Genomic DNA, 144,179 nt, shown 5'->3' with positions numbered 1-144,179 from the left:
TGTTCTATACATCAGTGTCTCTTTTGCTGTCTCGTATACAGGGTTATTGTTACCATCTTTCTAAATTCCATATATATGGATGTGAGGGCGATCCTGTTGCAACATCTGTCACCCCATTGATCACCAGGGTTGATTCGGCTGATCTGGCTGGCTAGGCGGGTGTCCCCTTCCTCCCTTACCTCCATGTGCGTCCCTCCCAAAGCTGCGCACTAGGTCGAAGAGGACGACCATCCCCGATAGAGGAAGACCGGTCTTCTGTCAAGGGTATACGAGTAGCTGCGCTCCCCTGCTAGAACCTCCAAACAAGTTCTCAAGGTCACAGCGTGATCTTTCAGGATTTAAAATAGCTCAACTGAAATTCCATCACCTCCACTAGTTTTGTTCATAGTGATGCTTCCTAAGGCCCATTTTACTTCACATTCCAGGATGTCTGGCTCTAGGTGAATGATCACACCATCATGATTATTTTGATCGTGAAGATCTTTTTTTGTACAATTCTTCAGTGTATTCTTGCCACCACTTCTTAATATCTTCTGCTTCTGTTGGGTCGCTACCATTTCTGTCCTTTATCAAGCCCATCTTTGCATGAAACGTTCCCTTGGTATCTCTAATTTTCTTGAGGAGATCTCCAGTCTTTCCCATTCTGTTGTTTTCCTCTATTTCTTTGCATTGATCCCTGAGGAAGGCTTTCTTACCTCTCCTTGCTATTCTTTGAAACTCTGCATTCAAATGGGTGTATCTTTCCTTTTCTCCTTTGCTTTTCACTTCTCTTCTTTTCACAGCTATTTGTAAGGCCTCCTCAGACAGCCAGTTTGCTTTTTTGCATTTCTTTTTCTTGAGGATGGTCTTGACAATTGTCTATAACAGTTTTATTTATAATGTCCCAAATTTGGAAATAACCTTCAAAAGAAAGATGAAGAAACATACTCTGGTACACATATATTGTTTTTGTTGTTTAGTTGCTAAGTTGTGTCCAACTCTTTTGCAACCCCATGGACTGTAGCCCACTGGATTCCTCTGTCCATGGGATTTCCCATAAAAGAATACTGGAGTGGATGGCTGTTTTCTTCTCTAGGAGATTTTCTTGACCCAGGGATGTAACCTGCATCTCCTGCACTGGCAGGCAGATTCTTTACAGTGGAACCACCAGGGAATCCCTGGTACACATATATAATAGAATATATTCACCTACAAAAAGAAATGAGACATCAAGCCCTGAGATCACTTGGAGAAAACCTAAGTATATGAAGCCTAATGAAAAAGGCTACATGTTGCTTGATTCTAATGATAAGACATTTTTAGGAAAAGAAAAACTGTGGAGACAGTAAAAAGATCACTGGTTGCCAGAGGTTCAAGGGGTGAGAGGGAAGGAGGAATAGGTGGAGCACGGGGTAATGTTACGACAGTGATAAATACATGACATTGTGTACTTGTCAAAACACATAGAACAGTATGACACAAACAGGCAACCCTAAGGTGAATTATAAACTCTAGTTAGTAATATATGAGCATTAGTTCATCAGATTAGCAAATGAAGTACACTAAAGGAAGATGTTAGTAATAGGAGAAACTATTTGTGAGTGAGCAATAGAAATTCTATTTACTTTCTCCTCAAATTTTTGGTAAATCAAAGTGTTCTAAAAATCAAGTATACTAATTTTAATATAGTCTAATTCAATTAAAACCAACTTAATCACGATAGCATTAAAGTGTGCCTATACATTCCTGTTCCCTCTTCCATATTTACTATTATTACATGTGAATGAAATTACATCTTCATAAATTATAAGGCCACCTACATGGATTTGTAATTATTTCTTTATTTGCAGTTATTTTTAAAAAGATCTGCAAAAAGGAAAAAATGCATTACCAAAAAATGTAATGTTTATACTGTATTTTTATATTTATCTATGTTATCAGTGTTCTTTTTCATGTGCCTTCAGATTATTGGTGGTAGCTTAGTACCAGGCTAGTTACTAGCTGGTAACTTGAATGCATTTCAGTCTGAAAAGTGAATTCACTTCAGTCTGAAGGAGTTATTGTGTCCATGGTTCAAGAAACCCTTCTAGCAATATAATGAAATCAGCTCCAGGTGTCTCTGCCACAAATTCCACAAGAGTTCTTCCATGTCAATAAACTCTTCCCTGTCCTGCCATATATTCCACCTTCTCAGGTACAGGTTCTTCAAGGTGCTTATTCACTTCTCAGGATTTATAGCCCCTTTAGCCAGATATTTCAGCTCTTTGGGTACATGTGCCATTTCCCCATAGGTAATAACTGTACTTCCTTGCTTAGATTATGCTGTAATATAAAGCTGATTACCATACATCTAGCTGTAGTAATGAGGGAAGGTACAGGCAGACCGTGAGGACAACCATTATCTTCTCAGGAAGCAGTATGAGTTGAGGTATTCAAAATATCTTCATGTGTGGAAAGCCCTCTCTGCTCTTGGAAGGAAAATAATATGCTTCTATTGATCTAGAAAATTTAGAGAGATTTCGCACACTCAGTATTGGTAGGCTTATTTACCCAGAAGTCAAGCCTCATCTCAGATTTCCCTATTTCCCCATCAAGGTCCTGACTTTGACATAGGAATATCATAGGGTGAACATGAATCTGTCTCCTCTGCTGTTCAGTCATATTCAAAACCAGATTCTGGGCTTGATTTTCAACATGCCCCTCCCTATGGCTGTGAGGTTAGGATCTCTAAAACTACTTTTCAATTCATTTGCTTTTCATTGTTGTTATTCAGTTGTCAAGGCATGGCTGACTCTTTGCGACTCCATGAACCACAGCGCTCCAGGCTTCTCTGTCCATCATTATCGCCCATGGTTTGCTCAAACTCATGTCTGTTGAGACAGTGAAGCATTCCAACCATCTTATCCTATGTCATCCCCTTTCTTTTTTGCCTTCAATCTTTACCAGTATCAGGTTCTTTCCCAGTGAGCTGGCTCTTTGCATCAGGTTCCCAAAGTATTGGAGCTTCAGCATCAGTCATTTCATTAAATATTCAGAAATGATTTCCTTTAGGATTGGCTGGTTTTATCTCCTTGCAGTCCACGGGACTCTTGAGTCTTCTCTGGCACCACAGTTTGAAAGTGCCAATTTTCCAAAGCTCAGTTTTCTTTATGGTCTAACTCCCACCTCCATATATAACTACTGGAAGAACCATAGCTGTGACTACCCCGGTCTTTGTTGGCAAAGTGATGTCTCTGCTTTTTAATACACTGTCTAGGCTTGTCATTGCTATTCTTACAAGGAGCAAGAGTCTTTTAATTCCGTGGCTGCAATCACCATCTGCACTGATTTTGGAACCCAAAAAAGTGATATCTGACACTGTTTCCATGTTTTCCCCATCTATTTGCCATGAAGTGATGGGACCAGATGCCATGATCTTAGTTTTTTGAATGTTGAGCTTTAAGCCAGCTTTTTCATGCTCGTCTTTCACTTTCATCAAGAGGATCTTCAGTTCCTCTTCACTTTCTGCCTTAAGGGTGGTGTCATCTGAGGTTATTGATATTTCTCCCGGCAATTTTGATTCCAGCTTGTGCTTCATCCAGCCTGGCATTTCGCATGATGTACTCTGCATAAGCAGGGTGACAATATACAGCCTTGATGTACCCGTTTCCATTTTTTGTACCAGTCCATTGTTCCATGTCTGGCTCTAACTGTTGCTTCTTGTTTCTCAGGAGGCAGGTAAGATAACCTGTTACTCCCATCTCTTTGAGATGCTTTTCATAATCATGGATTAAAGCAACAGTTTATAGCCTTCTTGTTTTTCCAAAACCTCCAGTATCATTAAAAGGAGTCAAGTCACTTCTGGTACTCACTGTGAAAGTTTTAGCCTCCTAGAAACTTGGGCATGAAGTAATATTTAAATCTAATGCTTTACCGGGAGTACCCTGGTGGCTCAGTAAAGAACTTGCCTGCCAATGCAGGAGATGCCAGTTCCATCCTTGGATCAGAAAGAACCCCTGGAGAAGAAAATGGCAACCCACTCCAGTATTCTTGCCTGGGAAATCCCATGGACAGGAGGAGCCTGGTTGGCTATAGTCCATGGGGTCATAAAAGAGTCGGACATGACTTAGTGTGTAAATAACAATGCTATACTGGGGCGTGCCACACCCAAGGCAGTGAAACTGATGGGAAAGGTCTAGAAGCAGAGCAAGAAAGGAAAAAAAAAAAAGATGCAGGCACTACTTCGCAAGACATAAAACGGTATTCCAGCCTTGCAGGAAATCTTGGACAGGCAGTACACAAACCACATATCAGAACAAATCACAAAAAGGATAAATAAAAATATGTCTTCCGTACCTCCCCTGTTTCTTGTTCTCCACTGATTAACATTTGTTTTCTGGAATTTTTAAAACTTCTTGAGGTTTTATGAACTACCCCTTTTAGAAAAACTGTCAATTATCATATTTAGCTTTAAATTCTCTACCAGTAATATTCATCCTAAGTCCCATCTGGGCTTGTTCAATGAAAGGAGTGCAAATTGCCTCTTTTGAAAAATAAGTTATCTTTTATTTAAAAAAATGTAACTTATTTTAGTTCTGAAAAACATTTTCACATACCAATTGACACCTCTAAATTTATAGTTGTAAATTTCAACTGAGCTGCGTTTATACCATAATATACTTTAATATATTAGATTTTATGTCTTATACTATACAGTTTAATGTATACTACAGATATATTTATATATATGAAAATATATATTAATCAAAGGTAAAAATATCATACTATATACATTTAGTTATTCATAAAATAAAATTTTGAAATTTACTCATATTTTCAAGAACCTGCAAGACACATTATTATTTTACCTGATTTTAAAAATAACGCTTTTATCTTTTTGAAAAAATAATAGCAAATCATTTTTAGTATGGATGGTTGAACTTCATCATGTGTTTTCTACATAGATAGAGATTATGGATTTAGTTTGCTGACATTTTGTTTAGAAGTTTTCTGATTTAATGACTTTACTGAATATGCTTAAGTAAAAGGAATTTTTAAGATTAAAAACACAAATAAAAGTATCTTTATTGTTTTGTGCTATCCTTTTCAGGTTCTGATACCAAGATTTTTCAATGTCATGAAAGGAGTTGAGTAATTCCTTTTTTATATATAGATAGAGAATAGTTTGGTAAGATTGGAAACAAAACTTCTATACATAATTAGTAAAATGCAAAGACAAATTATCTGGCAACTATAGAATTAAATTTTTCTTTTACCTGAATGAAAATTTCTATCTGTAAGATGTAGTTATTATCAGCAAAGAATAAAGCTGTGCAGTTTTGATTAGAGAAACTGAAATATTATGAATTTAGTTTGACTTAAATATTGTGCTGAAGTGCAATGCCCATAAGATAAACACAATTTATGATTTTTCAACTTTAGGTATATTTTGTTGGTGGGTATTTTCTACTGACAGTTCTTTCTCTGCCCAATTAAAACATTTTAATAGTATAGTTTTAGAAATGGAGAGGGAGCTACCCATGTGAACAAAGATAATACCTACCATAATCTATTGAACATTTTAGTAGGAAATATCAGCATGACTATTTTTAACTCATTCATTAAAGTGTATGTTTTTTGATAATTGTTTCAATCAGCAGTGAATTTCATGTCGTTTTCTATGTTATAAAGTTTTCATCAGTCTTGTGAATTGTAGTATGTGAATTATCAGCATACTATGGTATACAATTTTTGTGTTTTCTAAACTCTGTTTATAATATTGTATGATTAATGTGGTAAAACTTCCACTTTTTATTTCTTTATTAGTAAAGTGTAAATCCATATTCTGATCCAGGGAATAATATTTTCATGTAAAAGTTGTATATCTACTCTAAAAACTCTAAAATTGGAGAAAACTTAAAAACTTCATGTGACACTAAATGACTCAGAGCTGTTTGGCAGATGATGTAAATGGGTGAGAAAATGCAAAACAAATTAACCTGTAGAACAAACTGACCTATAAATTGTTCTTCTGCAAGTTAACAGTACATCAGCTTTAAGGGTGTTTTCTATAATGACTTGTATTTGAAACAAGACTGGTTCCTCAGTCACTTGAACCTTCCAGTCAAGTCTCATACATTTTGATGAGCAATAAAGAGAATGACTGCACAAAGGATTCCCACAGTCACTGCTGCAAGAAATTGAACCAAGTGGACCAGTTACCATAGCTGCCTCACTAGGATTTTTTTTTTTTCTTTTTAAACTTTACATAATTGTATTAGTTTTGCCAAATATCACTAGGATTTTAAAAGAAGCTAATGCTGGTCCCTAGTCATCACTCCCTTGTGGTGGGAATGGAATATGAGATTCACATGGCCTTTATATGGGCCAAAAGCCTCCTGGACATATAGAGTACAGGAGATGAGAAGGGCTGAAGAGAACAAGGGTTGGAGGACAGAAGTATGTGAGTACATGCTCCCCCTTTCAATGGGATTAGGATGGGATACCATTTGAGCCATTCAGAGTTGCCACAAGGTCCCCTTTACCTCACTTGGTACTTCAGGACCTGGAACATTCTACCCACAGGCAGTGCATATGTATTTAGTTTCTTCGTGTACTGGATGCCAGCCAAGGCATAATTAGCTGATCAAATTTGGCATTTGTTGATTCTGTGAAGATAGCTTGAAGTTGTCTGAGTTTTGCAACTTTAGAGCTCTCTTGGCACATGCAGATTGCATCTCTTTAGCTTCCACTGTTTTTTACTGTTCAGTTGCTAAGTTGTGTTTGACGCTTTGCCACCCCATGTACTGCAGCACACCTGGTTTCCCTGTCCTTCACTGTTTCCCAGAGTTTGCTCATACTCATGTCCATACTGTGTTGATGATGCCGTCCAGCCATTTTATTCTATGTCATCACCTTCTCCTCTTACCCTCAATCTTTCCCTGCATCAGGATCTTTTCCAGTGAGTCAGCTCTTTGCTCAAGTTACAAAAGTGTTGGAGCTTCAGCATCAGTCTTTTCAATGAATATTCAGAGTTGATTTCCTTTAGGATGCCTGGTTTGACGTCCTTGCCGGCGGAGGGACTCTCAAGAGTCTTATCCAATGTAACAAATCAAAAGCATCAATTTTCCACTGCCCAACCTTCTTTATTTCCAACTCTCACATCTGTACATGACCACTGGAACAGCCATAGCTTTGACTATAGGTAACTTTGTTGGCAACGTGATGTCTCTGTTTTTTAATATGTTGTCTAGGTTTGTCATAGCTTTTCTTTCCAAGGAGAAAGCATCTTTTAATTTAGAGGTCATGGTCACTTGAAAATGTTTATTTCAATATAGGACGTTCCTTAAAAGTTCAAAGATTTCATCTGCAGGTGGCCAATCTTCCAATATTCAGAGAATATCACAGATTAAAAGTATAACCTTGCTTTTAAGGATCTGTTTGAAAACAATTTGGTTAGAAACAGGACCTTCTTTTCAGTGATTATGTTCTGAATATTGTTTATTGATTTACAGTAGCTGCTAATATTTAGAAACTTTTGCTGCTTATACTCAGGCCATTTAAATTGTGACCCTTTTAAAACAGTTAATTCAAAAGCAATATCACAATAAGTTTTATGCAAATTCAGCTGTATCTACTATTTACCAGGACTGTGAACGTGGATAATTATTCACCTTTCTGTGTCTCATTTACTTCTGTAAGATGGAAATAAGAATACCTTAAGTGTGATTGTGAGAATTTTAGGATATAATGTCACATAGAAAGTGGTAGATAAATTATTATTTTCATTTTCTGTATGTACATATAGAAATAGAATCTTCTGGTGGTCAATATAAGCACTTTTTAGAAAATGTGGAAGGATATATAAGTATTATGGGATGTATCTCAATTCAAACTTATCTCAAAATCCGACCCTAGCTATAGGTTATCATTGCTTCCAGAGTTTCATAATTAAGTATGACCACATGGTGCCATTATTTGGCAAACAATCAGATAATTCATGCAATTCCTCATATATATCTATGCATTATTTTGGTAGGAAGAACATGATCTATCAGTTCTTGAAATGAAGATCTACTGATGAAAGAGAAGTTTGGTAATTCACATTCATTTTGAAATAACATACTATGAATAAAGACATTCACACAAAACATAATTCATGCTTATGATACATCTTCTATGATTGTAATTTAATTTTTCTCTTTTTTCTTTATCATTTCCCAAAATCTCTTCTTTCACTGAAGTTGAGTCTGTTTATAAGTAACATATTTGCAGTATATCCCTCATAGAAAAGACTTCATTGGGATATTGTAATATAACATTTTCAAGTAAATTATTAAAAATTTAATGCATGTATCATCGTCTTTTTGATCTTAGTTTACCAGATTATAGGTACAAAGCAGCAATTTCCTGCTATTTAGAGTCAGGGTATAGAACTTGATATCCCCACTACCTCAGTTAATTCACTCCTCCTTTATCCATTCTCTGATCGTGTATTTAGATATGTTGGTGTGATAATTTTAATTCCTCATTTCAACTGGATCTGGATGTCTTTTCTGTTACCCTTTTTCATTCTGTTTTACTTATTTAAGTTTTATTCCAGGCTCAATAATAGGAAATTTATCAATAGAATTTATCTCATCAAAAGGTCTCAGAGAAAAATCAAATGATCAGCTGGATACATATGCAAAAGACATTTTATAAAATTAAAATTCATTCTTGATCCAAAACCTTAGCTCAGCATAGGACATGCATTCTTAACTTGGTCATACATACTTAACTTGAGTATATACTGGAAAGTAGCAGCTAGTATTACAATGAAGTGCAATTTGTTATGTATTCCCCTTTACCAGAGTAGGAAATTAAGTCCTCGAACACCATTATTAAAACAGTGGTCAGGATTGCTCTATCCAGTGTGAGAAAACATGAACTGAGAGAAAAAAAAAATTGTCATTATTTGCTTATAGAATAACTGGCTAGCAGAATCAACAATTTTGCAGAAATCAGATTTTTTTCATATAATATATTTAACTGTTGTTTTGATGTACATGTAAAGGGACCTCATAGACCCCTGAAAAAAGGAAAATGATAGAAGTGATGGGCATTGCATTAGAATTAGTACCCTAGTGTACATGCATGACATTTTAGTTCCTGCAAAGTTTAGGTTGCCCCCCCCCCCCACCCAAAACTTACCCATGTTTAAGCATGGAAGAGAATTTAGGTGCAAATTATTTTGACTCTTTAATATTACTAGCAACAAACTTTTTATCCTTAATTGATTCTCATGACTTATCAATATGATCATTAATATAAATAATGTTTTCTTCCTATTTATAATCTTTTCCCAAGTAATTTTATGTAGTTTACAAATAGTAGTTTTTAATATTGCTTTGATATAGTTTGTTTATTGTTTTTACAAATTAAGACTGTAAGGGAATTCAATCATTATTACCTAATCCACTGTATCATCCTTATAAATGTTCAATAGTTTTCCCAACATCATAAGAAAATCTCTAACTGCCCCACAAGATCCTCAGCCATACTAACTTCTCTAGCCTTAACTTCATAAGAGTCCTGGTGGCTTTCTGTATTTCTCTTCTTTCCATGTTTCCTCCCACTCCAAGGTATCTGCAAGTATGTCTTCTATGCCTGGAACTCTCCATACCCTCCCCAGTTTAACTCTTAACTTTCTTTCAGAACTTGGCCAGTTTTTTATTATTATATCTCATTTCCTTCCAAGTTCAAATTACTTAAAATAGGCTCTCATTTCAAAGCACAATATTCCTAAATCACCTCCTCCATGATTATCATAGTTGCAATTTTATATTATTTGATTACTATTTATATCTACTGTGTACTATAAGCTTATTTTTTTAAAGATATGTGAATACATGTATGAACCTAGTTTACATGTCTCATAGATCACTACTGGTAAGAACATACAGTGTCTCTTTTACCAATAAATTAGTAAAACCATTCCCATTTTATTGTAGGTCTTGGGTACATCACAAGTGAACTGAACTTTTTCATATTTGCACCCAGTTCTAAAATTCTTTACTAGTACATGAGCATCCATAAGTGTTAACCTATTTTTTTAAATGTGCTAAAACTTAACTATAGATTCATTTGGAAGTTATTTGGACTATTTGGACAATAAGCTTGACTGACCTGATTTAAATGGTAAAGATTTTCATGTCAGCATATGAATGTCTGATATCTCTCATGAGCTTTGGAATTTTATTCCCCAAGGATTACTAAACACCATTATTAATATCACATAGATACTTTATAATTTCCAAAGCCGGTATTGTATGTCTTTTATTCCTCTAATTATTGCTCTTCTTCATTTCCCTTCTTTACATCCTCACTGTGACTGTTGCATAGCTGCCCTTTTCCATTTTACCTGACCTATTCTAAAAACCTTGCAACAGATGATTTCTGAGCTTTTTACCTCCCTGCCACATGAATACTGAAAGTTATAACATGCTCCCATCAGTAAAGTGGGTTGTTAAAGCAGTATTTATAATAAAATATGTCTCACTGGGATAGAAAAGGAACACACTAAACACCCACACATACAGCTTTGGAAAAGTCTCACTTGGATATTCATAAATATATCATAAAGAAATATCTACCATTATATGTAGGGAGGGGCTTCCCCAGTGGCTCAGAAGTAAACAATCTGCATGCAGTGCAGGAGACAAAGGTTCAATCCCTGGGTCAAAAAGATTCCCTGGAGAAGATAATGGCAACCCACACTGATATTTGCCTGGGAAATCCCATGGACAGAGGACCCTGGCAGGCTATAGTCCATGGGGTTGCAAAAGCATTGGATGTGACTTAGTGACCAAACAACAACGATGTGTAGGGAACAAAGAACTGAACATGCGATGACTTAAACAGGTGTTTGCATTTTGTTTTTAACATAAGAATCTTGGAAGAGAGCTTCTATAAGCTACTCAAGAACCTCAGCTCTCAGCAATTTTCTTGGATATTATGGACACACAGTTATTAGGCCATTTCAGGGATCACCTCCTTATTCAAGACAGAAAGAATTGGTTAAAGGAAACACGGACAGAATGTCCATTTAATGATGAAAGCCCTCCTAGAAGTCTTGCACAGACTAATGTTTACATATTACTGGCCTAGACTGTCACATGTCTAGCACTCACTGCTAGAAAAGCAGGTTCAGTGGGTATTATTTTTATTATCCACTATGGTGGATTTAGGAAAAAAGAAAGTAATTAGAAATAAGAACTGAACCGGCTAATTTCTGATATCTGTCATGTCACTCTAGCGAAATGTGTCTGATGGATGTTGATGACTGCTGAATGATGGTCCTCATTCCACTCCTGTTACTCACCAGTTCATTTTCCTCACTGCCACCATGGTGTCCTTTCTTTACAATAATGTAATCATGCACAAACTTACCTAAAATCTTTAGTGGAGCCTTATTTTCAACACAGCAGCAATTTAGAGCACCATGGTTTTAATGGTACACTGACAGGATGATGTGTTAGGTTCACATGTATAGTATGAAAATTTTAGTGAATAGTGTACTTCAGTAAATCAACTTGTGGAGAATAAAAATTGTGACAGTTCTACATTTTGACTTGCTTATTTTTGGACATGATTTCTTATGTTACATAGTAAAGGATCCACATAGATGGAGTACAAGGAATTACACTAACCTTGGTTCTGCCCATGGCACTGAGTCTTGTACATAAATATCATCTGTCATAGGTGCCATGCAGAAACATGTGTTGAAAAGTGCTAACTTGCAAGAAAACGTTCAAAAGCGTTCATGTGAACCAAAATATTCTTTGTGGTCTGAGATTTACCGATCTTTTCAATAACCCTGCTCCTGCAGTCCCCAGGCTCTTTACTCTCCCAGTGCCCTTTGGTCTCTGTGGCCTTGTTTTCTGTTTCAATACATTTTTTTTTTCCTCTGTGTCATGGTATTTCCATAACCTTGTCTAGTCATTTTTAAGAATGACTCTGAGTCATTCTTAACCGTCATTCTTAAAAATGACTCTGAGTCATTCTTAAAAACTCAAGTTAAATGTAATTTCTTTCATAAGCTCTTGACCTCTCAAGTCATAGGTAAATTCTTTTCCTGTCTCTCCCAGGATACCTTATTCATACCGCTGTAAAAGGTTTCAATTAAATTATGTTATGCTTCCCCTCTTTTGACTGTGAAATCTAATGAAAGTTACAAACTATGTTCTATGAATCCATATATTTTAACCACTAACATTTTCTGGCACATAACAGGTACTTAATCATTTATTCATCCAGTAAACATTGATTAAATCAAAATAGGAAATCTGTTATTTTGAAAAACCATTTTATTGTGATACTAAGAAGGAATTAACCATTTAGAATTTCAAAGTTAAATTTTAGTTGTGGCCAAAATTTAGAACAGTCAATAAATGGCTTGATTTCAGAGAGCAACGCTAACAGTATATAGGTCCCATGTTGCTTCTCTATTCAAGATACTATAAAAATAACTTCCACTGAGTCATTTGTTGACTTAAGTATTTATAATATTGCCACTTGGAAGCTATATAATATCTGAGCTATTAACAGAAAAAAATCTTGGCTGTGATTTTGTTACAAATGAACTACTAGTAAAAGTTGCGATAATTAAAGCCATCAACTTTCTTGATTATACTTTTAAGGTTAGAAAATGATTGAGGTTATCTTTTTTCCCTCATTTATTCACTGTCACTTGGGTGATACTCAACAATTGAGTCAAGATCTATTTATTTAATCATTTAGATGCGCTAGATTTCTGCTACTCAATTTGTGGTCGTTGAACAGCAGATCACCATGTATTTGCTTGGAGCTTGTGAGAAACTGAGACCTTACCCTAGACCTACCTAGTCAGAATATGCACTATGACGAGAGCTCAGAGTTCTTTCAGCTGTAGAATGAAATGAGCATCATTGATAACACTGTATTGTATAACTGAAATTTGTTGAGAGTAGAACTTACACGTTTTCACCAAACCGAACAAACAGAAGGATAAATATGTAAGGTGATGCTTCTGTATTCAAAATGGATAATCAATAAGGAAATTTTGTATAGCACTTGGAACTCTACTCAATGCTATGTGCCAGCCTGGATGGGAGGGGGGTTAGGGGGAGAATGGACTCAGCCACATTTGTATACGCATGGTGGAGTCCTGTTGCTGTTCACCTGAAGCTACCACAACATTGTTAATCGGCTATATGCCAACACAAAATAAAAAGTTTAAAGTGTGAAAAAAATAAATACATAAAACGATGTAAGGTGATGGATATGTTAATTAACTAGATGGAGTTTTATATATATATATATATATAAAATCATCACAATGTATACTCTAAATATCTTACACATTTTATTTGTCAATTATACCTATTAAGGGCTTCCCTGTGGCTCAGACAATAAAGCATCTGCCTGCAATGCGGGAGCCCTGGGTTCGATCCCTAGGTTGGGAAGATCCCCTGGAGAAGGAAATGGCAACCCACTCCAGTACTCTTGCATGGAGAATTCCATGGACTGAGGAGCCTGGTGGGCTACAGTCCATGGAATCGCAAAGAGTCAGACACGACTGAGCGACTTCACTTTCACTTTCACACCTATTAAAGCTGAAAAAAAAGAGCCCAGTAAATTTTTATGCACATTGAAGCTTAAGAAATGCTGCTTTATTTCACATGCTGAGATGGAAAAGAAGAAACAACAAAAAGTAATCTGTATCTAACCTTTGTGAAGGGTTACAGCCTGGTTAAGGTAATAGAAATCAATACATTAATAAACACATATGTAACTATAAATTGTGATTAGGGAAACAACAAAGTAAAATAAAAGTAACAGGAAAGATGATGCAGAGTGGATAGTCTAGACTGTTGCTTTAAAAATAAACCTGAGACCATACCAGAGGAAGAAGCAGAAGCCAGGAATGGGGCTTGAGCATTCCAGGCAAAAGGACTACACATAACTATCTTAAGACCAGAAGTTGCACTTTGAACTAAAAAATGGCCAGTTTGTCTGGAGCTTGAGTGACAAGGGGTGTGGTTCAGTTTAGTCGCTCAGTCGTGTCTGACTCTTTGCAACCCCATGGACTGCAGCACGCCAGGCCTCCCTGTCCATCACCAACTCCCGGAGTTTACCCAAACTCATGTCCATTGAGTCGATGATGGCATCCAACCATTTCATCCTCTGTCATCCTCTTCTCCCACCTTCAGTCTTTGCCAGCATCAGGTTCTTTTCCAATGAGTCTGTTTTATGCATCAGGTGGCCAAAGTATTGGAGCTTCAGCTTTGGCATCAGTCCTTCCAATGAACACTCAGGACTGATTTCCCTAGGATGGACTGGTTTCATTTCTTTGCAGTCCAAGGGAGTCTCAAGAGTTTTCGCCAACACCGCAGTTCAAAAGCATCAATTTTTTGGCACTCAGCTTTCTTTATAGTCCAACTCTCACATCCATACATGACTACTACTACATAGCTTTGACTAGATGGACTTTTGTCGGCAAAGTACCATCTCTGCTTTTTAATATGCTGTCTAAGTTGGTCATAGTTTTCTTCCAAGGAGCAAGTGTCTTTTAATTTCATGGCTGCAATCGCCATCTGCAGTGATTTTGGAGCCCCCCAAAATAAAGTCTGTCACTGCTTCCATTGTTTCCCCATCTATTTGCCATGAAGTGATGGAACTGGATGCCATGATCTTAGTTTTCTGAATGTTGAGTTTTAAGCCAACTTTTTCACTCTCTTCTTTCACTTTCATCAAGAGGCTCTTTAGTTCTTCTTTGCTTTCTGCCATGAGAGTGGTGTCATCTGAATATCTGAAGTTATTGATATTTCTCCCAGCAATCTTAATTCTAGCTTGTGCTTCATCTAGGCTGGCATTTCACATGATGTACTCTGCATATACGTTAAATAAGCGGGGTGACAGTATACAGTCTTGACATACTCCTTTCTCAATTTGGAACCAGTCTGTTGTTATATGTCCAGTTCTAACTGTTGCTTCTTGACCTGCATACAGATTTCTCAGGAGGCAGGTCAGGTGGTCTGATATTCCCATCTCTTTAAGAATTTCCACAGTTTGGTGTGATCTATACAGTCAAAGTCTCAGGGCATAGTCAATAAAGCATAAGTAGATATTTTTCTGGAATTCTCTTGCTTTTCCTATGATCCAGTGGATGTTGGCAATTTGATCTCTGGTTCCTCTGCCTTTTCTAAATCCAGCTTGAATAATTACAGAAATTCGCTATTACTAAACTTTCAAAGTAAGCAGTTACTTAAGTGCCTTCAAGAGTTAGCAGAAAGCCCGGGAAATCCTGGAGATTTATCCTACCTCGTTTTCCTCCTGACTTCAGCCTTCACTGTGAGAGGGTTATGAAGTGAGTGTATGTAAAGCACATTTTGCAATGAGATCCTCTCCCTTTAAATGGCATCCAGTGTTCCTCAGTGTGTCTGGAAGGCATAGAGAGATGTTCTTTTTTCTCTGTTTATAATTGTGCTACAAAACACATATAATGCAAACTACTCTCAGTTCATTTGTAAATGTACAATACAGAATTGTTAACTATAAGCACAATTTTTTAGAGTAGATCTCAAATTTTTTCATGTTGTGTAACTGAAACTTTATATCCATTTGACAATTCCCACCTCCCCTCCTCCCACCAGCCAAGCAACCCCCATTCTTTTTTCAGCTTTGAGGAGTTTGACTATTTCAGATACCTAATTATAAGCAGAATCATGGAATATTTGTCCGTTTGTCAGTGACTTATTTCATTGAGCATAATGCCCTCAAGGTTCATCCATGTTGCAGCATATTATAGCATTTATTTTTGTATATGGCTTAATAATACTCCACTGTATGTATAACCACGTTTCTGTAATCCATTCACCAATTAGTTGACATTTAGATTATGTCCACTTAATTTAGCTTCTGTGAATAATACTTCAATGAACATGGGAGTGCGAATATTTCTTGGAGATCCTTATGTTAATTATTTTAGACTAATGTTCAGAAGAAGGATTATTGAATCATATGGTAATTCTATTTTATTTTTTTTTAAAACCTCGTTTCTGTTTTCCATAGCAGTGACACCATTTTACATAACGACCAATGGTGCACAATGGATTCCAATTTTCCACATCCAATTTAACACTTGTTTTCTGTTTTCTTAAAAATATATACTAGTTATTCTAACAAGTGTGAGATAATATCTCATTGTGGTTTTGATTTGCACTTCTGTGACAATTAGTGATGCAAAGCATATTTTTTATACACCTGTGTGCCACTCGCTTGTTTTCTTTGAAGAATTGTGTGTTCAAGTCATTTGAATATTTTTAAAATCAGGGTGTCTTTTGCTAGTGAGTTGTATTGTTTTCTTATAGTTTTTGAATAATAATCTCTTATCAGATAATGGCTCCATGGCATGCCTTTCACTCGGATTATTTATTTTTCTCTGCAGAAGATTTTGTTTCTTTTTATTCAGGTGTGTGTGTGTGTGTGTGTGTGTATACACATTTTATACATAGTACTGTATATATGTTCATACCAAACTCTTAATTTATCTCTCTACTCTCACTCCCATATTCCCCTTTAGTAACCATAAGTTTATTTTCTATGTCTCTGAGTCTATTGCTGTTTTGTAAATAAGTTAATTGGTATCATTTTTTAGATTCCGTAGATAAGTGATACCATATCATGTTTGTCTTTCTTTGTCTGAGTTCACTAAATATGATAATGTCTAGATCTGTTCATGTTGCAGCAAATGGCCTTATTTCATTGCTTTTTATGGCTAATATTCCATTATATACATGCATCACAGCTTCCTTACCCATTCGTATTTGATGGACATTTAGGTTGCCTCCGTGTCTTGGCTATTGTAGAGTGCTACAGTGAACATCAGGGTGCATGTATGTTTTAGAACTATGGCTTCTCTGGTTATATACCCAGGAGTGGGGTTGCACGATCATATAGTAGGTCTATTTTCAGCTTTTTACAGAACCTCCATATTGTTCTCCACTGTGGCGGTAACAGTTTATATTCCCACAACAGTGTAGAGGGGCTCCTTTTTCCCTACAGTCTTTCCAGCATTTTCAGTTTCGATGACGGCCATTCTGCTTGGTGTGAGGTGATACCTCATTTTAGTTTTGATTTGTGTTTCTCTAACTATTAGCATTGTCAAGCATATTTTTCACGTGCCTTTTGGCCATCTGTATGTCTTCTTTGGAGAAATGTCTATTTAGATCTTCCGCCCATTTTGGTGGTTGTTGTTTTTTGACATTAAGCTGTGTGAACTATCCATATATTTTGGACACAGAAATTTTTAAGTTTGTAAATTAATTACTACTAGAAATTTTTCCTTTCTAAACTGGTGTTTGTTGTCATATCCAAGAAATCATTGCTCAAAAGAATGTCATTATCATTGTTCTCGCCTATGTTTTATTCTAAGAGTTTTACAATTTTGAGTTTTACATTTAAGTATTTCATCTATTTTGAGTTTATTTTTGTGTGTGATTATGGTACAATTTCATTCTTTCACATGTAGATATCTAGTTTTCTCATCAGCACTTGTTGAAGAGACTCTCCTTTCTCCAGTGTTTATTCATGGCACACTTGTCAGAGATCAACCTTCTGCATATGTATGGATTTATTTCTGGGCTCTCTGTTGTGTTCTGTTGGTGTATATCTTTATCTAGTACCATAATTCTTTGATTGGTATAGCTTCATCATATGCTTTTAAATTAAGTGAAAACCTCCAGCTTTGTTGTTCTTTTTCAAGATTATTTTGGCCTTTCTGGGTCCTTTCAGTTTCATATGGATTTAGGATTTTTTTTCCATTTCTCTAAAATGACAAGGAAATTTGGAGAGGGACTGCATTGAATTTGTGTATTATTCTGGTTAGTACAGACATTTTTTTTCTTTTTTTTAAATTTAATTTTATTTTTTAACTTTACAATATTGTATTGGTTTTGCCATATATCAACATGAATCCACCACGGGCATATACATGTTCCCCATCCTGAACCCTCCTCCCTCCCTGTACCATCCCTCTGGGTCATCTCAGTGCACCAGCCCCTGACCCAGCAATCCCACTGCTGGGCATACACACTGAGGAAACCAGAATTGAAAGAGACACGTGTACCCCAATGTTCATCGCAGCACTGTTTATAATAGCCAGGACATGGAAGCAACCTAGATGCCCATCAGCAGATGAATGGATAAGAAAGCTGTGGTACATATACACAATGGAGTATTACTCAGCCATTAAAAAGAATACATTTGAATCAGTTCTAATGAGGTGGATGAAACTGGAGCCTATTATACAGAGTGAAGTAAGCCAGAAAGAAAAACACCAATACAGTATACTAACACATATATATGGAATTTAGTACAGACATTTTAACATTAACTCTAATACTCGAAAAACACAGGATGTCTTCCTTTATTCAGCTCTTCTTTAACTTCTTCCAGCAATGCTATGTAATGTTAAGCATACAAGGTTTATACCTTCTTGGCTGAATTTATTCCTAAGTATTGTATTTCATACCATGCTATTATAAATGAAATTATTCTCTTAATTTCCTTTTTGGATAGTTAATTGCTAATGTATAGAAACAAAATTGATTTTTGCATTTTGATTTTATATCCTGAACTGTCAATGAATTTTTTGTTGTTGTTGCTGTTAATTCTAATAGGCTTTTTTTTTGGTAGAATCTTTAGGTCTCCTCTATAAAAATATCTTGTCATAGATTTCTAATGTCGAACATTAGAAATAAGTTTAATTTTTTATTTCTGATTTGGATAACTTTTCTTTTTACTGCCCAACTGCTCTGTCTAGGACTTCTATTACTATATTCAATATAATTTGCAAGAGTGGTCATCCATGCCTTATTTCTTTTCTTTTTTAATTGGAGTATGATGACTTTATAATGCTGTGTTAGTTTCTGCTGTACAGTGAAGTAAATCAACTATATATATTAGGTTAATACACATATCCGTCTTTGTTAAACATCCCTCCCCATCCCACTCATCTAGGTCATCATAGAGCACCAAGATGAGAGCCCTGTCTTGTTTCTGATCTTAGAGGGAAAGCTTTCAGTTTTTCACCATTGATTATATTAGCAGTGTGCTACTCATATATGGCCTTAATTATGTTGACGTACTTCCTTTTTATTCCTACTGTTGAGATATTTTATCATGATAGGTTTTTTATTTTTGTTTCAACTTTTTCATATATTGAGATGATTATTTATTCTTTATTCTGTTAATTTATTGTATCATGTAGACTGATTTGCATGTATTAAACCATTCTAGTATCACAGGGATAAATTCAACTTGATCATGTTGTGTGATCTTTTAATTTGCTGTTTAATTTGGTTTGCTGATATTTTGTGGAGGATGTCTACATCTATGTTCATCTGAGATATTCGTCTATAACCTTTTTTTTTTTTCTTGTAGTGTCTTTTAATGGCTATGGTGTCAGACTAATGCTGACTGCACAAATATGTTTGGATTTGTTCCTTCCTCTATACATTTTGGGAAGACTTTGAATAGAATATGCATTTATTATTCTTTAAATGTTTGGTAGAATTCATCAGGGAAGGCAGCCTCTGGATTTTGTTTTCCGGAAGGTTGTTACTTATTCAGTTTCCTTACTCTTTATTAATCTGCTCACATTTTCTATTTTTTTATGATTACATATGTATAGATTTTATGGTTCTTGAAATTTATCCATTTTTTTTCTAGGTTAACTAATTTCCTGGCATGTAATTTTTATAGTAATCTCTTATCCTTTTTATTTCTGTGGCATCACAGTTGCAATGCCTTATTCTTCATTTCTGATGTTAGATTTAATTTAGTTGAGTCTTCTTTCTTTTTTTCCCCCTTAGTCTAGTTAAAGGTTTGTTAATTTTTTTGATCTTAAAAAACAACCTCAGCTTTATTGCTATTTTTCTTGATTTTCTGTTTTGTCTACTTCTGCTCCAATCTTTATTATTTCCTTTCTTCTGCTAACTTTGATCTTGGCTTGTTCTTTTTCTGGTTCATTGTGTAGAATTAAGTTGTTTATTTAATTTTTTTCTTTTTAATGTAGATATTTTGCAATGAAATTTCCCCTTAGTATTGCTTTGCTATATCACAAATATTTTGATATGTTTTCATTTTTGTCTCTGCTGCTAAGTCACGTCAGTCGTGTCCAACTCTGTGTGACCCCATAGACGGCAGCCCACCAGGCTCCCGGGTCCCTGGGATTCTCCAGGCAAGAACACTGGGGTGGGTTGCCATCGCCTTCTCCAATGCATGAAAGTGAAAAATGAAAATGAAGTTGCTCAGTCGTGTCTGACTCTTAGCGACCCCATGGACTGCAGCCTACCAGGCTCCTCCATCCATGGGATTTTCCAGGCAAGAGTACTGGAGTGGGGTGTCATTGCCCTCTCCATTTTTGTCTCTAGATATTTTTAATATTCTTTTTGATTTATTCTCTGACTTACTGGTTGTTCAAGTGTGTGTTGTCTAATTTCCACATTTTCATAAAATTTTCATTTTTCTTTCTCTTGATTACCGGTTTCATTCCTTTGTAACTGAAAAACATATTTGGTATAATTTCAGTCTTAAATATATTAATATTTGTTTTGTAATTTAACATGATCTATTCTGGTCTATTCCATATGTACCTGAGAAGATGATGTATTCTATTTATGTTGTATACAACACTCTGTGTATATTTGTAGGTATAGATGCTTGATAGTCGGAGAAGGAAATGGCACCCCACTCCAGTACTTTTGCCTGGAAAATTCCATGGATGGAGGAGCCTGGTAGGCTGCAGTCCATGGGGTCGAGAAGAGTCGGACACGACTGAGCGACTTCGCTTTCACTTTTCACTTTCATGCATTGGAGAAGGAAATGGCAACCCACTCCAGTGTTCTTGCCTGGAGAATCCCAGGGACGGGGGAGCCTGGTGGCTGCCATCTATGGGGTCACACAGAGTCTGACATGACTGAAGTGACTTAGCATAGCATAACATGCTTGATAGTGTTTGAAGTTTATTTTCTTATTGGTCTTCTGTATGGATGTTCTATTCATTATTGAAAGTGGAGTATTGCAATTTCTACAATTATTGTGTTAATGTTTATTTCTTCCTGCAGTTCATCAATGTTGCTTTATATATTTAGATGCTCTGATCAGTGGAGAAGGAAATGGCAACCCACTCCAGTATTCTTGCCTAGAGAATCCCATGGACAGAGAAGCCTGGTGGGCTGCTGTCCATAGGGTTGCACAGAGTCGGACACAACTGAAGCAACTTAGCATGCGTGCGTGCTCTGATCAGTGCATTTACATTTATAATCATTATATTGTTCTGATAAATTGCTCTTTTTATCATTATATGATGCTTTTGTCTCATGTGACAGTTTTTGATTTAAAGTCTGTTTTGACTGATATTTACATTTAAATTAATTATTGATAGGGAAGGACTCACTCGTGTCCGACTCTTTGCGACCCTGTGGACGGGAGCCTTACAAGCTCCTCCATCCATAGGATTTTCCAGGCAAGAGTACTGGAGTGGGGTGCCATCTCTTTCTCCAGTTGACTGATGTATATATGGCTACCCGGTACTATTCTGTTTCCCACTTACATGACATATCTCTTTCCATCTGTTTCAATTTCAGCATTACATAGGTCCTTAAATCTAAAGACAGTCTCTTGTAGAGAACACATCGTTGGATCATTTTTTTTTAAATTCATGTAGCTTTGTTGTATGTTTTTAATATGGAGATTAATCTATTTACATTTAAATTAATTTTTGATAGGGAAGGACTCACTATTGCCATTCTGTTCACTGATTTGTGTTTATTTTGTAGCTCTTCTGTTCTTTTTTGCTTTTGCCACCTTTGTTTCTTTTATTTTTATTTTATTTTATTTATTTTATCTTATTTTATTTTTAAACTTTACATAATTGTATTAGTTTTGCCAAATATCAAAATGAATCCATCACAGGTATACATGTGCTATTTTACATTTTTTTTTTTTTGTAGTGACAGGTGTTAGTTCCTTTCTCATTTTATATTTTCTTTATGGTTATCACAGGGTTTACATAAAACATCTTTTGGTATAATAATCTAGTTTAAGGTGATAAAAATTTAAATATCTACATCAACTCTATACTTTTACTCCCCACTTCTGAACCCACAAACACATTATATTTTTAATGGTATCGATTGCATTTTTTGTAATAGTAACACATTTATGTTTATAGGTATAGTTATGTTTGCATTTGTCTTTTAACTTCTATAACATAGAAAGTGGAGAAGGCAATGGCACCCCACTCCAGTACTTTTGCCTGGAAAATCCCATGGATGGAGGAACCTGGTGGGCTTAAGTCCATGTGGTTGCAAAGAGTCAGACACGACTGAACGACTTCACTTTCACTTTTCACTTTCATGCATTGGAGAAGGCAATGGCAACCCACTCCAGTGTTCTTGCCTGGAGAATCCCAGGGACGGTGGAGCCTGGTGGGCTGCCGTCTCTGGTATTGCACAGAGTTGGACACGACTGAAGTGACTCAGCAGCAGCAGCAGCAGCAACATAGAAAGATAATTACACATCATTATTATAGAAGTACAGTGTTCTGTGCCTGTCTATAAATTTATATTTAGCAGTGGACTTTATGTTTTCATTTGCTTCTGTGTGCTGCTCTTTAGTGTTACTTATTTCAATTTGAAGAGCTCTACTTTACAATTCATGTGAGAGAAGTCAACTGGTATGAACTCCCTCAGCTTTTTGTTCACCTGCAAAAGTCTTTGTTTCTTTATTTTTGAAGTTTTACTAGATATAATATTCTTGGTTGGCAGTATTTTTCAGCACTTAGAATATATCATCTCATTCCTTTCTGCTGAGAAAGTCAGTTATAATCTTAAGGGGCTTCCCTTTTATTTGTTGTTTCTTTTCTCTTGTGAAAATTCTTCTTTTTTATATATTTTTTTGTTATTTTGATAATTTGATTGTAATATGTCTTGGTGCAGACTTCACTGGTTTCTCTTACTTGGTTATATAGGGCTTCTTGAATCTGAATGCCCATTTTCTTCTCCAATTTTGGAAAGTTTTCAGCCATTTAAAAAAATAAACTTTCTGTCCTTTTCTCTCTCTCTCCTTTTGTTTTAGGACTATAAAGTGGGTAGTGACATTCTTAATGGTGTCCCATAAATCCTTAGGTTTTCTTTTTTTGTTGTTTTTCCTCTTCAAAATTTCAAATGAATATTATAAAAGTCTATTGATTCTTTATTTTGCTTGATCACGTCTGCTGTTAAACCTCTCAAGTGAATTTTTCAATTCAGAAACTGTATTTTTCAGCTTCAAAGTTTCTTGGTCCTTTTTCTTTTTAACATATTCTATCTATTGAAATTCTAGCTTTGCTCTTGTATCATTTTCCTGAACTCATTTCTTTGAACCTTTTTTTAAGAGTTATTTTTTAAAAAATAAGTAATTCACAAACGTCCTTTAGGGTCAAATTCCATATTTATTTTAATGGACCTTATTTCCCTATTTCTTCATGTTCTTTGTAACTTCTTATTATGATACCCTCATTTGTGAAAGAAATAAAATCTCTTCCTATTTATTGACTAATTTCAAATAGAGAAAGACCTGAACCAATCATCCCATCTAAAAATTTGGGGTATTTTTCAAAACTGTTATATGATGTTCTTTTTCTTGACTTGTGTATATAGATTTCTAATTAAAGAGATTTTCCAGTTTTTTTTATTTTGTTTTGTTTTGTTTTTGTCCATTGAAGACCTCATAATCTCTTCTTTTGCTGTCTGCCAGCATATTGGGGATCATCTAAAGAATCATGTTGCCAGCTATTTTCTCAGCAGTCTCTAGGTATCTGTCTGTGTGCTCATTTGCTCAGTCGTGTCTGACTCTTTGCAACCCCATGGACTGTAGCCCACCAGGTTCCTCTGTCGATGGAATTCTCCAGGCAAGAATACTGGAGTGGTAGCCATTCTCTTCTCCAGGGTATCTTCCTGACCCAGGGATTGAACCTAGGTCATTTGTGTCTCCTGTATTGGCAGGTGGATTCTTTACCACTAATGCCACCTGGGAAGCCCCCTCTAGGTATCTAGGTTATGGCAAGTCACAGCCATGCTCAGAGACAGGTTAGACAAAAATAGACCCTCAGAGAGAATCACTGAAGCCCCAGAATGTTGAACATGTGCCCCCTTTTTTTCTGTTTCCCCACTGAGGGAGAATTATCAAGCTATACTAGCCTTTCTTTGCTATTCTTTAGGTCTTCTGGTACTACAGAAAGATGCTGAACTTAGCTTTGTCCTCAGTGATCCCCAGCCATCAAGAATATGCTGGGTACTGTCAGTGCTTCAAGACAAACTAATCCCTTAATCAGTAACTCAAAACACAGAAACACAAGACATGTTACATTCTTCTTGTCACCATCTTGAAGGTAAGGCCAGTGAGCTATAAAGTCTTTATGTGTAGCATCATGAGTCCTCTGGAACAACAGAATGCCACCAATCTCCTTTTATTCTCAGGGTCTCAGGCATCAAGATTATGCTGGGTCCCTTCAGTGTTCTCAGATAGGACAGAAACTGGACTCATAAGTAGCCTCCACCCCTGAAAATTGTATGGATTAGTCCCCTGTTTCTTTCCCCAGGGAGAAGCCAGGAACTGGGAGATTCTTCCTGTTAATGCGTTCTGTGCTGAGAGGAGGAATTTTGGTGAAAAGATTAAATATTTTCCAATTGGCTTCAAGGAAGCTTATTTCACACTCACTCAGGATGCAGCAATCTCTTAACTAGTTTCTAGATGAATCACTCAAATAATTGTTCCAGTATTGTTATTAAATCAGTGTTTCCATAGGAGGAAGGAAAGTCTGAGGCTCCCTACTGTGTAATCTTGTTGCCATAACCCTGGAATGGAGAGTTTGCACTAACAATCTAAAATATCTATATTCTCATTTTGCATTATATTTATATCTAATCATCCCATCACTTTCCCCTCATTTCCAAAAAAGAAGAGATGACTTTAAAAATGCAAACATCACCATAATGTAAGTTAATATTGCTGCAAGTTTAAAAACACATTATGTCAACTACACACAAATTCATTTTCAAGGTAACAAAAACAGCACTTCAGAAAATGTTCAGATATTTTTGATAGTTACACTGAAAAAGGCCCCACAGAACCGTAACTTGTATGATGAAGTGAACCATGTCAAAAATATTTCTAGACTAAATATAATTTGGAATTTCATAGGGCATTTCTTTAAACATTTACCTATAGAGAGCAGAATCATAGCTTCCAAATATAATCTTAGACTATATTCTTCCAACTGTTTATACTTTGCTCTTATTTCCAAAAGAATTTAAAAAGAATAATTGTGTATTTTTAAGCTGGCATATAAAAATGTTCATGATAATTTTAAATAGTTTAAATTTTACATTTTAAAAGGATGTAATTTCCAGAAGCTTCAAATATTGACGTTAAAAAAGTGGCTACATCCTTTCTTTATTTTATTTTTTTTTACATCCTTTCTTTAAATACATCCTTTAGAATATAACTATTCTAGCAATTTGATATTTTCATCATCTACTTAAAAATATGAAGATAAACTTTATTAACAGTTGGAAATATTATAACATTTCTCATTCTCCTAAAATTGTATTTTCACTCACTTTTCTCTAAAAATTTTACTCTAAAATATATGCATACTTTATTTTCAAAAGCTTTATTATCACTAAACATGCTTCTCTAAAAAAGCATAAGAATTCATATTAATCTTTTAAAATTTCTTTCCTTCTTAGGCTGTAAAGGTTAATTTTCTTTGTTATTAATTTCTTTAAAGGGTTATTTTATCATTTATTTCATAGATTATTCCATGTTTATTTCATACTTGAATAAGTATGATTCACTAAGAATTTTATTCTTAAATGTAAGCATGCAGAAAATTTATTTAGATAATAAGTACATTTTATTAGCAGTAAGATTTTTATAACACTGTGACTGAATTTTTAAAATTCCTACAAAATTATGTATCAACATTCCCATTGGGATTATTTACCAAAAATTAATTAAGATTATCTACAAGTGAAGAACTCTACTAGTTTTTTCTTCTCATGTTGTTATTAAATAATCAGAAACCAATAGGGCACAAAAAGATGTAATACTCAATTATTAAAATAATTTAGTTTTACTGCCTAACTCTTTCCCTTCCGAAGGTGCCCCATGGGATTTTTCTATCATGAGCACTTCTTCACGGTAAAATTAGCATGAGGCCTAGGATTCTCCTCTTTGTGAACAGTTCCAAATACCACTAAAAAAGAAGAATGGGAAAGGAGAACCTGATGGACTGGCAAGTCCCAAATCAGGATACATGTCTACATGGAAAAATCAGTCTAACTGCACATGGAAATGAGCCAAGAGAAAACTAATGTGCGGTTTCTAAAATATCCCCAGAAACTGTCCCATTTCATGAACAGATGGGAGTATTTAATGCAGAACTTTTCTATGTTGCTTTTATCATGGACATTCAATAATATGGGGACTTTACCTAGGTCATTGAAAAATAATTTCTACAAAGTACATATGACATTCAATATGTAATTTGTCTTCATTCAAACATGTAATTTGTCATGGAATTCTGCCAAAAAAAATGACTACAAAGTGTTTGCTAAGTACTGAATTTGTTCAGTTTTTAACAGCCTTTTAAACTTTATGCCAGAGGACTTCTAACAGAAATGTTGACTTAAATTTCAGGATAATTTACCTTGAATTATTCTTTCTGGTAGAACTCAGAGAACAGACCCATTTAACTTTTAAGTTATCTGTATTTTTGACAATGAAACCATAGTCACATATAGGAAATCAAATGTCTTTCTTCTCTATAGAAACAGAGGCTTATATATATGGAATTTAGAAAGATGGTAACAATAACCCTGTGAAGGAGACAGCAAAAGAGACACTGACATATAGAACAGTCTTATGGACTCTGTGGGAGAGGGAGAGGGTGGGAAGATTTGGGAGAATGGCATTGAAACATGTAAAATATCATGTAAGAAACGAGTTGCCAGTCCAGGTTCGATGCACGATACTGGATGCTTGGAGCTAGTGCACTGGGACGACCCAGAGGGATGGTATGAGGAGGGAGGAGGGTTCAGGATGGGGAACACATGTATACCTGTGGCGGATTCATTTTGATATTTGGCAAAACTAATACAATTATGTAAAGTTTAAAAATAAAATAAAATTAGAAAAAAAAAAAAGAAACAGAGGCTTGAATCTAGTTCCTGTGAAATATATATATAGTTATTTATTTATTTATTGCATATAAATTAGTTATGTGTTTACCAGTGGGATTTCCCTAGTGGCTCAAATGGTGAAGAATCTGCCTGAAATGCAGGAGACCCAGGTTCTATCCCTGAGTTAAGAAGATCCCTTGTATAAGGGAATGGCTACCCACTCCAGTATTCTTCCCTGGAAACTTCCATGGACAGAAGAGCCTGGCAGGCTATAGTCCATGGGGTCTCAAGAGACTGAGTGACTAACATCTGCACTTATCAATAAGCATATATCAAATATCAACTATATTATAGAGACATGATTCTTGGCATGGGGATTGAGTGGTGAATACACTGAAGTCACTGTCTAAAGTGACTTACACTTTAGTGGAGGAGACAGACAACAGAAAACCAAAGATGAACAATGTAATGGTATATAAGGACAAGAGAAAAAAGAACAAATAAGGGGATAGAAAAGTGAATGAAGAGGATCTACTTTATGTGGGGTAGTCAGGGATGGCCTCTCTTTGGAGGTGACGTTTTGGGCGATACTGCTGAAGTTGAGAACCCACGTGCTACTTTCAGCTTTGAATTCCATATGTTGTGCTGTGCTTAGTCGCTCAGTCATGTCCAACTCTTTGCAACTCCATGGACTGCAGCCCGTCAGTCTCCTCTGTCCATGGGGATTCTCCAGGCAAAAGTGGGTTTCCATGACCTCCTCTATGGGATCTTCCCAACCCAGGGATCAAACTCGGGTCTCCTGCACTGTAGGCAAATTCTTTACCATTGGAACCATCAGGGAGGCCCACTAGTCCTACCTATAAATATCTGCACATTGAGAAATGCTGCCTTAGTCTAATCATTCATCCCAATGAAATGCTATACCCCTGAGAAGGCACAATGCAATTATTTAAAATTTATCTGAATAAATTGCCATCATCTTGCAAACTTATATGAGAGATCACATTTGGATGTCCTTAATTGAAGTTCTGGCTGTTCTCTAACTCATTTATGACTTCATTTCACTAATTGCTAAAGTATTATGGGGGATGGGACAAGGGGATTAATTCACCTTCATGCCAGTGTATTTCATTACTTATGTAAACAACAAAGCATCTCACATAAATGATGTTTTTGGCTACTTTAATTTTCAAGTTATAAAGTAACAGCTTTACTTAATGAATGACCTGCCTCAGTGCATAAGATATGAAGTCATTAAAATAGGTTTTAAAAAGGAATATGGAGGACACAAATCTAATGTAATTGATTTGTCTAGAGAACTTTCCCACTAACCCTTCCTCTCGAGGTGGTATTAAGGTGAAGGTCCTGCATGAACATCAATAACCAGGGGCCGATACTGACCTCATAAAGGTTAATCCATCACAGAATCCTGTCCATGAAGTCAAAAGACAAGAAAACATCAATAGAAGCTTCAAAACAGTTTATTTTGTCTCTAATATATTTCACTGCAAGTTGATAGAGGGTGCAGTAGGGGCCAATAGTGAAATAGTCATGTATGCAATTAATCCTCTCCTCACAGAGAATCGTGACTTTACAAGCACAGATTTGCTATTGATCAAAAAGGAAGGGGGCAGACATTAGAAAGCAAGCCTTTTATATGCCAGTAACTTTATAAATTAATTGTTCTTTTTATTAAAAAATAAATGTGCTGGCAACTTAAAATTCCCTTTCCTTCCCTCTGCCTATTATACTCTGAAAACATAGCTTCACCTTATACCTCACAGTGTGTTTGCATTTTCCTGAGTCACTAAGTCACTTTTCACTCAGTGAATATATTTTATTGAGGTTTTACCCATCTCCAGTTGCTGCTGTAGGCGGTGAGGATACACTACTGGACAAAAGACTGAGTCTCTGACTTTAAGGTGGCATTAAACATAGGGAGGTCAATACTCTAAATACTAATATAATTGAGAGTGGCAATTAGGGTAGGGAATAGACTGGGTATTCAAGAAAGTCCTCTTGGGGGAGAACCTGAAGTAAGACCAGGGGCTAGTGTAAATGAGGGGAAGAGCTTTTTGAACAATGGAAAGGTAAAGGTTATCAGATGGGAAAGAATATGTGTGTTAATAAGTCTATGTGAATAGAGGATGTGGAATGAAAAGTTGAGAAAGATAGAAGCAGATTGAGACTGTATCATGCAGTCTTGCAGCCCATAGTAAGGAGTTTATTGTGGTGGAAAGTGGATAGCTTTGATTGGCTTTAAAATTTGCATCATATGTTCTGATTTATGATTTAGAGAATCACTAGAGATAGTTGCTATAATGGGCTTTTGTAAATTAAATATGCATTAGAAGGAAGTCAGAAAGAAAGCTCCTGAAATAGTCCAGGAGAGACAGAATAGATTGGACTAGGATTACTTTTGAGATGGCAAGAATTGATGGGACTCAGGATGAACACTACTGGTAGAGTAGACAATACTTACTGTTCTATAAAATATCAGATATGAAGAAACTAAAGAAATGAATGAGAAGACAACCATATATATATATTTGTTTTTCCTTGAGCAATTAACTGGATGTAGAGTTGCAACTAACTGGTTGATTAGTGGTGCCATTTCTAGGATGCAAAAGTTTGGACACTGGAGATAAGATGGAATAAACTGTCCTGTTTCAGCTCTATTAAGTTATGAGTGTTTGTAAGATGATCTAAGACAAGATCGGAAGTGGTGAAAATGGAGAAAGAATGTTACTCTCTGCCATTAGCATCACATGGATGGTGGGAAAACACCAAGTCTTCTGATGGCAGCTGTGTTTGCCCTCTTCTGTTTTTGTCTATCTGAAAGCCTCTTTGCACTGAGTCCTGTGATGAAATGCCTTAGGATATCTGATTTTGGTATTTTTGAGGACTCTTACCTCAATTTTTTAATACAGAAGTAGCAACGATACTTTTGTTTTTATTGACGTATACTGAAGCATATATGATGTGCAATAAGTTTCAGGTGTAGAAGGAAGGAAATGGCAATCCACTTCAGTATTCTTGCCTGGAAAATTCCATGAATGGAAGAGCCTGGCAGGCTACAGTCCTTGGGGTCGCCAAGAGTCAGACACGACTAAGCGACTTCACCTTCATTTTTCAAGTTTCATGTGTACACATGGTGATTTTCATAGATTATACTATATTTAAATTTGTTAAAAACAATGCCCATTTTTTTCTCTATGTACAATATATTCTTGTTTACTTTATATGTAGGAGGTTGTATTTCTTTAAAAAAAAAAAAAACTTTATTTTGTATTGGGGTATAACATTAATAATGTTGCGATAGTTTCAGGCGAACAGAGAAGGGGCTTAGATATACTTACACATCTATCCAGACTCCCCTTCCATCTAGACTGCAGCATAACTTTGATCAGAGTTTAAGTGCTATACAGTAGGTCCTCACTGGTTATCCATTTAAAATATAGCAGTGTATACATGTCCATCCCAAACTCCCTAACTATCCCTCTTCCCATCCTCCCTACCCCATAATTGTAAGTTCATTTTCTAAGTCTGTGAGTCTCTTTTTGTCTCATAAGTAAGTTCATTTGTATCATTTCTTTTTAGATTTCACATATAAGGGATGCCATACAATATTTCTCTGTCTCTGACAATTCAGTCCTTATTACAATCTCTAGGTACATCCATATTGCTGCAAATGGCATTATTTCATTCTTTTTAAGGTCTGGGTAATGTTCCATTGTGTACATATACCACATAGTCTTTATCAATTCGTCTGTTGATAAACACTTAGGTTGCTTCCATATATTGACTATTACCGAAAACGCTGATATAAACATTGGGGTGCACATATCTTTTCAAATTAGTATTTTCATTTTCTCTGAATATATGCCCAGGAGTTGAATTGCTGGATCATATGGTAATTCTATTTTTAGATTTTTGAGAAAGCTCTAAACTGTTTTCCATAGTGGCTGTACCACTTTGTACAGTGTACAATGTACTACAGATCCTTTTTTTAAAACATTTTATCCATTTGTTATTTGTGGACTCTTTGATGATAGCCATTTTGACAGGTGTCAGGTGATATCTCATTGTGTTTTTCACTTTAGTTTCTCTGATGATTAGTGATGTTAAGCATCTCTTCATGTGCCTGTTGACCATCTGTATATCTTCTTTGGAAAAATACCTTTTCAAGTCTTCCACTCATTTTTTAGTTGGGCTGTTTTCTTTTCAACAATGAGCTGTCTGAGCTGTTTATACATATTTTGGATAACAACTCCTTACTGATCATATCCTTTGCAAATATTTTCTCCCATTCAGTAGGCAGTCTTTGTTTTGTTGATGGTTTCCTTTCCTGTGCAAAGCTTTTAAGTTTAATCAGCTCTAATTTATTTATTTTTGTTTTTGTTTCTTTTGCCTTAGGAGATTGATCCTCCAAAAAATACCGCTATGATTTATGTCAAAGTGTGTTCTGCTTATGTTCCTAGGAGCTTTCTGGTTCTAGGTAATACATTTAGGTCTTTGATCCATTTTGAATTTTTGTATATGGTGTGAGACAGTATTAAAAGGTTATTCCTTTCCATGCAGCTGTCCAGTTTTCCCAGCATTACTTATTGAAGGGACTGCCCTTTCTCCATTGCATATTCTTGCTTCTTTGGTTGTAGATTAATTGACCATAAGTGTATACATTGATTTCTGAGTTCTCTATTTTGTCCCATTGATCCATATTTCAGTCCTTGTGCTAGTACCCTGCTGCTTCAATGACAGTAGCTTACTTGTGTAGACTGAAATTGAGGAAGTAATACTTCCAGCTTTGTTCTTTTTTTTTTTTCCTTCAATACAGTAAGTGCCCTACGTATGAATGAGTTCCATTCTGAAAGCGTGTTTGTAAGTCCAATATGTTCATAAGTCCAGCAAAGTTAGCCTAGGTACCCAACTAACATAATTGGCTATATAGTAATAAACTGTAATAGGTTTATATTAGAGTTCTTTCACACAAACCATGCATAAACAAACATGAAAAATAGAGAAAACATTTTTGGTATTAAAGTACAGTACTTTGACAAGTATAATAGTACAGTACAAAAGCTGGCATTCACAGACTGGCATCAAGCGAGCAAGCAAGAAGAGTTACTGACTGGAGGAGGGTGAGGGCATGGGAGATAGTACAGCTGAAAGATCACCAGCAATAGGAGACAAAGAGCAAGCTGCAGTTTGATTCATGCCTGATGTTAACAGAATGCATGCTCACATCTTTGAAAGTGCACAACTTGAAAATTAGTATTAGCAGGACACTTACTGTATTGCTTTGGCAATTCATCATCTTTTGTGGTTCCACACAAATTTTAGGATTTTTTTTTCTGTGAAAATACTGATATGGATTGCATTAAATTCATAGATCGCTTCATGTAGTATGGACATTTTAACACTTTTAATTCTTCCAATTCATGAGCATGTTCTATATTTCCATTTCTTTCAATCATCTTCAGTTTCCTTCATCAGTGTTTTAGAGTTTTCAGAGGAAAAGTACTGTATCTCTTTGGTTAAACTTGTTTTTCATTCACTAAATCATTCTTGACTCTGCAACCCCATGGACTGTGGCATGCCAGTCTTCCCTGCCCGTCACTATTTCACGGAGTTTGCTCAAACTCATGTTGACTGAGTCAGTGGATGATATCCAACCATCTCATCCTCTATCGCCTCCTTCTCCTCCTGCCCTCAATCTTTCCCAGCATCAGAGTCATTTCCAATGAGTCAGCTCTTTACATCAAGTGGCCAGTGTATCGGAGCTTCTGCTTCAGTCCTTCCAAAGAATATTCAAGGTTGATTTCCTATAGGATTGATTGACTTGACTTCCATGTAGTCCAAGGGATTCTCATGAGTCTTGTCCAGTATCACAATTCAAAAGCATCAATTCTTCAGTGCAGAGCCTTCTTTATGGTTCAGCTCTCACATTTGTACATGACTACTGGAAAAAACAAACACAGCTTTGACTATACAGACCTTTTTCAGCAAAGTGATGTCTCTTCTTTTTAATATACTGTCTAGGTTCATCATAGCCTTTCTTCCAAGGAGCAAGCATCTTTTAAATTCATGGCTGCAGTCACCATCCACAGTGATTTGGGAGCCCAAAGAAGTAAAATCTATCATAGTCTCCACTTTTCTCCCCTTCTGTTTACCACGAAGTGATGGGACAAGATGTCATGATCTTTGTTTGTTGAATGCTGCATTTTAAACCAGCTTTTCAGTCTCCTCTTTCACCCTTATCAAGAGGCTCTTTAGCTCCTCTTCAACTTTCTGCCATTAGTTTATACTTTCATGAATTTTTGTCAATTTTTAATTAATCATTTTAAATAGTAAGAAAAGCAACTAAATGAATAAAATTTATAAAAACTACTTCTAAACATTTTAAAATTTGGCTTGGAGCTTGGAGGAGACATGAAGCAGTCATTTATTGCATTTTAAGATAACTATTCCAGTTAATTTAAGGTAACCATTCTAGTTATTTCCAAAATAATGAATAAAAGAACAAATTTTATACAAATATGCCTCTAGGCTACCTAGCTTGTGAATAATGTATTAGAATATAGGATTTCAAATAAGGAGTTTTGAGGTAGGCTGCTTTCTTATGCATTACCAAGAGGTGTGTGTGTATGCCCAGTCACATCTGACTGTTTGTGGCCCCATGGACTATAGTCCACCAGGCCCCTCTGTCCCTGAGATTTTATAGGCAAGAACACTGGAGTGGGTTGCCATCTTCCTGACCCAGGGATAGAACCCCTGTCTCCTGAGTCCCTGCACTGCCAGGTGGGTTTTTACCTCTGGGCCACCCGCGAAGCCTGCCTAAATGTACTTTTAGAGGGCCTGTTGACTGGGCTGTGGGTTTTTGGTTGTCTGTTGTCATTAGCTTTGATACATGCTTTAGCAAAATGGTTTACAGTCTGCCTCCAGAGAAAGTAAAAGTAAATATGTTACTGAGCACATTTCTGGTGCCATTGTTAAGGTTTTTATTAAGACCTTATGGCTGCAGTTCTACAGAGGAGTTCTCTATAGACTGTCTTCAACATCTTTCAAGAAAACCTAATACTATTCATGAAAGATAATATAGTTTTTATCTACTTTTTTGAGTGTGAATGAAATATTATTTGGAAATGGTTAAAATCAATATTTATTCCAATGAAATGCTAAAATATCTAATTTACCTCAATTTTCCACAAAAGCATAGGATGGGAGTTCAAAATATCTGGGCTGATACTGCATTAGTGGCACTATGTTAGCAAGTCTAGTGGCATGAAACAGTTAAACATTGGCAACTATTGACATATGACGAATTTTGAAGTAGCCATTACCCCTCATTTTTCAAGTGTCATAAAACCTTTTAATTGCACAAAACTCCATCAAGTTTACCATCACTGGTGTAGCTCAAGGCAAACATCCTAGTTTGTCTTAAATCTGGGTTATTCACCCCAATTTTTAAAAAGGACAACCATTGTTACAGTGTTTCCTGAAATTAGAGATCATGTACAGTATTCAAAAAATGACTATAAATTTTGGTATTGCTTTACTCTAATGGCACATGAATTAAAACTGCATTATAATGAAATTGCTACTGAACATTCCCATTAATATCAAATGAATTCATTATGACCAGCACAGTTACAATGAATACTAAATGAATTAATAATAATGAACCATTTAAAGTGTTGCCTAATTGTTTTATTTCATTTTTATGTATATTTTGGTCCTATTTTAACTGTTGGGTTAATAGAGAATGACATTAAATAATTCATTTTCTTGCCTAATATTGGATAATGTGTTCACACAGTTTTCTGATGATTTCTGTATTTAACCCGCTTTATTTCACCTCAGCCTTCGCACCTATTATCTCATTTGATACCACTAAAGAAACTGGCTACAGTCCATGGGGTTGCAACGAGTTGGACATGACTTAGTGACTGAACAACAAGAAAAAGAAAGCATAAAGATAAAAAGTCATTTTTATGATATCCCTTGGTGAGCCTACAGGTGCCTGAAAATGTGGTCTGTTAAGTGGTCTGTTTAGATGCTGAACAAACAAATCACCACCAGCAAAAGCTTTCAATCATTTTTGGTTTGTTAGTTTTTCTTCTCTGCCTATAGGCAGAGACCATCATGCAAGGATAATTTAGTGTGAGGAAATAATTATATAAAAGTTCTATAGCTTAAGAAAACACAAGCTACTTAATTATTATTTATTATCAAATGTTTTAAACCTTGATTAATCATTTGTTTTTGAGACATCTTTAAAAATTATTTCTTTTTAATTGGAAGATAACTGCTCCACAGCATTGTGTCGGTTCCTGTCATACATCAACATGAATCAGGCATAGGTACGTGAATGTCTCCCACTTCCCACCCCATCTCACCCCTCCAGATTATCACAGAACATCAGTTTTGAGCTCCCTGCATCATACAGCAAATCTCCACTTGCCATCCACCTCCACGCAAGGCAAGGCACATGCTTCAGTGGTCCCCTCTCAATTCCTCCCAGCCCACCCCACGTCCATAAGTCCACACTCCAGATCTCTGCAGACAGGCTCATCTGTGCCATCTTTCCACATTCCATGTATATGTGTTAACATACAGTATTTGACTTTCTCTTTCTGACTGACTTCACTCTGTATGATGGTTCTAGGCTCATCCACCTCGTTGGAACTGACTCAAATGTGTTCCTTTTTATGGCTAATATTCCATTGTGTGTATATACACAACTTCTTTATCCATCCATCTGTTGATGGACATCTAGGTTGCTTCCATGTCCTAGCTACTGTAGTGCTGCAATGAACGTTGGGGTACACATGCCTTTTTCAGTTATGGTTTCCTCAGGGTATATGCCCAGTAGTGGGATTGTTGGGCCATACGGTAGTTTTATTCCTAGTTTTTTAAGGATGCTCCATACTGTTCTCCATTGTGGCTGTGTCAATTTGCATTCCCACCAACAGTGCAAGAGTGTTCCCTTTTCTCTATACCCTCTCCCGCATTTATTGTTTGTAGAATTTGTGTGTGTGTGTGATGATGGCCATTCTGACTGGTGTGAGATGATACCTCATTGTAGTTTTGATTTGCATTTCTCTAATAATTGTGATGCTGAGAATCTTTTAATCATTTGCTTTTGAATTACTTAGAAGCCTGTTAAATTCACTATCAGCTGCCTTGTCACTGAGTAGCACTGTGTTGGCACAGACAACCTAGTTTCCATGACTTTGTGGGTTATGAGCTCTTGGCTTATGTTTGTCAAGAATCCAGTCTTCCTCAAGTCAAAATTAGAATTTTAACTGTTCGTCACAGAAACGCCTTTCATATTGACAACTTCCTCAGAAAGAACGATGGCCATAGGTGTAATGTCTTCTGAAATGTTATGAACAGTCTTCACATGATGACATTTTAAGTAAGTAAATATTATCAACTGGAAAATTCACTTAAGCGTCTAGATTTCTGACTTCTTTGATAAGTAGGACACTCTATTTACATGTCCTTTATAATGCTATATGTTAATAATTGAATGGAATGGACTAGAAGCTACACTCTGAACATATTTATGGCACCTACATGGCCTTCATATATACATTTAGGTTATAATCTCAAAGGATATATTCTTTCCCCACATCTCTCCTATCATCCCCTCCACAGTGCTTGAGGTTTCCTTGGTAAAGAACATGTATATAGATAATTTCCAGTATGGAACAGGAAAGTAAAGAGTGTCTTTACTTAAGAACAGGACAGTAAAGAGTGTCTCATAAGCAAAGTGCTTCTAGTCATGCAGATTCATGTTATGGATATCACTGCATTTTAACAAAATACTGAATCAACAGAAACCAAGCAGGTGATTTTAGATAGAGATTTTAGGAGACAACCCTCATCTAATGGCTGGAAAGGGACAATCTGAGGCCTGGATCCTGAGAACGATATATGAAAGCAGCAGACATTACTTTGGGGTGCTAGACTAAGATGAAGGATGTTTGGCAGAGAGTAAAATGGTACCAATTTAGAGAATATTTTTAAGAAATCAAATGTGTTCACTGAGCCTGTGATTCACTTACATTCAACATCATTTGTCACAGCAGTCCTTTGATGTTTTCTTATCAGTCTCTTAAAACTGTTTCCTTAAAGAGAAAGCAATCCCTTTGGAATACTTTTTTGTACAAAAATTGTAATTTCATTCTGACTTTCAGAAATAATGGATTTCAAAGGTTCTTAAAACTGAAAGTGCATACCTACTCTACATCAATTAAATATTACTTGCTGTTATTGCATTTTTGTAAGTGATATAGTTAGTAAATTATTAGGAGGAAAGCCTCAATTTTATGATGTGTAATAATTTACCAAAAGCTGTTTCTTTGATGCTTGCTGTTATTTAGAATTTTAGTGTAAGTTTTTCTGAGGCATGACTAAATGATCCTTTCATTCTATAAAATTAAAGGATGTTGAGTGGGACAAGGGGGACTTTCTTGGTCTTCCCTGATGGCTCAGCGGTAAAGAATTTGCCTACAATGCAGGAGACACGGGAGACATGGGTTTGATCCCTGGGTTGGGAAGATCCCTTGGAGGAGGGCATGGCAACACCCACTCGTATTCTTGCTTGGAGAATCTCATGGACAGTAGAGCCTGGTGGGCTGTGGTCCATGGGGTCACAAAGAGTTGGACACGACCGATGTGATTAAGCACACACACACGAGCACAAGTCTCAATTTTACTGATGCGTAATAATTTAGTAAAAGCTTGTAAAGTTTTAAAGTTTACTGTTTGCTTGATGCTTACAGTTATTGGGAATTTTAGTGTAAGTTTTTCCAGGACATGACTAAATGACCCTTTCATTCTATACAGTAAAAGGATGTTGAGTAGAGAAAGGGGGCATTTCTTATACTTATCTGAGAAGCATGGAGGATGAGAATTTGGCTTCTATAATTGGGTATCAGTAATGCTTATAATAATATTATTCTGTGGACTTTATGCCTTATAAGACTTTATGGAAAGGTTATCTAATCAAATTGCCTAGTACAGTTGTCATTTTTATATTTGCTTTGGTGAAGGTCTACCTAAAAGAGGCAAAAATCATCCTAGGCTAGGACCGTCCCTGACCTCTTTCACTTAATTATCCAGAGAATTTCAGACTGCCTATATTCTTTTCATGACGTGCTTTCTCTTTTGGGTGACTAAATCTTTCTTTCTTTCTTTTGTAATAGACTTTCCCAACCCGCTTCTTTTACTTAAATTGAGGAAGAGCTCTTTGAAAAACCTTTCATCAAAGGGATGGCTGCCCAATCCCTGAGTATTCTCAGAACTTTTCATCATGGAGGTTTTGAGAGTGTTTGATGCCATCTGTGCCTCGATTTTCCTTTCTTCTGATTTTTCTTCTCTCTTTTTTTTTTCTGAGCTGAGGTGCCAGCCGAGCCAGCCTGTGCCTCTGTTTTCTGCCAAAAGGAAAAAAAAGAGAGAGAGAGAAATACCATGAACACTAAAATAAGAATATTTTTTTCAGTGTTTCTGGTATAAGCACTGTACATTTCCACTGAGTTTTCTATAAGAATCTGTTTTTATCATCCTTAACAATAGAAAAACCACAAGAAAACTTGTGGTCTATTAGCAGAAAACAGAGGCCCTGGCAAGCTATGGAGCAGCTCAATCCTACAGTTGGGAGGCTGGGCAGGAACCCAAGTTTGTCCACGCCTAAGAACAACACTGTCTGCTAAAATTACAGTTTTCCCTTTTCACAAACCTCAAAGTTGTGAAACTTTACTAACTTTAAGAAAAGAACAGTTGGCCATACAAAAGATACACTTCCAAATCCATCGAACAACTTACTTATACTTGCAAATGAACCACTTGGAGTGAGTCTTAAAATGTATTTGTTCCAATTATTCTGCTAAGGTAGCAAGCAGAAAGTAATCATTTTCTATGTATACTGTGAAGAAGAGACTCCAAATGTTGGTTCCAAAGAAAGCATTTGACCAATAGTTGGTAAGTGGGAGTGTAAGAAGGAGTGCTGTGGAAATGATAGCCACATTTGCAAAAACCAAGTGTGTTTTTGCAGTCTCTTTATGCTGAGGATGATATAATAAAATCAAATTAGAAAAGAGTCTTTTTTGAAAACTCAGATACTCCCTGCTTCCAGTTTTTATTGAGACAAGTATTAGTAACTAAACATGGTCATGTAGCTCATTAGATCAGATATGTTAAAGGAAGGAAGATCTAAGTCAATACAGGTTGGCATTCCATCAGTAAATTGAATTACATTGTAGAAGCTTTTTATTTTTAGCAAACCTGGACCAATTACTATCTGTTTCAGTCAAGTTCCATTCAGGTGACTGACTATGCCAGTTATTTGAATAGGGGACATTTAATATAAGGGACTATGTATTGGGAGAAAGTAGTTAACTAGTGAAAGAGGGGAAAAGGTTCACAAGGGGGGTCAAAAGTAATTGATCTCAGACAGTTACTGCCTCCATGTTGAGGGGAGTATAAGAAAGGAGCTAAAGACAAGGCAAACTCCTTTATCCTGCAGCTGAGCTTCAGACCTGTTCAAGGAAAACAAGGGTCTCACAGGAAGATGCAGCCTGCTCGAGGTGTGGTGCATCTTTCGGTAGGATGTCAGCTGGCTCTGATCTGTAAAAGCAGTGCTCTGTTGCCCCTCCACTGTGTAGGAGGTCAAAGCTGGAAGGAGCTGGAGATAGAGGGTAGTCTAGGCTCTAGGTAGAGCCCAGGATCACAAGCTGAATCATAGTCACTGAGGGCAAGACCTGGAAAAGGACTGTCTTCTTGCTGCTATTGCCTTGCTGAGCCAATGCAGGTTAGAGAGGATAGTTCGGCCTCAAAGCCTTAGAGAAGAGTGGTAAATGTACGTGAAACACAATATGAAAATTAACTCTAGATTCTGCTGTGATGGCAAAAAAAAAAAATCTGTATTATCAGTAATTTAAAGATTTCTGAATTTCAGAATTCATTTAGCTAGCAACTTGTGCCTGATAATCAGAAATTTATTTCTTATATTCGTAATATTCTGTTTAGTTATGTTATTTTTTGTTTCCTACAGTAGAATTTAAAAATCACTTATCTTTATATGTTAATATTTTAAATTACTATTAAGAGTGATTTCAGGGTTTCAGTCTTCATCTAAATTACCCAAATTTCCTTCTACCCTTCACTAATCTCTTACATATAATTAATTTTCAAATGTCTCACATAGAAATATTCATGGAGAGAATTATTCTAGTTGTGGCCTAAATAAATAAGGACCTGTAAAATAACATTTTTATGAGATTTCTTGATGCAAAATGCCACAAGCTGTGATTCTCTACAACAGAAGATTTTGTTCTGTGAGATGACCTATTTATTTCTAGCATGATTAAAACAATCAGGTTTTAGTATAACTGAATGATTTAATAAACACATTGAGTGGCTATTATCAGCAAAATTCTCTGAGAATCTGAAGCAGAAATATTTTCTTTACTTTTGTAGCCTCAGACAAGGGCAACAAAAGTAAAAATATGCAAATAGGACTATATCAAACTAAAAAAGCATTTCTACAGTGGAGGATACTATGGACAAAACAAAAAAGTAAAATACTGAGTGGAAGATATTCATAAAGTACATAGCAGATCTGGGATTAAGATCTAAAGTATAGGAAGAATTTATACAACTCGGTATCAAAAACAAATAATGGATTAAAAAATGAACAGAGTAAATGAATAGATGTTTTGGCAGCAAACTTTTATATGGTTAACAGGCATATACAAAGATGCCCAGCATCAGTAATTATCAGGAAAATGCAAATAAAAACCACAAAGAGTTATCATCTGATATCTGTCAGAAAGGTGATTATCAAAAAGTCAGGAAATAACAAGTATTGAACAAGATGTAGATAAAAGTGAGCCCGCGTGGACTGTTGCCATGGATATCAGTTGGTACAGCCACTATGAAAACAATGTGGTCATTACTCAAAAAAATTAAAAAATGACCTAGCATTTCACTTCTGGGTATTCATTTCAAAAACACAGAAATATTAACTCAAAAAAAAATATAGGCAACCCCTATGTTTATTTACAATGTATTTATTTACAGCATTGTTTACAATAGCCAAGATAAGGAAACAACCAAAATGTCCATAGATCGATGGCTGCATAAGACATGTGGTGTATATTTACAGTGGACAGTTATTCAGTCAGAAAATGAAATCTTGTCATTTGCGACAACATATAGATCTAGAGAGAAAGTGAAAAACATTAGTTGCTAAATTGTGTCTGACTCTTTGCAACCCCATGAAGTATAGCCCACCAGGCTTCTCTTGCATGGAATTCTCCAGGCAAGAATACTGGAGTGGGTTTCCATGTCCTCCTCCAGGGGAATCTTACCAACCCAGGGATTGAACCCAGATCTCCTGCAGTGCCAGCAGATTTTTTTGCTGTCTGAGCCACAAAGGAAGCCCAAGACCCACAGTGCAATACACTAAATGAAATTAGTCAGATAGAGGACAATCACCTTATGATTTCACTTATATGTGGAATCTAAAAACAAAAGAACAGGCAAAACAGATTCATAGAAATAGAAAGCAAAATGGTGGTTTCCAGAGGGAAAGCAGGGAACAGGGGATTAAGAGCTAAGTACTTCCAGTTAAAAAATAACTAAGTTTACAATGATGTAATATACAGGATAGAGAATATTGCACTAGTATTATAATAACTTTGGTAGCAGATAGTAACTAGACATCATGGTGACTATTTTGAACTGTATATAAATATTGAATCAGTGAGATATGTCTTAAACCAATATGATATATGACAATCATACTTTAATAAAAATATCTTCATCTTTTCAAAAACAAAGGAGAATAGTTTAAAAAGTAGCTTTTGTTTCCTAGAAAGTTTCAAGGACTTAAAATATGTCTCTGTGATTTTGAAATAACATGTAATATAAGGGTGCTATCTTTAATATTAAAAGAAAGATGTATATTTACCTTCCACAATTATTGTCTATATACAAGGATAAGTATAGAAAATCAAAATCACCAGCAAACAGGTTTATTGTTTTTATTTATACATTGCATGGTTCATATCACTGTCTTTCTGGCTAATCAAAGAAAATATCTAGGAGATTCAAGAGACATTTACTGGATGGGGACTATGTACGGACTGCTCTAAGAGATGCCTGGGGATGTACAGATGAAACGAACAAAGATCTTGATCTGAGGAGCCCATTCTTACGGGAGATAGCCATGTAAATTATCACTATGAATTGAGCTATGTGTGCATCGCCAAGAACAGAGCCTGCCTATCCTAGGCTTATGCTGTAATGTCTGGTGCTGTGAAGGTTAACTAGGAGAACAAAGAGCCCCGAGGGAAACTCGGGAGAGGCTAATTGTTGAATCTGATTTTAAATGACGATGGAAAGATGCTACATATTGCCCTAGAAGAGAAAGGTTGGGTGAGTAGGAATGTTTATAACTTGGCGACAGGGGAGATACAAGCACAATGTTGTTAAGTGTAGCTTTAGAACATGTTGGAATTGGCCGTGGTCTGGGGGGGACTATGGAGAGCTTCTTTGATAGAGCATTATTCCTTTGAGATTCTTCCATTGTTGTATGGGCTTTCCTGGTGGCTCAGCTGGTAAAGAGTCTGCCTGCAATGTGGGAGACCTGGGTTTGATCCCTGGGTTGGGAAGATCCCCTGGAGAAGGGAAAGGCTACCCACTCCAGTATTATAGCCTGGAGAACTCCGTGGACTGTATATCCATGGGGTCATGAAGGGTCAGACAGGTCTGAGTGACTTTCACTTCACTTTCATGTTGTATGTGTCAGTAGTTTGTTCCTTTTTATTTTTGAGTAATATTTCATTGTCTGGATATAATATTATTTGTTTATAAGTTCCTGGACATTTGGGTTGCTGCCGGTTGTATAAGAAAACTACTATTTTCTTGCAAGTATTTATGTAGACACATGTTTTCATTATTACTGCAAAATACCTAAGAGTAGAGAAGACAGTGTTGGACTGTGAAGAAAGCTGAGCACCGAAGAATTGATGCTTTTGAACTGTGGTGTTGGAGAAGACTCTTGAGAGTCCCTTGGACTGCAAGGAGATCCAACCAGTCCATTCTGAAGGAGATCAGCCCTGGGTGTTCTTTGGAAGGACTGATGCTAAAGCTGAAACTCCAATACTTTGGTCACCTCATGCGAAGAGTTGACTCATTGGAAAAGACTTTGATGCTGGGAGGGATTGGGGGCAGGAGGAGAAGGGGATGACAGAAGATGAGATGGCTGGATGGCATCACCGACTCAATGGACGTGAGTTTGAGTGAACTCCAGGAGTTGGTGATGGACAGGGAGGCCTGGCGTGCAGTGATTCATGGGGTCACAAAGAATAGGACACAACTGAGTTACTGAACTGAACTGAGAGAAGATAGAGCATGTAATATAATAATTATACGATTAAATTTACAAGAAACTGCTAAACTGTTTTTCAAGATGACTATCCCACATTGCATGCTTTCAGCAAGGCATGAGAATTCTAATCATTCTGGATCTCTGGTAATACTTCGTATTGAGCATCAATTTCAATATTAGCAATTCAGGAGTAGTGTTTTACTATAGTCTAAGTTGCATATTGATAATGATCTGTAATGCTGAAAACATTTATATGTGCTTATTGGACATCTGCCTATCTTCTTTGTGAAGTAAATTTTCTTTGTGAAGTGTATTTTCAAATGTCTTGCCTACTTTAAAAATAGGGTTGTTGGTCTTATTTTTTAATTGGAGGAGCTTATTATGAATAGATGGAGAAGGAAATGGCAACCCACTCCAGTACTCTTGCCTGGAAAATCCCAGGGACGGGGGAGCCTGGTGGGCAGCCGTCTATGGGGTCACACAGAGTCGGACACGACTGAAGTAACTTAGCAGCAGCAGCAGCATTATGAATAAATAAGGTTTATTCTAAATGAGTTTGAGCAAATTCTGGGATATAGTGAGGGACAGGGAAGCCTGGCATGCTTCAGTCCACGGGGTTGCACAGTCAGACATGACCTAGCAATGGAACAGCAAATTCTGAATACAAGTCCTTTCACTTGTTTGTTTCATGAATATATCCTCCTAGTCTCTGGTGTGTCTTTTTATTTTCTGCAAAGTGCAATGGAATTTGGGGAGAGAATACATTAATATTCATTTTTTTCTTGTATGTATTTCTTAGTGCCTAATCCCTACCCTACTCTTCAAGAGACACCTATTCTTCACAGGTAGAATTATTATTTTTGTATCAGGATTAAAAAATAAAGAGGATGTCAGCATTTAGCTTTTCATATATGAAAGGAAATTGTCAGTGTCCAGAAAACAATAGTTTTAAAAATCTGGATTTAATGAGAGAAAAGTCTTGTTTAGATTTTTTAACTTCTATTAATTTGTCAAATTAATATTCATATACTGGACTAGTATATGAATAAAAATCCTCTCTTCCTCCCATGAAGAGTATATTTGAAAATAGGAATAACTTCACAGAGGGTCCATCCAAGGCCAGAAGAGAGAAATCAGAGAGCTCATACTTACCATCTTGGCAAACTATGAGAAGAGTTTCAGGGAAAGCATACCGATAAACAAGAGCATCTTGATATCCTATCCAGACTGAAATCCTTTGGACACCAAAATAGAGAAGAAAGCGATTATCACTGGGGATTTGTCTCTTTTTTTCTTAATTAGAATTTAGGGATATTTCACTGGTAGTTCAGTTCTAGCCTATGGCAATTACAATGGAAATCGTAACAGTACAGTGGCCATGACTGCTTGAAGAGAGTGAAAAAGAACCCAGATTAGCATTCCTAGCATCCTTCTGTTCCTTTGGTCATGAAAATGTCTTAGAAATTCTTAAGTAACTTTGGAGTTGGGATGGAGATTGGATGTCAGAAATGCAGCAGAGATTGGACAAGGGCTGTTAAAGCTTGTCCAATCTTTGACAAGCCCCAGGGGCTACCCCGGCGAGAACAACTGAATTCGTGTATAGAGAGTGTTGGGCTAGGGTCTGGTCTACACAGGAAATGGTCAAGCTCTTTTAGGAGAGCTTCCTGTACAGAGGACACTTGCACTAGTGGTAGCGGTGACAGAGGGTGGCAGGTCTTCCTGGAATGCTCTCAGTCTGATATCACCTCAGATGTCATCAGTATAGGAAGTAGCTCAACCACTCACTCTGCAGTCTAGACCAGCAAAGCTCAAACAATTCCATAAGCATCTCTAGTGTCCTTGCCTCCAACCACCCATGTCATCTGTCATCTCAGGTATCATTTTAGAGAGAAGCAAAGGGATATGGAGAAAACATGGCAGATTCAGCATTTGTCTGAAAGACTCCGAGTCAGCAAAGTGGTTAGAATTCCTCCCACCCTAACATTATATAGGAGATGAAGTAGGTACAAGAGCAAGATTAGATTCGTAATTTGCTCTGATGGTTTGCTGGATAATTTCTGAAATCTCCACATTTGCTTGGGCAGCTATGTAAGTCTATGACTGAATTTTTAGCTCTTGAATTTTAACTATTAGGACTAAGCCAGACACAAAATGTAAAGAACAGCTCTCCGAGCTTCCTCTCTGATTGCTAGTCTTTCTCTTTTGATGCACTGCCTTCTGCTTCACATATCCAGCTTTCGTAATATAAATTTTAAAATTCTAATTTATTCTCTCCTTATCAGGGAAAGGGTGATGAGGTGTGAGACTAACTTAATGCAACTCTCGCAGTGCTTTAAAGCACTTCTGATTCCTTAGCCCAGCCGGACCCACTGTCCTCATCCATGGTGATTTTACTCCTTCCTCTGTCGAGTTCCCTCTACTGTTCCCTGTGCCCATTTGAATCCGGATCATGAACATGGATCAAGGTGCGTCTCCATTCACATAAGATGAAGCTTTTGCCTTTTGTTTAAATATTCCTTAACATTTTAGTAACACTTAATAACATTTATGAAAATGTTACTTATTTTCACAAATAACATTTATGAAATATATGAAATAAATAATATTTATGAAAAATAGCCAAAGGAGCTATATGCTGAAATTACAGAGAAGACCAGTAGGATTCTATTAAGAATCTGGGTCTGGTCCCAGTCAAGTCGGTCTGTTACTGTTTTCTTTTGGCCTGGTCTTACCTCCTTTGGGGCTTCCCTTGTGGCTCAGCTGGTAAAGAATTCACCTGCAATGCAGGAGACCTGGGTTCGATCCCGGGATGGGGAAGATCCCCTGGAGAAGGGAAAGGCTACCCACTCCAGTATTCTGGCCTGGAGAATTCCATTGACTCTATAGTCCACGGGGTTGCAAAGAGTCAGAGTGACTTTCACTTTCTTTCACCTCCTTTGTCAGCAATAGGAAGCCACGTTGTTTTCCAAGCCAATGGAAAACTAACCCTGAGAAATTTGGAGTGAGGTCAATTGATAAAAACAGATGTTAGGAGTAAAATAGTGCAGACTAGAAACTACCTAGGGAAGACACTTCCAACGTGGGGAAGCCCCTGTTACATGCCTGTGATACTTAATATGGAACATTGCAGTGACCAGGTGTTCCTTCAATGAAGTCTCCATTCTAGACACATGCATTTCCCAGCACTTTGATTGAGTTTCCTGGCAAGCATTCATGCAAGTAAATATATCGAGATTACTTTCATTGATGTGAAAGACTATGGGGAGACCCGCTAATGGTAGGGTATTACCTTCCGATAACCACACTATTTACACTTATCATCCAGAAAGGCAGAGAACCAGACTGTTCCATTAAGCTGTCAATCAGAACTTATGAAGAAGCACAGATTGCATGTTACCAGTTTAAATGTAACAAGGCATGAAAATTATAGGATTTTGAGAATGCTAGTCATTCTCTTCCTCCAAAAAGAATACTCAGGAAATTATCTTTTTTTTTTCTGAATTCTTGAATATTTAGGCTTCCACAGGCTCTTCGTTGTTGTGCTTTTGCAGTCATGGCTCCAGAAAAAGAGATATAGCTTGGTCTCTTACATTTCTATAGCACTTTACAGTTTATGGGGCACTTTCCTGCTCCACACACCTGCTTTCCAAATGATATTCTCTGCAAAATATTTCCTCATCTCAGAACCACAAATTCTAAAAATGTTTCTTAGAAGTCTATTAGTTAGCTTTCAGAATAACAAATCAAATTTGCAATTCTTATAATGTTGCAACAACATTTTGAATGTTTTTAGTGCATATTTGTATGACTTTGAAAAGAGCTAGAGTATTTTAAGTACCACTGTTAACTACCAAGTTTTGGAGAAAAACAAGTTAATGGAGCAATCGGTTTTATTTGGTATAATAAGGCATTTCTGTCTTTCATTATTTATAATTTTATTGGGAAAACATGTGCTAATGCAAACAATTTTCATAAATGAATAAAACATAAGGCAGAGTAGTGATTAATATAAAAGGATTCAACAGCACATAAAGGTGGTTAATATATTTGCCTCTTCATATATCAATGCCAGTTATACTTCCTTAGAAGACACTAAAGATTGAAAATCAAGCAGGCTCATTAATTAGTCTTAATCTCAGTTAACTTGAAGGTTTGCTTAAAAAAGGAAATCAGGTTGACTGGGAGCAAGAATGGATAGTTCACATAAAAAAGATCAAGAGGGAAAAGTATACAGGAAGGAAAGTGGAAATGCATCAGCTTGCTTAACAGCAAAACAGTCTCTGTTAATAATTCCAAGGGGAATAATGTCTCCTATCTTGTCACTGAGCACAGTGGATGTTTGAGAGGAGGAGGTTGTAGGATCTGCAGAAAGTTTGGTAGGAAATAAAGTGAATGCCTGGTGTGAGAGAGAGGAAAGGAAGAATGAGAAGAGTCTTCAAAGCTAATGTTCTTGGTAGCATTGCTATTTGTATAGGCGTTTTAATAAGATTCTTTTGGATGTATGGAAACAAGACTTACTGGTTTGTTCGCGAGGTAGATGCAGATATCGTTCAAAAAGGGACAGAGTTCCCATGGGAAGGACAAGAAATACAGAAGAACCAGAAAATCACCATAGCTGGGCCTGGGGTCAGGCCTTCTTGATGGACCTCATCACAGAAGTATATGGATATCGTCACACTGATGCCTCATCCCACACGATGTTGTCTAGCTGTGATCGCATTGTTGGTGTGCCTTTTCTTCCCCACTCCCCATCAGTCTTGATGTTTTCTCTAGTTCATAGCTTTATTTTGCTCTAGTTATCGCTTCTTCATAGACACATACTTTGCACATTTGTGAGAAGCCTTTTTTCAGCTCTCTTCCACAAACTGCCCAATTAGCTGGCTGGATCACCTCATCCCACCTTTGGCGTAAGCAACTGTGCCTTGGAGAAAGAGTGAAGACACGTGGCTGTCTTGGCCTGGCTCTCCAACAAGGGCTTTGGGTAGGGCAGTTTTCCTTAGAAGGGCTATTGGCATTGTATATAGCAAGATGAACCAATCTGAAAAAAGGCATACCTGAAAATACCATTGGCTTTCTTACTTGCCTGTGATTTATGAACTTCTGCTCATATCTCTTGCAGTGTTCTTTTAAGCTTTATTTCTTGATACTCTTTTCACTTCAAAGACTAGGAAATATTATATGCCTGTTTGTATCAAGAAGTTGGAAATATAAGAAAGAGCTCATATGGATGAATGAATGTTTTTCCACAATCTTTTTTAATAGACTGACTGACCATAGTGCTAAGTGACGGACCATGAGCACAAATGAGTGTTTAACATGTAACATTCTGTTGTTGTTTACTTGCTTAGTCATGTATGACTCTTTTGTGACTCTGTGGACCATAACCCACCAGACTCCTCTGTCCATGGCATTTCTAGGCAAGAATACTGGAATGTGTGCCATTTCCTTCTCCAGGGGATCTTCCCAACCCAAAGATTGAACCCACATGTCCTACATTAGCAGGCAGATTCTTTACCACTGAGCCACCAGGAAAGCCCATACAACATTCTACTGCAAAGTTATCGTTATCTGATTCACAAGACTCTGAATTTCATATTGTGTGTTTCTTTTCTTGGGTATTCTGTGGTCATTTCTTCTATAAAATTTAATGAAGCTAATTTAAAAAACTTCATTTCCAGTTAGGTCACTTGTGTTCCTATCTTTGTTTTCAGTGATTAGCTTTGGTCTTGTGAATGCTGTCAAAATATTATGATGTTGATATAGTTAAAATTAAATATAAAGTCTAAATCATATCCAATTATTACAGTCAGGTGGAGTGGAAGCCCTTTGCTACCCAAGGAGGACATTTTAAAAAATTCAGTGAGAAAACTGTTTTCCTTCATTTTAGTGTTACATATAGGCAACTTTTTGAATAACCTGCATAATTGAGCTATTCTCTTCTTAATGAGTCACAGTATGAGAGAGATGCAGCATAGTGTGAGCATCTTTTTTTGGCAGCTGCCCTAATCATCCTTTAATTGTGCTATCAGTTCAGTTCAGTCGCTGAGTCATGTCCAACTCTTTGCGACCCCATGGACTGCAGCACACCAGGCCTCCCTGTCCATCACCAACTCCCAGAGTTCACCCAAACTCATGTCCATCGAGTCAGTGATGCCATCCAACCATCTCATCCTCTGTTGTCCCCTTCTCCTCCTGCCCCTAATCCCTCCCAGCATCAGGGTCTTTTCCAATGAGTCAGCTCTTTGCATCAGGTGGCCAAAGTATTGGAGTTTCAGCTTCAGCATCAGTCATTCCAATGAACACTCAGGACTGATCTCCTTTAGGACGGACTGGTTGGATCTCCTTGCAGTCCAAGGGACTCTCAAGAGTCTTCTCCAACACCGCAGTTCAAAAACATCAATTCTCCGGTGCTTAGCTTTCTTCACAGTCCAACTCTCACATACATACATAACTACTGGAAAAACCATAGCCTTGACTAGATGGACCTTTGTTGACAAAGTAATGTCTCTGCTTTTTAATATGCTATCTAGGTTGGTCATAACTTTCCTTCCAAGGAGTAAGTGTCTCTCGATTTCATGGCTGCAGTCACCATCTGCAGTGATTTCAGAGCCCCCCAAAATAAAGTCTGCCACTGTTTTCCCATCTATTTGCCATGAAGTGATGGGACCAGATTCCATGATCTTGTGCCACACTAAGTCAAAAAATTGCTCACGATTTCTTGTGTGCCTTTCATGTAAGAAAGGAAGAATTAACATAGCATACATTTGTAGAATATGCTAATAATATTTCATGAGGTTGAATGAAAACAATTTCTGGGAGGATATAGTTTATAGATATGGATTTAGACAAATAAATGCAAGTATAGCAAGGGAATTAGACTTGTGTATTTAAAGGCTACTACTCTGAAATGGACCTTTGTGTCTACCAACTTACGATTTTCTTTGTAACGAGCTTCTGAATTCTGCTTTATAGTTAAGATCCTGCCATGAAAAAAATCAACACAAGTTTACTAGTCGAGTAAGTTTATTAACTATGTGATTATTGATTGGGGATAAAATTTTTGGAATATTTTCAAAGATTCTGTCATTCAGAATATAACTGCAAAAATAATATAAATCACATGGTTTGTGAAATTCTTAGTAATGATAAAAATAAAGCTTGAATCGTAGACATGTTAAAACTAAGGCAAATTATGACTTGACCATTAAAACGTTTCTATTTATGTTTCATGCCATTTGAAACACATAATTTTGCATCTAGCTTTAAAGTCCTTGGAAACTGATAGGAAAGTCAATATGCTTTTTCCTTCTTCTAAAGAGCATTGCTTATTTTTGTTTCCTATGATGAGTCAAGGAAGGACTTGGAAATAAGCTCAAAATTATTCATTCTCTATGCTACAATATACTAAGCCAGAGATTCAGTGTGCAAAAGGCACATTATATGCCATTTAAAAACTGCTGTATCTCATGTTTTATTCTAGAAAATTATTAGACACAGATTCAGCCATGAAGCTAATGTTAGGGGTAAATAATAGTAAGAGCAATGCCATTTCATTTCCTGGACTATTGCTCCAAACAAACACTAAATCAATCTCAGTAAAATGTCCTCAGACATTTCATGTGCCCTAAGAGGCGTGAAAAACCTTTTGGCTTTCTTGAGATGAGAGTATGTCTGTCACACATTAAACCTACCTCTGATGTTTGAGCTGCATTTTTAAACCAACCAACCAAACCAAACCAAACCCGATACTGCAGTAAATACTGTAAAGGAATGATTGAATAATTCTGGTAAGGGAGATAGCTTCCTAAATTTTAGCTTTTGGAGAACAGACTCTCTTCATAGGGTTCTAGATGACAAATGTTTTTTTTCAAAATCTACTCTATTCAAGGCACAAAGAAGGTGTTATATAGAAGAAAGTAACTTAAAACAATGTAGCTGGGATCTAAACACATGAAAACAATTAAGTTACGGGATAATAACTTTTCTAATCTGCCAACTATAAAATTCAATGAGAAGGAACGCATGCTGGATTGTTTGTTAGTCTCTTTGGTTGTTGTTCAGTCACTAAGTCCTGTCCGACTTTTTGCAACCCCATGGATGCTTAGTTTTCATATATAGATAGCCATGTTGCACATACAGAATTGAAATCCTTCAATGTGGAGTTTCACCATTCAAATAGCAATGACAAAAAGGAAAGCTACTTGAATTTATTTCAATTATAGAAGATCATGTTGCCAATATTTGAATGTATATTTTGTGGTCAGTAAATTAGCATCATAAATAAATATATATATATATATATATGTATAAAACATCAATTGCTTGGAGGTACTTTTCATCAAACACAAGGGAATGATGTAATAAGGATATTATGTGATTCATTTTTTTAATGTTTCAACTTTTCACTGAGCCTTACTTTCTTCACTGAATTGTTGTGAAACCTCCATGGAGCTGAACCCAGTGCCTGACACATAAAATAAATAAAAGGTTAGCTATTATTACAAGTAGTCTCTGTCATATAAGTTTAGGCATGTCCTTTTATATTTTCATATGAGTGTTTCAATCCCCTCTAAGGTATGGATATTACATTTTTAATATTTTCTTCTAGTTTATTCTTAAGAATTGATAGTAATGATGAAACCAAAGAATGAGTATGTAAAGCACAAAAAAATGGAAAGTTCAGAAACTACAAAAATTTATTAACATAGATACTTTGTCCTTTATTCTTGATTTTGAAACAGGATGAACTTATCTCCATTAAGTGCCTATATTCTTTTTCTGGTTTATCTCTCTTACCACAGAGTTGAGGTAAAGATCAATCACTGAAAAGACATTTTCCTGTTACCTACCAATCTGTTTGATACAGGTTGAGTCATGGTCTGGTATAATTTTAAACTAGACACGATTTTTCTGAAAGCAATTCATATTCTATTTGTTGGACTTAAGCTATATGTAAGATATGAAATTAAACAATTTTTTGGAAGGAAGGATAAATTATAAATACAAAGCTTATGTAGTATTTTTTTTAACAAAGTCATTTTGACTTTGAAGTATTTGCAAAGTAATATTTCTCTACACTGAAAATTTTCATATATTTATGTACAAAGCTAAACTGGGAAAAAGGTGAAAAATAATCATCACTAACAAGAATCATTTATTACAGCAGAATAAACCCAGATTTAGAGGAGTTGACTAAAGCTCAAACAAGGAAAATTTCATTAAAACACATTTTCCATGTATCAGTTCACTTCAGTCTCTTAGTCGTGTCCAACTCTTGCAATCCCATGAATCACAGCACGCCAGGCCTCCCTGTCCAACACCAACTCCCGGAGTTCACTCAGACTCATGTCCATCGAGTCAGTGATGCCATCCAGCCATCTCATCCTCTGTCGTCCCCTTCTCCTCTTGCCCCCAATCCCTCCCAGCATCAGAGTCTTTTCCAATGAGTCAACTCTTCGCATGAGGTGGCCAAAGTACTGGAGTTTCAGCTTCAGCATCATTCCTTCCAAAGAAATCCCAGGGCTGATCTCCTTCAGAATGGACTGGTTGGATCTCCTTGCAGCCTAAGGGACTCTCAAGAGTCTTCTCCAGCACCACAGTTCAAAAGCATCAATTCTTCGGCGCTCAGCCTTCTTCACAGTCCAACTCTCACATCCATACATGACCACTGGAAAAACCATAGCCTTGACTAGACGGACCTTTGTTGGCAAAGTAATGTGTCTGCTTTTCAATATGCTCTCTAGGTTGGTCATAACTTCCCTTCCAAGGAGTAAGCGTCTTTTAATTTCATGGCTGCAGTCACCATCTGCAGTGATTTTGGAGCCCAGAAAAATAAAGTCTGACACAGTTTCCACTGTTTCCCCATCTATTTCCCATGAAGTGATGGGACTGGTTGCCATGATCTTCGTTTTCTGAATGTTGAGCTTTAAGCCAACTTTTTCACTCTCCACTTTCACTTTCATCAAGAGGCTTTTTAGTTCCTCTTTAGTTTCTGCCATAAGAGTGGTGTCATCTGCATATCTGAGGTTATTGATATTTCTCCCGGCAATCTCCATTCCAGCTTGTGCTTCTTCCAGTCCAGCGTTTTTCATGATGTACTCTGCATATTAGTTAAATAAGCAGTGACAGTATACAGCCTTGACATACTCCTTTTCCTATTTGGAACCAGTCTGTTGTTCCATGTCCAATTCTAACTGTTGCTTCCTGACCTGCATACAGACTTCTCAAGAGGCAGGTCAGGTGGTCTGGTATTCCCATCGCTTTCAGAATTTTCCACAGTTGATTGTGATCCACACAGTCAAAGGCTTTGGCATAGTCAATAAAGCAGAAATAGATGTTTTTCTGGAACTCTTTTGCTTTTTCCATGATCCAGCGGATGTTGGTAATTTGATCTCTGGTTCCTCTGCCTTTTCTAAAACCAGTTTGAACATCAGGAAGTTCACGGTTCACTTATTGCTGAAGCCTGGCTTGGAGAATTTCGAGCATTACTTTACTAGCATGTGAGATGAGTGCAATTGTGCAGTAGTTTGAGCATTCTTTGGCATTGCCTTTCTTTGGGATTGGAATGAAAACTGACCTTTTCCAGTCCTGTGGCCACTGCTGAATTTTCACATTTGCTGGCATATTGAGTGCAGCACTTTCACGGCATCATCTTTCTGTATTTGAAATAGCTCAATTGGAATTTCATTACCTCCACTAGCTTTGTTTGTAGTGATGCTTTCTAAGGCCCACTTGACTTCACATTCCAGGATGTCTGGCTCTAGGTCAGTGATCACACCATCATGATTATCTGGGTCGTAAAGATCTTTTTTGTACAGTTCTTCTGTGTATTCTTGCCATCTCTTCTTAATATTTTCTGCTTCTGTTAGGTCCGTACCATTTCTGTCCTTTATTGAGCCCATCTTTTCATGAAATATTCCTTTGGTATCTCGAATTTTCTTGAAGAGATCTCTAGTCTTTCCCCTTCTGTTGTTTTCCTCTATTTCTTTGCATTGATCGCTGAGGAAGGCTTTCTTATCTCCCCTTGCTATTGTTTGGAACTCTGCATTCAGATTCTTTATCTTTCCTTTTCTCCTTTGCTTTTCGCTTTTCTTCTTTTCACAGCTATATGTAAGGCCTCCCCAGACAGCCATTTTGCTTTTTTGCTTTTATTTTTCCACTTCGTTTCTATGTATAAAACCTCTCAAATATTTATTTTAGTTAGTAAAGATTTAATGCTGTTGAATTTTCACATAGCATATAGTTATAAATAATTTGCGTGTTTTTAGATAAAGCTATAATTCTACATGTGCAAAGTACAGTTATTACTTTGAATGACTTCCTAAGTTTTAAAATGCAGTGAAGGATTTGAGCTGTTGTTTCTTTAAAGGAAACTTTACCTTGCATTTTTTGATCCAAATGGTTTGGTTTTAACTCAATAATTTACTGTAACAAAACAAGGATGCAAGTTGTTTCTGTAAATTGCATTTTAGAATTTATTGCAGATATAAAGAATCCTTAATTTTCTACAAAGAATTTGTTTTCTAGTATAATTTAAAGTTATCTTACTAATAAACAAAAGTACTTGATAAAATGGAATTCAATTATTTAGATTGTAAGATTCTTAGAAAACCCATTTTTGAGACATTTCTCACAAGAACAACAATTTAGCTGGTAATTTCCTTTATATTCAAATAGTTAAAATAGCTATTTTACTGTATTTTAATAACTCTTACTAGATGAAACATTTATAGTTTAAGTGTATATTTTCATAATTTACTTAATTTACCATACTTATGATCAATTCAGGTTTTTCTGCTAAAGACATAAAAGATAATAACTTAGAGACAACCTATTAGAAAGTAAATTAAAGTGAAATAAATAGAATAATTTTGATGGCCTTGTTATTGATACTTTCAAAATAGGATTAAAATCTAATATTCCATATATAAAAATTATATTTAAGATCATAACTCATGGATTACACTCTTATAAGACAATTTCTTTGATTTCAGGAAGTAAGGATTATTATTTCTGAAGCAACAAATTTCATTTTTTTCTCCTCTGGAAAATTCTACATATGCAGATTATAAGCTACTCTAATTAAAAAGGGATATTATGACCTCAGTTTATCTGACTTATTTGACTTCTCATCTAAAGTCTCCAGCTTTTTTTTTCCCCCTAAGCTACAAAACTGAGCGACTTCACTTTCACTTGTCACTTTCATGCATTGGAAAAGGAAATGGCAACCCACTCCAGTGTTCTTGCCTGGAGAATCCCAGGGACGGGGGAGCCTGGTGGGCTGCCGTCTATGGGGTCGCACAGAGTCGGACACGACTGACGCGACTTAGCAGCAGCAGCAGCAGTAAGCTACAAAAATATCATGAGAATTGGTTACAAACAAATCAGTAGTTTGAGAGCATAAACTTTTACGGATAATCCTCTCTGTGGTGCTATATTTGGCAGACATTGTTTCCCAATAAAAACCTCACTTCCACTACATATGCTTTTTTAAATTGTGTTTTGCATTCTAGATCTGTGATTTGTGTGTGTGTATATGTGAAATATCGCTCTCTTAGTAGCATAGTTGTCATTGTTTATAACATTGATTCCTCCTTGTAACTTAGTTTTTTTGTTTTTGTTTTTTGATAAGCCTCCAATCTCATCTGTGCTATCAGACTTAAAAAAAAAAAAAAAATCAGCCTGAAGATACAGATGTAGATTCTGGATATTCACGACTTGTCCAGATTTTCTCAGTTCCTAGGCAAATACCTTTTTCATAGAGGTGAGTGAATGGATTCTATATACTAGGAGATAAGAGAAGGCAATGGCACCCCACTCCAGTACTCCTGCCTGGAAAATCCCATGGACGGAGGAGCCTGGTAGGCTGCAGTCCATGGGGTCGCTGAGGGTTGGACACGACTGAACGACTTCACTTTCACTTTTCACTTTCATGCATTGGAGAAGGAAATGGCAACCCACTCCAGTGTTCTTGCCTGGAGAGTCCCAGGGACGGGGGAGCCTGGTGGGCTGCCATCTATGGGGTCACACAGAGTTGGACACGACTGAAGTGACTTAGCAGCAAGAGTATAAATATTTTGAAAGGGATAAGCATTTGAGTAATATATATATTGTGTGTGTGAGTTGCTTAGTCGTGTCCGACTCTTTATGACTCCATGGACTATAGCCTGCCAGACTCTTCTGCCCAAGAAATTCTCCAAGCAAGAATACTAGCATGTGTTGCCATTTCCTTCTCCAGGGGATTGTCCTGAATCAGGGATTGAACCCAGGTCTCCTGCATTACGGATTCTTTACTGCCTGAGCCACCAGGGAAGCTCTGCAATGAGGCATCTGATTATAGCTATGATGGGCAAAGTGGAATGTCAGTTTGAGTGAAGTCTCTCAGTCGTGTCCGACTCTTTGCAACCCCATGGACTGTAGCCTACCAGGCTCCTCCATCCATGGATTTTCCAGGCAAGAGTACTGGAGTGGGTTGCCATTTCCTTCTCTAGGGGATCTTCCTGACCCAGGGATCGAACCCGGGTCTCCCACATTATAGACAGATGCTTTGCCATCTGAGCCACTAGAGAAGCCCCCCTCTAATTTTCTCTCTTCCTCCTTTGCATATAAAAAGAATAAAACTACTAACTAATATTCCTAGTATAGTCCTGTAATTTATTTTAAATCGTTTATGTTAACTGGTATGTTTGCCAAGTCAGATTGCAGGAATGTAACCAAAAACCACTTGCAGAATGTGTATTTTCTGAGAATATTTAAAATTGCCAAAGATAGTAAATATGTTGCGCAGGGAGAGAAAAAATGGAGAGAGAGATGGTTTGAAGCTAAGAAAGGTCGCCTCCCAAACATCACCGTGTAAGGTCAAAGAAAAGGAATGACCCTTGACTACTTCCCCTCTCGTTTTCAGGAAAATCACTCTTTCCTCATTTCTTTTCCCCGTGGTCAGGTTGGCTGCATCTCCAAACACTTGTAAGTACTGTATGTTCTGACATATCCTGAAGTCATGCATTAGCACCTTTTCATTCAGCAAAGGGTGAGAACAGATATCTTTTGGCAGCTGACAGCAGGGAGCAGGCAGAAGGAACGGAAGGCAAACTGGAGGATGGGGACACGGCAGTGGCCTGGTGGCTAGCAGGACTAATGCACCAGCTGTGAATAACCCTTTTTTTTTTTTTTTGCCTATCTACCCAACAGATGTCTCTCTGTCATTGTCATGTCCTCAAGCTATCCCAGTAAATGATTTGCGCGTTGCAACGGAGTCACCCGTGTGGCAATCGAACCTCTTCACAGCTCAAAATTGTTGATGTGTGCACAGAGGAGGGCCCTGTGGTTGGACTGTACACTGGCAGGAGCTGGGAGAGGCTGGGGTGGGGCAGCCGAGAAAGAGAATGCAGAAAAGGAAGCAGGAGCCAGAGAGAGTAGTGAAATGTCAAGGTTATCTTGTTTTGCCCGGACAATTAAAAAGAAGGACACATGAATGTCTGCCTCTATTTGGTCTTTTGACTCTCTCAGGCTGAAGCAGCCCCTTGCTGCTCTGCTAGACATACATATAACTTTGAAAGATTAAAAAATGAAGAATGCAGTGATCTGTATTGTATATATGCTTTATTCTGTGGAAAGAATGTTAATAAATATACTGGGAGCCTGCAAAGTTTGCCAATATAAATAATGTGGCATTTCAAAGTCTGTCAGTAACTGTAATTGAATTTTTCAAAGTAAAAATACAATTCAGTTATAAATTGGAGTCATGCTTGACATTAGTTGGGCATTAGAAGATATTAATTAGATACTGCTCACTTCTTCTCTCTGGTTTCTTTATATTAAATGAAATTATCGGGAAAGAGAAATTTGCAAGCATGCAATTTAGAGATTTTTATTCTCAAAAACAAGCTGCCTGGTAATTTTTAGTGGAAGAATAAATGCTTTTTTCAAAAACCTTGTCAGTGAGCTGTCTAAAACATGCCCTTCCCAATATGAACACAATATGGAAAAGCTAATCCATTTTAATACTTTGTAATGATAATAAGCTACAGTGAACAAGTAGCCTAGGGAAAAGATAGTAGTAGTCACCTTTAAACAGAAAGAGAATAGCAAGTAATTGTACATTTTTACACTAGGCTGATGACAACATTTCCTGTGACTTTGAACTTACTTTGGCTGTCACCAGCCTGGCAAACATTCTGCATATCAATCAGACAGTTGTATTTCTCGCATGACATTTGCAGCCTAATGTAGACATTTACTTATGTGATCCTTATATGTAAGCAGACCGTTTATATGTAAATAATTGTGTTCCTTCCTGCTGCAGATGCTGCATGTAGAACTGTTCAGACCTTTTAGATCTCAATACCACATGCAATGTTCATTTATTCTTGTTATTCTTGCTTAAATCTGTCTTCCTCCTTCTTTGGCACGGTTCACTCCTGAGCGTGTGGTTTATGTGATTGTGCAGTGGTATGTGTGTCTGTTTTCCAGCAGTTAATTCTATTTCTGGAAACTCAATCCAAATAATTAACAGTGTTTGAATCTAATTTTTCTTGAGGATTTGTCATGTTGATTTCTTGTTTTGTGTTTAACAAGATACTATAGTTAATTATCACAAAAATGTATCCAGATATTGACTTGATTTACATAATGTTAATGTGTTCTGGGCATGTTTCATTATTTTTTTAGTTCCTGTTACCTTGCTTTTGAGTGGACATATGGGGGGGGGGCAATCTTTTTGATTTCAGTTTAAAACTTCTAAGTATCCAGGACCTATTCTCATTCGGTTCTTTCCAAATAGCTTATTCTTTAAAGACCTTGCTTTTTTATTAAATAAATCAAGTGCCCCCACACTGCATCATGCATATTATTCATAAGTATCTTTATTTTCTAGCTGGGCTCATCTCCAAGGTAAGCATTTTTTAAGTTAATTTTATATTGGGGTATAGTTGATTTATGATGTTGTGTTAGTTTGTTATAAAGCTGTTCAGTTATACATATGTCCATTCATGTCCAGATTATTTTCCCACATAGGTCATTATAGAATATTGAGTAACGTTTCTTGCTCTATACAGTAGGTCCTTGTCGGTTACCTATTTTACACATACAAGTGTGTATATGTTAATCCCTAATTTATCCCTCCCCTCTACCTTTCTCCTTTGGTAATCGTAAGTTTGTCCTCTGTGAGTCTATATTTGCTTTGTAAATAAATTCATTTGCATCATCTTTTTAGATTCTACGTGTAAGTGATTTCCTATGATATTTGTTTTTCTCTGTCTGACTTACTCAGTATGACAATCTCTAGGTCCGTCCATGTTGCTGCAAATGGCATTATTTCCTACTTTTTTGATATATGTACCACATCCTCTTTATCCATTCCTCTGTCAATGGACATTTAGGTTACTTCCGTGTTTTTGTTATTATAAATAGTGCAGCAATGAACATCGTGGTGCATGTATCTTGTAGAGTTATGGTTTTCTCCAAATATATGTCCAGGAGTGGGACTGCAGCGTCTGTGGTACTTCCATTTGTATTTTTTTTTAAGAAACCTCCATACTGTTCTCCAACCTACATTCCCACCAACAGTGTAGGAGGGTTCGCTTTCCTCCACACCCTCTCCAGCATTGTTTGTAAACTTTTTGATGATAGTTCTGACTAGTGTGAGGTGATGCCTCTTGGTAGTTTTTATTTGCATTTCTCTAATAATTACTACTTATGTTGAATATCTTTTCATGTGCTTTTGGGCCATCCGTACATTTTATTTGGCCATTTAGATCTTGATTTGTCAACTTTAAAAAATTCTTAAAGTCTACAAATTCAACTTTGATTTGCTTGCCTTTATAGAAAACAATACACTAAAATACAACTCCCAGGAAATTTATTTAAGAACTCTATTCAAGGAGAGAGTCGTGACTTCATCAAGATGGTAACACAAGTTCTTCCTGACTTAGCTTTCCCTCACTGCTGCTGCTAAGTCGCTTCAGTCGTGTCCGACTCTGTGCGACCCCATAGACGGCAGCCCACCAGGCCCTGCCGTCCCTGGAATTCTCCAGGCAAGAACACTGGAGTGGGTTGCCATTTCCTTCTCCAATGCATGAAAGTGAATAGTGAAAGTGAAGTTGCTCAGTCGTGTCTGACTCTTAGCAACCCCACGGACTGCAGCCTACCAGGCTCCTCCGTCCATGGAATTTTTCAGGCAAGAGTACTGGAGTGGGTTGCCATTGCCTTCTCCATTCCCTCACTAGAACAGCTAACAATTATAACTCATGGACAAATACACCACTGAGAGAATCCTAGAAGATGGGAGTGAGGAAGAAGCACCTCTTTGCACCATAGAAACCAAGATGGACTGCATTGGACAGGTAAGAGAAGTCACCCCACAATGTTGTCTCTTTCCTGAGGCTATGGTTCTTCCAGTAGTCAAAAAAAGAGTCCAGGGCTTACATCCAAAACCCCAGGCATTGTGGGTCACTTCATGAAAACATTTACTCTGGACTTGCCTCAGGAAGATTGCAGGGGAATTTGTGAGGCTCAACTGCTACAAATCTGATTGTGGCAGAGAAGAGGAGGAGGGACTCCCAACAACCATCACTCAGCTCTTTACAGACCAAATTCCTATTTGCAAAAGCCCAAGGAGTAATGTCAACCAGCCCCTTTTCTCATCTGCAGAACCAAGCTGGAGAGGCAGTCTGACCAGGGAGCTCAGCAGGGCTCAGGTCTGCCTACTTGAAGTTTTTAAACAAGGAGTCCCGCTAGGGCCTGTGGGCAGAACAGGCTCCAAGGCTGATGAAAGAGCTGTGTAATAGCTCCACTTCCTGTGAATCTTGGCTTCTCTGCCCAACCAGAAAATTTGGGAGTTGCCTGAGGAGGGCAGAAGCCAGCAGAGTCATAGTTTCACCCACAACAGGGTCTGACCCCGGTCTCATCTGACAGCAAAGGCTGGGGAGAACACCTGGCAAGCTGTATAACTGAATAATATTGAGGCCAATAGACAAGCAGATCTGATCACCCCCAGAACAAAGCCTGAGGATGTATGTTTGGGCAGGAACTAGAGGCATGGATCAGCTTGAGGCCTGGAGCTGTTTGTCTGACTGTGTCCAAGCAGGGAAGCCAATTTGTAGCCACAGTTAGCGCTGAATAGAGCCTTTAGCCCTCCTGACCAGGGAACCTTACCAGAGAAGCTGCGTGTCTCATCCAACAGCTCTGCATACAGTGGTATTGAACAAAGAACACAGCAGTGGCTTTCCTGTATGCAGAGCAAGACCAGGATATTCAATATGTACTCTTGCTCTGTTCAGGTCCCCAGTGATCCACATAGGCCCTTCTACTGCTGTCTGGCCAAAGCAGGGAAACTAATTCATAGCTTTTCTTACTGCTGCAAATAACACCCAACCTTGACAGTCTTGACAGTAAACCTTACCAGAGAATCCAGACAACTGTGAACCCCTTCCTGTAGACTCACTTGGGCAGAGAACAAAACCAGTGACACAGTTGACCCCCATTTCCAACTGACCTCAGCACTCAGATAGTTGCATTGTCCCCAAACAGACCCTCATAGCAAGTCCAGCCTTCTTAAGGATATAACCAGCAGACACAGCCAGAAATCCAAACTGAGCTCACTAGTGAAGAACTGCTCTGCATAGTGAATCTACAAAATTTTGGAAGGGGAGACCACTTATTCAAATATGCAGATACAACAGAAGGAAACAGGGTCATGAAAAATCAGGTAAATATAATACAACCAAAGAAAACTGAAAAAGTCTTAGAACTGATTCTAAAGAGCTGTATATCTATGAGCTGCAGATTTCAGAATAATCCTCTTTAAAAAGTTCAGTGAACTACATGAACACATAGACAAAATTGCATGAATATAGTTCAACAAAGAAATTGTAAAAAAAGAAACCCTAGAAATTCCAGAGCTGATAATATGATAAAGATTGGCAGAATTCAATAGAGAGTTTCAATTTGAGAACAAAAGAAAGAATCAGTGGTCTAAAAGACAGGACATTTGAAATTATCCAGTCAGAGGGGCAAATAAAGAAAAAAAAATGAAAAAGACTAAAGAAAGCTTATGAGACATGGTACACAAATAAAAAGGGCAATATTCATTCACACATTATGAGAATTCAGAGGGAAAAGAGAAAGGAACAGAAAGTATATTTAAAGCAATAATGGCTTAAAACTTCTTAATGCCAGGGAGAGAAATAAACCTCCAAATCCAAGAGGCCCAAGAGCTGCTAAATATGGCTACACCAAAGTACCAAAAGTGAAAGACAAAAAATATTAAAAGCAGAAAGAGAAGAAAGAGATGTCATGTACAAGTAAATCCCTAAGACCGTCAGAGGATTTCCCAACATAAACTTTTCAGGCTATTAGAGAATGAGATGACATATTTAAAATATGGAAAGAAAATACCTGTTAATCAAGAATACTATACCTGACAAAGCTGTCCTTCAGAAAGGAGGAGGGATTAAGATGACCCTACATACACATAAGTTGAGGCAATTCATTTCCACTAGACTTGCCTTATAAGAAATGCTAAGGAGTGTTTAAGTAGAAATAAAAGGATGCTAATTAATATCACAAAAGCATAAGGCCATGTAAAACTCACTGATAATGATAATTACATAGTTAAAATTGGATTCTATAGTCAAAGTTGGATTCTGTAATATGATATAGTAATGGTTGTGTGTAAATCACTGTAAAGAGAAAAAATAGTAAAAATAACCAGAACTACAAAATTTTGTTATTAGTTACACAACTTAAAAAAACAGATACTGTAACACGAGTAACCTAAAATGTGAAGGTAAAGAAAAGAAAGATATAAGTCTTTATAATTCTGTTGTTACAAGTTTAAAGTAGGGTGTTATAATTTTAAGATATTTTATGTAAGCCTCATGATCACCACAAAGGAGGAACCTGCAGTAATTACAGAAAAGAACATGCTAAAGATCAAAGCATCCTGATATTATAAGACATCAAAGTGCAAGAAAACACTGAAGGCTAAGAAACAAGGGACAATGGATCTACAAAACAGCAGAAAACAATGAAAGGCAAAACAGTAAGTCCTTACTTACCAATAATTACTTTAAATATAAATGGATCAAACTATTCAATAATATGCTGTCTGGGGCTTCCCAGTAAAGAATCCACCTGCAGTGTGGGATACCTGAGTTCAATCCCTGGGTCTGGAAGATCTCCTGGAGGAGGGCATGGCAACTCACTCCAGTATTCTTGCCTGGAGAGTCCCCATGGACAGAGGAGCCTGGTGGGCTACAGCCCATGGGGTCACAAAGAATCAGACACGACTGAGAAACTAAGCACAGCACAATATGCTGTCTAGTTTTAAAGTCACACATAGACTGAAGAGATATTTCAAGCAAATAATAACCAAAACAAAACAAAACAAAACAAACCAGGGATAGAGACACTTATATCAGACAAAATAGACTTTAAAAATAGTAAAAAGAGACAAATAATTTTACTACACAATGATAAAGGGTCTGTTCATCAAGAAGATACACCAATTATAAATATTTATGCTCCCATCATTGCAGCATCTAAATACATAAAGCAACACCTAAGAAGATTAAAGAGCAAAGCAATAATAATTGGGGACTTTGATCAGTTCAGTTCAGCTTAGCCACTCAGTGGTGTCCTACTCTCTGCGACGCCACGGACTGCAGCACTCCAGGCCTCCCTATCCATCACCATCCCGGAGTGTACTCAAACTCATGTCCATTTCATCAGTGATGCCATCCAACCATCTCATCCTCTGTCATCCCCTTCTCCTCCCTCCCTCAATCTTTCTCAGCATCAGGGTCTTTTCCAATGAGTCACTTCTTTGACCACCTGATGCAAAGTATTGGAGTTTCAGCTTCAACATCAGTCCTTCCAATGAATATTCAGGGCTGATCTCCTTCAGAATGGACTGGTTGGATCTCCTTGCAGTCCAAGGGACTCTCAAGAGTCTTCTCTAATACCACATTTAAAAAGTATCACTTCTTCAGCTCTCAGCTTTCTTTACAGTCCAACTCTCACATCCATACATGACCACTGGAAAAACCATAGCTTTGACACTCTACTCCAAATGATGGATAGTTTATCCAGACAGAAACTGAACAAGGGAAGAGCAACTTTGAACGATATAGACCAAACAGACCTAATAGAGATACATAAAAAAGTATTCTATTCAAAAACATACACATTCTTTCAGGTGCACATAGGATGATTTCTAGGATAAACCATATATTGGCCACATGTCTTAGCAAATTCAAGAAGATTTAAATCATACCAAGTATACTCTCTGAGCACACTGGTCTGAAACTAAGAAATCAATAAGAAGACAAAACCTGGAAAATTCCCAAATAGTATTCCCACAGCACTGGTTTCAGGAATCTCTGTGGATACCTAAATCTGAGAATGCTCAGTTCCTTTATATAAAATAGCATAGTGCCATAAATACAGTTGGCCATCTGCAGATGCAAAACCCGCAAATACAGAAGGCTGACAGTACGCTGCTGAAAAAACAAAGGATGGGAGAAGAAATTAAAAGGGAAATAAAATAGCATCTTGAAACAAACATGGAAAAATGCAGCAAAAGCAGTTTTAAGAGTTCACAGTCACAAACGCCTGTATTAAGAAACAGAAAAATCTCAAATGACCTAACTATTCCTTCAGAAAAAATAGAGATTAGAGCAGAAATGCACAAAAAAGAGAACAGGAAAACTATAGAAAAGATGAACCAAAAAGTTCGTTGTTTGAAAAGACGAATGAAGTTTACAACTCTTTAGCTAGAGTAACCAAGGGAAAAAGAGGACCCAAATCAACAATAATATAAATAAAAAAGGAGACATTATGATGGATACCACAGATACAAAGGAGCATAAGAAGCTACTATGAATAAGTGCACATCAACAAATTGGATAACTTACAGGAAATTTTAAAAAGTCTTAAAAACAGTAAATCCTTAGACTGAATCAGGAAGAAACAAATTCTGACTATACCAATCTATAAGAAAAAAGAGAATTAGTCATCAAAAACCTCCCAATTGAAAAAAAAATTCAGAACTGATTCCTTAACTGGTGAATTTTATCAAATATCTAAAGAATTAATACCAATCCTCAAAAGATTCCAAAAATATTGGAGAGGAAGGAACATTTCCAGATTCATTTTATGAGGCTGGCATTACCCTGACAGCAAAAACGAAACACAAAAATAATAACAGAAAACTACAGACCAATATCCCTGATAAATACAGATGCAAAAATTTCAGTAAAATATTAGCAAACCAAATTCAGCACATAAACAGCATCATTCACCATGACCAAGTTGGATTTATATCTGGGATATAAAGATGAACAAAGGAAAGGGTTAGTTGCTCAGTCATGTGTGACTCTTTGTGAGCCCATGGACTGCAACTCACCAGGTTCCCCTGTCCATGGGATTTTCCAGGCAAGAATACTGGAGTGGATTGCCATTCCCTTCTCCAGGGGAACTTCCTGACCCAGAGATGGAACCCTGGTCTCCACATTGCAGGCAGATTCTTTACCGTCTGAGCCACTAAGGAAGTAAGGATAGTGCAACATATACAAGTCAGTTTATGTGATTTCACATTAATGGAAAGACAGACAAATATCATGATCACCTTAATGGAGGCAGAAAAAATCATCTGACACAATTCAACATCCACTCTTGATAAAATCTTCTGAATAAATTGAGTATATCAGGAATGAACCCCAAAATAATAAAGGGTATAAGCAAGCCCACAAGTAATTTCCTACTCAAGTAAATTCCTACTGTAAAAGACTGATAGCTTTTCCTCTAAGATCAGAAACAAGACAAAGATGCACAGTCTCAGAATTCCTATTCAGCATGGTCCTGGAAGTCCTCACCACAGCAACCAAGTAGGTAAATATGATGCTTGGGGCTGGTGCACTAGGACGACCCAGAGGGAGGGTATGGGGAGGGAGGAAGGAGGAGGGTTCAGGATGGGGAACACAGGTATACCTGTGGCGGATTCATTTCAATATTTGGCAAAACTAATACAATATTGTAAAGTTTAAAAATAAAATTTAAAAAAGAATTTGAAAGGGAAAAGGTTGTCTCTATCTGAAGATAGCATGATTTTGTATAGAAAACCTAATGATTCCATTACAAAACAGATCTAATCAATGAGTTCAGTAAAGTTTCAGGATACAAACTTAATATAAAAATAGTAGCATTTGTATGGTGGTGGTGGTTTAGTCACTAAGTTGGGTCCGACTCCTGTGATCCCATGGACTGTAGCTTGCCAGGCTCCTCTGTCCATGGGATTCTCCAGGCAAGGATACTGGAGTGGGTTGCCATTTCCTTCTCCAGAGGATCTTCCTAACCCAGGAATCAAACACTGGTCACCTGAATTACAGGTGGATTCTTTACCAACTGGGCTATGAGGGAAGCATTTGTATACACTAGCAAATTATCTGAAAAATAAAATCATTCCATTTATAGTAACATAAAAATACTTAGTAATAAACACAAAAAGATCCCAAATGCCAAAGGATTCCTGAGAACAAAGCAGGAAGAATTACACTTCCAAAACTGCAAAAATAATCAAAACAGCCTGCCAGTGACATGAAAAAAGATGTATAGGTCAATGCGATAGAACTGAGAGCTCAGAAATAAACCCAAGCACATATAGTTGATTAATCTTTGACGATGGGAACAAGAATATATAATGGTAAAATGACAGTTTTAGTAAACGGTGTTCAGAAGGGTAGATATTTGCATGTAAAACAATGACACTAGGCCAAATAAAGAACAAAAATGAAAGGACCTAAGCAGAAGAGATTAAGAAGAGGTGGCGAGAACACACAGAAGAACTATACAAAAAAGCTCTTAATGACCCAGATAACCACGATGGTGTGGTCACTCACCTAGAGCCAGACATCCTAGAGTGTGAATCAACTGGGCCTTAGGAAGCATTGCTACAAACAAAGCTAGTGGAGGTGATGGAATTCCAGCTGAGCTATTTCAAATCCTAAAAGATGATGCTATGAAAGTGCTGCACTCAATATGCCAGCAAATTTGGAAAACAGCAGGGGCCACAGGACTGGAAAAGATCATTTTCCATTCCAATCCTGAAGTAAGGCAATAAAAAAGAAGGTTCAAATTACTATACAATTGCACTCATTTCACATGCTAGAAAGATTATGCTCAAAATTCTTCAAGCTATGCTTCAGCAGTATGTGAATCGAGAATTTTCAGATGTACAAGCTGTATTTAGAAAAGGCAGAGGAACCAGAGATCAAATTGCCAACATCAGCTGGAAAAGCAAAGCAATTCCAATATATACATTTATCTATCTATCTATCTATCTATATATATATACACACACATATATATACACATATACATTTCTGCTTCATTGACTATGATATAACCTTTGAGTGTGTGGATCACAACAAATTGTGGAATATTCTTGAAGAGATGGAACTATCAGACCATAGCTGCCTCCTAAGAAACCTGTATGCAGGACAGGACACAACAGTTAGAACTGGACATGGAACAACAGACTGGTTAAAAATTCGGAAAGGAATATGTCAAGGCTGTATATTGTCATCCTGCTTATTTAATTTATATGCAGAGTACATCATATGAAATGCTGGGGTTGACAATTCACAAGCTGAGATCAAGATTGCAGGGAGAAATACCAACAAGCTCAGATATGCAGATGATACCACAGAAATGGCAGATACCACTTTATGGCAGAAAGTGAAGAGGAACTAAAGAGCCTCTTGATGAAGGTGAAAGGAGTGAGTGAAAAAGCTGGCTTAAGACTCAAGATTCAAACAACAAAGATCATGGCATCCAGTCCCATTACTTCGTGGAAATAGATGGGGAAACAGTGGAAACAGTGTCAGATTTCATTTCCTTGGGCTCCAAAATCTCTGCAGATGGTGACTGCAGCCATGAAATTAAAAGACGCTTGCTCCTTGGAAAAAAAGCTATGACAAACCTAGACAGAGTATTAAAAATTAGACACATCATTTTGCCGACAAAGATCCGTATAATCAAAGCTATGGTTTTTCCAGTGGTCATGTATGAATGTGAGAGTTGAAACATAAAGAAGCTGAGCACCGAAGATTTAATGCATTCGAACTGTGATACTGGAAAGGACTCTTGAAGGTCCCATGGAATGCAAGGAAATCAACTTGTCAATCCTAAAGGAAATCAACCCTGAATATTCATTGGAAGGACTGATGCTAAATCTGAAACTACAATACTTTGGCCACATGATGCGAAGAACTGACTCATTGGAAAAGACCCTGATGCTGGGATAGACTGAGGGCAAGAGGTGAAGGGGATGACAGAGGATGAGATGTTTGGATGACATCACTGACTCAATGGACATGAGTTTGAGCAAACTCAGGGAGATAGTGAAGGACAGGGAAGCCTGGTACGCTGCATTTGATGGGGTTGCAAATAGTCAGACATGACTTAGTGACTGAACAGCTGAACAACAATGAAACTAGACTCCTATCACACTATACTTACATGTATGTCATTAAAGCACAATCAATAAAGTAAAAAGAAGTGAAACTGCATCAAACTAAAAATGGTTCATCAAACTAAAAAGGCAAAGAAACAGCAGAATAAAAAGACAACCTGCTGAATAAAGAAATTTCTGCATACCATATATCCAATAAGGGTTAATATCCAAAATACATAAAGAACTCATAAAGCTCAATGGTAACAAAAGAATCAATTAGAAAATGGAGCAAAGTTATTTATACAAAATATTTATATGAAGGTCAATGGGTATATAAAATGTTCAACATCACAATTCATTTAGTGAAAAGCTAATCAAAATCACAATGAGATACCACCTCAAACCTGTAAGGATTCTACCTCCAACATCTGAGCAATGTACTCAGTTCCTGCCTACAAAAAATGAGTGGTAGCAGTGTGTATTGATTCTAAGCCAATGGAGTTAAGAAGCATGTGTGCCTACTCTCTCATCTCTTTCTATAACAAACTTGGTTCTAGTTATTAGAAACAGTTCATCCAAAAGATGAAAGAAAAGAGAATCAGTAGGAGGAATCCAGCAGAACGTACAGGAAGTATGGAACTGTTGTGATGTGAAAAATTATCTATTTTTTGGTTAACTTCAACTGATTTCCATTATGTTAAGCCATAGGCACTATGATTTATTACAACAGTCAGCATTCTATTATTATTATTATTATTGAAAACACTACCTAAACTTGGAACAAAAATCTAAAATGCACTGGTTTAGCAGTCAGGTAATAGGTGACAAGGGAATTAATGTCAGAAGGAAGACTTTCCTCTGAATCCTCACATGAGAATTATTGAAGAAAAGATAAATTGCTATCTTGCTAATCTGTAGGGATTTCAGGGTAACAAGCAACACTCATTGCCTCAACTAAGTGAATGAAGTAATGAACAGAGAAAATAATACATTTCTGAGTTTACATTGCTCACTTATAAAACTAAATAGAAATCACCCTATGAATGAGCAACAGTAGATTGTACCCTTGGCATAGATTCCAGAAACGCCAAGTGGGCAAACACTGAAATCATGAAGAATGTGTGGGTATACCAGCACACTTGGTCAAAAAATAATGAATAGAGTAATTATAACCACAGATGGAAGTTACCATGACCTTTCATGTAGAGTTCATGATGAGTTGCAAATGCTAGATTATTATAGAATATCACCTCTGTACCATCTGAATATTACATAGCCCTTAGGCTGTAAAAAAATGTATGAACAGTCCAGATCCTAAGGCAAGGTAATCTAAACTATGACCATGGCTGCAGTAGTTTCCTTTCTTCCATCAGGATTGCAGAGGCAGTTTGGTTTCAGTGCTCATTTGCATTCTATGTCCACAGATTGGAGCAGATGTGTTGGAAAAGGTAAAAATCTGAGAAGAGAAGAAACAAGCATTCCCTGAGAAGCACTTTTACCTATAACCTAAGCAAGAGCCCATTGCCACCTTTATGTATGTCTTTTCTTGAAAAGTACATGAAAATATAATGAGATTTTATTCCAGTTCATTTAGCCTACTTTCTTCTGAGTTTAATGACAGTAATAGAGGGAATCTCATCTTGAGTTTCTTCTCTGTTCTCAGAATCCAAAATTAAGCCATATACATGTATAAAATTTTTTAAGAAAGCAGTTGGGGTTCTTGTCAAAGGTACTAATGCAAGAAGTTCCTGAACTCACCTTCCACAGCCAAACCAAATCGATAGCTATAGATGGAATGATTTCCTGTCAAATAAGCCCCCAAACTAGATGAGCAATTGATGCTCTCAAAATGGTATTGAAGAAGAATCTTCGGTCCCTTGGACAAGGAGATCAAACCAGTCAGTCCTAATACCCTGGATATTCATTGGAAGGACTGACACTGGTGCTTTGGGCACCAGATGTGAAGAGCCGACTGGACATGAGTTTGAGCAAACTCCGAGAGACAGTGACGGACAGGGAAGCCTGACATGCTGCAGTTCAGGGGGTCACAAAGAATAAGACATGACTGAGCTACTGAATAATGAACAACAATTCCTATGCATCAGGCAAACAAGAAAAACACCCACATTGAAGCAGATAGGAGTGGCTGATACACAATCTCACCATAAACCCTACCATTGGTTTGGCAACCTATAATCAAGAGGAAACTCCATGTGTTTCTGAGCTTCTTCCTGGAGTGAAGGGTTTGAGTCCTTCATCTGGCACCCCAATGTTTAAGACTTACACCTGAGAGATCACCTCCTCCAAAAGAAAACATCTTTGAAAGCCAATGGAGTTTGTGTGTTCAACACCCACAAAGCTATAGTGAACTGAGCAACAGTTCTAAAAGGGCTTGCATAGACTCACCATAATAGCTCAGTTGGTAAAGAATCCACCTGCAATGCAGGAGACCCTGGTTTGATTCCTGGGTCAAGAAGATCCGCTAGAGAAGGGAAAGGCTACCCACTCCAGTATTCTTGGACTTCTCTTGTGGCTTAGCTGGTAAAGAGTCCGCCTGCAATGTTAGAGACCTGGGTTCGGTCCCTGGGTTGGGAAAATCCCCTGGAGAAGGGAAAGGCTACCCACTCCAGTATTCTGGCCTGGAGAATTCCATGGACTCTATAGCCCATGGGGTTGCAAAGAGTCGGATACGACTTAGCGACTTCACTTTCACTTTTCACTTTCATGCACTGGAGAAGGAAATGACAATCCACTCCAGTGTTTTTACCTGGAGAATCCCAGGGACGGGGGAGCCTGGTGGGCTGCTGTCTATGGGGTCGCAGAGTTGCACATGACTGAAGCGACTTAGCAGCAGTAGCAGCAGTGGCAGTGTAAAGTTGGTGGGTAAATCACTTATAATGCTAGGTAAGGTTAAAAGGCAGAAGTAGTGATAACTATAACAATAATTTGTTAATATGTATACAAGACAAAAAGAAGTAAATGATAATGTCAAAAATATAAAACTTGGTGAAAACGTTAGTCGCTCAGTCATATCTGACTCTTAGCGACCCTATGGACTGTAGCCTGCCATGTTCCTCTGTCCATGGAATTCTCCAGGCAAGAATATTGGAGTGGGTTGTCATTCCTTTCTCCAGGGGAACTTCCCAACCCAGGGATGGAACAGGTCTCCTGAATTGCAGGCAAATTCTTTATTGTTGGAGCCACCAGGGAAGCCCCATAAAACTTGGTGGGGGTGTAAAAATGTAAAGCTTTAGAATGCACTCAAACTTAAGTCGTTATAAACTTACAACAATCTATTTTGCTATTTACATACATTTCAAGGTAATCACAAAGTGAAAACCTATACAAGCATATTTCAGAGATATTCCAGGTCACCTCAACAAAGCTAGTCACACAAATTTTTGGTTTCCTAGAGTGTATTAAGGTCATGTCTCTACTGTGTTCTATTAAGTGTACAGTAGCAGTATGTTTCAAAATATTTATAAACCTTAATTTAAAATATAAAACAAAAATATTACAGTAGTGACATAATAGATCAAAGTATACCATAAAAATATAATAATGAAAAAGTTTGAAATATTGCAAAAATTACCAAAATGTGGCATGGCAATATGAAATGAGCAAATGCTGCTTGAAAAATGGCACCAGTCGCTTGTCAGATATAGAGTTGCCACAGATTTTTATTGCTTATAGCAGTAAAGGGCAATAGAGTGAAGTAGCCTATATTACATGCACAGAAGACAAAGAGGAAGAAATCTAAGCTATCACTCCAGAAGATCATCACGTCAAAAGGCAGAAAGCATAAGATGAAACAAACAAGGGGCTACATCACAGCCAGAAAACAACTAATGCAAAGCTAATAAGTCCATGCCACAATTACTTTAAATGTAAGTGGACTACATTATCTCATCAAGAAGAACAGAGTGGCTGAATTTACACAAAATCTGTATCTGCCTAAAAGAGATTCACTTCATGTATAAGGCCACACACAGACTAAAAATGAAGGAATGGCAGAAGATATTCCATAAAAATGGAAACCAGAAGAAAGCTGGGGCAGCCATACTTACATTAGGCAAAAGAGACTTAAAGACTGTAATAAGAGACCAAGAAGGTCACTATAATAATGATAAAGCAGTCAGTCCAACAAGAAGATACAACATTGTAACTATTTATGCACCAAGCATAAGAGCACCTAATATATAAAGAAATATTAACAGACCTAAAGATACAAATAGATAGCAATCCAATAATAACAGGGATATCCCAGTTTAATACCCCGACTTGCATCATCCAGACAGAAAGCCCAGAAATAAATCCATCCAAATATGGTCAATTGGTTTATGAAAAGGAGCCAAGAATATATAATGGAGAAAGGGCCATCTCTTCAATAAATAATGTTGGGAAAATGGAGCAGCCACCTATAAAATCATGAAACTGAACCATTCTCAACAACATACACAATACTTAACACAAAATGGATTAAAAAGATGTGAGTGTAAGCCCTGAAACCATGAAACTGTCAGAAAAAAACATAGTAAGCTGCTTGACATCAAGCGTGGTGATGAATTTTGGAGCTGACTTCAAAAGCAAAGGCAACTAAAACAATAACATACAAGTGGGATCACATACACTAAAAAGCTTCTGCACAGCAAAGGAAACAATCAACATAATGAAAAGGAAACCTTAGGGGGAAAATGCAAATATATGATAAGGGGGAAATATCCAAAATAGATAAAGAACTCATACAACTCTAAAAAATGAGCTAAAATATCCAGTTATAAAAATGGGCAGAGGATCAGATGGACAGATGGCTAACAAGTATATATGAAAAGATGCTTAACATCGTTAATCATAGGGGAAATACAGTCAAAACCACAATGAGGTATCACTTCATACCTATTAGAAGAAATATTATCAAAAAGACAAGAAATAAATGGTGGTGAGGATGTGGAGAAAAAGACATACTTGTGCTTTTTTCATGGGAATATAAATTGGGGCAGTTACTATGGAGGACAGTACACAGGCTTCTCAAAAAATTTAAAATAGAACTAACCTATAATCCCACAGTTTCACCGCTGGGTATTTACCTGAGAAAAACAGTAACTTGATAACTTCACCTGCATGTTCATTTCAACAGTACTTAGAGTATCTAAGACATGGAAGCAACCTAAGTATCCATTGATGGTTTAATGAATAAAGAAAATGTGGTATATAATGTAAAGCTAGAATATTATTCAGCCATAACAATGAATAAAATCCTGCCATTTGCAACATGGGTGTACCTTGAGGGTACTTTGCCAAATGAAATACATTAGACTGAGAAATACAGATTCTGTATGATCTCATTGTATTTCCGTGCCTGCTCAGTCATGTCCAACTCTCTGCGAGCCCATGGAATGTAGCCCACCAGGCTCCTCTGTCCATGGGATTCTCAGGCAAGTATACTGGAATGGGTTGCCATTTCCTTCTCCAGGGGATCTTCTCGACCCAGGGATTGAACCAGCATCTCCTGCGTCCCCTGCATTGGCAGGGGGATTCTTTACCACTGAGCCACCTGGGAAGCCCCCAGAATACTGGAGTGGGTAGCCCTTCCCTTCTCTAAGGGGATCTTCCCAACGTAGGAATCAAAGCAAGGTCTCCCACATTGCAGGTGAATTCTTTACCAGCTGAGCCACAAGGGAAGCCCAAGAATACTGTGGAGTGGGTAGCCTATCCCTTCTCCAGCAGATCTTCCTAACCCAGGAATAGAACGGGGGGGTCTCTTGCATTGCAGGTGGATCCTTTGCCAGCTTAAAAAAAAAGTAAAAAAGAAAAACATTCATAGATACAAGGAATAGATAAGTTCTTGCCCAGAGTTAGGGGATGGGTTGGGCAAAGCAGTGAAGGGAGTCAAAGGGTACAAATTTCCAGGATGTATTGTACCACAATGTGATTAGAGCTAATCATATGTATTTATGATTGAAATATAATTATATTTCAAATATACTGTGTTGTATATTTGAAAGTTGTTAAGAGAAAAAAATCTTAAAAGTTCTCATCACAAGAAAAAATTGTATCTGTATGTGATGGATGTTAACTAGACTTCTTGTAGATTTTGCAAAATATGCAAATATTGAATCACTATAAACCTAAGATGAATACAATATTATATGTCAGTTATACCTCAATAAAAAACAAACTCGTCCTATACAGTATCCTGTGAAATTTGTTTTGGCCTTCATATACAAAGCAAGGACACTGAGGTATTATAAAACAAATGTAAGCCTCTTTAAACAATGCTGTGTATTTCTAGATTGTTTGTATGTTTATATGTAGGAGGTTTTATTGTTTATTTGACTTAGATACTTATAGTTATTTATAAACATGTTAGAAAGCTATTATAATCATATACATCTTAGAATATATAGTCTTATTAAAACTTTAATCATGTGTTAAACACACCAGTGTTCTTGGGAAAATCATATTTCTTCCATATCTCAAAAGTGATTGGCCACCAGATATTTGAAAACCAATCAGAACTTTTGAGTAATATATGACAATATATGTTCAAAGTTTCAACATTATGAAAAACATTGCTTAAACTTTTAAAGTGAATCTATATGTAAAAGATAATTGAGAGATATTAGATCAATACACAAAATTAAGTATATATCCAATTAAAAGTCATAGAAAATACTAGATATATATTTTTATAGAAATTAAACCTACATGACTAATGATGTAGCATAATTTTAGCAGCTATGATACAAACTAAGCAATATTTCAGTGGCTTCACACAATTGTTTTGCTTCTTGTATATGTAACAGTAGAGTGCTGATGCGCATGTTCTGGGCTGGTTAGTGACACTTCCCCATTAGATAAGTCAGGTAACTTGGTTCCTTCTACCCTGTGGCTCTGCCATTCCCTGGAGCCATTCTGTCCTCTGCAATGAGCTGTTAGGTGCAAATCGAAAAGATGGGAAAGATACGCCTGCTTCAAAACTGTCATTGTAGCACATCATTCCTATTGACATTCCTTTGGAGAATGGTATGATCCTATTAAATGGTTTGAGAACAGAGTTCTCTGTTGGCAGCTGTTTCACAAATATCAGAAATGATGTGAAAGTTGCAAAAGGCAGGAAATGGACTTAATCAGTCTGAATGGAAAAAAAAAATACAAAGTCCAAAACCTGTCTAGGAGAAGACATTTATTATAGAAGATAGTAGTTACAGAGGGCTCAGAGTGAGGTGGTAGACGTAAGTCAGACTTGGTATGGTGACCAGTGTGAGTTGGTGAGAATCACAATAATGATAGCCAGGTCATTTAACCCCCAGAATTTACCAAGTGATGACCCTGGGAAGGTTAAAAGGAATGGAAACAGGATTGCAAAAAGATACCTGCACACTCAAGTTTATTGCACTACACACACACACACACACACGCACAAACAACACACACACACACACAATGTGCAGTGTTATTCAGCCGAGAAAAAGAAGGAAATTCTGCTATTTGTGACCAATGGACAGAACTTGAGAAAATATCATGCCAAGTGAAATAAGCCATAAGAAGACAACAACTATATGATATCACTAATATGGATAATCTAAAAAGTAAACTTTGTAGAAACAGTAGAACACTGGTTGTCAGGGGCTAATTGACTGGAGGATCAGAGATGTTGGTCAAAAGGTACAAACTTGCAACTAGAAGATACGTATGTTTTGAAGATCTAATGCACAGCACAGAGAATAGTCAACAATAATGTACTATATTCTTCAAAGTTGCTAAGAGATTAGATTGCAAATGTTCTCAACACAAAAATGAAATAATAATTATGTGACGTGATAGCAGTGTTAGCTAAAAGCATGGGGTTAATCATATTGCAATATAGAGATGTATCAATTCAATGCCTTTTAACATTTTAAACTTATACAAGGTTACATGTCTATAACCCAACAAATAAAATTTTAAAATATTAAAAAGTTCATGTCATCTTAAAAATATAAGTTCACAATTGAATAGAAAAAAGGTAACTATATTGTGTATTTAAATAAGATAAATGACAAGCTAGAGTTAATAGATAATAAATACTAAAGAAAGCTTTACCAAGTAAGTAAATGTATGCATACACTTGTGTTATGTATGAAGTGAAGTGAAGTGAACTCGCTCAGTCGTGTCCAACTCTTTGCGACCCCGTGGACTGTAGCCCACCAGGCTCCTCTGTCCATGGAATTCTCCAGGCAAGAATACTGGAGTGGGTTACCATTCTCCAGGGGATCTTCCCGACCAAGGGATCAAACCCGGGTCTCCCGCATATCAGGCAGATGCTTTATCCTCAGGGCCACCAGGGAACTACCCATTATAGTGTTATGTATACTTGCGTATATATAGATCTTGGATCTCAATCTGCACAGATACTTCCATGTTAAGGAAAATAATCTAAATTAGTTGTAAATTATGGAACAAATTAAAATAAATTACAGAGTATGGGAAATAAAAATGACACAAGAATATTATGAATCAAAACCTGTCATATGTGACCAAAGCTGGAAATATTTAAAGCTACAAAATCCCTTATAAATGAACTAAATTTTCTATTAATGAAGCTAAAAACAAAATTAAATAAATTAGAAAAATAATATTGGTTTGGCCAAAAATTTTGTTTGAATTTTCCATAAGATGTTGAAAAGACTAGTAAATAAGACAAACCTTTGGAAAGTCTGAGAAATTGGTTTAGAGAAGAGAGAGGCAAAAATTAATGTTAAAAACATTAGGGTGCACAATTATATATTGTTTGAGATTAGAATGTATAATTTTATATACATATATAGAACTTTTATGCTTGAACACACAGATAAAACTTTTTATTTTATAGGAAAACTTAAATCACCAGATTCAAGAAACACAGATGTCTAGTAGACCAGTAACTGTAGAAGATATTATGTACGAGACAGATAGTTTTCTATCACGGACTCTAAGCCCAATAGTTTAATTCTAACAAAAATGGCAATGAACAAATAACTCTTTGTTAAGTTAATGTTCTAGTGCAGAGAGAAGTGGTGGGATGGGGTTGAGGGGAGAAAGAGAGAGGAGAGGGAGAGTGTGAAAGGAAAAGGGAGGCAGAGGAAGTTATTTAGCATTTGTTATGAAACTACAATAATGCTAATTTTAAACCTGGGCAAGGATAATAAGAAAAGCTAATTTTATACAAAGAAAGATGCAAAAATCTTCAATACAAGATTATCAAAGTAAAATAGTGTTATTAAAATTATATTGTTGTTTATAAAAATATTATTAAAAGAATAATGCATTATGACCATTATCATGGGATTATCTCAGTTTAATATAACAAAATTTATTAATATAATTACTCATATAAATAGATTACAGAAGAACAATTATGATCGCCTTAATAAATCTCACAAAAGAAGTTGATAAAGCTCAACACTTATTCTTTATTAAAAAAAAAGTCTTAGCAAATCAAGAATAAAAAGAAAATTTCCTTGATTTATAAGCTATTCAACAGAAATCTCCAACATGTGTCATTTTAATTAAGACACATTCTAAGCATTACAATTCAATGCAGTAACAAGATAGAACTTCTCAGTTCAAAGTTACTTTTTGAGATTATACTAAAGGGTTTAGCCCTTGCAGCAAAAGAGGTTAAAAAAATCAGATATATAATACTCAGAATAGTGTGATTTTCCTTGTTATAGATAATAAGATTATCTACTTGGAAAATCCAAAAATGTAATCTTTTAAAACTATTATAATTTATAGAAATTTAAGGAAAAAACTACTATCTACAAAAAATATAGAAAGTTAACCCCAAATAAAATTTTACCCTATTCACAACATCCTGGTTTTCTCTTTATTCACTGAAACTTTTTTTTAAAAGATCAATTTGTAACTGATAATAAAATGTTTAGCTTCCAAATTTTAGGGGTATTGTGAGTAGTAAGAAGCTGCTTATGCATATTAATTGTTAGATGATTGCCAGTAATGAGTAGATTTTAAAACACATTCTGAAACACATTTCGTACACTGAAAAAAAAAAAAAGAAAATCTATGGGTACTGCTATATTGGAATGGAAACATACAAGTGATGTTGATAATGTTGTTTTAGAAATTTCGCATGGTCAGTTCCAATTTACCTGCTCACAGACTTGAAATATATTTTAAAAAGTCCCTACTATAACAACTCATTTTAATACAGTATAATTTCTCTGTAATCTAAACATTGCAACTCTCATTTATCTCTGAAAAAAATTGTTATAAAACAGAGATCATTAATCTGCATGTACTTATGTTTATGTTAAACAAGGGGCATGTATTAATTTTATAACAGTATTCTAGTAATTGCTAGGGACATCTTATTTTGTACACTCACAAACATAACTCCAAAGTTTTAAATGTAAGACAAAGCTTTGCCCTAGAAAGTTAGTACTGATTAAAGTCACAATGTGGTCTTTTGTGCTAGTGTTTTTAATAAAATATTATCAGTGGTAAAATGTAAATAAAAAAGCAAATTGCTTCATTCATCATGCATTTTAAGCAGTTAAAATGAATGAACTCTCCTTTGAGAAAACATCTGACTAAGCAAAATAATGGTTATGAGTTGGAGAAAATGTTTAATGAACTTCCTTGTTAAAATGCAGTTATTTTAGAGCCCATTATTGTTTTAAATTAATTGAAGTTTCTTTGCTCAGAGACTCTTTTTTTTTTTCTTTTTCCACTTAATATACCAAAATAAGTGACCTTAGTAATTCATGTGGATGCCAAGAAGTTACTAAGTGGGGAATGTTGGTTGACATAACAGCATGTGAATGGAAGAGTGTAATCCATGAATTTTCTTATTCACTTATCTGGTGTCAATTCAAAGGCAAAGATGTTGCCAATGATTGAGCACAATTGTTCTTCAAACAGCTTATACTGTAAGCTTTCTGATTGATATTCATATCCTATTTCTTGTTCTGAAAACATACCTATTTACTATATATATGGAAACTGAAATTATATTCTGTCTGCAGAATATATGTGTATATATACACACACACATACATACATGCACACATACATACCCATTTGTTTAGGGCAATGGGAGTGAGTGTTCACTCGCATTTACAATGGGAGTAAAGGTTCACAGATACCTTGTAGCAGCTTTATTCATAACTTCCAAATCTTGGAAGCAAGCTAGGTGTTCTTCAGTAGAATGGATAAACTGTGGTACATCCAGATAAAGGATTAAGTGCTAAAAGTAATGGAGCTATCAAGCTATGAAAAACATCAAGGAAACTTTAATGCATACTATTATGTGAAAAGAGTAAATATGAAAGCTATATACTGTATAATTCCAACTATAAGATATTCTGAAAAAAGCAAAACTATAAAAAGAGACAGTAAAAAAAAAAAAAAAAAGATTAGTGATTGCCAGGAATTAAGGGAGAGAGAGAAATATGTAGGTGGGGCACTGAGGACTTTTAGAACAATGAAATTGGGCTGTTTGATACTATAATAGACATATGACACACATTTGTCCAAGCTCATGGAATGTACAACATTTAGAATGAACCTTAAACTTTGAACTTTGGGTGAGAATGACATGTCAAAGTAGGTCCATTGATTACAACAAATAAAGCACTCTGTTGAGAGATGTTGGTAGCAAGGAATAAGGAATCCCTTATTCCTTATGAGAATAAGGGATATATGAGAAATCTGTATATATTCTACTCAATTTTGCTATGAACCTAAAACTGCTTTTTTAAAAACATATTAAAAAATGTGAACCTAATTTACTAATGGTTCTAATATTTAAAGTAGGCCAGTATTGAAAAATAGATAGTTTTATACCATGCTGAACCAATAAGATGATTCAATATGAAATGAATTGATAACGCCAGGTCCATGCTTGTATAAGGAATATATTGTTCCTATACACAGTAGAAATTCAGTAGATATAATACAGTGTTTGCTTAAGCTATAGAGTAACTAAAGTAGAAGTTTAGATAAAGATAAGAGGAAAATTTACGGAAGAACTAATCTTAAAAACAACAATACTAACAGATCACAGCTAGAGACATGTTGAGTGAGCCCATTCATAGTAGAACAGTGAGATAGCACATGATGTGTTATCTGATAATGAGAGAGAACAAATATGGAGTGTTTGCAATCACAAGGATGGGTTTGAATCCAGAGCTGACTCTTAAGTCTCTTAATAGTTTTGTGATCTTGGCCAAGTTAATTTATGTCCTAAACAATCCATGTCTCTACTTCTTCATTTATGATGAGGTGGGAACAAGGTAGACATGAATAAGTGAGCATAACTGGAAGAAGTACACAGACCAAATTTGACCAACATAATCAAGATTCCTGAAGCATGAAGCTGACATTCCACTGCAGCCCAGATCCTATGGTACAAGTGATAGAAGCGAAGAAATATGTGTTGAATGAATAAATAGGAAAATGTGGAGATAAGAAAACACATAATTGTGAAGAATTATGATCCTTTCTGGATTCAGGAGGAGGGACGAAAGAAAGAAGTGAGAGAGAGAGAGAGACGTGTTTATACCTACTGTGTATCTTCAGTATACAAATTCTGTAAACCATATACATTCTTGACATGTGTTTGGTATTTGGCTAGTGATATTGGACATTTAATATATTCTGGCTATGATCCTGCACCATTAGGTACACAAGTTATTCATTCATTCATTCTGGTCATTTAAATGACCATAGTATGCTAGATATCAGGATAAAGTCTTAAATAAGACAATCTCTCTGTCTTCCTGAAACCCATATTCCAAACCAAAAGGGGGAGATTGACAACCCAGATTTCACATTTCTTGTATCAGATAGAGTTTTAAAAAATCAAAATTATACAGCAGTATATTCAGAATCTTGAAAAACATTTTAGATTTTTATTTTTAATTTATGAATAGCAAAATTCACTCTTTTTAGTGACAGTTCTATGAGTTTAGACAAATGCATACAGCTGTATAACCATAATTAAGACACAGTTTTATCATTTCCCCCAAATCCCTTGTAAAAGCAAGCTTTTAGTAAGCTTTTGGATTTTTTCAAAGAAAACAAACTTAATACAAGAACAGCCCAAGTGATTCACATTTTTTAAAAAAAACTGAGTTCCATAAGTAATCTTAAGGCATATTTAGCTTCAAGACAAAGAGATCATTGCAAAGTAGCTTAAATTAAAACACAAAAACATGGGATACAGTCCTTGTTAGTGAATACAGGAGTGTCTTATATAAGTAAAATGTAGTATCACTACCTACGGGAATTGTAGATTCATTTCTTTCTCCATCTCCTTATCCTGCTCTGCATAATCTCTTGTCTTCGTGGCTCTCTGAGCAACTGCTCACCCTGTGACCGTGGCTGCTCTAAAAAGGGCACCCTCAAACCCTGTGTCCACACGATATCACAGACTCTGCACCCACAGAAAACTAACATGCACATATTCAGGTACCAAAATCCAAGGAAAAAGTTAGATGTAGCCAAGGAGGTGAATCATATAATGCACAGAGTTACTCATTTTAGAGAATGTAGAATGGCTTTGTCAGTTTCCTACTTTATTGCAATGACATGTCAGAAAGAGTTGTAGTATTAAAAAAAAAAAAAAAGAGTTGTAGTATTAACAGAAGTAATATTATTAACAATAATAGAAATACCAGAATTCCAAAAGTCAGAGGCTCTATTAAAGTAAAACTAAAAGAAAAGATGGATTCCAGGAATACTGACTAATGCTGAAATAAACTGCCAAATATTTAGAATCCTGAGCACTGAGGAAGACTTACAGATTTCCTGAAAGAAGTTTTGGAGGTAACTCTTACCCTAACATATTGTGATTAACTTAAACTCATTAAGAAATAAACACCTTCTATTGCATGGCATTGACAATGCAAATAAAACATTAGTGTTTATGAGTGAGTTCCTGGACAATCAAACTTAAAATTCTTGATAGATTTTTGACACTGTCCACAGCAGTTGATAAAAAATAATCTGTTTATATTCCTATAATGACACAGCAGTGATATTGAACTAGCATGTTAAGATTATATCCAATTAAAGTTGCATGTACAGTAGCTTTTGCTCCTAAATGTCCTGATAAGGAAATGGTGTAAATTCGGTTACCAGTTACATTGTCAAGTATCTGGGAAATAAAATAAAAACCTGAAATTCTAAAAATAAAACAGAAAGGGAAGATTGTTTTACTTTTCTTTTCTACGAGCTCCAAGATGATAAAGATATATGCAGAATACATCTTTTCCTCATACAGAAGCCTAGAAGAAAATCAATCATTCTATTTGAAAGCCAAAAAAAAAAAAAAAAAAGTGGAGAACAATGAGAACTAAAATGTTTACAAAGTAGGTTTTCAGAATCTAAATTCTATCTAAAAGTTTTACATTATTAGTTTAGTGAAAATGAATCCTGATTCAGTAAAATAGGAATAACTCATTGCCAGAGAGTTGCTTTATATATTCATACTTATATTCCTTACATAGATAAAAAGTTATAAGCTATCTTCCAGGTTCTCCTCTTTGGTGTCAGTGGTTCTTGGTATCATGAAGTAAAATCCATTCAGGTGCATTAGCATGTGAACACATACACTCCCACACATATTAATACGTAGCACCAAATTATGTTTTGCTTTCTTCCAAGCAGAAACTTGATGATTATTGAAATCAATCATGGACCAAGACGTCTACTACAAAACTTGCTACATAATTGACATATGTATATTATGGAGAAGGCAATGGCACCACACTCCAGTACTCTTGCCTGGAAAATCCCATGGACGGAGGAGCCTTGATAGGCTGCAGTCCGTGGAGTTGTGAAGAGTCGGACATGACTGAGGGACTTCACTTTCACTTTTCACTTTCATGCATTGGAGAAGAAATGACAACCCACTCCAGTGTTCTTGCCTGGAGAATCCCAGGGATGGGGGAGCCTGGTGGGCTGCCGTCTATGGGGTCGCACAGAGTCGGACTTGACTGAAGCGACTTAGCAGCAGCAGCAGCAGCAGTATAAAGTAGATACCTAATGAGAGCATACTGTATATAGCACAGCTCTGTGGTGACCAAAATGGGAAGCAAATCCCAAACAAAAGCTGAGATATATGTATCTGTATGGCTGATTCACTTTGCTGTATAGCAGAAACTGACACAACAGTGTAAAGCAGCTCTACCCCCCACCGCCCTCAAAGATGTGGAACATATATACAATGGAGTATTTCTCAGCTACAAAAAAGAAAGAAACAATACCATTTGCAGCAATATGGATGCAACGACAAATTATCATAGTAAGTGAAGTCAGTCAGAAAGAGAAAGACAAACACCATATGATACCACTCATATGTGGAATCTAAAACATGACGCAAATGAACCTATCTGCAATGCAGAAGGAGACTCGTAGACATGGGGAACAGACTGTGGTTGTCCAGGGGGAGGGACGGGATGAACTGGGAGTTTGGGGTTAGTACATGGAAACTATTATATTTAGACTAGATAAACAACAAGGTTCTGATGTACAGCACAAGGAACTGTTTTCAGTATCTTGTAATAAATCAAGGATATTGAAAGGAAAAGAATATTTTAAAAGAATGTATAAAACCTTGCTACATATATCAATAGGGTCACAGAAAATAATCAAAATTAGTACAATAAAAATCCTGCACTGATGAGGATTGGGCTAAAGCATCTAAAATCTTGGTGCAGAATGGACATATATCTATATAGAGAATGTATTCTACATTTGGAATAGGATAATCTGCAAAAATACATTTGCTCTATCATCTAATGAGCCATCTTTCATGGAAAAAATGGCTGTGTTCTCCATCCTCAATCCACCTGAGGACTCTGAGAAGACACTTTCAGCTGTAGTTAAAGTAATGGACACAGTCTTTAGAACTTCAGAAAATGGATTTTGAGCTACATTTCTAGCTAGTTTTGATAGAAAATACATGCAGCAGATAGAGGTTTAATGTAGTTGAATTCCCCATTATTCAGTGACTAATTACTCATTTTGTGGTGATCCAGGTCTGTGACTTCTCTCTTTTTTTCCCTCTGGCTGCCTGCCTTTGGCCATTTCACAGTTCATTAGCACCTTCAAAATCTAATAGGCAAGTGAAGAATAAAGACATGACTCAGATCAGTCAATTTTACAGTTTTTTATCACTGGGACTACAGTTTTGGTGAGATGTGCTATTGAAACTAATACCTAAAATGGAATTCAAAGGGCTTTTCTGAATTTCAGATAATCATTTTCCATCATCAGAAATACTCAGATTGATTCTACCGACTTGGCATAACTAATTTTTTTTAGGATTTTTTTTCTCTGTTGAAATCACTTCTCTTTCTTATGTAATTACCCAGGATTCACTGGTTTACCGCATAACAGAGACACATGACAGACATAGAATGTGCTTGATTAAAAGCATGGAAAGAACACTGCATTAAATTAAAAAATCTGCCTTACATCACCATGATTCCCCATCTTCTTAATGGCTTTTACTCAAAGTAAATTAATAATCTAATAAGCAAAGAGAATCATCTAAATAATAATATTATAAATACATGACATATATCCACACCTAAGTATATATTTAAAAAAGTATGTGGTATACCTACGTGTCATAGTTACAGTATTTTGTCTAGTGTATTTCTTCACATTTTTGCTGGTCATTTATATGCTATTTGCATATATATTCTCGTATTTTAAGATTCATAGATTTTCATTACATATTTTAATTAAGATGAGTAGATTATCATACTTAATATAGTATTGCTTCTTTTTCAGATAATAATTGTATATCAAGACTAACAAAACAACCCAAGCCCAAGTGACTTCACTTATGTAAACTTTTTTCCAATAAAGTTACTGTGAGACATAAATTGGAAAATGAATAATCATGTATTGTCCCAACACCTAAGGCATAATAAACTATCAAGAGATAGCATCTTACATTAAGATTATATACATAGTTATATGAGCTTCCCTGATAGCTTAGTTGGTAAAGAATCCACCTGCAATGCAGGAGACCTCGGTTTGATTCCTGGGTCAGGAAGATCTGCTGGAGAAGGGATAGGCTCCCACTGCAGTATTCTTGGGCTTCCCTTGTGACTCAGCTAGTAAAGAATCCAGCTGCAATGCGGGAAACCTGGGTTCGATCTCTGGGTTGGGAAGATCCCCTGGAGAAGGAAAAGGCTACTCACTCCAATATTCTGACCTGGAGAATTCCGTGGACTGTAGAGTCCATGGGGTCGCAAAGAGTCAGACACAACTGAGTGACTTTCACTTCACATAAGTGTATGTATGTGTTTATTTGCCTTTGCTCACACTTTCAGGGGGAGAAATTTCACCTCAGTGCTACTTTGCCTATTACATACTTGTCACTCTAACAATCTCCCAAAGGATGTGTGTTCCATTTGTACTATGTACAGCGTTTACCTATGCATTTCAGAGGCCTGAGGAATCTTCTACATTTAAAAGGGCCAGAGTCTAAATACCTGAGTTCTAGTTTTGACTAGGCTTGTATGAACTGTATATAACTGTGAATAAAACATTTGACTTATCAGACCTCCAAAAATGGCCATAGTTCTTGATGAGGAAGAAAGAAGAGAGTGAAAAAGCTGGCTTGAAACTCAACATTCCAAAAACAAAGATCATAGCACCCAATCCCATCACTTCATGGCAAATAGAAGGGAACTGTGGAATTAGTGACAGATTTTATTTTCCTGGACTCCAAACTCACTGTAGATGGTGACTGCAGCCATGAAATTAAAAGGTGCTTGGTCCTTGGAAGAAAAGCTATAACAAACCTAGACAATATATTAAAAAGCAGAGACATAAATTTGCCAATAAAGGTCCATCTAGTCAAAGCTATGGCTTTTCTGTAGTTATATATACATGTGAGAATTGGACCATAAAGAAGGCTGCATGCCAAAGAATTGAAGCTTTTCAACTGTGCTGGAGAAGGCTCTTGAGAGTCTATTGGACACCAAGGAAATCAAACTAGTCAATCCTAAAGGAAATCAGTTCTGAATATTCATTGGAAGGACTGATTTTGAAGCTGAAACTTTGATGTTTTGGCCACTTGATGTGAAGAGCCGACTCATTGGAAAAGACCCTGATGCTGGGAAAGATGGAAGACAAAAGGAGAAAGTGGTGGTGGAGGAGGAGATTGTTAGCACAGATCCAGTGAACATGAATTTGAGCAAACTCTGGGAGACAGTGGAGGAGGACAGATAGTGGACAGAGGAGCCTGGTGTATTCTAGTCCATGGGGTCACAAAGAGGCAGACACAACTTAGTGACTGAACAGCAACAGCAACTGTGCAATAGAACAAGGATATACAATATCATGATGTCACTGAAGGTATTTTGTAATCCATCAAAGGATATTAAAGTAGAAATATTAGTATTAACAAAGGAGAACTACGCATATAAAGCAGTTTAGATTCCATTCTATAAGCCTCCATAAAGTCAGGAACACTAGAGAGTCAAAGATAGTAATAAAGTTTAAGACAACAAAGATGGAATTGACTTGCTACTGCAGGGATCTAGGCTGTTTAATAAGAAAGGGGCAAGTGCGAAGAGGTGATGAGGCTTAGCAAAACAAAACCTCAGGAATGCATCTATCATAATGATTTAAGTTAAGACTTACTCATGTACAAAACTCAAATGTATATATCCATTTTTGTCATACTGTAATTTGCAATTAATTATAGGATGCAGCCACTTGTATATCCAGTCTCATATCTGATTTTCTACATGACAGGTTCCTAAACACCAGGGTCTAAGGAAGTGTTATGATCAAATACAGTATCAGATTCAAGCTCATTACATATAGTATTAACTGCTTCTCTCCCAAATCACTAGTTCCATTTCACACAATTTTATTACTCTGCAACCCCATTAATATATTTTAAAATATCTTCTCCCCTTCCAAGCCCTACCCCTCATGTCCATACATTATATTCCTGTGTCTGATATGAAAAGCGAAAGTGTTAGTCACTCAGTGGTGTCCAACTCTCTGCAACCCCTTGGACTGTAGCCCACCAGGCTCCTCTGTCCATGGAATTCTCCAGGCAAGAATACTGGAGTGGGTTGCCATTCCCTTCTCCAGGGGTTCTTCCCAACCCAGAAATTGAACCTGCCTCTCCTGCATTACAGGCAGATTCTTTAATGTCTGAGTCACCAGGGAAGCCCTATGTCTACCACTAGACAATGAGTCGTTTTAACTCTTTGTATTATCTCAGCTTATAGAAACACTTTATATAATGGTCAACAATGAATTCGTATCATTTGGGAGATCTACTGCTCAAACATTTTGTTACCAGCTTATCTTGAATATTAGAGGGTTGTTTTTGTTTGTTTGTTTGTTTTTATCATTAGAAAGTCTTACTTTCCGTAAAGGAGTAACCCAAGTTAGATGTTTTCTTCACACTCCACTAAACTTTTTTATGTTGCAGGGTTTTGGGTCCCTTTTTTTCTTATAAGTTTGATAAAATTCGATAAAATGAGACTTCTTCCTGGGTATACTTCAAGATATATTAAGGTCGTCACCCCTCTGTGGTTTACTTATCCAGTGTTATCCTCATTCTTCTCTGAAATTGTCTTTTCCTAATCCACTTCATGGGAAATAGATGGGGAAACAGTGTCAGACTTTATTTTTTGGGGCTCCAAAATCACTGCAGATGGTGACTGCAGCCATGAAATTAAAAGACGCTTACTCCTTGGAAGGAAAGTTATGACCAACCTAGATAGCATATTCAAAAGCAGACACATTACTTTGCCAACAAAGGTCTATCTAGTCAAGGCTATGGTTTTTCCAATGGTCATGTATGGATGTGAGAGTTGGACTGTGAAGAAAGCTGAGCACCAAAGAATTGATGCTTTGAACTGTGGTGTTGGAGAAAACTCTTGAGAGTCCCATGGACTACAAGGAGATCCAACCAATCCATTCTAAAGGAGATCAGTCCTGGGTGTTCTTTGGAAGGACTGATGCTAAAGCTGAAACTCCAGTACTTTGGCCACCTCATGCGAAGAGTTGACTCATTGGAAAAGACTCTGATGCTGGGAGGGATTGGGGGCAGGAGGAAAAGGGGATGATAGAGGATGAGATGGCTGGATGGCATCACCGACCTGATGGATGTGAGTCTGAGTGAACTCTGGGAGTTGGTGATGGACAGGGAGGCCTGGCGTGCTGCAATTTATGGGGTCACAAAGAGTCAGACAAGACTGAGCGACTGAACTGAACTGAACTGAATCCAGTTCATGTATCTTGTTTGTCTTTAAAAATACACCTTGTCTCTTACCCTTGTTTTCTCCAATTATTTTGTGTGTGTATACATCATATTTACACTAAAGCAAGAATGATGTTATGGATTTCCTGAGTAATCTGCTTTTTTCAGTATCCAGGGACTTCTCACAAATAATTAGGAATATATTAGGCATTTAATAAATATTAGTTGAATTGATTGAATGAAAATGACTAAGTGCTCTGAGCCAGCCTAGGTATGAAAGTATTTAGATGAAAAGCTACATTGATAAATTATTCAGTTCAGTTCAGTTGCTCAGTTGTGTCTGACTCTCTGTGACCCTGTGGACTGCAGCAAACTAGGCCTACCTGTCAATCACCAACTCCTGGAGTTTACTCACACTCATGTCCATTGAGTCAGTGATGCCATCCAACCATCTCATCCTCTGTTGTCCCCTTCTCCTCCCGCCTTCAATCTTTCCCAGCATCAGGGTCTTCTCCAATGAGTCAGTTCTTCACATCAGGTGGCCAAAGTATTAGGGTTTCAGCTTCAGCATCAGTCCTTCCAATGAATTTTCAGGACTGATCTCCTTTAGGATAGACTTGTTGGATCTCCTTGCTGTCCAAGGGACCCTCAAGAGTCTTCTCCAACACCATGGTTCAACACTTCTCCAACACACTTCTCTAACACCACAGATAAATAATTGGATGACCAAAAAGAAACCAGTGAAAGAGTGAAAGACTGTAGGGGCGATTGACAGAGAGGAATTGAGGATCATCAGGGGGAGAAAAGGGGAATAAAAGACATTGAGAGAGAAGTTCTTTCAATAAAGGGCAATATTTTCCAGAGGATGATGTACTATTAGACACTCCATGTATTTCCTTTGTATTTCTGTTTTTAAAATAGAGCATCTTTGTCCAGACTATTATTTTAAACTTCTTTGACTAATGCAGGCTATGTTCAATAAATTATAATAAGAAATGTTTGAATAGCAGGTTTTGTTTTTACAAAAGAAAGGCCAATTGGGTTGATTCTGTACATATGACATTATTATTGTTTTTCAAGAAAGAAAATTAACACAAGATTCTTTATAAAAAGTCATTGACAGTCTCATTTTGTGAATGGAAGTAAATTACTGGACACTGGTGAATATTACTACAAAATGGAGATACTCATTTTTGTAAAGATTTCCCAACTATAATGAGAGACAGATAGAGACAGAGTACATGCACACACATACATACATGTTTGTGTATATTTTATACACATACCTTAGAGACTTTATAAAATATATATATATATACACTTTATATAGTATATATACTTTATAAAGTATATGTCTATACATATATATGTAATATATATGTATATGTAGTATGTATATGTATACATATATATGTAGTATATTTGTATACACACACACTCATATACACTTTATTTTAAAAAGACACTCACAAATGTATACATCTAAAGAAAGAAGACTACAAAGTAAAAGGTTGGTAAATCTGAAACTCCAAACTCAGTAAGACGCTATTACTGTAAGCCAATGAGAAAAAAATAAGCTAAACTACTGGTCACACAGAGTCGGACACGACTGAAGTGACTTAGCAGCAAGCAGCAGCAACCATTGATCCTTGAACAATGTGGGGATGAGGAGTGCTGGTTATCTATGTCATCCAAATTCTGCCTGTAAGTTATAGCTGGCCCTTTCTCACGCATGTGCTTCCTCCTTAATCTAAGGTTCTTCCACATTTGCATCTAGAGATTCAACCAACTGCAGATCATGTAGTACTGTGGTATTTACTAACAGAAAAAAAAAAATCAAGTATAAGCAGCAATATGTGAACCGTGAACTTCCTGATGTTCAAGCTGGTTTTAGAAAAGGCAGAGGAACCAGAGATCAAATTGCCAACATCTGCTGGATCATGGAAAAAGCAAGAGAGTTCCAGAAAAACATCTATTTCTGCTTTATTGACTATGCCAAAGCCTTTGACTGTGTGGATCATAATCAACTGTGGAAAATTCTGAAAGGGATGGGAATACCAGACCACCTGATCTGCCTCTTGAGAAATTTGTATGCAGGTCAGGAAGCAACAGTTGGAACTGGACATGGAAAAAAAGACAAGTTCCAAATAGGAAAAGGAGTACATCAAGGCTGTATATTGTCACACTGTTTATTTAACTTATATGCAGAGTACATCATGAGAAACGCTGGACTGGAAGAAACACAAGCTGGAATCAAGATTGCTGGGAGAAATATCAATAACCTCAGATATGCAGATGACACCACCCTTATGGCAGAAAGTAAAGAGGAACTAAAAAGCCTCTTGATGAAAGTGAAAGAGGAGAGTGAAAATGTTGGCTTAAAGCTCAACATTCAGAAAACGAAGATCATGGCATCCAGTCCCATCACTTCATGGGAAATAGATGGGGAAACAGTGGAAACAGTGTCAGACTTTATTTTTCTGGGCTCCAAAATCACTGCAGATGGTGACTGAAGCCATGAAATTAAAAGACGCTTACTCCTTGGAAGGAAAGTTATGACCAACCTAGATAACATATTCAAAAGCAGAGATATTACTTTGCCAACAAAGGTTCGTCTAGTCAAGGCTATGGTTTTTCCTGTGGTCATGTATGGATGTGAGAATTGGACTGTGAAGAAGGCTGAGCACCAAAGAATTGATGCTTTTGAACTGTGGTGTTGGAGAAGACTCTTGAGAGTCCCTTGGACTGCAAGGAGATCCAATCAGTCCATTCTAAAGGAGATCAGCCCTGGGATTTCTTTGGAAGGAAGGATGCTAAAGCTGAAACTCCATTACTTTGGCCACCTCATGCAAAGAGTTGACTCATTGGAAAAGACTCTGATGCTGGGAGGGATCAGGGGCAGGAGGAGAAGGGGACGACAGAGGATGAGATGGCTGGATGGCATCACTGACTCGATGGACATGAGTCTGAGTGAACTCCGGGAGTTGGTGATAGACAGGGAGGCCTGGCGTGCTGAGATTCATGGGGTTGCAAAGAGTCAGACAGGACTGAGCGACTGATCTGATCTGATAAGCATGCAGTCAAACCCTCATTGTTCAAGGCTCAAGTACAATTATTTCAGTGCTATAGTAGTATATTTGAAGTATTTCAACAGTAATTGAGTATGTTAAGAATGACTACTAGAACACAGAGACATTTTCTTATTGAACTCTTTGCATGTCAATTTATTTAAAATAAAATTATTTTCTATCCTATGTTGAATATGAATTAAAATCTTTGTTTTAGTGATGCATTATGATTATTAGGTTGCAGAATAGCTAATTTACCCAGATATCCTGAGCCTACATCTGGATATTTTCCTAAAATTTAAAATGGAAGTAATATAAACAATATCTCAGTGATATGTTACATGAAATCCTCTGTTACTAAAATCTCATTATACAAATAAAATCAAAAACATAAAAATCGCTCTACCAATGATGAATTAACTCTATGCAAGTATTTTCTTGCTTTTTGTTGTTGATATGGTCTTAAAAACAACCATAGGTGGGTAAAATTGCATATGGTTCTGTTTTATTTGGGGGGGGGTTCCATTTCCAACATTATAATGAAATTACTTGCATAATTAAACTAATATCTTGAAATCATTTGATTCAACAATTCCCTTCTCATGTAAATGCCCAAGAGAAATGAAAACATGTTCATACAAAATTGTATATGAGTGTTTATAGCAGTAAGATTCATAATAGTCAAAAATGTAAACAACACATATTTCCATCAACTGATGAACAAATATACTGGTTAATCATATTCATGCAATGAAACATTAAAAGGAAGGAAATGCTGATATTTTCCACCACTTGGATAAACTTTGAAAATACTATGTTTAATGAAAGAAATCAAACACAAAAAGTTACATATTACATGATTCTGTTATATGAAATATGCAGAATAGGCAATTTCATAGAGACAGAAAGTAGGCTAGTTACTATCAGAGAATAGAGGGAGGGACTGAACAGCACCTACCAACAGGTGTAAAATTTCTTTTTAGTGTGACAAAAATATTCTGGAATAAGTGGTGATGGGGCTGCAATCTTGTGTGTGTATGAAGACTATGGATATGTATACTTCCTAACAGTGAATTGTATGGTATGTGAATTATACCTCAAGCCAAAAATATTCTAAAAGACAATAATATTTGAGATTAGTCTTACTGTTTGATTTGAACAAATTTTAGAGTAAAGGTTGTAATATTTCCTACTTTGGAGATTTTTCAAAATTAATTCTATCATTCATAAAATTTATTCTCTATAAACAGTTGCTCCATAGCCTTTACTATTGTCTGAAAGCAAGTATGATTATTTCTCTCATGAAATGTTGAATTTCTAATGGTAGTGAAAGATCTTGAATATGAGAATTCCATGTGTTTCCCATCCCCCACAAAAAAGTGAAAATATCAAACATTATCTAAATTTGCAAATCAAAAGTATAATTTCTAGGATGTTGGACCAAGAAAAAAATAATTGGAAATATATATTTCAGGATATTGAAAACAGAAATTTAGTAAGATTCCTTCCTAATTTTTTTACCTTGATATCTCCTTTATTTCTATTTTAAAGGAAAGAAACAATATTTGCTTGTAAATTTCTAACATAGAGACAATCTCTGAAGTTATACAAAATTATCCTATTTCTCATTACAAATAGGTTACTGATAAAAATATGAATCCACATTGCAGATCTGAAAAATAGCTGTGTACAATTTTCCACAAATTTTTACCTACTAACATTCATCCAAAAGCAATCCAGAGTTCAAAGAACCTGGTATACTATAAACTAACAAAACAATCAAAAGAGAGAATTCTAAAAGACTTTCATTTTTAACTGACCGATATTAACCAAATGGTAGAAAAAGATAAAATAATACAACCCAATATGGAATGTAGGTATCAATTCGAAACTCTATTTTCCTAGCAATTAATCACTTCCTGCTACTGCTACTGCTAAGTCGCTTCAGTCATGTCCGACTCTGTGCGACCCCATAGACGGCAGCGCACCAGGCCCCGCCGTCCATGGGATTCTCCAGGCAAGAACACTGGAGTGGGTTGCCATTTCTTTCTCCAATGCATGAAAGTGAAAAGTGAAAGTGAAGTTGCTCGGTCGTGTCCGACTCTTAGGACCCCATGGACTGCAGCCTACCAGGCTCCTCCGTCCATGGGATTTTCCAGGCAAGAGTACTGGAGTGGGGTGCCATTGCCTTCTCCCTAATCACTTCCTATGAATGTCTAAATACTCAAAGTATTTTCACAAGTTTCTGCCTTCCATGAAGAAAAAAAAAAAATCTCATTTCTCACTGCTTCCCTATGAAAATCTTCCATTTCAGCCAGGTTTGTCTTTCAGCAGGAATGTACGAACTCAAATGAATCAGGAGCCATGAGGCAAGAAGGCCAGGAGATTGCAGAATGGTGAGGAGTGATCAGCTCTCAGGGACAAAGCCATGCGCGCAAGCAGGTGATACTCAGAAGGAGCAGATTGTGCTCATGTGGGTATATACATGCTTAAGATTATGAAATCACATCTTTAAGATGCCTCATTACTAAAACACTTTAGACTACAAAGCTGTATGGCATAAACAAAAGACACAGTTCTAAAGATTAAAGAAAGAAATTAGGAATATAGAAAGTTATAAGAAAGCAACATAATTTATGCAAAAGAGGAAATTTCAAAACAAATGGTGTAAAACTGAAAAAAAATTCCTGCTATATATATGTGCCTATGATTTTAACTACTGTTTTAAAATAAAACTTGAGTTGTATTGAGCTATTTCTAGCAATTAAAAGGCATTTAATTAGTTATATTATTTGAAGATTTTATATGATTGGCTATTAAATTCAATTATTTAAAAATTAAAAAAATTGATTTGATATTCTTTTGTGTGTTAAAAATATGAAGGTGATTTTAATATTCCATATTTTTAGGTTTGAGCCGGCAGCCAGCAGTTGAAATTGACATGTGAGAGTTCTAAGTCCCAGATGCTAGCTGCCAACTGCCTTTTTGTTCTTGTTTCCTTGGAAACGGAGGTTGGTTTCCTGAAAACAAGGTAAGTACAACTTTTACAGGAGAGAAATGGAACACTCCTTTGTCAACTTGCTGGTTGAGACCTATGAGTGCAGCTTTCCAGAAAACTGAAGTTGGAAGCCAGTTGAGGCATAGAGATGTGTATGACAAAGCCTCAGTATGCATGTTCTTCCTATTTAAATTGACTGTAGGAAATTGACACAATAAGATAGTCAAAATGATCAAGTCAAAATAGTCAAGACTTTATCAAGAAAAAAACATTTGAGCCTATCTCATGTTGAAAAACATGAGATAACGGCACCTCCAACACTGAAATGCTTTTAAATGTTCAGTTATATTAAATAGGCCTTTATTGAGGGACATCCTGTGTCAACACTTCTCAGAAATCACAAGGTGACCCACCTGTAGAGATTGAGGGGACAATAAGGTAAGAGGAAGCAAAAGAAGACATTTTCTGTCCCAACAGTGTTTTACAAAAGTTCTTCATGTGACTCTGATTCTCCTTATCCCTTCTGCCTTTATAAATCACTGGTCTGATTTAGCTATCTATTTTCTTTTTTGGGAAAGAGGCACAAAGGCATAGAAAGATGTAGTTATTCGTATAAAAACTGAAATCTAGCTAGTGGCAAATGAGACAGAGAACCTAGTGTTCTTCTTGTTTCAAAAACGTCTATTTTGTACAGTGTTATAGATTGCTGCTATACTTATGATTTCAAAATTCTCTTGATCATTTATTTTTCTTTAGATACCATCAGCTGAATATAAAGAAATGTAATCATGGTATGTTAGGATCTTGCAAAAAAATATAAGGACTTAAACAGTTACCACTTGAAAGCTAACAGTTACTTTTTTAATATCATGGTTTAGTTGTGGATGCTTACGTCATAAACTGGAAAATACAGCAAAAATTAGGAAAGGATATCACTTCATTAACAAAAATAACTTAATCAGAGATGATCCTTTTTGCTTTAATTTAAATAACAGGATTTATTTAGAAAAAAAAATCTACTAAGAGTTGCACTATATTGTGTGGGGATTCTTTGTATCACTGAAGTAGATTGCAGACCAAAACAAAGCCTATAAAAGCCCATGGCTACATCTGTTACCTGTTTAGGTGTCTTAAAAACACACTTACATTTTTAAAAATTGGAATTCTTTGCCGGTATCACAGTAATGACTTGGTAAATTGTTGGGTGTTGTCTGCTATTTTAAGAAAAAGAACTGTCTCTTTAAAATCATGATAAAACCCAGAACTTAAAAAGCTAATTTCTATTTCAGTGAATCAAAGAACAGTGATTAAACACAAGGTTCCTTCAATGATGTTCTATCACAGCCTTCATGTTTCCCATCACACTACATATGGTCCAATTGTTTACAGATTACAAAAAAAAATCCCTGCTCAGATGTTAAAACAAGATGTTTTCTTCACTTTCAAATGGCAGGCTGACTGCCAATTTTTACAATTAGTTATTCTGTGCAAAGAAAAAAAAAAGTTTAATTATCACAATTTCTTATGTTTGGATATTACTCTTGTGATGGCTATCAACCTGAGGCCTGACAGAAATGAACTCTGCTCCATGACATGGGGGGAAGCCTCTTGGGAAGACAGCTTTTTGTCAGGGAGAGGGAGTAACAAAATAAGGAGAGCAAAGCATCTTCGCCAGAAATAGGTATCGCAACATCAAGGCAAACCAGCCACCTGCCAGTGACAACGTTTCCCTGTGGCACCGTCTGGCAGACAGAATTTCACAGTGTTAAGCGATAGGGCTGCACACACCATGAGTGCACCTATCAATGGGTCACTGATTCTTTAAAAAAGACTTGCTGAAGAAAGTAGAGTGACGATGGCAGGGCAATAAACTGGCAGTAGAAAGACCCTCTTTTAGAGGCTAAATCCCTGTTTAGGATTGCATGACCTCAAAGTTGGCATTCTCATTCCTTAGAGGGATTGTTTGCATCCACATTACATTGTCAGAGTATGGTTAGCTGGAAGTTGAAGAAAATGGATTAATGAATTTATGTACTTAGAATTATATGTATTATATATTTCAGTGTCTATATACCCTCAAACCTCCTCCTTCCCAAGAGCCTAGTTTTGGATACAGCAGTTGATTTAAAAATCATAGGATAACAAGTGGCTTCAAGAACAAGGATCTTGGCAGGTGGAATTAAGAGAAGGGGTCTGAAATGTGTTAAATTATTTTGCTCCATTGTGTTTGGCTTTAATAAGATTCTGCATGAAGAGTCAGCCATTTAAAAATTACTTAAGAAAATGATAATGAGTATATGTTTCAGGAAGAGCTGTGCTAGTATGGTGTCTAGTGATACTTCCTTTATGTTTCATGTTGTCTGTTTAGAAGTGGAAAGGAGGAGCCAAAGGCCAACTTTCTGAGGTTTGTCCAAACCTGGATGACTTTGCATGCTATTCAAAGATTTTGTCAGTGGATGAAAAACTTTTGTTTATTAGTCAAAATCTGTAATGTAAGACCTTTTGGCTATCTTGAGGGACATGCCTCTTATTAAAATTGTGTAAAAATATTAATAGATTCACAGTTGATAACATATTGGTGACAAAAGGGGATATTCAAATAACAATGGAATTATAACTGAAATTCTCTCATCTCACCCCAGTCTTATTCCCAAGGGTAACGTTGCTAGTCCCACAACAGTTCTAAATAACAGGCTTATCCCTCTGTTTCTTGTTTTATCATTGTTAGACCAGATCAATTTGCTCTCCTCTAGGAAACAACCAGGCTTCTGACAGCTCCTGCAATGCAGGAGACCCTGGTTGGATTCCTGGGTTGGGAAGATCTGCTGGAGAAGGGATAGGTTACCCACTCCAGTATTCTTGGGCTTCTCTTGTGCATCAGCTGGTAAAGAATCTGCCTGCAATGTGGAAGACCTACGTTCAATCCCTGGGTTGTGAAGATCCCCTGGAGAAGGGAAAAGCTACCCTCTCCAGTATTCTTGCCTGGAGAATTCCATGGACTATATAGTCCATAGGGTCGCAAAGAGTCAGAGACGACTGAGCAACTTTCAGAAAACCACCGAGGAGTTTACCTCAAACCTGCCCACTTATCTTTCACACCCAAATTTGGTTAGTTTTATTATAAATTTTTCTTTCTACTAGTGACTCTCCTTTTAAATTTCTTTGCATGAATTTTAATTATTTAAGGAATATATCTTCTCCTTAAAAATCTAAAATAGTACAGGTAAGACTATTATCTTTTTGACTCTCTTTCAATGTGCCCAAATAACTGAATACATATAAAGCTGTGATTCAACAAACAAAAAAATTTCTCATTGGTCAAGTGTCTCTAGTAATCATGTATTTGTCGTTTTCAGTCACTAAGTTGTGTCCCACTCTTTTGCAACCCCATGGGCTGGTAGCCTGCTAGGTTCCTCAGGTCATGGGATTTCCAAGGCAAGAATACTGGAATGGGTTGGTATTTCCTTCTCCAGGGGATCCTCCCAGGGATCAAACCCACATTTCCTGCATTACGGGTAGATTCTTTACCAGTGAGCCACTAGGGAAGCCCGCATCATGTATCCCCACAAAATACAATTGTATGTGACATATAGAGCTTATATACGAAGGTGAGAGAAGTCACAGCTAGCATTTTCTTTTTTTAAAAAAATTGGGCTATAGTTGCTTTATATATTGTTAGTTTGTGTTGTATAATGAAGCGAATCAGCTGTATATATATGAACATCCCCTCCTCTTGGACCTCTGTCCCTCCCCCTCCCATCCCATCCATCTAGGTCACCACAGAGCACGGAGCTGAACTTCTTGCAGAATACAATAACTTCCCACTAGCTATCTGTTTTACACATGGCAGTGTACGTATGTCAATGCCAGTCTCCCAATTCATCCCAGCCCGCCCCCAGCCCCAGGTGTCACATCTATTCTCTATGTTTGCATCTCTATTCTTGCTCTGCAAATAGGTTCATCTGTACCCTTTTCCCAGTTTCCACATATATGTATTAATATTTATTTATTTTCCTCTTTCTGACTTACTTCACTCTTTTCAATAAGTTGTACTAAAGAGCTACATGCAAAAGGATGATATTAGAACATTTTCTAACACCATACACAAAAGTAAACTCAAATGGATTAAAGACCTAAATGTAAGGCTGGATACTATAAAACTTGTAGATGAAGACATAGGAAGAATGCCCTTTGACATAAATCACAGCAGGATGTTTTTTGGCCCATCTCATAGCATTTACTTTTAACATGCTACTTAAAAGTTCACTTCAGGTTAAAAGGATGAAAATAGAAACTGGCTCAAAACTACAGTGATCCTATAGCAAGAAAAATTCCATAACATTTTTATATTATTGCTCATTCATTCTTAATTTATTTACTCATTAAATTATTCCTTCAGAGTCAGATATTATGGATACTTGGGCTTCCCAGTTGGCTCAGTGGTAAAGAATCAAGCTGCCAATTAACGAGACACAGGAGACATGGGTTCGATACATGAGTCAGGAAGATCCCTCGGAGGAGGAAACAGCAACTCACTCCAGTATTCTTGCCTGGAGAATCCCATGGACAGAGGAGCCTGGCTACAGCCCGTGGGTTACAAAGAACTGAGCATGCCCTCAAGCACATTATGGGTACTCAAAAGATTAACAGCCAGATATTATTCTAAAGATTTCAAAATGTAGTAGAGAGAGCAGTGGTTCAGTTCAGTTCAGTCACTCCGTTGTGTTGAACTCTGCGATCCCCATGGACTACCGCACGGCAGGCCTCCCTGTCCATCACCAGCTCCTGGAGTTCACCCAGACTCATGTCCGTCGGGTCGGTGATGGCATCCAGCCATCTCATCCTCTGTCGTCCCCTTCTCCTCCTGCCCCCAATCCCTCCCTGCATCAGAGTCTTTTCCAATGATTCAACTCTTCACATGAGGTGGCCAAAGTACTGGAGTTTCAGCTTTAGCATCATTCCTTCCAAAGAAATCCCAGGGCTGATCTCTTTCAGAATGGACTGGTTGGATCTCCTTGCAGTCCAAGGGACCCTCAAGAGTCTTCTCCAACACCACAGTTCAAAAGCATCAATTCTTCGGCGCTCAGCTTTGTTCACAATCCAACTCTCATATCCATACATGACCACTGGAAAAACCATAGCCTTGACTAGACGGACCTTTGTTAGCAAAGCAGTGTCTTTGCTTTTTAATATGCTATCTAGGTTGGACATAACTTTTCTTCCAAGGAGGAAGTTTCTTTTAATTCATGGCTTCAGTCACCATTTGCAGTGCTTTTGGAGCCCCCCAAAATAAAGTCTGTCACTGTTTCCACTGTTTTCCCATATATTTGCCATGAAATGATGGGACCGGATGCCATGATCTTACTTTTCTGAATGTTGAGTTTTAAACTAACTTTTTTACTCTCCTCTTTCACTTTCATCAAGAGGCTCTTTAGTTCTTCTCTGCTTTCTACCATAAGAGCAGTGGTTAGTCTCCAGTTATTGATTTTTAAGCCAATATGAGGTCATTCAAACTAAGTATTAAATCTCTTTTCCAATTGTTGCCTTTGGTAACAATTGAGCGTCCTATTTGGAGGGTGTGGGTATAGTATATGCTTTTCTACAGTTTCCTTTACATCTCTAATGCCTCTGCAACCCCCTTTTTATATCTGGTTTATTGTTTCTACTTAATTCTTATACCAAGAAATGTATTTACACAAAAGATCTTCGTTAACTTCATTAATGAAGGCATGCTTCCTTTAAAAGGTTGCTAAATCCTACTTTTTCACATTTTTCATTATTATTTTGAGGAGAAGTTAGAATTCTAGTAAAGGTCATAATTTACATAAACTTAATAAAATTTGACCTGACTCTTGGGCTTACTTAATGTAAACCTCCTTAAGAATCTCTTTAATTCTAAAATATTAAGCCTAATTAACCCAAACAAAATTTGACACTCTGACTATGATACTGAATATAGTTCTTTACAGTATTTAAGTTTGGAGGGTCAATCCACAACATGAAGCCAAGACTAGCAATTACCCATGTCAGAATCTTCAATAATTTCATCTCTGAAAACAGTAGGCAGAAAGTATTCATGATTCTTTTTTGAAGGAATGGATAGGAGATGGGCCAGATCACAGGAAACCAACTTTGGTCAAGACTCCAATTCAATTTAAGTGATTTTGGATTTCTGGGCCCAGTTATCTCATTTGTAGGGTGAGATGCTCAGATACGTGCAGTTGTAAACTATTTTATGTATACTTCCTGTATACTGATGAGGAGAAGAAATCAATTATTCAATTATTATTATTCACTGGGAACATAATGTTAAAATATTATGGTATGTCAGACTAGATCATAAGAGAGTAAAATACATATGGTGATCAGAGAAGTTATCACAGAAGATACTAGATGCATTATGAAGGATGGGGAGAAGGGCATTACATACAAATGAATTTGGAGTCGAAGCAGGTGACATCAAGCTTAAGACAAGAAAATCACACAGAGAATGTCATGGAGTTTGAACAAAGACCAACCCAGAGGCTGTTTAGATAAAACATATGTTTTCCTAGGCATTAATTATTTTTTCTTTTTGGGTAATAGAATCCTTCTTTCAAATGATACCTCATATAATAATTCATTATTATGTAAAAACATTCAATAAAATTATAGTAATGAAATATCAATTTTAAGAAAAAGTTCTTTAAATGTGTTTGTTTTACCATCATTAATAGCAATAATAAATATATTTTTAAAAATCAATAATCTGGAAGTTAGATTTAGTTATCAAAATAATTCTTAATGGCTAATATATTTTTAAATGGTTAGGTTTTAAAGAGATTGCAAATGAGAAAACATAGGTCTTCTATACACTTAGGTACCATTTCTGATGCTCTTAATTCCATTCTAAGATCCTAATTTTTCCTTCATGTGTTGCATATTTTATCACTAGATACTATATTGGGGTATTTTTTATATTTCTCATTCATTATTTTAGTGTCACATTTTCCTCTGTCTCTTTGACCACATGAAGTATATTTTTAATAGCTGTTCTTATGGACTGAATATTTATTCCTCCCCCTCTATCCTATATATTGAAATCCTATCCTCCTAGTGTGATAGTATAAAAGATGAGGCTTTTGAAAGGACATTAGGTCACGGAAGGAACTCTCAGGTATGGAATCAATGTCCTTAGAAGAAGAGACAGGAGAACTTTCTCTTTCTGCTGTTTCTCTCTGCTGTGTAAGCATATAAAGAGAAGATGAACATTTGCAAACAAGAAAAGAGTGCCCTAACGAGTATCTGCTGCTGCCTTGGCCTTGGATTCCCCAGCTGCTAAAACCATGTTTCATTGCAATGCCAAAGAATGCTCAAACTACCACACAATTGCGCTCATCTCACGTGGTAGCAAAGTAATGCTCAAAATCCTCCAAGCTAGGCTTCAACAGTACATGAACCATGAACTTCCAGATGTTCAAGCTGGACTTAGAAAAGGCAGAGGAACTAGAGATCAAATTGTCAACACTGCTGGATCATTAATAAGCACGAGAATTCCAGAGAAACACCTACTTCTGCTTTATTGACTATGCCAAAGCCTTTGGCTCTGTAGATCCAACAAACTATGGAAAATTCTTCAAGAGATGGGACTACCAGACCACCAAAGATTTCTACCTCCTGAGAAATCTGTATGCAGGTCAAGAAGCAATGGTTAGAAGTGGACATGGAACAACAGACTGGTTCCAAACTGGGAAAGGAGTACGTCAAGGTTATGTATTGTCACCCAACTTATTTAACTTACATGCAGAGTACATCATGAGAAATCCCAGGCTGGATAAAGCACAGGCTGGAATCAAGATGATGGGAAAAATTTCAATAACCTCAGATACACAGATGATTCCACCTTTATGGCAGAAAGTGAAGAGGAACTGAAGAGCCTCTTGATTAAAGTGAAAGAAGAGAGTGAAAAAGCTCGCTTAACTTAACATTCAAAATATGAAGATCATGGCATCCAGCCCCATCACTGCATGGCAAATAGATGGGGAAACAATGGAAACAGTGACAGACTTTATTTTCTTGGGCTCCAGAATCACTGCAGATGGTAAATGCAGCCATGAAATTAAAAAACACTTGCTCCTTGGATGAAAAGCTATGACCAACCTAAACAGCATATTAAAGAGCAGAGCCATTACTTCGCCAACAAAGGTCCGTCTAGTCAAAGCTATGGTTTTTCCCATAGTTATGTGTGGATGAGAGAGTTGGACCATAAACCTGAGCACAAAAGAATTGATGCCTCTGAACTGTGTTGTTGGAGAAAACTCTTAAGAGTCCCTTGGACTGCAAGGAGATCCAACCAGTCCATCCTAAAGGAAAATCAGTCCTCAAGATTCATTGGAATTACTGATGTTGAAGCTGAAACTCCAATGCTTTGGCCAGCTGCTGCAAAGACCTGACTCATCTGAAAAGTCCCTGATGCTGGGAAAGATTGAAGGCAGGAGGAGAAGGAGGCTACAGGGGATCAGATGGTTGGATGGCATCACCAACTAAATGGACATAAGTTTGAGCAAGCTCTGGGAGTTGGTGATGGACAGGAAAGCCTGGAGTGCTGCGGTCCATGGTCACAAAGAGTCAGACACGACTGAGTGAGTGTACTGAACTGAAAACTGTGAGAAATAAATGCTTTCTGTTTAAGCCACCCAGTCTTTGGTATTCTGATATAGCTGGCTAAACTGGCTAACAGTGTTGTTTTAATGTCCTCATTTTCAATTCTGTGTTTTTTGTCATCTCTGAGTCTGTTTCTGTTGATTGATTCTTCCTCTGAATATAGGGTCCATGTCCTACTTATTTGCATGACTAACAACTTTTTATTTAATATTTGACATACAATTTTACATTGTTGGTGGCTGGATTTGTTGTAACCCTTTAACTATTGAGCTTCCCTGGTAGCTCAGCTGGTTAAGAATCCACCTGCAAGGCAGGAGACCCAGGTTCGATTCCTGGGTCAGGAAGATCCACTGGAGAAGTGATAGGTGACCCAGTCCAGTATTCTTGGGCTTCACTGGTGGCTCAGTTGGTAAAGAATCCACCTGCAATCCAGGGAGACCTGAGTTTGATCCTTGGGTTCAGAAGATACCCTGGAGAAGGGAACAGCTTACTACCCACTCCAGTATTCCTGCCTGGAGAATTCCATTGACTGTATATTCCATGGAGTTGCAAAGAGTCAGACATGACTGAGCAACTTTCACTTAAATAACTCTTAGGTTTTGTTCTGATATTCTACCAAGGTGCTTAGAATCAGTTTCACCCTTTCGAAGTTTTAAGTTTATGCAGATGACACCACCCTTATGGCAGAAAGTGAAGAGGAACTAAAAAGCCTCTTGAAGAAGGTGAAATTGGAGAGTGAAAAAGTTGGCTTAAAGCTCAACATTCAGAAAACAAAGATCATGGCATCCGGTCCCATCACTTCATGGGAAATAGATGGGGAAACAGTGGAAACAGTGTCAGACTTTATTTTTCTGGGCTCCAAAATCACTGCAGATGGTGACTGAAGCCATGGAATGAAGAGACGCTTACTCCTTGGAAGGAAAGTTGTGATCAACCTAGATAGCATGTTGAAAAGCAGAGACAGTACTTTGCCATCAAAGGTCCTTCTAGTCAAGGCTATGGTTTTTCCAGTGGTCATGTATGGATGTGAGAGTTGGACTGTGAAGAAGGCTGAGCGCCAAAGAATGGATGCTTTTGAACTGTGGTTTTGGAGAAGACTCTTGAGAGTCCCTTGGACTGCAAGGAGATCCAACCAGTCCATTCTAAAGGAGATCAACCCTGGGATTTCTTTGGAAGGAATTATGCTAAAGCTGAAACTCCAGTACTTTGGCCACCTCATGTGAAGAGTTGACTCATTGGAAAAGACTCTGATGCTGGGAGAGATTGGGGGCAAGAGGAGAAGGGGACGACAGAGGATGAGATGGCTGGATGGCATCACTGACTCGATGGACGTGAGTCTGAGTGAACTCCGGGAGTTGGTGATGGATAGGGAGGCCTGGCGTGCTGCGATTCATGGGGTCGCAAAGAGTCGGACACGACTGAGCCACTGATCTGATCTGATCTGATCATAGGTCCATATTACCCCTCAATCTATAGCTAATGTGTCTCTAATACTGCAGGTGCTACTCTTGATGACTCTGACCCCATACCCTGTGGATTAGGAGTTTGGCCCATTTTGGATTACTGGAACACAAACCACTTCCACTGTGCTGTGATCCCTGGAGTTTAATCTTTCTAATTTTTTCTGGTCATTATTTCCCTATTTTCAGTAGTTACCTCACATGAAAGTGCAAATAAGTACTTGGCAGAAAAACTCAAAGGGACTTTTCTGAAGACCGTCGGAGTATCTCTATCTCCTTCCATCTTTCTACATAATATTTTATACTGCAAATTCTAGCCCCTTCTGAATGATGAACTCTGGAGTATTCAACTTGGAGAAACTGCCAGTCTCTTAATGGGGTCTCCTGTCCAATAATATGGCTGGGAACTCTCTCAAAACAGTGAGCTGATATGACTAGGGTTCCTCTCATTTGCTCTGTTTCTCAGGGATTACTGTACTCAGCTGCCTATTGTCCACTGTCTAAAAAATCATTGCTTCGTATATTTTGTTGAGGTTTCTAGTTATTTAAGGTAAGATGATAATTTTTATCCCTGCTATTCCATCATGGCTGGTTTGCAGAAATCCCTGATGTATTTCTGTATTTGTTTTACGAAGAGAAGTGACAGAGAGAGGGAAGAAGGTAAGGAAGGGGTGGGGGAGAGGGAGGGAGAGAGAGAGTAAAGAAAGTTAATTCTGAATCACAAATAACTATAATTATAAAGCAGATAATCCTGATTGACCTGAAAATGATAGGATTTTCTTAAATTAAAATGATCAAGAAATTTTTTATTTTTAGTAGGAGAAGATTTGTTTTAAAGTTAAATCACTAAAATATCTAACAACTGCTCACATTTCTTTTACTAAATATAAAAATCATATAGTTGCTAAACAGAATACAATATCTGTATCACAATATTCTCAGAATACAGCATATTACTTTTAAGTGCCATTGTGCAAATTTCTGTGATTCTATGGGGTGAGAACATGCCATTCTATCTGACATTTCATTGACCATGGCTTATATGTGGACAAGCTGAATATTCATTAAATTTAAATGAGTTGCTGTGCATACATCTGAATTAAGGAATGGCAGATGGAGGAAGAGAAGGAGAGAGAAGAAGATTAGTGGGAGAAATATGAAAAATATAATATTGACAATTTTTTAAAAAGTTCAGATTGCAAAATTCTCAGAGTGTATTTAGAAGAACTTCTAATATATCTATAGAGGGAGCCAAGGATGTTGTATATAGAGTTCTGAATTATATTTGCAAAACGCTCGTTGAAGATATCATTTTTTCTATTTAAATAGCTAATATAAAATTGTTGAATAATTATTTTTTAAAACTTCACATAAAATGAATGAAATAATGTCATTTGCAGTAACATGGATAGACCAAGAGATTATCGTACCAAGTGAAGTCAGAAAGAGAAAGACAAACATCTTATAATATCACTTGTATGTGGAATCTAAACTATGATACAAATGAACTTATTTACAAAATAGAAAATAGGAAAGAAGGTAAGGGAGGGATAAATTAGGAGTTCAGACTTAAACCACTGTATATAAAATAAATATCAAGGTCCTAGCATATAGCACAGGAAACTATATTCATATCCTACAATAAACCATAATGAGAAAATATTTGAAAAAGAATATACATTATTTGGGGGGCGCTGTGCACCAGAAACTAACACAACATTATAAATCAACTATACTTCAATTTGAAAAATTCACCTCAAAACAGATTTTCAAAATGATTTATACAGAAGGATAATGCAGAGAAGTAATGGAAAATTAGTAGGAGAGAAAGGGAAGAGTCATCACCTGGTCCTTGAAAACCCGGATACAGGGTTTGGACTCCTTCTCTAAGCCAGTGATGTCCAAACATGAGTTGTGTCCCATTTACAAATAATGAACCATGAGGAAGCAAATATAAAAACAGTTTTTCTTTTTTAAAATTAATTTAGATATTTTAATTAATTTTTAAAATTAATTTATTTTTAATTTATTTATTTTAATTGGAGGCTAATTACTTTACAATATTGTAGTGGTTTTTGCCATACATTGACATAAAATTTTTACAATGTTGTGTTGGGTTCTGCCATACAATAATGCAAATCAGCCATAATTATGTATACATCCTCTCCTTTCCTAGCTTCCCTCCCCTCCCCTCATCCCATCCCTCCAGATCATCACAAAGCACCACTGGGCTCCCCATACTAGACAGTAACTTCTCATCAGCTATCCACCTTGTATCTAACAGTGTGTATAAGTTAATGCTACTCTCCCGAGTCATCCCACATTCTCACTCCCTCATTATAAGTCCATTCTCTACATCTGTGTTTTATATTTTCCAAAACATCAAAATCATATGATAAAACTTCCAATACTGTGTGCATATCTAGTAGCTATATGAGTATGATAGAGATATAAATATGCATATGAGTATATATTAATTATTATTTTCCTAAACAAAATTGCATATTAACAATTCTGGAGATTATTGTTCTAAGCAAATGGGGCAGAGGCAATAGGAACTTCTTAAAGAAGTAACAGGACCAGAGTGGTGATTTATGAAGACCATCCCAGTGTCTATGTGTAGAGTTGTCCCAAGTATCAGTACCCCAGGGAGATAGAATGAGTCCATCTTTGGAAGTCTTATCCTTCACTAATAGTCTTTCTTATCTCTACTAATGCGAAACAATTATTCTGTACTAAGTGGCCATTTGAGATCACTTTCAAGGGTGAATAATTTGGAATATTATTTTGTTAGTGCAAAATACCCAAGAACATACATTTGCACCATTTACACAGGCAGTGAGGGAGACCCGGATTTGATCCCTGGGTCAGGAAGATCCCCTGAAGAAGGAAACGGCAACCCAATCCTGTATTCTTGCCTGGAAAATCTCATGGATGGAGGAGCTTGGCAGACTACAATCTGTGGGGTTGCAAAGAGTCAGATATGACTGAGCAACTTTACTTTCTTAGAACTTGGCCCTGGAAATCCAGAGGATAATTAGGCATTTGCCTGTGGAAGAAACTACCAACTACACTTTGCGCTTCTTTCTGGGTAGAGCAGGAGGAGGCAGTGTTCTTTGGCTTCTAAGAATGCAGCCTGAAGGCACAGTGTTACAGAAATTTAACTAGCTTTCTTTTTGGAGGGATTTTATCCTGCTTGAAGGCACTATAAGGTATAGTGTAAAAGGAAAGGCAGTGTGTGTGTGTGTGTGTGTGTGTGTGTGTGTGTGTGTGTGTGTGTGTGTGTGTGTGTGTGTGTGTGTGTGTGTGTGTGTGTGTGTGAGAGAGAGAGAGAGAATTAAAGTTACTTTGGCGAAGAAGAATCTTAATAATTAGCAAGCCTGAAAAGACTTTAAATATCAAGAAATAAAAGAAATGAACATGCGAAACATGTAATGAATCAGCATTTTGATGCTGCTAAAAGGGGATAAATATAAATACAAAGACCATAAATCAAAAGTATCCTTTATTTTTTAGGTGCTAGCTACAATTAAGACATAGTATTTTAAGAAGGTGTTATGAAATTGAAAACTAAATATATATATTTAAATGTATATATATTTAAAAATGTAGTATTTTCAATTATTTTAATTGAAAGATTTCATTAAAAGAATTCTTATTTTTTAGTGAAATCTTTCAAGTAATAATTATGTTTTGAAACTTAAGTAGTGGCAGTATACATTTATATAATGTATAATAATTATAGCCCTGTGCTGTCCAGGAGTTACATCTAGCCATAGGTGGCTATTTTAAATTATATTTAAAATAATTAATTATGTAATATTTGAAATTTAATTTTTCTCTAATACTGGGCCACATTTTAGGTATGGACAAGTGCTACTGTTTTGATGGCTCCATCACAGAACTGGTGTAGACTATTACATTTAAAATAAATCTGAAAATAATTTGAGAAATCACAATAATAAAACACTGAAGATATTTTTTCTGTATTTACATTCGTGTGTGGAGTACATGGCTGATAGCTATTTCAATATTTAAAAAAGGCTACTATTTTTTTTTATTTTAGGGATGCTGAAGTGAAACCATTTAGATAGGCATTTTATACACAAAAATGGAGCTGTAGCTAGTAACAAGTGATTGTCATCCATGTGATTAATTCACAATGCGTTCCACTTACAATTAGGGAATCGCTACAATGGTCTGTTATCATTCCTTCGATTAAACAGGGAAATAATACATTTTACAAGAATAAAAATTAATATGCATTTGGCAATCTATCAAATTAACTCATAATCATTGTGAATTTCTCAATTACAGCTGTAAACCCTTGCCTTACTCAGAATAACATTAACAGAATTTTTGAAACGAAAGTATAAAGTTGATCTTTTAAAACACATCTGCACTAAGTTTGATAAGTAATTATTATAATTAGTGCTTTTGGCGAATATTTTATTAGACGAATTCAGTTTGCTTCTTAATAAAAGAAAAATATCTAAGATGGGTAGATTTCATAATAATCAAAGTTTAAACTTATGAAATCTAAGGTAGGACCAAAGGATCACAGGATTTGATTTAGGAAGGAGCTATCAGCAGTTTAGTCCTAGTTTGCTTTAGGTGTAATTTCATTCTATGTTAAAGCTCTAGTGTATTTAGGTATAATTTAATCCAAACACCAATTTACAGATGAAGTGATAAAGATGCAAATACATATGTGTAAATTAAGAGACAGATCCAAAATAGAGCCCAGTTCTCCAGAGCACCAAGGCAAGAGCATACCTCTTTTTGTATTCATGTCAAAGAGGAATGAAAAAAAAAAAAAGGGACATTAGCTTAGCAAAAGCAAACAGAATCCAATGCCTTATCTTATCATTAACCATTTGAATAAGGAACATGATAACTTCCAAGGTTACACATAATTCATATCTGACATTCACGAGGATAGGAATAAATGTCCACTAAACTGCACATAAATCATTATAGAATAATTCTTTTAGACATTAACAATTAGAGTGGTAGTCAAAATGAAAACGATAAATCCAAAGTCTTGACTTAGCATACCAGGCCCTGATTGATCTGGATCCAACTGAAATTCTATCACTTGCAATAGTAACACATAGCTTTGCTTTATTTAGTCAGTAAAATTTCAATCCAACACACATTTACTACAGTTGTCTACTCTTTATCTCAGATTATTCCAGACATTAACGTTCATCCCAGAAACGAGGTATTTTTTACTGTCTTCAAGGAATGGAGAAAGATGGGAAAGCAAATCTTTCTCAATTCCTTGAAGTTATTAATATTGTAATAAAAAGAAAATAATAAATTGAAAAAAGGTATTAAGATCTCTGACAAACAGCCATGCTATGAAATACTTAAGAAGGGGTCAATTCATGCCTTAAAGAGATAATCCATGATTTGAATTTCTAATTGCCATCTCCAGATTTTCAGATTTTCTAGTTTCTTCAAATTTTAACATATGTAACTGAATAAGTAAACTATTTTACTAAAAATCTGAATTTCTCCTTATACTCTATTGGACAAGCTAGACATCTAGGGTTATCCTTGATTCCTTCTCTTACGTATCTTACTTCTATTCAGTCACCAAATAGAATACTTCCAATTTAATCTCCCAAGGGTCTTTCAAATCCATTCTTTTGGTGTCCATCTTCACTTGCACTAATCTTGTTCAGGTCCCTATCATCTTTCCCTTGGATGTCTTCAGTTATCTGCTAGTAGCCCTCTCTTATTTTAATGTTACCTCTCCTCCATCCACTGTATGAAGACAGAGGAGCAGTTTAAAAGGCAAATATGAACATGTCACCCTCTTGCTTAAAATCTTTTAAAAGTCCTTCACTGCCCTGAATAATTTGAGCTGATCTCTCTACCTCATCTCAGGAACACCTTTACTATATAGCAATGTGGAATTTCTTTCAGTTTCTCGAACCCACTTGGCTTGAAATCTCACCATCACCTTCTTTCCCTTTGATAGAAAGCTTCTATTCAACTCTCAAGATTCAGCTTAAATGTCACCTCCACCAGTAAGTACTCCTAAACCCTTCAAATCTAGGTAAGTGCTCCTTTAGTTTTCTTGACTTCCTTTTTTACAGCATTCATCACATATTTTGAAATGACTAGGAGCAGTGAAGCAGGACCTAATTTATGTTGTTATCTGCTGTATCCTCTGCTCCTGGCATATAGAATAGGCTCAGTAATTATTAAATGGAAATTTAAATTTCTGGGACACATTTTTTTTTCTATCTTAGGATGAATCAGTTAGAGTAATAATTCACTTTAAGTACTCTTTCAGTTTTAAACTTCTCTGATTCTAAGATTATAGATACCTTAGGTTCTTAAACTGAATAGACAATTCTTGGTTACACAGATTGCTACTGTACTGTTTCTTTTATACATTAGATGTCAGTGTTCATTTTTGTATTCATCTCTGTGTTCCCAGTCCCTTGCTATCCATAGATATTCAGTCTTTATCAGATGAGTAAATATTAAAGTACAAAGTAAGAAATACAGTATTTTCCAAAAATTTATCATTTAAAATTTCTCAAAATTACAATTACAGTTGTCCCTTGATATTTGCAGACCTGACTCATTGGAAAAGATCCTCATGCTGAGAAAGATTGAAGGCAAAAGGAGAAGGGGACAGCAGAGAATGAGATGGTTAGAAAACATCACTGACTCAATGGACATGAATTTGAGCAAACTCAGGGAGACAGTGGAGGACAGAGGAGCTCAATATGCCACAGGCCACGGGACTACAGAGAGTTGGACATGACTCAGATTGGACAACAAGCGAAAACATCCATAGGGTACTGGTTCCAAGAGTCCCTGCAGATATCAATCCATGGATACTCAAGGCCCTTATATAAAATGGCATGGTGCACTTGGCCCTCCATATTCACAGATTCAACCATCTGTGGAGTCAAACAACTGTGGATGGTCCTAGGTTGGTTGAATCCAAAGATGTGAAGCCCTAATTGTATATTTGTTTAAAACACACATGTAGGAGTAGACTTGTGCAGTTCAAACCCATATTTTTTTTAGAGGTCAACTATACTTTTAAGTGAAATTTTAATGCATTGTGAAACACTAGATTCAGAAATATTCTAATTTGAGCAACTTTTAAATAATTTTTTAAAGCATGTGATATGGAGCACATTCAAGTTTTACTAACCTCTTCTTTCCTCTCCTATTTCTACTAGAAACATCTTCAAATCTCAGAAGGTAACTTTTTATGACTATAGCAGAGTCCATGTTTTTATGCTTTCTTTTGAGTAGGAAGGAAAGGGTTCTATTTAGCAGACAGTAGTGATAGATAAAATTGTAGCCACTCCCAATTACCTTCTACGCCCAGCTGCTATTCATGGATGAGGCTGAAATCTCCCTCTATTGCAGAATCAGGAAAGAAACAGACACATCCACATAAGAAAGCTCACATCTCCACACAGTCACAGCACCTTCTGTGCATGAAAGAGACAGAGTCACTCCAGAAAATAAATGAAAAGACCTGTTAGCTGGGTGTTCTAAGAACTTAGTACACTTAGTACTTCAGAGCAGGGAGTAAGAATAAGTTGATGTTAAATATCAAGTGGACTAGAAGGGAGGAAGTAGGAATGTGACAAGAAAAAAATATGATTTTTTGTTCTGTTGAGCATGTATCCCTCATATATGAAAGCATCTGATATACACAGATGTTTATTTGTAAATACAGTCAATTATATTTAGTCCCAGGATACAATTTTTTGTTCCCTTCCAAACTGTATTTGTATGTGTTTGGCTAGGCTAAGTACTAAACTTACATTCTGCTAAAAGAAAATACAAATTTAATGGTATAATGTTATAGATTGACAGTAATCCAGAAACTTAGAATCATCTCTCTTCCTATCTTAAAATGTTCTTTCTCTGTACACTGCATGCATCTGTTCTGGCTTTGCTATCAACTTGCAGTAGCACATGCTGCTGCTGCTGCTGCTGCTAAGTCGCCTCAGTCGTGTCCAACTCTGTGCAACCCCATAGACGGCAGCCCATCAGGCTCCCCTGTCCCTGGGATTCTCCAGGCAAGAACACTGGAGTGGGTTGCCATTTCCTTCTCCAAGGCATGAAAGTGAAAAGTGAAAGTGAAGTCGCTCAGTCGTGTCCAACTCTTTGCGACCCCATGGACTGCAGCCTACCAGGCTCCGTCCATGGGATTTTCCAGACAAGAGTACTGGAGTGGGGTGCCATTGCCTTCTCCAGCAGTAGCACATAGGAGAATCATATAAGTTCCTTAGATCCCATATATAAAATGAAGTACTTCATTATTTCACTTATAAAGTCCTCTGTGCATACACCTGATAAATTTATCATGCCTGTAGGATGTGATGTGCTCATGATAGAGATGTGAAATTAGCCTCATACATCCTGACATGTTTATAGTATCAACCTTTAAGTACATGTCTGTGTATTTATTTATTCTTGTAGCAACAGTAGTAGAGTATCCATGTCTTTCAAATAAAGATGTTCTTGCATTACAAAAAGGCTTGAAGTCAACAAGTTAAATAAAACTAATGATCTGGTAACTGTATTCAACGTAAAATTAAAATAAATGCTACAAAATTGTAAGGGGTGGTTCACATGTTTCTTTCCTAGTCAAACAAATCAGTCTTTAAATAGGCCTGCTTAAAGTCTCAATATTTTTTTCTAGTACACTCATTAGTTATGATTATCACAGTATCATACATTTAACTATGTGTTAAATTAATCAATAGATTAATGGCAGGATAATTACTTTTACCCTAATGAGAGCAAGTTTTATTTTCTTTGTTTTTTCAAATCCTCCCAAACTGCAGTTCCAAAATGTTTTGCTGATTGATCAAATCAAAAGAATATGTCTCATTGATCATGTACTCTGATCAGAGTGTGCTTACATGTTAGTTATTTCCTGTGAGTCCTTGATATTTTTTCTGCGTTAGGACTGGATCAATGAGTACTTGTATTGTCAGAGTCTCTCTTTGACTAGCTCAGTTATTCTTACATGTGTTTGATCCTAAGATGCCAAATTGTTAAATATAACATTCATTTATTAATGACATTTCTGGAGAAAAGAGACACTACTTTAATAAAGCAAGTATGTACATTGATTCTAATAAGCACTAAAATGTATAATATATGAAAATACAGAAGGAAAAACTGAATTAGGAAAAATATGATATGTATATTTATTACTATATGTGCATATAAAATATTTTCTCTGTTTACAAACACACACATTTTCTTTATGCACTCAAATACAACATATTACTTTATGGTTGTAGGAACTAATGCCTAAAGTAACTAAACCATTGAAAGAAGTACAACAGAGTGAATTTAAGGAAAAGAAAATTTGAGTTCCAGATTTTATTCCAAGCCTGCCATTTTTTCCAAATCTACGTGATATAGGCAAGTTATTTATTCATCTCATCTAGTTTCCTCATTTGTAAAATGGGAATATTCATAAAACTCCACATAGGGCTAAACCAATACCACCATATAGGACTGTTATGAGGAGAAGGCAATGGCACCCCACCCAGTACTCTTGCCTGGAAAATCCCATGGACGGAGGAGCCTGGTAGGCTGCAGTCCGTGGGGTCACTGAGGGTCGGACACAACTGAGCGACTTCACTTTCACTTTTCACTTTTCACTTTCATGCATTGGAGAAGGAAATGGCAACCCACTCCAGTGTTCTTGCCTGGAGAATCCCAGGGACAGGGGAGCCTGGTGGGCTGCCATCTATGGGGTCGCACAGAGTCGGACACGACTGAAGTGACTTAGCAGCAGCAGGACTGTTATGAAATAATGGATATAGGGTGCTTAGAATAGGTAATGGTTCATAAAATCGCTCATATAAATAATACAGTTTTAGAATTAGGCCCTTTTTCTTCCTGTTTCAGCTGAGAACTTTGAGATACTAAGTGTCATCTGTTCCAACATTGCAAAGTGAAAATCTGGATCACTTAAGGAAGGCTAAGCAAACGAAGCAGCCTAGATCCTTAGCTGAGCTGACCACTCACTTCCAACCTCTAAACAGGTGAAGAGGATTCAAACGGTCATTGGGTATTAGTGGGTCCTTCAAGGAGCTGTCAGTTTGAAATGATACCCAACTTCACCACGAACCCCCCTTTCATACAAGGAGAGTTACCTTGTGGTTCCCTGGAGTCTGTGGGGCTCAAAGCTTAGACTTGATCCCGTGTTTTTAAAAAGTGGATATATGAGAAATATGGTTCCCCATGCATGGGAAGAGGATCCAGAGAACCAGGTAGCTTCAGAAGCTTTCTACATTGCCATTTGATATAAAAGCAAGGATGTATGAGTGTTTCTCAAGAACCAGAAGTGAACAAATGGAACAGAGTGGCCTGGAGAACATGAGATGCTAGCTGTATTCCACCTGAGAAAGACTACATAATGGTTTCTCACAGACGTTAGTGAAGACTATGAGAGAAGGTCGTGAACCAGTACAGATCTTCTGTAAGACGGCTGCATGGAGAGGCAGAGTGATTCCCTCCAAAAGAAAGAAGAAAGCACTGGATTCCCAAGGGAGAGAGAAAGAGTATGCGTGTGTGGTGGAAGAAAAATGTATTGAATGATTGCTTCCATCATGGGGAGTACTGCAGAAAGTTCCTGGTAGTTTCAAAGCCACTCCTAGAAAAGGAGGCAACACGGATCACCAAGGCAAGAAAGAATCCGCTACAAACGTTGTTCAGAGCAGGAGGCGGCCAGTTCTCCATGGTGTGTCTGTCCTTGCTCACGTGCTGTTTCCCCACCACCCTGACCCTCAAGCTTCCTTTCCCATCACAGCAGATAAGACTCTTGGGTAGGGGGTAGAATCTGACCAGAGTGTAGGATAAAGGGAGAAGCTGACTGAAGTTGCTAACCTTGCCACAGGCTACTAACCTCCAAGGACCCTGGACTGGGTAAGGAAAAGATGCTTTTTAAAATAAAATTTGGAAGTTTTGAAGATCACCTGGTTTACACCCGTGCTAGCCAATACAGAAGCCACTAGCCATGCTTGACTATGTAAATTTAAAACAAGTAGAAATAAATAAGACTAAAAATTCAGCTTGTTGATCATACTCTTCCATATTTCAAGTGCTTGATAACTACATGTGGCTGCTTTACTGGACAGCACAAATGTAGAACATTTCTAGTAGCATTGGCTCTAGATATTACCAATTTCTGAACTGAGACTTTTGCTTGTTTGTTACTAAAAGTCATCAGGAGATTATTTGTTATTACCTATACAAGCCGATAGCCTGATTTCACAGAGAAGATGGCTAGGAGTAGAGAAGAGTAGTTGATATTTGGATTGCACAATGAGTTACAGCTGTTCAGTATATCAGTTTTACATGGAGGCAAAACTCTCAGCCCATTTTAAAGTATCAGTCATCATTTGCAATAATAAAAATCAAATGTATTGTCTGTGACTCTATCTCCATTTTTTTTTTTCTTTCTTGGAAAACTTTAGGTAAAGTGAGAAAAGAATACTAAACAGTCAGTGAAGGGATTTGTTGTGTTAGTCACTCAGTCATATCCAACTCTTTGCAACCCCATGGACTGTAGCCTGCCAGGCTGCTCTATCCATGGAATTTCCCAGGCAAGGATACTGGAGTGGGTTGTCATTTCCTTCTCCTGGGGCTCTTCCTGACCCAGGGATTGAACCCAGGGTCTTCTGCATTGCAGGCAGATTCTTTACCATCTGAGCCAGCAGGGAAGCCTGTAAAGGAACATTTAAACCAGATAAAATAATGACATTTTAAGGTTCTAAAATTCATTCTAAATTTTTTAAATGCTTCTGAAAATAAAAGTATTACTTAAATGTTGTAAATATTGTAAAATATCATTTTATAGGACGAGAATCTGAAAATTTATGTTTTTTTCAACTTTTGTGAATTTGACTTGCTGTGATAATAATAAAATGTGTAGTCATGATAATTTAGTCATTAATATAAATAATGCAGACACTTAAAAATCTTCTTGGATCCTCATGAGTTCCAATAATCACTACAGTTTTCTTTTTTGCCATGTACCCAACCCAAGACAGAAGGCAAGTAGATTTAGTCCACTTATAAACATATTTGTTCTCTTTTTATCCACTACTTTCTGAAGATTTAATGTGACATATTAAAAACATAAAATCATATGAAATACTTCATCATAAACACCAACCCTACAAAAAATTCTTAGCACATTACTCCATGGGGAAATAAGTGTAATCTTTCTGCTGAAAACATATGGCAAATTCACAAATAGTGCTTTTGCAGGTGCTTTAGATGAGAATAATGTTGCTTATAAATCTCCAGGAAAGTGATAGCATGTTAGTGCTGGAGATGCTAGAGCACTTCAAGTCCACCTCTCACCCTTGACAGATGCAGAAATTGAGTTCCATTGTCATTTGCCCTGGGTAGCAGGTGGACTTTACAAATGTTACCAACAGGCGATTTAGAATGGGAAAAACAAAATTCATGCATTGGCCCTGACAAGTATTTGTTGGCAAATTTGGGCAAGGTGCCCAATATCTCCAGACTTCATATTTGTCCTGTGTAAACTGAGAATAATAATAGAACACTTATCTCATAAATTTCTTATAAGGTATATTTGTAACATATACAGTTTATTCTAGCCATCATTTTTCTTCTCATTTAGTGCTTTAAATGTTTCTTATGATCATGTGCTTAAAGTCACACAACAAAGTGTGTGAAGTCACAAGCCATTCACCTTCCTCCATATGTTGTCAGCTCAGGGATGCCAGCCCCTCAGTTGTGACAGCCCATGGTCAGCCTTGTGGAGCCATTTTTCCCAAAGCAGACTCCTAGTGCCAGAGTAGGTAGGATTAAGACAGTGTCCATCCTCAGCTACATTTGTTCCAGACTCCTCTTTCACATTTGCACACACGACTCCAAAGCAGAAGAACTTCCCTCAGTCCCAAGCCTTCCCCTACTTCCTTTCCCCAAATAAATGACACAGTTTTCAAAGGAAAACTACATCTTCTTACACATAAATTTTGTGTGTACCACTTTGACATAGAGTATGTCAGTCAAGAGACAAACTGTCAGTCAAGAGACAAGCCAAATTAGTAAAAGCAGAACAAGAAGAAAAATTTGTGATTGAATCAACTCACAAACCACTCACCAGACAGCACAGCCTGTGTTGGGGAAAAAAAATTGACTATAGGTAACGGGATACCAGCGGAGAAGGCAATGGCGCCCCACTCCAGTATTCTTGCCTGGAAAATCCCATGGGCAGGGGAGCCTGGTAGGCTGCAGTCCATAGGGTCGCTGAGGGTCGGACAGGACTGAGCGACTTCACTTTCACTTTTCACTTTCCTGCATTGGAGAAGGAAATGGCAACCCACTCCAGTGTTTTTGCCTGGAGAATCCCAGGGACGGGGGAGCCTGGTGGGCTGCCATCTATGGGGTCGCACAGAGTTGGACACAACTGAAGCGACTTAGCAGCAGCAGCAGCAGCAACGGAATACCAGAGCTGGCTTTGATTTTGCCTCCAAAAGTGAAAGTGAAAGTAGCTCAGTTGCGACTATGCTTCAGGCCAGAATGCTGGAGTGGGTAGGTGTTCCTTCTCCAGAGGCTCTTCCCAACCCAGGGATGCAACCCAATTCTCCTGCATTGCAGGTGGATTCTTTACCAGCTGAGCTACTAGGGAAGCCCTTGCTTCCCGAGTACATAACGAATCCAAGTATGCTTTAGGCAACCATCAGTAAATGCTGGGAAGTACAGATCTGTCAAATAATTGAAGGTATCCTGACCAAGCACGCAGGAGCCTGAAACAGTGCTGATGGGAAGAAAGCTTCAGAGATGTAGCAGCAGCCATTATACCCAATCTAATCTCTGGGGATAGAAAGGAATTCTCCTGACATCACACATTGTTCTGTGTTCTGACACACTTCAGTACAATTTTAAAGCCTACATTTTGGAACTCAAAAAAAATTTCTCCCCACCTTGTGGATCAATAAATCTAATTTTCAGAAGGTAATAGATGCTCAAAAGACTAACTGACCAACCGTACAAGGAGAAGGGTTCAGTTCAGTTTGGTTGCTCAGTCGTGTCTGACTCTTTGTGACCCCATGAACCACAGCTCGACAGGCCTCCCTGTCCATCACCAACTCCCGGAGCTTACTTAAACTCATGTCCATTGAGTCGGTGATGCCATCCAACCATCTCATCCTCTGTCGTCCCCTTCTCCTCCTGCCCTCAATCTTTCCCAGTATCAGAGTCCTTTCAAATGAATCAGCTCTTCACATCAGGTGGCCAAAATTTTGGAGTTTCAGCTTCAACATCAGTCCTTCCAATGAACACCCAGGACTGATCTCCCTTAGGATGGACTGGGTGGATCTCCTTGCAGTCAAAAGGACTCTTAAGAGTCTTCTCCAACACCACAGTTCAAAAGCATCAATTCTTCAGTGCTTGGCTTTCTTTATAGTCCAACTCTCACATCCATAAATGACCACTGGAAAAACCATAGCCTTGACTAGACAGACCTTTGTTGGCAAAGTAATGTTTCTGCTTTTTAATATGCTGTCTAGGTTGGTCATAACTTTCATTCCAAGAAATAAGCATCTTTTAATTTCATGGCTGCAATCACCATCTGCAGTGATTTTAGAACCCCCTAAAATAAAGTCAGCCACTGTTTCCACTGTTTCCCCATTTCCCATGAAGTGATGGGATCAGATGCCATGATCTTAGTTTTCAGAATGTTGAGCTTTAAGCCAACTTTTTCACTTTCTTCTTTCACTTTTATCAAGACGCGCTTTAGTTCTTCTTCACTTTCTGCCATAAGGGTGGTGTCATCTGCATATCTGAGGTGATTGATATTTCTCCTGGCAATCTTGATTCCAGCTTGTACTTCTTCCAGCCCAGCGTTTCTCATGACATACTCTGCATATAAGTTAAACAAGCAGGGTGACAATATACAGCCTTGAAGTAATCCTTTTCCTATTTGGAACCAGTCTTTTGTTCCATGTCCAGTTCTAACTGTTGCTTCCTGCCCTGCATACAGATTTCTCAAGAGGCAGGTCAGGTGGTCTGGTATTCCCATCTCCTTCAGAGTTTTCTACAATTTATTGTGATCCACACAGTCAAAGGCTTTGGCATAGTCAATAAAGCAGAACTAGATATTTCTCTGGAACTCTCTTGCTTTTTCGATGATCCATCGGATGTTGGTAATTTGATCTCTGGTTCCTCTTCCTTTTCTAAAACCAGCTTGAACATATGGAAGTTCACAGTTCACGTATTGCTGAAGCCTGGCTTGGAGAATTTTGAGCATTACTTTACTAGCGTGTGAGATGAGTGCAATTGTGCGGTAGTTTGAGCATTCTTTGGCATTGCCTTTGTGACTGGAATGAAAACTGACCCTTCCCAGTCCAGTGGCCACTGCTGAGTTTTTCAAAGGGGAAATGTTAAGGGAAATAAATACATCCCTCTTGTATGTGAAAATAGATCCCACTATATCAGGAGCTCCAAACAGGTAAAACACATTGCCATAAAATATTCAGTTCAGTTCAGTCGCTCAGTCGTATCCAACTCTTTGTGACACCATGAATCACAGAACACCAGGCCTCCCTGTCCATCACCAACTCCCGGAGTTCACTCAGACTCACGTCCATCGAGTCAGTGATGCCATCCAGCCATCTCATCCTCTGTCGTCCGCTTCTCCTCCTGCCCCCAATCCCTCCCAGCATCAGAGTCCTTTCAAATGAGTCAGCTCTTCACTTCATGTGGCCAAAGTACTGGAGTTTCAGCTTTAGCATCATTCCTTCCAAAGAAATCCCAGGGCTGATCTCCTTCAAAATGGACTGGTTGGATCTCCTTGCAGTCCAAGGGACTCTCAAGAGTCTTCTCCAACACCACACTTCAAAAGCATAAATTCTTCGGCACTCAGCCTTCTTCACAGTCCAACTCTCACATCCATACATACTGGAAAAACCATAGCCTTGACTAGACGGATCTTTGTTGGCAAAGTAATGTCTCTGCTTTTCAATATGCTATCAAGGTTGATCATAACTTTTCTTCCAAGGAGTAAGCGTCTTTTAATTTCATGGCTGCAGTCACCATCTGCAGTGATTTTGGAGCCCAGAAAAATAAAGTCTGACTGTTTCCACTGTTTCCCCATGTATTTCCCATGAAGTGATGGGACCGGATGCCATGATCTTCGCCTTCTGAATGTTGAGCTTTAAGCCAACTTTTTCACTCTCCACTTTCACTTTCATCAAGAGGCTTTTTAGTTCCTCTTCACTTTCTGCCATAAGGGTGGTGTCATCTGCATATCTGAGGTTATTGATATTTCTCCTGGCAATCTTGATTCTAGCTTGTGCTTCTTCCAGCCAGAAAATATTAGGTTAGCTTAAAAGTTCATTCAGGTTTTTCAGTAAGATGTTACGGAAAAACGCAAATGAATTTTTGGCCAACCCAATAGGTGACAATGTGTAGATGAGAACTGAGTTAGATATAATTCTTTCTGTAACATTCGGCCCCCTGATACTCATTTGCACCCAAATTTCTGAAAGAAAAAGTATAACAGAATTTATGGAACAAATCAGGGCTTTGGAAGACATATGTTAAGGATAAATGTTTCCATATTATATAGTTATCAGCAAAACTCTATAATGTCCATGTTAAAAAAGGCTTACTGACCTCCAAGGTAAGTCTTTGTCACCAACTTTCAGAGAGCTTGGTATCAGACTTGGAAGACACTTGCCCTATATGGTTGTACTGTATTCCTTGGGTTACTTTACTCAAAAATCTCACCTCTTGGCTTCTTGACAAGCTGCCCTTTAATCATATTTTCCTAATTGCAAATTCAGATGCTCTCAAGATCCCTCTCAAGATCATCTTTTAGACTTGTCATTAGCAGCATTTGCCAGACCTCTTGCAAATGGAAAATTTGCCAGAAAATTTCCATTTCTATCATTTACTGATACCATCCCTTACCCTTTCATATTTTATAACTCAACTGCAACAAATCAAGGTCTCCACTGAAGTGAAAGGAAGCCAATCTTTTCTTCCACTTTTACACTGAGTCCCATCCCCTATTTGCTCTTTCATTTTTTTCTGTCTTTTGGCATCATTATCTATCAACAGCTATAACAGATACAGGAATTTATTGAAAATATATGCTCTAATGTCACCTGTGATTAAAACTGTCCCCTCATTTTTCTGTTTACTTTTTAAAAATATTTTATTTCCTACTAACTAGTCAGTCCTCACAGTCGCTTCTGTTTGTTCTTCCTATCACTGTAAAACTGCATTGTCAAAATCACCAATAACCTCCATCACACCAAATCCAATAGATAGTCCTACTCTCTCATTTTTTCTTGTAGTTAAGACCTGTGGACCCTGCTCTGCTTGGCTTCTCTCCCTCCATTGGCTTCACTGTCCTGCCTCTCTCCTGATTTTTCCTCCCACTACACTGCTTTCTTCCGTTTCCTTTGCTTACTCTCTCTTTTCTACCCATCTCTACTTGGACTCTCTTTTGTTCTTTATCTATACTCTTTCTTTAAATAATTTCAAGTGCCTATAAATTTTAGTTGCCTCTTGTATGCTGATGACTATCAACTCCATCTCCAGTATCTCTCCTGAGTTCCAGTCTAATGGATCCCACTGCATATATAACTTTAAGGTTGGATGTCTAATAGAAAATTCTCCTCAAAGCAGGTCCCTTTCATACTCTTCTCCCTATTAGAAAAAGGCACTAATTTCTAATGCATTTTTTTAAGAAAAACTCCCAGGAACTATGATCAAACAGCTTCTAGAATGAAAGCCACAAACAGAGAAAGCTAACCAACTTATTACAAAGATCACAGCCTCATGTTACTCAATGAAACTATGACCTATGTGGTGCAGGGCCACCCAAGATGGATAGGTCATGATGGAGTGTTTTGACAAAATGTGGTCTGTGGAGAAGGGAATGTCAAATAACTTCAATATTTTTGATGTGAGAACTCCACGAATGAAGTTGAAAAGGCAAACATTTATGACACTGAAAGATGAGCCCAACAGGTTGGTGGGTGCCCAATATACTACTGGAGAAGAATGGTTAGCTCCAGAAATAATGAAGAGGCTGAGCCAAAGCAGAAATGAGGCTCAGTTACAGATGTATCTGGTGGTGAAAGTAAAGTCTGATGTTATAAAGAACAATATTGCATAGGAATCTGGAATGTTAGGTCCATGAATCAAGGTAAATTGAACATGGTCAAGCAAAGGATGGCAAGAATGAACATGAACATCTTAGGAGTCAGTGAATTAAAATGGATCAGTTCAGTTCAGTTCAGTTGCTCAGTCGTGTCTGACTCCCTGCGACTCCATGAACTGCAGCACGCCAGGCCTCCCTGTCCATCACCAACTCCCAGAGTTTACCCAAACTCATGTCCATCGAGTTGGTGATGCCATCCAGCCATCTCATCCTCTGTCGTCCCCTTCTCCTCCTGCCCCTAATCTCTCCCAGCATCAGAGTCTTTTCCAATGAGTCAACTCTTCACATGAGGTGGCCAAAGTATTGGAGTCTCAGCTTCAGCATCAGTCCTCCCAATGAACACCCAAGACTGATCTGCTTTAGGATGGACAAGTTGGATCTCCTTGCAGTCCAAGGGACTCTCAAGAGTCTTCTCCAACACCACAGTTTAAAAGCATCAATTCTTTGGTGCTCAGCTTTCTTCAGAATGGGCAGATTTAATTCAGATGGCCATTATATCCACTACTATGGGCAAGAATCCCTCAGAAGAAACAGAGTAGCCCTCATAGTCCACAAAAGAGTCCAAAATGCAGTACTTGGGTGAAATCTCAAAAACAGCAGAATGATCTCAATTTATTTCCAGGGCAAACCATTCAACATCACAGCAATCCAAATCTATGCCCCAAACACTAATGCCAAAGATGAAGCTGAATGATTCTATGAAGACCTACAAGACTTTCTAGAAATAACACCAAAAAAAGTTGTCCTTTTCATCATAAGGTATTGAAATGCAAAGGTAGGAAGTCAAGAGATACCTGAAGTAACAGGGAAGTTTAAAGCAGGGCAAAGGCTAACAACTTTTGCAAAGAAAACACACTGGTCAGAGACAACACCTTCTTCCAACAACATAAGAGATGACTCTAGAAATGGACATCATCAGATGATAAACATCAAAATCAGATTGATTATAATTCTTTGCAGCCGAAGATGGGAAAGCTCTATATAGTCACCACAAATAAGACCTGGAACTGGCTGTGACTCTGATCATGTGCTCTTTATTGCAAAATTCAGGCTTAAATTTAAGAATGTAGGGTAAAAATAGACTATTCAGGCATAACATAAATCAAATCTCTTATGATTGTATGGTGAAGGTGTAGAATAGATTCAAGGGATTAGATGTGATAGACAGAATGCCTGAAGAACTATGGATTGAGCTTTGTAATATTCTACAGGAAGTGTACAAAATCATCCCCAAGAAAAAGAAATTCAAGAAGGCAGAAAGGCTGTCTGAGGAGGCTTTCTGAGGAGGCCTTACAAATAGCTAAGAAAATAAGAGAAGGGAAAAGCAAAGGAGAAATGGGAAGGTATACCCAAATAAATGCAGAATTCCAGAGAAAAGCACAGAGAGATAAGAAAGCCTTCTTAAGTGCATAATGCAAAGAAATAGAGGAAAACAAAAGAATGGGAAGAACTAGAGATCTCTTCAAGAAAATTGGAGATACCAAAGGAACACTTCATGCATAGATAGGGTCAATAAAGGAAAGAAATGGCAAGGACCTAACAGAAGCAGAAAAGATTAAGAAGAGGTGGCAAGACTACATAGAGAACTATACAACAAAGGTCTTAGTGACCTGGATAACCACCATGGTGTGGCCACTCACCTAGAGACGGACATCCTAGAATGTGAAGTCAAGTGGGCCTTAGGAAGCTTTACTACAAACAAAGCTAGAAGAGGTGATGGAACTCCAGCTGAGCTATTTCAAATCCTAAAAGATGATGCTGTGAAAGTGCTGCACTCAATAGGTCAGCAAATTTGGAAAATTAAACAGTGGCCACAGGACTGGAAAAGGTCAGTTTTCATTCCAATCTCAAAGAAGGGTAATGCAAAGAATGTTCAAACTACCATACGGTTGTACTCATTTCACATGCTAACAAAATAATGCTCAAAACCCTTCAAGCTAGGCTTCAACAGTATGTGAACTGAGAAATTCCAGATGTACAAGCTAGAATTAGAAAAGGCAGAGGAGCCAGAGATCAAATTGCCAACAACTGTTGGATCATAGGAAAAGAAAGAGAATTCTGGGTGGGGTTGGGGGGACATCTACTTCTGCTTCATTGACTATGTTAAAGGCTTTGACTATGTAGATCATGGCAAACTGTGAAAAATTCTAAGAGATTGGAATACCAGATCACCTCACCTGTCTCCTGAGAAACCTGAATCCAGGAAAAGAAGCAGTAGTTAGAACCAGACATGGAAGAACAGACTGGTTCAAAATTGGGAAAGGAATACATCAAGACTGTATATTGTTTCTCTGTTTATTTAACTTATATGCAGAGTACATCATTTGACATGCTGGGCTGGAAGACTCACAAGCTGGAATCAAGGTTGCTGGTAGAAATATCAACAACATCAGATATGCAGATGATACCATTCTAATGGCAGAAAGCAAAGAGGAAATAAAGATCCTCTTGATAAGGGTGAAAGAGGAGAGTGAAAACGCTGGCTTAAAACTCAACATGCAAAAAAACTAAATCATGGCATCTGATTCCATGAATTCATGGCAAATAGAAGGGGGGAAAGTGGAAACAGTGACAGATTTTTTTTTTCCTGGGTTCCCAAATCACTGTGGATGGTGACCACAGCCATGAAATTAAAAGATGCTTGCTCCGTTGGAGGAGGGTGGGGAAGAGGAGGGGAAACCTATAACAAATTTAGACAGTGTTTTGAAAAGCAGACAACACTTTGCCGACAAAGGTCCAGGTAGTCAAAACTATGGTTTTTCTTGTAGTCATGTATGAATGTAAGAGTTGGACCATAAAGAAGGCTGATGCCTTTGAACTGTGGTGCTGGAGGTGACCCTTGAGAGTCCCTTGGACAGCAAGGAGATCAAACCATCAATCCTAAAGGAGATCAACCCTGAATATTCATTGAAAGGACTGACACTGAAGCTGAAGTTGCAAGACTTTGGCCACCTGATGCGAAGAGCTGACTCACCGGATGCTAGGAAAGATTGAAGGCAGGAGGAAAAGGGGGTGAGAGAGGATGAGATGGTTGGATGCCATCACTGACTCAATGGATATGAATTTGAGCAAACTCCATGAGATAGTGAAAGACAGGGAAGTCTGGCCTGGTTCATAGGTGGCAAAGAGTCAGACATGACTTACAGACTGAACGACAACATCTTCTGCTTCATATGATGCTTTTAAGAGAAGGAAATCATTAATGACATTTTAAATTCTGTCTTTAACCATGAGTGTCCCTGGAATAACACCAATAGTACTGCCAAGAAGTTGCAGGTAGTTAGCACTGGACAGAAGAAAATATAATTTAGGATGACTCATTGACAGTTCTTCTCTGCTTCCACTACTGTAGTGAAGGTTAAAAGCTGGTAGCCATATAAATCCTGTAACTACATAATGTTGGGTTCATTTTCCTTTCAGGTTTATGAAGAATTTTTTGTTGTTGTTGTTCTTGTATTTTTAGGGGCATGGAAAAGAAAAGAATGAACAAATATCACAAATGCTTTTTCCCATCCTCTTCTCCCTGGAGTATTTTGTTCCAGGAAATTTCCACCTATAAAGATCATATTCAACTTCTAAAGACTACCTCAAACGATGCCTCCTTTATCACTATTACCCAATTTCTCAGCTGAAACTGATCTCTTTCTCCATTGAACTTGAATAGTAGCTTTGCTTAAAAAGTATTTTTGGAAATTGTAGATTTTCAGACAATTTTAAGCAATAACATAAATAAATCAAGCACCCTACCCGCAGTTTCCTCAGTGGTGATGTCTTCCCTAAATATAGCACAATATTACAGCTAGACACTGATATAATCCACCAGCCCTACTCAGATCCTGCCAGTTTTATAGTCATTCGTTTGTGTTTATGGGTACTTTTGACCTTTTATTTTCATCATATTTTTAAATTTCCTATAAATAGCAGCACAGTCAAGATGCACAGCAGTTTCATCACAAGGATCCCTTGTCCTACATTTCATAGCCAAAAACAGTTTTTTCTACCTCCTCAGTCCCTGGCAACCATTAACCTGGCCTCCATCTCTATAATTTTGTCATTTCAAGAATGTTACATAAGGGAAGTCATACAGTAGGTAACTGTTTGGGCTTGGTCTTCCTCATTCAGTATAATGCCTCTGAGATTCATCCAAGTTGTGTGCGTCAGTGGTGGTTCTCCTTATAGCTGAGTAGTATTTCCTGGTATGAATATGTCACCTTGTGTTTAGCTATTCACATACTGAAAGATGCTTTTATGGTTGTTTCCATTTTTTGGATCTTACAAATGAAGCGGCTCTGAAAACTCATGTACAGATTTTTGTGTAAACATATGTTTTTATTTCTTTGGAATAAATGCTGTAAACAAAAATATTGGAAAGCTAAACAACTGATAAAAGGTTATTAAATGCTTTTGGAAATGGAAACTTTGTATCCACTAAGGATCTAAGTAGCTATGAGGAATAGGTATTGCAGTGCTTTTTGTTAAGTGAAAAAGCATGTTCTTTTATCCTGAAACTTGTTTATTCCTTTTTAGTCATGCAAAAAATTAATTTTATATTATAAAAGATTACCAAGACATGGCTAACTGTATCAATAATCATTAGTTCAGTATTTGGTAAAAAAATTTTATCAACATTTGGACATTAAGTCAACTAAGTTGACACCTGAGTAGGACACCAAAGTCTTGCACACTTTTCTTTCCTTCTCTCCCTCTTCTTCCATCTCTTTTAACTCTGTCTCATAAAATAAATCTTATGGCACTTCTTTTTAAAATTCATAATTTTTTTTGGTATTCATCATAATTGAATTATTTATTTGATACAGCATAAAGTTCAGCAACTACTTCATAATGCATATTTGAATTGATCAACTTTGCTTCTATTTAGAGAGACAGTATTGTGATCATGGCTATCTGCTGAACACACAATCAAAACCTGAGAGATGAAATTAATCTACTTGCTAACATAATATTTTCTGTGATCTTTTTATTGAACAACTGAATTCTCCATTAGTTGCAAACAGCCAGAGAGTTACTGCTGATCTTGACGTTTTTTGAGGTGTTTATCAGCCAAGGCTAAATGCTTTATGCCATTTTTTTTTTCCTAAGGACTATCTGAGGCAATTTTCTTAATGAAATAATCTTTGCTTCCTAATTTACTAAAAAGAAAGACCTCACTCAATATGTGTCCCTTTATTTCACTACACTTTTGATTTTCATTTTCTATGACTTCTTAGCCAATAAGAAAAAGTTAAATTTTTAGTTAAAAAGAAAAATTTTTCCTCCAAATTTTGGAAGGTAATCCATGCTTTATATTCCATACCTTCATTATTCTTTTCTCTCCTTTCCATATAAAAACCGCATCCTACAAATTTATTTTAATATTTTAGCTTTTATCTCCCTTCTATTTATTAAATTTCTCACATGTGTGGTCCACAGCCTCAAGTTTCACATTCTTTGGTCTAATCCTTTTTTTTTTAACTCTCTGAAATGCATTTTTCATTCTCATCAGTCAGGCTAAAATGATGATCCCATATGTGACAACCAGTCTCCTTAGTCTAAAATCATCATCACCATCGTCATCATCTATCCTCATTCCTGACACCACTGATTCCACCTGAAAAAACTTTCCTCTCAATAAAGTCTAGAAAATTTGTTGTTTTACTTCTACATCATGTTAAAGTTGTACTGCTACTTCTCCATCGCCATAAAAATCTCTTAATGTCTCCATTGTTAGCATATGTTTTAAAACATAAATGAGGCAGTCTAATTAAGATGCCATTCAAAGGAAAGTTAGGTTTATGCTCTGTGGCCATAGAGTAAGAGCCTTGTAAGGAATCAAGCACCAAAAAGGGACAGTAAGGCCACATTCATTAAAATATATTACACTTTATTGAATTCATAGAATATACCCTGAATGAAAGTATCTCTACACATTGTCAAGTAAGACTTTCTTGCTAGCATTAGAAAAAAAGAATTTGAGAACAGAAAACTTTAAAGTAGCTCAGTCTTTTTTGCGTCATCCCTCCTAGAAATAGAAAAGTTAACTGCACATATACTGGACTTAAAAGCCTTCAGTGTTTCATTCTGAATATTTGATATAAATTTATCTTGACCTAAACTGTGTTTAAATGTGCTTCCCTGGCAGGTCAGCTGGTAAAGAATCTGCCTGCAATGTGGGAGACCTGGGTTCGATCCCTGGGTTGGGAAGATCCCTTGGAAGAGGGCATGGCAACCCACTCCAGTATTCTTGCCTGGAGAATCCCCATAGACAGAAGATCCTGGTGTGTTACAGATCATGGGGTCACAAAGAGTTGGACATGACTGAGTGACTAAGCACAGCAAACTCTAAACACAGATCTGAAGGGAAAGTTTTAATACTTTTCTGGGCCACAGAGCCTCCTTTTGCAGGGTTATCTCAAGATCACCTAAGAAACTAAATCCAGAAATATACTCCACACAAAACAAACAACGAAAAGTCTTTACATGAAACCAAAAACAGAAAAGTTGCTATTCCTCCCAAGAATGAACCAAAGCCATTTCCATTATTTTGAAAACTAAAGTCGTCAGAATGAGATATTATCCTGTGTAAAAGGTGAAAACCACAACCTTGGATGTATATGATGTTCCCTTTCATCTAATAGAGTTAGTATAAATCTTTGCAGCTGCTTTCCTGAAGAAATGAAATTAAAATGATGAATATAAACTGCTGAAGCTCCTCATATAGCCCTGACCCTTCGTGGCCTTGTATTTCTCCCCCTGCCCCCACCTTACTTTTACATATCCCTGAACATAATAAGCCTGCCACCACTAATGTTATAAAGTAGTAATTGTTCCTAATTGGTAGGGAGGCGACAGACCATTCTGGTAATGTTGTGAAACTGTAAGGAAGGAGGAGTGAGAACCTTCACAGGCCCAGCAGTAATTATCCACTAATTTGGCCTGTTTGTGTGGGGACAGCTCATTATAGCCCTTAAGAAACCTCAGAATAAAAAGGGAAAGTAGGTAGGAGGCAAGGTTAAATAATTAGCATTCAGCAGGTTTTTTATTTTTTTTGTTGTTAAAGATTCAAAGAATAGGATTGAAGGCGGGAAATGTGACTAGAGTAACAATTAAGAAATGGTAGAACATTCTGAACTAAGTGAGTTTTATGTTTTTGTGGGAGTAGGGGTATTTAAGAATCCTATAATATGGCATAAAAAATGGCATGTCACTTTTATTGCACACTTTCAATTATGACCCTGATCATCCCTTTACATTTTATGGTGCCAATCTCATGCTTAACAAGAGATTTATTCCCATGAGTTCTAAAAAGATTTTCAGTTTTCATAAAATGGTATATAAGAAAGTTTTCATACCATTTTATCTTTAGCATTTGTAGATTTGCTTTGAAGGTTGAAAACATTTATGTGTACACGTATGTGCAAGTACCACATAGACCTTGCAAAGAAATTGTTATTCAACAACTTTCTTGCTGCTGCTGCTAAGTCACTTCAGTCGTGTCCGACTCTGTGCGACCCCATACACGGCAGCCAACCAGGCTCCCCCGTCCCTGGGATTCTCCAGGCAAGAACACTGGAGTGGGTTGCCATTTCCTTCTCCAAGGCATGAAAGTGAAAAGTGAAAGGGAAGTCGCTCAGTCATGTCCGACTCTTAGCGACCCCATGGACTGCAGCCTACCAGGCTCCTCCGTCCATGGGATTTTCCAGGCAAGAGGACTGGAGTGGGGTGCCATTGCCTTCTCTGAACAACTTTCTTAGTAAACCAGAATTCCCAAATTTCTTACCTCTATGTATCTAATACCTCTATTTCAAGGACAAGTATGCTTACTCTTGGCTATACACATGCATCTATCACTGTTGTTTAGTCCCTAAGTCATGTCCGACTTTTTGTGACCCCATGGTCTGTAGCCTGCCAGTTTCCTTCTGTCCATGGGATTTTCCAGGCAAGAATACTGGATTGGGTTGCCATTTCTTTCTCCAAGGGATCTTTCAGACCCAGGATCAAACCCACAGCTCCTGTATTAGCAGGTGACTCTTTACCACTGAGCCACCAGGTAAACCCATGTATGTTATGCACACATATTTGATAAATAATTGGTCTGTACATAAGTTTTTCAGAAATTTTCTAAGGACATCATTTTTAACACACCCTTGAAAGGAAGCAATATTATTCCAATCAACTTACATGATTGTAATTAAAGTTCTTTATCTACCTAATAGAAAGTGAGATGTAACAGATGAATGATTTTAAGTTAAATGATCTCTATAATATGATTCACTCAGAAAAGAGCTATGTATGGCTTAAATATATTCACACTGAAGGACTTTGAGAGAAGTTCTAGAATGTTATGTATCCCATCCCTTTGCTAAGTGGTAAGAATACAGCTAACCATAATAATAATAAAAAAAATAATAGAAGTGACTGTAAGTGATAATGTGATGTTAATATAAAAAAGATTATAAATTTTATCCCTATATGGATAATTTTGCTGTATTGCAATTCAAAATGAACTTCCCTGAACCAAAGTTAGATTGGAAATGTATTTTGACAATAATGGGGACTGTATGGTGCTAATATGAATAAATTAGTAAAGATTATTACCAACATTTGAAAAAAAAGCAACAAGTGCTATCTACTAACAATTAAGAATTGTCTTCATATTTGAAGAAAGAACTATAGCATATGAATGATTGTATTCATTACAGTCATATTCTCTTTGAAACATTTGTTGGTATCTGTCACTGAATGGCATGTTTTAACTACTTTACAGCTCCTGAAGTTCATGTCATATGAAATGTCAAAAAATTTTTTTCTATATTGGCTTTTTAAACTTTTTAATTTGTATTCCATTAGACTAGTGGTTTTCCAAACTGTTTTTCTCAAGATCACTTTGAAGACTATCAATAACTCCATGCCATTCTTTCAATTCACACTTTTACTCTCCTTAAAAATCCTCCCTCCGTGTTCATGGTCATATCTGACTCTTTGCAACCCTGTGGACTGTAGCCCTCCAGGCTCCTCTGTCCATGGAATTTTCTAGGCAAGAATACTGGAGTGGGTTGCCATGCCCTCCTCCAGGGAATCTTCCAAACCCAGGGATTGAACCTGCTGCTGCTGCTACTGCTAAGTCGCTTCAGTCGTGTCCGACTCTGTGCGACCCCATAGATGGCAGCCAACCAGGCTCCCCTGTCCCTGGGATTCTCCAGGCAGGAACACTGGAGTGGGTTGCCATTTCCTTCTCCAATGCATGAAAGTGAAAAGTGAAAGTGAAGTCACTCAGTCGTGTCCAACTCCTAGCGACCCCATGGACTGCAGCCCACCAGGCTCCTCTGTCCATGGGATTTTCCAGGCAAGAGTAGTGGAGTAGGGTGCCATTGCCTTCTCCGGGGATTGAACCTAGGTCTTCCATATTGGAGGCAGATTCTTTATCAGCTGAGCTACAATAGAAGTCCAGGAGTACTGGCGTGGGTAGCCTATCCCTTCTGCAGGGGATCTTCCAGATCCAGAAATTGAACCAAGGGTCTTCTGCATTGCTGGCAGATTCTTTACCAACTGAGCTATCAGGAAAGTCCACCTGGGAATCCCCCAAAACTATTAATACTTACTGCTACTTAAATCCAGTTTCTATGGATACAATAGATTGTAGATACTCAATCTACATTTCTGAGCAACAGCATCTTATAGAATTAATATTTGAACATATTCTTAGGTTCTTATGTTTGATAGTAATATTTCCTCTGAAATTAAATGAGCACACAGATTTATCATGATGTTTTATCTGAGCCATTAGAATTATCACTTTTATTGATCATAGAATAAAGTCCTTATACTTATTATAATCTCTCTTCTGAATGTGTTCAACGTAGTTTTTTTTAGTTCTAAACTGCTATATTTTAGATGATTACTACAGAATATGCCAATTCTCACGAAGTGTTCTGTGCACTGCCTTTCATTTTCTATCCTTCCTTTCAGGTGTCAAGGGATCACGTGCCTAGTTCTGGCTACTGGGCTGAAAATGAAAATTTTAAGTGGTACTTCTAAAGAAGTTTAGAGAGGATATATGTAATACACACTTCATCATCCCGTAAAATTGAAGACACTGGAAAGTACATAGAGATACGACAGCAACACAATATAGAGCAATGTAGAACAACTTAATTTCCCATCAGGAACATTACAAAGAAATGTTTCCATTTTTTTCAACCTATAATAATTACTTTTACAAAAATTTGGGGTATTACGAATGTTGAAGAAAATAAATACTTCTACCAGTATAACTAAAAACCCAAATCAAGAAATCAAAATATATCTGAAAACCACTGAAGGATCAGTACTGAAGGATCCTTTAATCCAGAGAGTAGGAACCACAGACAAAGAACTGACCTTTTGATGATAGCTTTCCCCCTGGAATCTTTGCTTTATTTTCAATTAATTAATTAAGTAATTATTACTATTATTATTTTTAGTGATGGGCAAGAGACAAATAATCCATCCAGGTGACTAAAACAAAAAGGCAGAAAAAACTGATGGGTCTTTTTATAATCTCAAGGGGCTAGAGAGACAAAATTGTACTTTGGAGTTGTTTAGGTAATAAATGATTTAAGGAGTTAAAATCCTGGAGAGAAAAAGACATGTAAATTTTAAGGGGCAGTAAGATTAATACTTAGGTGACTTAATAGAAATGATGCATGGCAGAAGGCAAAGGAAAGTCATAATCAAAGTACTAAGGGAAAAATAGCTGCCAACCTAGAATTCTGTATGTAGCTACACTATCCTTTATACATGAAAGCAAATATATTAACAAATAAACAAAAATTGGGAAAAATTTGTGACCAGAAAGTCAAACTATATGAGATACTCAGCGGTGATCGCCAAGCAGAAGGAAAATAACCCTGAATAAAACATGGTTATGCAGCTTTGGAGAAGGAAATGGCAACCTACTCCAGCATTCTTGCCTGGAGAATCCCAGGGGCGGAGAAGCCTGGTGGGCTGCCGTCTATGGGGTCGCACAGAGTTGGACATGACTGAAGCAACTTAGCAGCAGTAGCAGCATGCAGCTTTATTCTTTTTCAAGATTATTTTTACTATTGTGTTTGTGTGTGTGTGTGTATCATAGAAATGTTGAAATTATTTGTTCTAGTTCTGTGAAAAACACCATTGGTATTTCGATAGGGATTGCATTTTATCTGTAGAACACTCTGGGTGCTATGTTTATTTTAACAAAATTGTTCTAACCCATGAACATAGTATAGCTTTCCATCTGTATTGTCCTCAATATCTTTCATTGTTTTCTCATACTTTTCTAAGTACTTTTCTAAAAGTACAAAACTTTTACTTCCTTAATTAGATTTCAGTTCAGTTCAGTTGCTTGGTCCTGTCCAACTCTTTGCAACCCCATGAATCGCAGCACGCCAGGCCTCCCTGTCCATCACCAACTCCGAAGTTCACCCAGACTCACGTCCATCGAGTCAGTGATGCCATCCAGCCATCTCATCCTCTGTCGTCCCCTTCTCCTCCTCCTTGGTATTTTTTTCTTTTTGATGTGATGGTAAATGGAATTGTTTTCTTAATTTTTCTTTCTGACAGTTCATTGTTAGTGTATAGAAATGCAATGGATTCATGTATAGTAATTTTGTATCCTGCAACTTTATCAAATTTATTGATGATCTCTTGTAGTGAGTAGACATCTTGAGGATTTTCTATGTACACTATCATATTACCTGAAAACAGTGACCGTTTTACTTCTTCCTCTCTAATTTTGACTCCTCTTGTTTCTTTTTTTGTTTGATTATTGTGGTTAGGACTTCCATGACCACGATGATTAGATGTGGCTTTAGTATTTTAACCTTCTTACTAACTTTTTATGTGGTCGATTTCCTATATTTACTGTACATTTGTCTTTACCAATTAGCTTTTTTTAAAAAAAAAATTTTTATTGTCATGACCTTTGCTTTTTCACTTAGAGAAGTCCCTTTAACTTTTTTCTTAAAACTGCTTTGCTGGTGCCAAACTCTTTTAGCTTTACCTATCTGTAAAACTTTTGATCTTTTCATCAGATATGAATGAGAGCCTTGCTGGGTACAGCATTCTTGGTAGTAGGTTTTTTCTTTCATCACTTTAAATCCATTGTGCCACTCCCATATGGACTGCAGAATTTCTGCTTAAAAGCTAGGTGATAACCTTATGGGAGTTCACTTATATGTAACTTATTGCTTTTCCCTTACCGCTTTTAATATTCTCTCATGGAGAAGGCAATGGCACCCCACTCCAGTGCTCTTGCCTGGAACAATCCTATGGATGGAGGAGCCTGGTAGGCTGCAGTCCATGGGGTCACTAAGTGTTGGATACAACAGAGCGACTTCACTTTCATGCATTGGAGAAGGAAATGGCAACCCACTCCAGTGTTCTTGCCTGGAGAATCCCAGGGACGGGGAGCCTGGTGGGCTGCCGTCTATGGGGCTGCATGGAGTCGGACATGACTGAAGTGACTTAGCAGCAGCAGCATGCCTTGCCACTTTAATTATAATGTGTCTTGGTGTGATCCTCTTTCAGCTGAATGTGTTTGGGATTCTCTGTGCTTTCTGTACCTGGATGTTTGTTTCCCAGGTTAGGGGAGTTTTCAGCTATTATGTCTTCAAGTATGTTCCCTAGACCTTTCTCTCTCTATTCTCCTTCTGAGAGTGCTGTAATGCAAATGGTAATATGTTTGATCTTGTCTCAGGTCTCTTAAACTGTCCACAACTTTTCTTTTTACTTTTTTTCCTTTTTCTGTTCAGATTCAGTGATTTTCATTACTATGCCTTCCAGCTTGCTAAGCAGTTCCTCTGTATCATTTAATCTACTGTTCATTCCTTTACTGTATTTTTTACTTCAGTTCTTCTTAATCTGTTTGCTTTTTTTTTTTTTTTTAACATCTTCTAACTCTTTGTTGGCAAAATAATGTCTCTGCTTTTCAATATGCTATCTAGGTTGGTCATAACTTTTCTCCCAAGGAGTAAGCGTCTTTTAATTTCATGGCTGCAGTCACCATCTGCAGTGATTTTAGAGCCCAGTGGTCATGTATGGATTCGAGAGTTGGACTGTGAAGAAGGCTGAGTGCCAAAGAATTGATGCTTTTGAACTGTGGTGTTGGAGAAGATTCTTGAGAGTCCCTTGTGACTGCAAGGAGATCCAGCCAGTCCATTCTAGGGGAGATCAGTCCTGGGTGTTCTTTGGAAGGAATGATGCAAAAGCTGAAGCTCCAGTACTTTGGCCACCTCATGGGAGGAGTTGACTCATTGGAAAAGACCCTGATGCTGGGAGAGATTGGGGGCAGGAGAAGGGGACCACAGAGGATGAGATGGCTAGATGGCATCACTGACTCAATGGACGTGAGTCTGAGTGAATTCTGGGAGTTGGTGATGGACATGGAGGCCTGGCGTGCTGCAATTCTTGGGGTTGGCCATGACTGAGTGACTGAACTGAACTGAACTCTTTGTTAATCTTCTCATTGTATTCATTTGTTGTTCTTCATGATCACTATCTTAAACTATTTATTGAGCAGATTGTCTAGCCCTACTTTACTTCCTTCTTCTGGGGTTTTATCTTATTTTTTCATTTTCATATTCCTCTGTCCTCACATTTTACCTTATTTCCTATTTTTGTTTCTATGTATTTTGTAGGCTGGTTATGTTTCCTGATCTTGAAGAAGTGGCCTTTTGTAGCTGATGCTCTATGCCTCTCAGTAGCACACTACCCTCTGCTCATCTGAGCTATATGTCCTACCTGTGGGACCCACAGTTGGTGTTTTGGTCTGCTTGTGGGTAGTACCAGGATCCAAGATTTCTTGGGGCCAGTGCCTACCCACTCATGGGTAAGACTAGCCCCAGAGCTACTACCAGATCACTGGTAGGCAAATCTGGGTCTTAGGATTTCTGGTTGCAGGGCCCTTAGGGTCTCAGAATTATGTTTTGGCCTGTTTGTAGGCAAGGTATAGGCCCATGGTGTGTTAAGGATGGTACGTACACACTGGTGGGCTAGTTCCAGGGCTAGTGGTCAGCTATTGGTGAGCTGAGTCAGGTCCTAGGTCTTTGCTGCAGGACCCTAGAGGTCCAGAGACTAGAGCTGGTGCACTGATGTATGCGGCCAGGTTCTAGATTCTCTGCTGGACAGGGCCAGATCATAGGGTGGCTGTAGGCTCCTGTGGTTTTGAGCAATAGACCTGCTGGAGGGTGGGGCTATGTCTCCTCCCAGCTTGTTGCTCGGCCTGAGGTTCTCCAGTACTGGTGCTGACAGTCTGCTTGGTGGAGCTGATTCTTGATGCAACTAAGCTGTGTGCTGTGCTTAGTCACTCAGTGTTGTCTGACTCTTTACAACCCCATGGACTGCAGCCTGCTAGGCTCCTCTCGTAGGATTCTCCAGGCAGAAAACAACAAAATTCTGTAAAGCAATTATCCTTCAATTAAAAAAATTAATTAAAAAAAAAAAAGAATACTGAAGTGGGTTGCCATGCCCTCCTCCAGGGTATCTTCCCAACACAGGGATCAAACCCAGGTCTCCCATATTGTGGGCAGATTCTTTACCAACTGTGCCACCAGCGGAGCTACAGGGAGGATTCTAAAATAGCACTTGCCAGCATCAGTGTTATGTGGTAGAACAAAAATTCCTCAAAATAGCTTTGATGCTAGTGTCTGTATTCCCATGGCAAACCCCAACTGCCTTTTGTCTTTCCACAAGGCTCTTCAAGATCAGCATGTGTGTCTTTCCCAGGCTTTTTCAAATGACTGCTTCTGCTTTGATCCCAGAGCATGTGAAGTTTTGTGTGTGCCCTTCATTAATGGAGTCTCTATTTCCCATAGCCCTCTGGCTCTCTCAAAAAGTAAGCCCTATTGGCCTCCTTCAGAGCCAGTGATTCTTCTCTGGGCAGGATTCTCAGGCTAGGAAGCCCAGTGCAAGACTTCAACCACTTGTTCCTTGGGGAGAACCTCTAGTAATTATCTTCCTGTTTCTCCTGTTTGTGGGTCACCCCTCTTACCTATCTTGTGGTTACTTCTTTATATCTTTAGTTGTAAAAGGTCTTTCTGCTATTGCTCTGGTCTTTCACATCAATAATTTCTTTGTAAATATTTGTAATTTTGCTGTTCTCATGAAAAGAGGTAAGCTGATGGTCTTCATACTCTGCCATCTGGGACATTACTATTTTACCTTCATGAACTATTTTTCTGTAGCATGCAATGCTCTTGGATAGCATTTTACCTACAGTGGAACTTGTTTCAAAATTGGAACCAATCCTCTAAAATCCTGCTGCTGCTTTATTAAGGAAGTTTAGGTAATATTTTAAACCCTTTGTTGACATTTCAAACATCTTCAAAGCATTGTTGGCCAGGAGTAGATTCCATCTCAAGAAACTACTTTTTTTTCTCATTTGTAAGAAGCAACTACCTATCTGTTAAAATTTTATCTTAAGATTGCAGCAATTCAGTTCCCTCTTCAAGTTTCATTTTTAATTCTAGTTCTTTTGCTATTCCCCCATATTTGCAGTTACTTCCTCCACCAAAGTCTTGAACCCCTCATAGTCATCCATGAAGGTTGGAACTTCTTTCTAATCCCTGTTAATGTTATATTTTGACCTCCTCCCATGAATCATTAATATTCTTAATGGCACCTAAAATGGTGAATCCTTTCCAGAAGGTCTTAAATGTACTTTTCTCAGGTCCATCAAAGGAATCACTATCTATGGTAGCTGTAGCCTTATGAAATGTGTTTCTTAAATAATGGCCTGGAAGTTAGAATTACTCCTTGATTCATAGGCTGTAGAATAGATGTTATGCTAGCAGGTATGAAAACAATATGACTTTTGCTGTACAGTTGTTAGAGTTCTTGGGTGACTGGGTATATTGTCAGTAGGAAATAATATCTTGAAAAGAATCTTTCTTTTTTTCTGAAATTTAGGTTTCAACATTGGGCTTAAAACATTTAGTAAACCATGTTGTAAACAGATTTACTGTCATCCAGGCTTTGTTCACCATACTGATAGCACAAATAAAGTAGATTTAGTATAATTCTTAAGGCTACTAGAATTTTCATAATGGCAAATGAACATAATTATAAATTGGATTCAACTTAAGGTCATCAACTACATTAACTCCTAACAGTGTCATGTCAGTCCTTTGAAGATGTGAAGCCAGGAAAAGACTTCTTTCTGGCTATGAAATTCCTAGATGGCATATTCTTCCAATAGAAGGCCATTTCCTCTACATGGAAAACCTGTTGTTGAGTACAACCACCTTCATTAATTTTATCAGCTAGATCTTTTAAATAACACAGCAGCTCCTACCTCAGCATTTGCTACTTCACCTTGAACTTATATGTAGAGAGCTTCTTTCCTTCTGTCTCATGAACTGACCTCTGCTGTCTTCAAACTTTTTTTCTGCAGCTTCCTCATCTTTTGCAACCTTTGTAATATTGAAGACAGTAAGGGTGCTCCCCTAGATTAGGCTTTGGCTTAAGGAATTGTGGCTGGTTTGACCTTCTCTCCTGATCACTGCAACTTTCCCCATATCAGTAATAAGGCTGTTTCAATTTTTTATGATCCATGTGTTCACTCTAATTGGACTTTTAACTTCCTTCAAGCACTTTTCCTTTGCATTCACCACTTTGGCTGTTTGGCAAAGAGATCTAGCTTTTGCCCTATTTTAGCTTTCAACACATCTTTCTTAGTTTAATCATTTTTAGCTTTTGATTTAAAGTGAGATATGTGCAACACTTCCTTTCACTTGAGGTCTTTGTAGGGTTATTAACTGGTATAATTTCAATATTGTTTTGTCTCAGACAATAAGAAGACCCGAAGAAAGGTAGACAGATGGAAACAGTGGGTTGCTGGAGCAGTCAGAACACACACAACACTTATCAATTAAGTTTGCTATCATGTATCGCCACAGTTCGTGCAGTTTCAAAACAATTATAATAGCAACATCAAAAATCACTGATTGCAGGTCACCATAACAAATACAATAATAATGAAAAGTTTGACATTTTGTGAGAACCACCAAAATGTGATGCAAAAACATGAAGTGAGCAAATGTTGTTAGAAAATTAACCTTAAAAGCTTCTGCACATCAAAGGAAACTATCAGCAAGGTGAAAAGACAGCCTTCAGAATGGGAGAAAATAATAGCAAATGAAGCAACTGACAAACAACTAATCTCAAAAATATACAAGCAACTCCTACAGCTCAACTCCAGAAAAATAAATGACCCAATCAAAAAATGGGCCAAAGAACTAAATAGACATTTTTCCAAAGAAGACATACAGATGGCTAAAAAACACATGAAAAGATGCTCAACATCACTCATTATCAGAGAAATGCAAATCAAGACCACTATGAGGTACCATTTCACACCAGTCAGAATGGCTGTGATCCAAAAGTCTACAAATAATCAATGTTGGAGAGGGTGTGGAGAAAAGGGAACCCTCTTACACTGTTGGTGGGAATGCAAACTAGTACAGCCACTATGGAGAACAGTGTGGAGATTCCTTAAAAAACTGGAAATAGAACTGCCTTATGATCCAGCAATCCCACTGCTGGGCATACACAGTGAGGAAACCAGAAGGGAAAGAGACACGTGTACCCCAATGTTCATCGCAGCACTGTTTATAATAGCCAGGACATGGAAGCAACCTAGATGTCCATCAGCAGATGAATGGATAAGAAAGCAGTGGTACATATACACAATGGAGTATTACTCAGCCATTAAAAAGAATACATTTGAATCAGTTCTAATGAGGTGGATGAAACTGGAGCCTATTATACAGAGTGAAGTAAGCCAGAAGGAAAAACACCAATACAGTATACTAACGCATATATATGGAATTTAGAAAGATGATAACAATAACCCTGTGTACGAGACAGCAAAAGTGACGCTGATGTATGGAACAGTCTTATGGACTCTGTGGGAGAGGGAGAGGGTGGGAAGATTTGGGAGAATGGCATTGAAACATGTAAAATATCATGTATGAAACGAGATGCCAGTCCAGGTTCAATGCACGATAATGGATGCTTGGGGCTAGTGCACTGGGACAACCCAGAGGGATGGTATGGGGAGGGAGGAGGGAGGAGGGTTCAGGATGGGGAGCACAAGTATACCTGTGATGGATTCATTTTGATATTTGGCAAAACTAATACAATTATGTAAAGTTTAAAAATAAAATAAAATTAAAAAAAAAAAAAAGAAAAATGACAGCAAGATGTTTCTTCAATGTGGGATTGCCACACACCTTCTATTTGCAAAATTGTGATATCCACAAATATTATAAAATCTAATATTTCACAAAGAGTCAGACATGACATAGCAACTGAACAATAACAACAGTATCTGCAAAGTGCGTTAAAGTGAAGTCAATAAAATGACATATGCCTATGCTGCTAAATCACTTCAGTCGTGTCCGATTCTGTGCGACCCCAGAGACGGCAGCCCACCAGGCTCCCCCATCCCTGGGATTCTCAAGGCAAGAACACTGGAGTGGGTTGCCATTTCCTTCTCCAGTGAATGAAAGTGAAAAGTCAAAGTGAGGTCGCTCAGTCGTATCCGACTCTTAGCGACCCCATGGACTGCAGCCTACCAGGCTCCTCAATCCATGGGATTTTCCAGGCAAGAGTAGTGGAGTAGGGTGCCATTGCCTTCTCCAAGATATGCCTATAGTAAGATTATAGACATAGGATCAAGTATTTTGGGCTTCCCAGATTGTGCTAGTGGCAAAGAATCTTCCTGCCAGTGCAGAAGACATAACAGGCATGGGTTTGATCTCCGAAATATACACAATTACATTTTAGGCTAAATATTCCAGTTAAAAAACAAAAATTTTAAAACAATTAAAATAGAGATTCTGATTGCATGCTATTTAAAGAGATCTCTGCTAAATAGGACAAAAGCACATTAAAATAAAGCTGTCAAGAAAAAAGAAAAAGATACACAAGTCAAGAGAAATGGCTGCTGATGCATTAATGTCAGAAGAAGAATACTGAAAAGGAGTATCACTAGGTTTAAAGAGTAATTTTGTAATGATTAACGTATTAATTCACTAGGTATATACAATTGCATATACACTGAAGAACAGAGCTAAAAATTCTAGAAAACAAAAAGTGTCAGAACTAAAGACTAATAAATTAGTCTATAATGAAAGTGGCAGAATTTTTCATTCAATAATTGATAAAAAAGATAAAAATTTCCAGTAAGATAAAGAAGCTACGAAAAGGAAATTGATCAGCTATGACTTTCACTGCAGGGAAATTAAAGTGATCACAATTAACCAAAAGAGTATATTCCCTTATGTTTGGAAACATATTGAATGACCATATGGTTAGAGAATAAATCATAACAGAAATATAAAGTACTCTGAACTAAATTATAATAAAATATTAGATAACAAATTATAGGATACAACTAAAGCTGGTCTTAAGCAGAAACCTATAATACTTAAACTGTGTAACAGAAAAACCTTTTCAAAAGGCTAAAAGTCATGTGTGTTATATAAGAAAGACAAAAAGCCACATGAAATTTGGAAAAGATGAGCAAAATAAACCCAAAGTTAAAAGGAAATAGTAATATCAGAAAAGAAATGAATAATACAGATAATAAATACATATTAGAGGGTTTCAAAAAATAGAAGTTGATTTTTAAAGAGTAATAAAGTGATAACCCTTGCCACAGATGTTCAAGAAAGGATGATGGCACAATGTATCAATACCAGGAATAAAATAAAAGAGATAATTATAGATTCTACAACAAATAGAGTGCAAACGAGATAATATTGTGAACGAAATTATGCCAACACACTTGGAAAATAACAGAAAGTGGACAAATTCCTTAAAAACCAATCTGAAAAAGTGACCCAAAAGTTAAATTAAAACATTTCCACAAATAACGCCTTGAAAACCACTGTCCTTTGTCAGTAAAATGTACAAGTAAATTACAGCATTTGGCAATAACATGAAAACTATTGCATGTGCCATATGAATGAATCTCATAAGAGTAATATTGACTGAAACCCACAAAGGGCTTTCTGTGTTATTCCATTTATACACAATTCAAAAGAAGAAAACCAATCTGTGGTCTTAAAAATCATAAAGATATTTACTTTGTAAGGAAGTATAGGTAGGGAGAAAGCAAGAGGGAGCTTTGTGGGAGGCGGGCGGTATTTTATTTCTTGATCAATTTGTTCATTATACGGGTGTGCTCACATCATGAAAATTCATCAATTTGTTAATTCATAATTTGTACAATTTCTGAATAAATCATGGTTCTCCACCAGTGCCCCCTACCCTAACACACATATTCCCAGAGGGCCTTCTGCAATGCCTGGAGCTATTTTGGTTGTCACATCTTGGCAGGAGTGCTGCTGGCATCTAGTGGGCAGAGGCCAGAGATGCTGGTAAACAGACTACAGTACAGAAGACAGCCTCTCTCCACACACATTTCTAGTTCAAAGCGTGTCAACAGATCCAAGT

The sequence above is a fragment of the Bos indicus x Bos taurus genome, chromosome 7 (genome assembly GCF_003369695.1).
Source record: "Bos indicus x Bos taurus breed Angus x Brahman F1 hybrid chromosome 7, Bos_hybrid_MaternalHap_v2.0, whole genome shotgun sequence".
Taxonomy (NCBI): Eukaryota; Metazoa; Chordata; class Mammalia; order Artiodactyla; family Bovidae; genus Bos; species Bos indicus x Bos taurus.
This window is presented reverse-complemented; position numbering follows the sequence as displayed.